The following is a 144,179-nucleotide window of genomic DNA, read 5'->3' on the forward strand; positions in this document are numbered from 1 at the left end:
CAATACCACAACCCAATATTTAAGTATCAAATATTTAATTGGTGTATGGATTCATGACGCAAAGGGGCTCTCAAGTGTACGACATCCTTTGATGGAAATGTAAATAATTAATCAATCCTCGACAATTTCTTAGCCATCAGAATTTCGTGATCAATACCAATAAGATTATTAACTTTGGATTGAAAAGATTCGTTGAAGAAATATTGTCCATAATTAATTTTCCAGGACAGTCGGTGGTCTTGATTATGATATTTTAACCCGAAACTTAGCAACCCTGTCAGGAACTGCGTCCAAATTGCAATTGTGGGTTTGGGTTGCCAGCGTTAGGTTCCTCTAGTAGTATCAATGGGATGGTAGGGTAGGTTCAAATCTCTGAGGGCAAGGGTAAGCTCGGGGGGTTTTATGCTGTCAAGACAGTGATAATAAGGCAGGCAGAGCCGAGAGAGAGAGAGAGAGAGATGAGACGGTGTTAAATGGGTTTTTCTGCCGGTATTTTTTCGCAGTTCCAATCCCATAAATTTGGTGGGCATGATCATTTACAAGGATTCCACACCGGGATCATGTGTTTTTTATGAAAGAAATGATATTTGGAGCCTAAAAAACTTACAAAGATTTTTGAACTCTTGATTTTTTGAATGTTATAAAAGCCCACCCATGTGTCGGAATCTAACACTTCAACAGCTGATCCCTACAAATCAAGCACAGATATCACAACACAATTTAAAAAATAAAACAAATTTTTGTTTTTTGAAAAACTCATTTAGCATGTTTCGTTTCAACCCATTACTATATATATATATATAGATAGAGAGAGAGAGAGAGAGAGGATGTCCTTCCTGTCGGCCATGCACTCGCAGATTTTTACACAAAAATAAGATTTACTGGTGATCTTTACCACGGCTAAAGCCCCTAAAGCCTGTTTTTGCATTTTTTTTTAATGTGCAGCTGAACGCGCACGTGATCAGCTATTCAACTACATCCAAGTCACAGTGGATGAAATTAGGGGTGGCAAAACCTGACACCACCCGCCAACCCGCCTCTTAGGCGGGTTCGGGTTGAGCTTAAACTAACCCGTTTAATAAACGGGTTAGGCGGGCGGGTCAACCCACCAACTCGCCCACCAACCCGTTTATTAAATGGGTTGGCGGTTCGTGTTTGTGTTTGCCACAGCCGACCCGTTTAATAAACGGGTTGGGTTCGGGTTGAGGTATACTGACCCGCCAACCCGATCCGATTGCCACCCTACTCCCATCCTCATATATATATATATATATATATATAGAGAGAGAGAGAGAGAGAGAATTAGCTGACTACAATTCTCAGCCTACATGGATTTTGAAGGTTATTTTTTTCATGGATTTTATAGAGATTGACTCTTGCATTGTTCAATTCCAACACAAAAGTCAGTTTATATGTGGTTTGAAAAAATGTACTGTACAAAAATTTTGATGTGTTTTTGAAATGCCCCATAATTTATCAAATTGACCAAATAGACAATTTTGGAGTTAAAATTTCAAAAAACTTGTGAAACTCGTGAGTATTGTAAGTCACAATGCAAAAATCCTTTAAGTGTTCTGAAAAGCTTTTACCTTACAAAGTTTTTAAAGAGTACCGCATAAAGTACTGCAAATTTACTAAAAACTTGTAAAAGACTTATATTGCAAAATTTTCAAGAAGTATCGCTCCAGTCTTGTGAAATTCATTTTTCTTGCAAAATTTATTTTTTTACAAAATGAAGTCACTCATATATTATGTTTATTTTATTCTTTCACAAAATAAAGTCACTCGTACATACATTTTGCATTCATTCCATTCATTGACAAAATGAAGTTGATCATATATTGCATTTATTTTATTCTTTTACAAAATGAAGTCATTTATATATCGCATTCATTTCATTCTTTTACAAAATGAAATCACTCATACATTTTGCATTCATTTCATTCATTCACAAAATGAAGTGGCTCATACATTTTACATTTATTTTATATTTTAATAAAATAAAATTACTCATTAATTGCATTCATTTCATTCTTTCACAAAATGAAGTCACTCATACATTGCATTCATTCCATTCTTTTACAAACTGAAATCACTCATACATTGTACGAGAAAAAAATACCATCGTTTAACACATCTTAAGGGCTTTTATAGTTCACTAAAGCAAAAGATCCCATCTATTCTACATCATTGTCCTTCACATTCTTTATGATGAGAATAAATTTTCAACTGATCAACTTTTGCACTCACAAACAATTCGTAGACTTTTGGTTTTCTATCCCACCCATACCATAAGATTTCACCATCGATGAAGTGTCACCGATCTTTTCACCATCGATACTTTTATCAAAAAAATTCCTCATTGATAAAGTGTTGCCCAAGATTTTATAGAAAAAACTCATTTTCAATAAAGTGTTGCTCATGCTTTTATAGAAAAAGCTCATCATCGATGAAGTGTCGCCTATATTTTTACAGAAAAAACTCACTGTCGATGAAGTGTCACTCATGTTTTCAAGGTTTTTCACCACCGATAAACTGCCACTGATGAAGGATTTTTGCAAAGTCATAATGTTCCTTAAATGTCGTTGAAATATGGCCGAAAGGATTGCAAACCACTAATAAGAGAACAAAACCCTAGGGTTGAAAAAATAAGGCATCCACATGCAAATAAAAATTTGAAAAACTAAGCATCATTTATATAAATAAGAATTTTACACAAAAAAAATTGTAATACCAATGCAATACTCTTTGAGAATTTCACAATATAAGACTTTCATGAGTTTTTTTAGTAATTTTACAATACTTCATGAGATATTCCTTGAGAATTTTGCAAGGTAAAAGATTTTTGCAATAATTTTTGAAATATCACAATATTAATTATGATTTTGTCGATGAGTTTTACAAGTCCATCAACTTTTAGTATCATGACCTACCAAAATTAAAAATTTGCAATTATGAGATAAAAACGTTAAAAAAAGTTTAAGAACCTTAAGAATTGTCCATTTTGAAGAATTTTGGTAAATTATAGGGCATTTTAAGAAACACATTAAATGTGTCTTACGACATGACTTTAATTTTTTTTATCAAGAATCATCCTTACCAAATTAGCCATGTCAAATGCAACAATGTGATCGGATTTGTGAAAAAACAACCTAAAAACCATCATTTGCTTGTGGTAGACTGTGACAGAGACAACAAAGTAGGCAGCCACCCTCTCTCTCTCTCTCTCTATATATATATATATATATATATATATATATATAGAGAGAGAGAGAGAGAGTATATATATATATATATATATATAGAGAGAGAGAGAGAGAAAACTAATTAAGTAATTCAGGCCAGCCAGTTCTTTCAGTAGCATGTGGGGCTGACGCACAAGCGACAGATCATATAACATACCAATTCTGATATGAGAACGTGAGGCAATGAATAGCACCCTTATGTGGACTATCCCATGGTATCCGCGTGAATAGGGATGACAGTGGACCTGGGGAGAAACGGGATCCCGTTTCGCCCTGTTTTAACCGAGCATAGAGGAAACAAGGAATGAACCGGGGATGAAGGTTAAAATAAAAAAACCATGCAGGAATGGACTAAATCTTGCCTCTGCTCCACCTCGCCCCGTCATCTATCTTCGTTAAGAAAATTACTATTATACCTTTAAACATATTTTAAAATTATATATACACATATATATATATATCCCTAACATAAAACCTTTTGCTCAAATCTCTCTCTTTCCTCTAACGAGCTCCACTAACTCCCATTTTCTCTCTTCTCCTTCCTCCAACGATTGAAGGCAGAAGGACCAGAAAAATAAGGCTCAGCCCAGCCTCACCCAGTTTGGACTGAGGATAGAGGACAAAATGGAGATGGAGGTTAAAATCAAAACCCATGCAGAAATGAAGGGCAAAATTTTAAGAACGGGCGGGGGTCAATGCCATCCCTAAGCGTGAAGTCTATCCGGAATGATCTCACTAACAACAGCTGAGAAAAATACAACCTAAGCAACAAAAACATACAGCTCTTGTCTAGATAAACACAACGATATTTGCAGTGATGACTCATTAATGACTAATGATATTTAACATTAGATAAATTCAATTTTATTAAAATGATTAAAATACTTTTAAAAAAATAGCTTTTAAAAATTACATATTTACTTTTTTGATCATTATTGACCTTTTGAACACGAAGGGAAAATGAAAAGTCACACGCCTTTTATAAAAAAAGCAATTTTATGAATCTTTAAAAGTTACCTTTTTGGCCTAAAAAATAACAATACATTTTCAAAAGCATAATTCTTTTAAGGGTATTTTTAGTTATTCTAAGAAGTTTGAGTTCATCCAATGTCAAAAATAACTAAAAATTATGTTACGTTAACCCTTATTAAAATCCACGAATTAATTACCTAGATGCTTCTAACGATACCCTAATCTCTAATAAAGCCACAAAAGGGGAAAGAAAAAAACTGGTAAAACTTATGTCTCTTTTTTACACTCATGAGATCCACGGAACAAATAGCATAGCTCAAGTTCATCTATGTAATTATCAGCATAATTAAGGGCAGATCAGAAACTTGATCCATCTGACGGCATGAAACCGGATCAACAAAGGCGGCAAACATCTAAAACAACCACCAAAAGCGTCTCTTGTTTTCCCAAAACTGGACCATCACTGCTCACAGCAACAGGGAAGCTACAATTATTTAGATTCTGTAACACATAAAGATCTTTATATATATATACGTTCTCGATTTCAGGGTGACCAATGATTGGACGGCTCCGATTCTTTTTCTTCGGTGGGTTTTTTTTTTTTTTCTTCAGCGGTTTTTTCTTTTGAGAGCGGTTTCGTTGAAGACGCAGATGGACCATCTGATTGAGAGCAAATGGTTTTTCTTGGGTTTCAAAGACCACGAGAGACAGGCCCCCATTGCGGTAGAATAAGAATCGTCTCACCAATGCTTGGCCTGGAAACCACCCTTGTTGCGGGAGAAGAAAGCGTTCTTGGGCTTGGGGATGTCGTGGATGTCCATCACTTGAATGGTTCGTTGCTTCTTAGCTACAAAGTTTAAATAAAAAATTAACCATCAAAAAACAGATTTCAGAAAGGCACATAATTTGGTTCAATGCACACCCCCACTATATATATATATATATTATCTTACAGAGGCCGACAAGAGGGCAAGCCTCATTTATGTTAAATAATTAAAAAACCAAGAGAACGTTATCCTGCTAACCGTGGTCCACATGGTTCATGATTAGGACCGTCGATCTAGAAAAACAAACGGTGTAAGACACTTTGTCGTTGTACACTTGAGGGTCGCACGAGTTTGGGGGCCCAGATAGCGGGCTCCAAAAAAACGGATGAGTATGAACACAAGTAACCCATTAAGAAAAATCCGCTTAAAAATAGATGAATTCAGTGACTCGGAACGTACGGTAAGGATATGGTCGGTAGGTCCAGATGGGTACCGGATCCGACCCGCTTATCGTAGAAAGGGACGGGCCCGTCAGGCCGTCAAAAGACAAGACAAAGAAAGGCAGTAACGTGAAAAGCAGGGGTGAAAGGATAGAAAAAGGGTACCATTTTGGGCTTCTTGGTAGTTCTCGTGAAGCCGTTTCCTTGCGGATGCGAGCTTTTCTAGATCGATGGCGCACTCCTTCTGTTTCTGCAACAATAACAAAAGAAAGAAAGGTTGCCCCCACGAATTTCAGAAATCACCAATCACCACAAAATGTTTGCAGGAAAATATCTACTGGGGTCTATCTTGCTTTATCAGCCTTTAATAATTTACAAAAAAAAAAAAAAAAAACATTGCCCAAAGTTTCGGTAATTACATTAGCACTGGTGTTATAATTTGTATTTCCGCGGTTAATCTTAAAACCATTCAATTGATTTTTGTTCATCAAACAGTGGCTAAAATTCCCTTGTTGATTTGTATAACATAAAAAAACAAACAATAACACAAGTTAAGTCGTTCTCTAGAAAAAAGAAGAAAAGTTATTTTAAACTTCATGAACGTGTTTGAAAGGTGCATTTAAGCAGGAAGCATATAACAAGCCAAACGTTGGGCAGCTTTTTGTGCCACTTTCAATTCGGGCACTCCATTTGACTCAGAACTGTCATTCTTGCCAAAGTAAGAGAAGTGGATGCGAGAAGCCATGTGAAGAGTGAGTGAAACAAGAGATGAGTGCATAAGAAATATCTCAATGTGCAAAGGAGTGCAAAATGTTTAAAAAACATAGAGGGAAGAGAGTAAGACACAACAACAGAAGCAAGTAGAAAGTGACATAAAAAATTAACGAAATCAATACTTTTACTTGGTAAATCTAACTTTAAATTGATCTTTAGCCAAAATGCCGAGAAACGTACACCTCCAAAAAAAACTGGAAAACTTAAAATTAATTAATTACCTTTTAAGGTCACAAATATCGCTTTTATTTTATTTTTTTCAAAATAAAATTAGAAAAGTATTTTTTTAATTGTGTTTGATTTTTCTCTCACAACAAATGACCTGTTCAAACTCTTATTATATATATATATAGAGGCATATAGTACAATTCTTTTTAACATAAAAAGCATGCTGCCAACATCCACAAAGTTGAATTTCTCTTGGAAAAAAAGTAACCGTCACAAAAACAAAGGCACGTAGTTCTTCTCTTTTTAGAAGATTCTGGAAACTACGCACATACTTAATTCAAGCAACATTTCCAATGGCAAGGCATAGTTCTGGACATTGGAGAGCTTGGGGCCCCTGTACCTCGCTTGATAAAGAAAAAAACCAGACAAGCACAAATCTACGGGCTCCCAAGGCACAACCGGCATGATATTTTAAAAAGTTTTGAGGGAAACTGGGATATCAGAAGATGAGCCAGGGTGAAATGAAATTCTCAATATTTCTTAAGAGAAAGGAACGTTAGCTGATTTTGTTTTCTTACCTGGACAGCTGATGACAAGGCAAGGGGCGGATTCTGCTTCGCCTGCGTCTCCCTCTGACCGTTTGCTTTCTTAACTTTCGAACCCGATTCTGGGTTGCTGTTCTTGTCCGAACCATCTGAAAGAAGCCAGAGGAAAAACCAAACCGATATCAACCAAATCAGGTAAAGAAAACGTGAAAATCAAGAGGTAGAAAGGAAGCATCCCAGAAATTCGCATCACATTCCGATGTACTCACGAGTTCGATTTGGGGAGTAGGGCGTATCCGAGACCTGAGGAACAGAAAAGACATGAGAAAATCCCAACATAATTAAGTCTTTTTTCTTTTTAATTTGAAATTGAGTCACGATTGATCTATGTAACCATTCGCGTTTTTTTTTCCTTTTTTCTTTTTTGCTATTCTAATTCTACAAATTTCATGGGGGCTTTACCTGGGTACCACCGTTTTGAATTGGCTTAGGTAGGGTTTGTTGAGGGGGTGTCTGCTGGAGAGGTGAGTCGTTACCTGCTCCCACCACCAATCAAATGTTAGAAGTTAGAACCCTCAATAATAATAATAACGTGAGAGCCGGGTCGGCTGCCATAGCGAAAAGGTCTCGACTTCGAATCTCACTGATGGGGGGATTAGGGATATATCACAGGGAGGAAAATGGTGATTGCAACTTACCAACAATGGAGGATGCACCCACTTCACCGGGGGTGTTGAACTTCACCCATTCATCCACCAGGTCTTTCCATTTCCTGCATAATAATAAGAAAAATTGGAGAGAGAGAGAGAGAGAGTAGCTACTAAGAACCGTCAGAGTCGAACCGAATGAAACCAGATTTCACCGGGGCCAAAAAACAAGTCGAACGAGTCGTTAGATGTTGACGATATTTACCTGACGAGCTGCTTCGCTAGACGCCGAACCTCGCCGGAAGGATGCTTCCGAAGGCTGTTCACGTGCCTACCAACGTCGGTTTCCTTGCACCACGAGAGAGACAGAGAGGCAAGTGTGAACCCCAAGCAACGAATCGAGAGGTGAAAGAGAGAAACACAACCCCAAATAACCAAAACTGAAGGGGATGAGAAAACACACACCTTGAGGGCTTTGAACGTGATGTCCATGTCAGCGAGGCTTTCCAACAACTCAACCAGCGATTCGTCACTCTGATTCCAGGAAAACAAAAAAAAGAGGAAATCAAAAGGTTATTTGCCAAAAGATTCGTAGCAAACCATCCAGAACAGATTCGGAAACTCCGAGACAGAATGCGCAGAATAAGAATCGGATAGCGGTCGAGTCGGAAATTGCAGAGGAGGGGAAAGAGCATGCTGAGAATTGAATGCGTTTGGGTGGTTCTGACCTGATAGGGATCTTCGAGTTGTCCCTTGATGATGAGAAGCCGCTCTTGCTCGGAATCGACCGGATGGAGATCGTAGTCGTGGTGCTCCTCCTGGTCAGAGTCGGGCAACGATTGTGGAATGGCCGGTGACGCACCCTTCCGGCCCCTGCCGGTCACCCGCTCATCCTCCTCCTCGTCTTCCTCTTCCTGCTCTTCCTCTTCCTCCTCTTTCCTCTTGCTCTCCGTCGCCGCGCCGAGATCGCAAATCTGGCAACGAGGGACGGTGCTGGCGTAGAGGCGCTCGGCTAGCCCATCCCGCCGTAACTTGAACTCATGGCCGTAGTCCAAACCCGCCACCGAAATCGCAGTCTCGATGAAGGTCCAAACATCCACGCCAGAATTCCTCAATATCGATCGGAAATCGTCTAAATCCATCCTTTCTTCTCCCTATGGGGTCCTTTCAGAACCCGCCTGCCGGCGAATTGTCACCCGTTGTCCGATGGTTTCCTTCAAACTACGTTATTCAAGAAAGAAAGAGAAGAAAGAGGGATTCGTTACTTTTAAAGTTCATAATCTCTCGAAATCTACGGAAGAAAAAAAACGCATTCAATCGTTTTATAATCGCATATGAGACTATCAAAGCTAACAGATGCAAAAATTACCAGTTTCCTTATGATCTCCTGTGGATTGAATCCGAAAAGACGGAACGTGTAAACAAATTGATTCACGGAGAAGTGCAGCAGGCCGCAACTCCTCCAAATCGACACAAATGCTGAAAATCACTCAAATTCCTTCTCCGATCGAGTTTATCCAAGCTCAAACAGATCGGATTTCCTGGTTTTCACCGGACTCCGGCAGGTTTAAGTTGAAAACCTGAATGTGGAATAAAATCGGAATTTATGAAACGAAATATCCACGCCAACGCTCGAAAAGGAAGACTCAGAACCACACAAGTTATATCCTAAAAAAGGAGAAAAAACAATAACTTTTCGATTCTCTAGGCAAGCGAAATCAGAGAGCCGAAATCCTCACCTTCCGAAACTCATCGGAGGGCTCCAGATCCAGCGCGTCATTGAGACGGCAAATCCAGCCCCCGGACGATGGAAGACAGCGAAAGTGCGCGTCCAAGATTCCGGCAAATTCCACCCGTTTATTCACCGATTCTCACAATATTGAGCTCGGAGAGCGTGGGGAACCCATTCGGAGGCTCCCAAAAGCGGCGCTGCTTTCGAAATGAGGAAAGATCTCGTTTTTTCCCTCTTTTCCTTATTCTTCCACCTCAAAATCCCACCTTTTCTCCTCCCTTAGGAAGGATCTGGAAGGAACGACAAAAAGGAGAAGAAAAGACAGAGAGAGGGAGAGGAAACCCGGTAACGATCGCTGCTCTGGCCTGAGGGCACGTCGATTTCACCGGTTCCTACGTCCAGACGATATTGGAACGGCATCAGCTCTTCCTCCAGGCGGAACGGAGGAAGATTCCGAAGAGTCTCTGGTTTCTCCGGCAGTCCCGAGACGCCCTTTTCCTCCGTTCTTTCTGGACCAACGGAGAATTGAGAGAGAGGGAGAGAGGGCTCGTGGAAGGAATTTACTGGTCACACTCAACAATATGAACTCTATGACGAAACTACCTCCGATACCATGGAAAATGACGGATGATCCGTATCGGAAATTTTCTTTTGATGTCCGACTCGTGAGTAACATGGGTGCGTCGGGGCGACCTGCGGGTACAGCCCGCGCACCAGGTGCGTCCTGGGCCGGGTCGGGCCAGGCCGCAAACCCGCAGACCCGATCTTTTCTTTTCTTTTTCTTTTTCTGTGGTAAGTAACACGAGGAGGAGGAAGGGAGCCGAGAGGCCCCACTTCTTCCTAAACCTTCTCTTGCCCGAGGGAAGGGTACCTCTTCCTTTCCGGGTAGCTCTTCTTCTTCTTGTCCAATAGGGAGAGAGAGAGAGAGAGAGACAAGGGAAGGCGGTGGGTTTTGTTCCCCCAACACCCTTTTCCTTTCTATCAAAAAGTTATTATTTCCTCAGCCTCTTCCTTTCTATCAAAATACTGGTTGTGTGACAAACTAGCATCTTGAAATTACCATAACAAAAACTCAATATGAAGCTGCAAAAAAAAAAAATAATAATAATTTATTTCTTTTTTAAAGAATATCTTTATTTTAATGTGACTTTATGGCTTTATTATTTTATATTTTGCACTGTTTGTTTCAATGTTTCATTGGGAAAGTATTTGGCACCCTCGTGGGATAAGGAACTCATAGTAGGAGGTTGTTTTTACCAAATCTAACTCAATGGATGTGTTCAACGTGGTCAAAATAGTAGGAATGTCTCCTCTTTGATCATATTTTTTCAACCTAAAAGTGTGATTTTATGAGATTTGAAAATTTCATTACATTGTATGCTGCCCGCAAAAGCTTATATAGATGTTGGAAAAAGCATGATCAAAGCACTGATTTCTACTAACCCAAATCCAGAGGGTAGATGTGCATTTTAGTAGGGAGTTTCTTAACCCAAGAAGGTAGAAAACATTAACCTCTTTTTCGAAGGTGCTGAGAGATTTCATTTTTTTCAAAAACTGAACATTTTTAAATTACCACTCTTTTCAAGAAAACCTCAAGAACGTGATGTTTAGAGAATTGGATATTGTGCAGTGGGTTTGGATGCAGACTTGATGCTGGCCAGGTAATATTGTTGTAGATCCAAATTTGCTAAATTTTCAGTCTAACTAATTTAGGTTTATGTCACTAATATCCCAATGTTTTTGAAAATAGGGTTATTTACAAATAGGCAGCTAATGTATGGTTAATTTACATTTAGCGTTTCAATTCCAAATATTTAAGATTAATTAATGAGATTGGTGAGATGACCGCTTGCCTTGCTTTTCTCATCCAAAATCCCATATTCGCCCTTTAGTAGCTAACAAATGAGAAGGCACGAAAGTGATATTCAGTAATTAAAGGTAGTTGATACAAAAAGTAACAAAGACCATTTGAGCAAATTTTGAAAAGGTATGTTCCTTATCTTAAATTTTTATAAATTGAGGCGGCTTAACATATAATTGTCATATGTTAACAACCTATATGTAAATTATCCTTAAAAATAATATATAGTTTGGACAAAGATATAATCTTGAAAATAGGGATGGCAGTGGATCGGGAGAAAACGGGGCCTCGGCCCTTCTGGAGCCAGGATGAAGGACATGAAACGGGGATGGAGGTTAAAATCAAAACTTGTGCAGGGATGAAAGTGGGGATGGACTTATGCTTTTCCCCACCCAGCCCCGTCCTTGTCTTCAATCTCCACTTTGCCCCGTCCCCGATCCTTTTTTAGTGATGTCTGTGGACCAAGAGGAAACGGGCCCCCCACCCCGCCTCACCTGGACCAGGGATGGAGGACATGAAACAGGGATGCAGGCGGGAACGGAGGTTAAAATCAAAACCTGTGCGGAGATGGAGAGTAGGATTTTGAGATGGAGCAAGGGTGGAGACCTTGTTCCCTGCCACCGCCCCGGTCCACTTCCATCCCTACCTGAAAATGTTGCAAATATTCCCAAAAGAATGCTTGTTTTAGCATATCATGATATTAACTTATTAAACCCACCTTTAAATTTTCAAAATTTATATATTCTCTTCATTATTATTTACATTTTATATTTACCAAAAATTTTGCTTTTTTTTAGTTTTAATTTAACGTGCAATTTCCCCCCATCGAGAGAATCCCAATACTGATATTTGTGACACTCATCAGATTTTGCATGTAACATGACTAGTGCAATTCAGCTCTTCTTGGGTACATGAACCAGAGATGTGCCATAATTTTGTAGAGTATCTGTCGGTCAAGCATCTTTTCATTTGAATTGGAATGTTGCCGATATTTTGAGAATAACCTAAATATAATGCGATATTATCAGGTGTTCTTATGTTGCTGTTAAAAGCATGTAATTTTAAAGAAATCCCTTGTTCTATAAATATTACATTTTTAACGTGTTATTATCACTTTGAATTAGAGAAAAGTGTTCTATGCAATTTTTATAACATTTATATGTTTACCATATAGTTTATATATTTTATGATTTTTATGTACCCATGCTTTCTCGAGATTTTCTTAAAAAAATCAGATTTTTCAAAATTTCTTGAGATTATCCTGAAAATGAGATTTGTGATTGCTCTATTAAGGCAGTGATCCCAACTCTAGAGCCTTCCAATGATAATGGTGTGAAGCTTTCTAAAGATAACAAAAGAAAAACAAATTCACAATAAAAAAAACTTATCAACCAGCTAAGGATAAATCTGATAACTTCCTCTATTGTTAAATCTTATTATATAAAAGAGAAAAGTTGTGAAAGAGAAAAAAAAAATATTAATAGGAAAGATTCACCTAGAATATCAACAACTAAGGAAACAAATTGTATATATGTATAAGGCAACCTTGGAGAATGAAGTAAGTCAGCAAGTGATTTCATCATGAATGTAGGCCTAGCAGCCGAACCACGTTAATATATGTTTTATTTCTTCTTTCTCCTTCTACTGTTTCATTTTTATGGTATCAGAACTAGAGGTACAACAACTTGTCATGGCTACCACATCCTCTTCAACCGTGCTACTAAAGTTCTCATACCCTGCAACTCTCAATGTTGCAAATTTTGTTTCGATTAAATTATCTCATGTGAATTATTTATTATAGTGCACACAGGTTCTTGGTCTCATTGAGAGCCAAGACCTACAAGTTTTATCAATGGAGAGACGCAGATGCCTGAGCGATTCATGATATCCAGTGATGGTATTCGGGTTGAAAACCCTGACTACACTGCATGCCAAAAATCTGACAGGTTACTCCGTGGATGAATCACAGGAACCTTGTCAGAAAAGGTCCTCAGATTTGTCATAGAACTTGACACTGCAGCCTAAGTTTGGGTTGCACTTGGAGAAGCCTTCACTCTAGATTCTCAAGAGGAACCAACCTATTAGTGAATACATCGGTACCTTCAAAGGTACATGTGATGAGCTCACTGCCATTGAAAAGTCAGTGAATGATTGAATAAAGGTGTTCACCTTGCTTAATGACCTTGGGCAGGAGTATGATGCATTTGTGACTATAATGCTCAAACCTCCCTTTCCCACTTTCAAACAGTTGATTCCCCTTTTGCAAAACCATCAAACCATGAAAAGTTGGCAAAGCTCTGAGAACAATAATGCAACAAATCAAAACATTGTATTTGTCACACAATGTCAAGGGGAGACCAACTATCAGAGAGGTAGATATCAAAATCATTTCACATCTAAAGGTTGTGGGTTCACCCAGGTAGGACAACAATCATCCAAGCAGAATCAGTCATACGACTCTAATGCAAATCAAAATCTCAATCAATAGGGTGTCAACTTCAAGCTAAACACTGGACAATCGAAAGACAAAAGAACAATTTGTCAAATTTGTTTTAAACTTAATCATACTGTTCTCAAATGTTATCACAAGTTCAATCAGATGTATCAGACAGAAGATATCCCATAGGCATTAGCAACTATGACGGTTTCTGATAATCAGGATCATGCCTGGTGCCATGACACTTGAGCAAGTTCACATATGACAATTGACTCAGGTAAGCTCAAAAAACTCGTTAAATATTATGGTCCTGAAAAAATAATGGTGGGGAATGAAGAAAAGTTAAAAGTAATGCATATTGGTTCTACTACTTTGGATCTTGGAAAAAAATAGTTAAAACTGGATAACGTTTTAGTTGTTTCAAAGATCAAGCAAAATCTTATTTTCATTAGTCAATTGACATCGGACCAACCCCTAACTTTTGAGTTCTTTAATGATCATTTTGTGATAACAAACAGGGATACCAAGATGGAGATAGCATCAGGGCATTGGCACAGAGATCTTTATGTTCTAGAGCCTTGGACAAAGAAAGCTTTATTTTTCACAAGGCAAAGCACAATTAATAATGAGGTTTGGCATCAGCGCTTGGGACACCCAAATATGAATATTGTGAATCACTTGGTTAAAAAAAAAAATATTTGCTCTAGCTGTGCTATGGCAAAATCATCCAAATTGCCTTTTGATAACTCGAATTTCCTATGTGTCAAGCCTTTTAAAAAGATCCACTGTGATATTTGGGGACCAGCACCTAAATCGTCTCTTCAGCATTTTAAATATTATGTAATTCTTGTGGACGATTGCACCAGATTCATCTAGTTTTATCCTTTAAGATACAAATTTGATTTTGAGTATTGCTTTTATGAGTTTCATAAAATGATCACGAATCTCTTCCAAAAGCACATCAAGATTTTTCAATCGAACAGTGGACGAACTCATTTCAAAAGTACTTGAGAGAATATGGCATTCATCACGGTCTTTCTTATCCCTGAACTCTTGAGCAAAATGGTCGGTGGAGAGAAAACATCGTAGAATAACTGAACTTGGTCTATCTATGCTTTTTCATACTCGCATTCCCAACAGGTATTGGGTTAAAGCTTTCCGAACAACTGTTTGGTTGATTAATAGGTTGTCAAGTACAAGATTAAACATGATTTCACCATTTGAAAAGCTCTTTGGAAAAAAACCTAGATATTCTTATCTAAGATTTTTTCGGTCAAGATGTTTTGCATGCTTGCGAGATTATGTGGAAAATAAGTTTGAATCACGAGCATCACCATGCATTTTTATGGGATACAGTGAGTGTCACAAGGGTTATAGGTGTTTGCATGTTGAATTTGGGCATGTTTATATTAGTAGACACAATTTTTTATGAGAATGTTCTTCCTTTTTGAGAAAACATCCGAGGAAAAATGGATAATATTGAAGTTGTTTTTTTGAACGGTGTGTTGTTTCACAATGAGAAACAAGACAATAGGCCGAATAAGATTAGTACTTCATAACCTACATGTGAAAGTGATCATTAAAATCAAACTTTTGAAAAGCTGAAAATGGGTGAACAACATGAGCACATTCAAGATGAACAAATTCAAGTTAAAGATAAACCTACTCAAACAAATCAGTTGATCCAATATGAAGTCACCGCTAGTAGAATTTCAAATATACACAACATGGTCACCCAATCCAAACATGGCATCGTCAATCCAAGCCCAAAGTATTTTTTGGCTCAATGTGATGCCACTACAAGAAAAATGCTAATTAGCGATGGAAATTTATGACAAATTTTTTTCGTCACAAATTTGTGACGGATTAGCGAGAGAAAACTATTTGTTGCTAACATTCGAAATATTTGCAAAATTAGCGACGGAAATATCTCCCTCGCTAATTAGCGATGGATTAGCGACAACATTTTTTCGTCGCCAAAACACTACAAAAAAATACTAATTAGTGACATAATTAGCGAGGGAATTTTTTTGTTGCTAATTAGCAACAAATTAGCGACGAAAAAATTCCCTCGATAATTTCGTTCCTAATTTTCGATTTAAACCGTCCCACCTGAGGCGCGAAATTTTCCCTCCCCTCATTCAAAATTTTCCCTCCCTCCGTTTTTCTCTTCCCCCGTTCGATTTAAACCGTCCCCGCCTGAGGCGTTTCTCAGGACGCCAGAAGCTTCGTCCTTCCTCTGACGACGCGCAGCGGCCTCTCGCACCCTCCGAGCGTGGCAATGGTGTCGGCCTCCGGAGGCCAAAGGCTCGCGAGATCAACTCTCGCTACCTCTCCCCCGCGCCGTTCTGCTCCTCCCGGCGGTGCCCCTCGCCAGTCTCCACCGCTCGTCCCGCCTCTCCCTCGCCGGATCCCGTCTCCGCTACGACCCTGAAAAGGTTGCAGTCGGTCGATCGACGCCGCTCCTCAATCCCCTCCCGCGTGTCCACTCCTTCGCTGGGAGTTTATTCCGTGAAGCGAGCGCCGGAGGTCCTCTGGTCGTCAACACAAAGCTTGTCGGTCTCCTTCCAGGAGGAGTTGTTCTCCCTTCCGATAGGCCGCCGTGAGAGGCAGCCTGTGGCTGCCTGCATCCCTTCTCCCGCCGTGACTGGCTCGCTGCGGAACAGCGTCCCGATGCCGGAACGCGCCAGTTCTGTGCAAAAAAAATTGCTCCCTACCAGAGAACGCGCCGACAGAGAGTAATTTTTTTTAAAAATTTAACGACGGATTAGCGACAAATATTATCCATCACTAATTTAAAATAGCGAAGGACTCGCGATGGATCATGTCCGTCGCTAATCCGTCGCAAATTAGCGACGGATAAGTTTTGTCACTACTTAGCATCGAAAAATTCGCGATGAAAGTTATTCATCTCTAATCCGACGATAATCCGTCGTTAAACTGTTTAGTGATGGATTAGCGTCAGATTAGCGACGGATTTAGGTCGTCGCTAATCCACAGGTTTCTTGTGGTGTACCCCACTAGAACCCAAGAGTGTTAAACAAGCATTGAATTACCCTGGGTGACATAATGCTATGAAAGAAAAAATGACTGCACTATACCACACCAACATATGGGAATTAGTACCTAAGCAACCCAATGTCAATGTTGTGGGGTGCAAATGGGTTTTTCAGACTAAGTTGAAAGTTGATGGGACTTTAGAAAGACTCAAAGCTCGGTTACTTGCTAAGGCGTTCAATCAACATTTCAGAGTAGATTTTGTTGAAACTTTCTCCCCTGTCATAAAACCTACTACCATACATATTGTGTTATCCATCGCTCTCGCAAATAAGCGGGATATCAAGTAATTGGATATTAAAAATGCCTAACTTCATCGGTTCTTAGGCGAACCAATATTCATGGAGTAGGCTCCAGGGTTACAAGATCCAACTAAACCACACTATGTGTGTAAGCGTACATGTGTATTATACGAGCTCAAGCAATCTGCTCGAGCCTGGTTTAATAGGTTTACCATATTCTTACTCACCATGGGGTTCTATTGTAGTGTGGCAGACTCCTCTTTATTCATTTGCCGAGGAAACACAGGATGTATATTTTTGCCTTTATACATGGATGACATCATCATTACGGGAAGCAATACCACATTTCTTCATGAGATTATCAAAAAAATGTATAAAGAATTTTTTATAAAGGATCTTAGATTTATTCATCATTTCCTTGGCATTCAAGTTCAACGTTTCAATGAAGGTTTATTCTTAAACCAAAGTAGATATGCTTATGATATATTGGATCGAGAAAAAAATAATAGATTCTCAACCCATTGCCACTCCTATGGTAAGCAAACCTCCGCCTCCCCAGAATGATGAACCATTTGAAGACATCAAATTCTATCAAAGTATCGTTGGGAGCTTGCAGTATTTAATTTTTACTAGGCCAGACCTATCTTTCAGTGTCAATTATTTTTGCCAATACATGCACGCCTCAACAAAGTTTTATTTTCAGCTTGTTAAGAGGATTTTGAGGTATATCACGGGAACAATAGAGTATGGAATATGATTATTACATAGAAATCCACTTGTTTTGTATGGGTTCTTTGACACTGACTCGGCAAGCTGCTCTCCCATCACTTAGTGATCCACTACACAGTACTGCATTTATCTCGGAGGAAACTACATCTCATGGAGAGCAAAAAAGCAACCAACAGTATCTCGATCAAGCATGGAGGCAGAATATCGGTCATTGTCCTCAACTACTACAGAAATCACATGGATCACTTACATTCTACAGGACCTTGGAGTTTTTTCTGCATAGGCTCCCACCATATATTGTGATAACATGTCAGCCCTACACATGACCATCAATCTCATTTTTCACAATCAGTCCAAACATATTGAGATTGACTATCACTTTGTACAGAAAAAGGTGGCTCAGAGTCAACTTATTACTTGGTTCGTTTCTTCCAATCTACAAATAGCAAACATCTTTACCAAACCTCTCACAAAGAACAAATTTCAAATACCAAAGCTCAAACTTGGACTTTGTTTAGCACCCTAGCCAAGTTTGAAGGAGGGTATTGAGGCAGAGATTCAGATTCTAGAGCCTTCCAACGATAATGGTGTGAAGCTTTTTAAAGTTAACAAAGGAAAAAATAAATTCACAATAAAGAAAGCTTATCAACCAATGAAGAGAATATAATAAAAATTTCGGAAAAACTCAGAAAAAATGCACATAAAATAACGAGTGCAAAATTCAGTTTTGAAATTCAGTGCACTATTCACTTCCACTAATTCAATACATGCACTATTACTTTAATACACATGAAATAACAACTCTGTATACCTAAGACTAACTAAAAAGCAGTAAATGAAATCAATTAAGCTAATTACACAAACATAATAATAACTTAAACAACTTAATTCTAAATTAAATCTAAATTACACATCATAACCAAACTACATTAAACTAAAATACAGTTAAGAGTTAGAATGTTCTAATTGACTAACCTAATGCAATTAACTTAATATAAGCTAACTACTTAACTCTAAAAAGACAATTGAAGTTAAACTATCTTTAAATTAAAGTTAAACACTAACTTAACCCTAACTATGATTAATTGACCTAACTAGGATACTAAGGGGGATGGTTTATAAGTTGACTTTAACTAAGAGACTCATGCCCCCCTAGGTGGACTCTACTATGACTAATTACACCCTACCAAATATAAACACTAATTCAAACTAATAATTAAGAAACAATTACAACTTAAATAAATACACTAACCTACCTAATTTGACTCTCTACATGATTTTGAAAATCACACACAAAGTCACAACTTACTAAAATGATATTCAAAGGATGCAATGTTAACTAATATGCAATACTGAATACTAAATGCTATGCATTAAGTTATATGCCTAAAACAAACTTACTTAAGTTAGAAAATATACTATTAATTATACGAGGCTAAGTAACCAAATGAAAAAAAAGGCATTAATAAACATTGACTCATTTGGAAATACGTGGACCCCAATTCACTCTTACCTTAAAAAATTCACTTACCTAACCTAGTCAAAACCGTCATCCCTATTGGGCCCACACGATTCTTGACTTTCCTTAAAAAAATCAATCCGCCTCCTTAAATCTATTCAAGAATGAATTTAGGAAGAGATTTCCAATCTCTTGCCTAAATTAAAGAAAGGGGGAGATCCTCTTGACTGGAAAATAGAATGAGTCAAACTTTCCCCAATTGAAAATCATACAATTCATAAACCCATGAAAATTGCCCAAATCGCCACTTGTTTTGCATTTACCACAATACCCCCTATTTAAATTTCAAAAATCCGAATTTATATTAGCTAAACGACACTCGCAACCTATTCTATATACTATCAAACATAGTTAATGTCTAACCTATATGCATGGGTAAAATCATCCTAACACAAAAATCGTGAATCAATAGGAATTAGAAATATCAACAAAAATCTAATTAAGTCAATTATTGGCTAAAATTACCTATAATGAACCTAGACCAAAATAGTGAATTTCCTAAACCTGCTAAACTTACCAAAGGACGCCTAGGACCTTGTTGATCCTCTAATGGCTGCCAGACCCTAGGTGAAAGACGACAACACAAACACAAAAAAAATGATGACTACAATTACAAAGAGAAAAACGATTTTTATTAAACCAAAATTGAAACACTCATAAATGAATTTTCTAATTATCTTAAATCACCACTACCGTGACTATAGACCATTAAAAACATTGAATTAACCCACTGTTCTATGCAGCAAAAGACAGACTTAAGACAATCTATAACACCAAAATCGGCAAAATCGGCTAGATTAAATCTAGCCGATTTTGCTCAACTTGGCAAAAACTAAAAAAATGTAATGAACTAACACTTAAACTAATACTCAGACTAGATTTTAAGCTACTGAAATTGATGATTTGCAAGTACTGTAACTACTAAAAAAATCAGAAAATATAAATCAAAAATTGGGTATGACTTAACTTACACGGATTGACTCGATTTATGCTAAAAGAGAAGAGGAAGAGAAGATCTACCTCAAGGGTGATCCGATGAGGAAGGGGTGAGGTAGAGTGGTCAATGGAGCCTGTAGAACACACTCAGCATGTCCTCTAATGCACTACACTTTTCCTTTGCATGGTTGCACCCACGTTGAAACCGATTTCTAGAGGATTAGAAGAAGAAGGAAAGTTGTGTAGAGGGAGAGACGACACACCATAAGGCAAAGCTCCACGGGGTCTGCAACTCCTGCAAAAAGAAAAGAAAACAGTACACAAAGAATGACAAAAACAAGAAAGAAATGAAGAAGAAGAAGAATAGAAGACACACGCTCATAGAGGGGCGTGTGGTAGAGGGAGGGAGAGAAGAAATAGAGAAGAGAGGAGAGAGAGAGAGGGGGGCGGTTTTCCAGAGCATCCAAAAACGCCTTCTCCAAAAAATCTTAACTATTTATACCCTAGATTCTAACTAATTCAAAAAAGCCTTCTAGTTACAAAGTTATTTTTAGCTAAATACCTAAGCTACTTGTTATTTGCACTAAACTACCAAAACGAGTTAGAAAGATGTGGTTTTCAGAAAATATTATTGAAAAACATTTTAGATCACGTGGGTTTATGGATATTTAAGGTTTGGATCCAGTCCAAGATCCAAATTAAAGTTTTTGGGTCAGATCGGGATCCAGTCTACCTCAAAATCCGATCTAAAACCCTAAAAATACAATATTTTCTTCATTTTAACTCTGATTCAAGTTAAATTCGAACTGATACCTCTTTGTATCTAAAGGCATCAATACATGAGTTCTAAACTATTAAAATATATGAAATTGATATGAAAATGATGTGTATTTCATGCATCATCAAGAGGTTTTGCTATGTCGTATGCATTAAGCTGCAATATGCTTCATAGCACGCAAGGCTAATGCAAAGTTTGTGCCTCTTTCGGAAGTGATAGCTGGTATGGGACGGCTATGCACTAAGTAACATAAACTACATGAAATGCATATTTGAAAATGCGTTTGATCAGCTTCCGCTAGGCAGCTGCGCACGGGATGATGCGCAGGGCCAATGAAAATGATTCAGCACATGAAAAGGTATCGGTACGAAGCCTTTGGTTGTTAGGCTGACAAGCTTGGCAGTTGCGCACGGGATGATGCGCAGGGCCAATGAAAATGATTCAGCACATGAAAAGGTATCGGTATGAAGCCTTTGGTTGTTAGGCTGACAAGCTTGGCAGCTTGGCATATCGCAGGTTTGTGAAGCATTCTATGGAGCGATAGAAAGGCTTGCGGCGTGGTAAGGAAGGACAGTCGCGCCACACTAACTTATTAGAAAAAGTAAGCTCGTGACAACTAAAGGGACATTCAATAATTTATAGAAAAGAAAAGGTTAAAAGTGTCATTTAAAGATTTAACTAAAATTAAGTGATATAATAAGTAACTTTGGTTGTCATCAGAGCAATTTTTTGAAAAGAAACTCGGTCATCTATCTTAAATATCTAAAAATTGTGGTGGCTAGTCATAAATATGACATACATTATGTTCTTATATGTAAAATTAAAATTACCTTTTATCTATGATATATTCCATCAAGAGCAGACAAAAAAGGATCATAAGATTTCAAGCTTATGCCATATAAAGTAGTTCATTAGGAGCAATAAAATTTGTTTTTTTTTCATATTTAATGAGAGAATATCGTGGTTCAGGTGGTGGAGCTCAGAAGAGCAAAAACCAAAGTTGTTAGTCGAGGAAGCGGGAGCAGGAAGCGAGGCACTTTTGAAATTTTATGAAGTAAGAAGCGTGTGATGACCTAGAAGCGATGCAGGAATTGTCTCGAAAGGAGCTTAGGAAGCGAACCAAAAACGACCTAAGAAGCAAGGGAAAAGCGAAAAAAGAGAAAAATAAAAATAAAAAAAAGGAAGTGCGCTTCCTTTTTTTTGCGCTTCCCAGCATGTTTCGAAAGCACAATGTTTCACGCTTTAGAAACACGCTTCGAGAAAGCATGCTTCTCCATGCCCTATGACACTTCCCATAACTCGGGTAAAAACCGATCGGCTGCTCCTCTTTGCCTACCAAAGGAGCTTATTGCTTTGATCTTGCGGCTAGAGATGCACACTACGAGTATTGAACTCTTGACATCCCATATCTTGACCTCTTTAAGCGGACCAGCCTAGCCAGGCTTGCTGAGCCCCTGTGAGCAGAAACTAAGGATGTAAAAGTAAAGGGTTTAGATTTGGTTTGGATGTAGCCAATACCAGATTCGACTAATCAGATGCTGACTAAATGGATTCTAATTTGGATGATAAAAAACTTATATTCCATATCAGTTTTTTCTGCATTAAGATATCTATCAAATTCTGATATTTGTCAGATTCACGAAAACAGAACTATATCTGCGTCCTATTATAATCAAATATCATTTGGATATTGATATGATATTTGATTATAATCGGACGCAGATATAGTTTTGATTTTATACTACCGCATGAATCACCCGTGTAATAACCTGACTGAGCCATGCAAGACGTTGTACCTGTAGTTTTTGTGCTACCTTGAAATATGATTCCATGAAAAAGTTAAAAGTGAAGAACTAGAAATTGGAAATTCAAATGCATTGGGAATGCTCCTCCCATCTACAATTAAATTGATAAATTTAGCACTGAGAGAATAAGATGGCAACCTCATTTGGCGGCCATTTTATTATTCTAGTTGGAAGGGGATATAAAAAAAAAGATGTTTTTTAGTCCTTTAGATTTTGACAGCTTGGATTTAATATGTTCACATTTATTAAGAACTAAGCTCAATACCTTTGCTTCCTAGTCTTCCTTCTTTGGCTTTGGTTTTACTTTTCTTTTCTTTTCTTTTTTTGACAGAGAAAGCAAATCATAATTTTATTAGAATAAGATAATAGTAAGTTGAGTAATGGGTCCGTGCTAAACCCACTTTGGTGCTAAACCGCATGCTAAATGAGTTTTTTCTGCTTTTTCCATTTTATTTTTAAATTTTGACCGTGCAGATGTGATCTAAGTAGTTGATTTTAGAGAAACCAGCTCTTGAAGCTTTTGATTCCAGCACATGGATGGGTTTTTTACAAAGTTAGAAAAATCAACGGTCCAAAATCTTTGTAAATTTTTTAGGCTCTCCAAACATCATTTTTTTTCATTGAAAACACATGATCCAGGTGTGGATTCTTAGTAAATCGACCAGTCCCAACACATTTATGAAACCGGAACCGCATAAAAAGAACCGGAGAAGCCCGAAAAACCCAATTAGCACGGGGTTTATTTCCAAATGGGTTTAGCACGGACCCATTTTCCATAGTAAGTTATGTTGGATTCATGAGATATTGACCCCCAGCTTTACAAGAAAGGAAAGGACAGCAAACAAATAGAGGGTGGAGCCAATACAGATCTGTGGCGGGCCACTTGCCGGCAACCATGTGAAAGACGTGGGCTTGTTCCGGCCGTCGAAGATCCTCACATTTCTTTCACGGCAAACACCCATCAAGCTGTAAACAACCAGCATCTCCATATGAAATATCATCGGCTGCCCCTATGTTGGGATGGCAAAATCTGACACGACCTGCCAACCCGACCCGCCAACCCACTTCTTAGCCGGGTTCGGGTTTGGCTTAAACGGGTTCATGTCGTAAACGGGTCGACCCGCCTAACCTATTTATTAAACGGGTAGGGTTCGTGTTAGGGGTATGCCAACCCGCCAACCCGGCTGACCCGTTTAATAAACGGGTTAGGCGGGCGGGTCAACCCGTTTACCCGAACCCGACCCGCCAACCTGTTTACCGACCCGACCCGCCCGCCAACCCGTTTACCCGAACCCGACCTTCCAACCCACCGGCTAACCCCCCAATCAGTTTACCTGACCCGACCGACCCGTTTATTAAACGGGTTAACCGTGTCGTGATACCCGTTTAATAAATGGGTCGGGTTCATGTTTGTCACAACCGACCTGTTTAATAAACGGGTTGGGTTCGTGTTGAGGTATGCTGACCCGCCAACCCGCCTACACTACCCGCCAACCCCACCGGATTGCCACACCTACCCCTATGTGGCTTTGGTTTTTCTTGTGGATTGTGAATTGGAATCAGGCGTGCTGCAAATTTATTTTTATTAATAAAAATAAGTGCATAACAATGGGAAAGTGAACTCTTACACAGATTTGATAGATACCCAATTAATTTACTAATCTCAAGCTAATGAAGGTCGTGCCAGGTATGGAAAGGATTTTCCTATTCAAGTGGTAGGAATTATTGCTAATTAAACGAGAGAGAGAGAGAGCAATTAAAATCAGATTTATGAACATTTCCCACTTAGCATGATCGTGTTTCATATACAACAATCATGAAAGGAAGAAAAGAAAAAAACAATCATGGAGAGAAGAAGCACAGAAGCATGAAATATTAAACAAAACCAAGAGCAATTTACAAATAAGCACCTATACCAAAAATTAGGTCATAGCCGCCTCATCCTGATTATTTGAATTTAAACGCTTACTTTTTCAAGAAATTGTTTATATGGCTGCCTGAAGTATTTTTTTTTATATCACCTAACTCTTGTTAGCTCTACAGAATGACACTTTAAACCTTTTCCTTCATTTTAAGTTATTGAGTGCTTTTATAGCAACTGAATTTTGCAGGCAAATAAATATTTTCAGAGGGTAAAAGTAAAACAGCTGGTTATCTAAGTGATTTCTCAAGAAAAGTTGGCGTTTATCTTAAAATTTCAAAAACTGTCGTTAAACATAAATTCACCGTAAATCAGGTAGCTATATGTAAATTACCTTAAAAAAAAATGGTATATAAAATCCTAATACATTGGGTGGTGAGCAGATGTCATTGGAAAACCAGGGTACACGTTTGGAAGTGAGAAAGATGTAGAAAATCAGTACTAATTTTCCAACCATTTCAAGCTAGAGAAACTTTTTTTTTTCGAGTTTTTGTAAAAAGTACACTTTTTGATAGGAAACATTCATCTACAAAGGGAGGGAGGGCAGAGAAATGTTTCCTACCAAGAGAAAATTTATTTTTACATTCTCCACCACCCATCTCACTACCACCACCACCACCCCCCCCCCCCCCCCCCCCCCCCCCCGCTCACCACCAACATCCATCTCACCATCACCTTTACCACCACCATCCTGTTCCTCTTTCTCATTTTTTCACATTTTCCTACTATGTTTTCTCATGCTACACAAACAAGGGAAAAACTTTATTTTGGATAACTTCTCATATCAAAAACTCTCAATAAGCAAAACTTTTTTTTCCTATGAAAGTTTCTCTTCCAAACGTGCCCTAATATGCCATGCCCAAGCCGGTAGTCACCAGTGTTTTTTTCAGAAAAATCTTTGCAATAAAAAATAATTTTTTATAAAGAAATAAAAAAAATGATTCTTTATGATAAACAGCGAATAAAAACATAAATATCACATTTAAAATGCGACATTTATGTTTTTCACAAGAAAATTGTGTTTTTAACTTTCGAGTAATTTCTCGGGATATTTGTCACTATGCTAGCGAAGCCCACCGGTGAAAGGCATCTGCACACCCATTGGGAATCCAACCGGGAAAAAGGATCAGCACCTTCTTGCCAGACCCGTTACCACTTGGGCAACCTGGTCGGGTGTTTTTAATATCCGATGTAAAAACCTGCATTGCGCACATTGCTATTGGATGTCAATTAGTTGGATCTGACATCATTCATGCATTTGGACAGGGTGTCATTGGTTCGGACCTAGGTAGAACCAAACCCAGATTTGATTGGAGATGTAGGTATCGGGTCTGGGCCTGGGTTCAATCAGACTTACCATAAGAGAAACCATACTTGGGTCCTATAAGGATTACATAAACCAGACCCAGACCATGCCCAGTAAAATGATATTTTTTATTATTTTTACATTGAAAAATTGTGGATCTTAGCTGGAACTCGGCCATGAGTCTGGTATGAAATTTTATAAACCACACCCAGCTCCATATATTAATCAGATCCTTTGACTCTGACCCGAATTACAATCGGACATCCTTGTTTATCACCAAACCCTATAGGGTTTGGTAAGTGTCAAACCCGACCCATTGAGACCCCTACACAAAACCAAACCCTGGTTAGGGTATGATATATAAGATGTGGACCCTCATCCAATCTGGATTCTGGACCAGCAACTGTTAGTTCTAAAATCTGTTCAGAATTTGATCTTACTTAAGTTGGATAGTCCTTGTGAGATCAGACCCTAGGAAATGCTAGGACGTGTGTCGTCCACAATCTCTCGGCCTGGGACAGCGACACGATAATTTTGGACAAAACAGCTGTTTTGTCCTTGCACATGCGGTTTGCAAACGTGGGACAACCTGTGCCCAGAGCCCCTTTGTCTATGGGTGGCTTTTGTGCCCCATATGAAACGACTCCTAGGGGTAAATTCAAATTAGGGTTGCAAAACAGTCTGATTGAGGGCAGATCAGGTACAATCACATTGCACACTTTGAGTGTGCTGCTGCACTTGACTGCTGTCCATCTGGGGTACAACCTGTCAGCTATGGGACCTAGCAAAAGATTGAAGGCAGATCAGGTTCTGCAGTAATGTCATTACAACTGATTTGCCGTCAGTCAGATTGCTAGATCTTGCTAGATCTGAAAATGAATATGAATATGAAATATGTAAACAATAGATCTCATCAATCTGGATTTAGATTTGAAGTAGATCCGATGAGGTTAAGTTGAATTGGAATTCCAAACACGTGGTAATATTGGTTAAAAAAAATAGAATAAAAATAAGCCATTTACATGTAAAAATATGCAATTGAGTCGGATTTCAATTCAGATCATCAACTCTAGATCTGACTTGAAATGTTGATTTGAATCCGACCGGAATGCACATTTGGATCTTAGTTAAAGGATCTATATGCGAAAATAACATGTTGGACTCCGATAAGATATTCAATCATATCTGATCCGTCTGCAGGCGTAATTAGAATTGCCTTATATATAAGATCCCATGATCTTATTTCTTTGGTTTGCTGGTTCTGACCCCTCCCCTTTCATCAGATTTGAGAATCATGAACTTGTATTGTTTTAGGAGGCGTTTGAATCACAGATGCTAGTGGAAAATGTGTTATGTCCTGTACTGTCCACAAAAGGACAATATGCAATGTCCCACCTTGTCCCAAAAATAAAAGACAAATTTTCAGTGTGTTTGTGCCTGCCCGTCCTCCACTGTTTTGTGGGGGGAGGGCACAATCGGATGACCCACCATTCTTACATTTGTGCATCCGGTGGTTGCATGGCTTGGGACCATGTGGTGGGCATCTCTGCGCCCTTTAGAGTATGTTTGATGCGCCGTTCGCAGCGTGATTTGGATGAAAAATTCATTGAGAACAACAATTTCTAACAAACGTTGGATGTGGCGGACGGCGTTTCATGCATCCGTCGCATCCTTATACATCTGGTTTTTTCGTTCCACCCTCCCGCATGTTACAAAAGTAACAGGGACGAGGGGAACAAAAGTATCTCGATGGGCATGCTCGCCCCCTCAACCTCCTCCTCCTCGTCGAGCTCACCAGCCAGAATGTTTGGATGCATGTCAGGACATCATGGCCCCGGTCTTCACCTACAAGATGGGGGTTTTTTATCTCAGCGGGTGGCAGACGATGTGATCCCCCGGTGGGTGCCGTAGTCATGGATGGTTGTTGTGGTCACGGCATCGCCGTGAGCATCTTGTGGATTGTGAATCTTTGGGTAGATTTGTATCAAGAGAAGTTCTCAAAGTTGAAGCCGAAGTCATGTTTTGATGCATATTCTAATTCAGAATCAGAATAAGGGAAGAAGGTTAGGTAAAGGGCATCCGCAATAAGGTAGAAGCAGTGCAAGGTTAGAAGTATGTGGATTAGGGAAGCGGAGAAAGGGTTTGGAATGGAGTTCAGTGGAAGGGTGGTGATTGAGAAATATAGTAGAAAAATTGAAACTTTAAGGAGTTTGCTGATTTTTACTATAGGCGGATCATGATTTGCAGGTTAAGCAAGTTTGCTTTTTGGCATATTTATCAATAGTTGTGGAAACATGAATAAGATAGCTTTAGCCCATCATATCTAATGGTTGAAATGATATAATGTTGGCCGAAAACTTAAGTAGGAAGAAGGAGCTTAGTTGATATTTAATGTGTAACATTCTTTCGTTCGTTCCAAATTGGATAAAGTTTTGATTCATAGTGTTACGTTTTTATTGTCAATTCTCTCTATCTTTCCTTTTTGTTTTCTTTTTTTCTTTGTCTTTTTTGTTCTTTTTACTTTCCCATTAGAGGGATAGAGATAGTGGGGTTCTGTCTTGTCTTTATGCTCTCCTTTATTTTGTGTGTATATGGTTAATATGTAAAGTGTCTGGTTGTACTTAAAATTAAAGTGCATGGTTGTGTTTGGTATTTGATTAGTGTTGTTTTTCTTTGATTTTTTTAAATTAAGGTTTGAATTAGGGATTTTTATATTTAATTTTATTGTTTATTTATGGTTTATTTTTCTTGTAGTTTAATGTTCTTTTGATTTATTTATGATTTATTTTTTTTGCATTTTAAGGTTTTATGATTTATTTATGGTTTTTCATTTATATATAAAAAATATGAATTTTTAATTTTTCTCAAATTACCCAAAATTTAAACATTTTTTGATACTTAGATCAGGTTTGAGATTCATATTTGGAGATAAAATAAATATTTTTTTATAAACTTTTATAATTAGATTTAATATGACACTAATTAAAGCATTTATATATAAAAAATATTAATTCTTATTTTTTCTCAAATTTTAAACATTTTTTGGTATTTAGATCCAATCCGATATCCATATTCAAAACTAAAATCCATAATAAACATGTTAAAACACTGGTATCGAGTAGTACGATCCAAAATTAGATTCATTAATCTATATGTGTCCAAGTTATTCTCACAGCTTACAACTTCTTCTCCAATTGAAACAAACACTAAACGTAGTACAGTTGTTACACAACAGATAACACGTTTCGTCTGATCTTGGACAAACAATCAAATACGTGCATAAGGATTTGAGAATCCCCGTTTGAACGAAGGTGAGATTTGGTGTGGACCCTACAACATATTTGACCGTGAATGACGTGTCCGTGGATCTCTGAGTCTGGAAGCATCCAAACGGCCCCCATAAAATTCGATTTCAATTTCATTCTGTTAGTTCATAAATAAAATTTAGCCACAATCAGAGCAATAATAGAAGCCTTCATTGGGGGATGTGCTAACGGTAATATAGGACCTGGAAATAGCATGTTTGTGACGGGGCCCACATGAGATAACAGAGGATTGGAAGTTGGCCACACTCTGTTGGAAGCAACATTTACAAGACATGATGGACCTAATCCTTCTCATCTGAAGTGTGGAAGGCTGGTGGGATTCGATTCAGTTCAACCTGGATTGTAACCCTTGCTATCTGCCTATCCCTATCCAAGCCATAGTCACAAAGACTGATATAATCCACAAAAAACACAATATTTTCTAAATATATCATGTTTTTATCGCAATATTATCATGTTATTAATTGTTGTTTTATATTCTAAACAGTTTGATATGTTATATATTTTATTATATATTTTAAAAACGTAAATACTTTCCAAGATATTCTCTTAAACAAAAAACGAAACAAAGATTTTGAATTTTATCATGAGATTATCCTTTTCCAAGAAAAATCCTGATAACGAGATTTATGATTGTGATCTCGCAGACAATGGAATGCACAAACATTGTCATATAGGTTTTATTTTTTATTATTATTATGACAAGAAACAAAGAACCCTCGCTGAAATGAGAAAGATCTCGGCTAGGGCCCTACAACTAGGGGTACGCATCGGGCTGGCTCAGGCCGTTTAGAGCTTGGCCCGTCAGGCTTTAAGTGCGGCCAGCTCGGGTTTGAAGAACATCCCATGGCCTGGTGTGAAGCCGGGTCTGGCCCAGCTCAAATCCATTTGTAAATAGTAATAATTAACAAGTTCCTAACTTCTCATGCACCCAATTAATTATCTTTCTAGTTATCATAAAATTAATATAACTAAATACTCAATATTTTAAAGTTTTATATTATTAAAAATTTAATAAATAACTCAGGCCATTGGATCGATTTGATAGCCCGCTGGCCGACCTAGGCCCAACCCGCATATATAACAGGCCGGGTTTCCACCCGTTACCTAATGGGCCTGAGACTAAAACCTTGGCCCAAACCCGGATTGGCCCATTAGGCAGCCCTGCCAGTTGCCCACCCCTTACCCTAGACCACCCTACCTTACGTGCGTGGCCCTCCTCTAAAAGCTACGAGCATTAAACCAAAAGTCAACTTTCGTGAACTCCAAAATTTACACCGAATTCATGAAATTCAATATTTAAACAAAAAATCCAAGTACATGAACTTGGTGATGTTTATATGTGATGCCAAACTTATAATGTTGGATTTATTAAATTGAGTTTTAGTCTTTTGATGCTTTAACCTGTGATGTACGACAGCAAAAAAAAAATCATGCATTGCTGCGGCTTACAGAAGTGTGATGAACCGTCCATCTTATGATAGTCGGATGTCGTTGGCTGTAGGTCCCTCCCCCTGAAATGAAAAGTTTCATTCCAATGCTGCATAAGAAATAAGAGAATCGTGGATTTCATGTAAAACATTTTGCTTATCCATTAAACAAAAAGACTATTCTATACTTATTCATAAAAGAAGAAAGAAGGGTTGTCACGTGCATAAAAAATTTTGCAAACCCGCGACACGTTAGACTGCCTACTCTGGCCAGCCTAAAGGCCAAAGGCCACACATTAACACTTTTTCACGTGTTGAATCATTTCATTGGCCCTGCGCACCACCGCGTGCACAACTGCCTAACGGAAGCTGATCAAGTGAATCTTCATATGCGTATTTTATCTAGTCTATGTCACTTAATTCATAATTGTCTCATACCATCTATCACTTCTGAAAAGGGCGCAAACTTACCTTAGCCTTGCATGCTATAGAATGTATTGCGACTCTGTGTACACGCTACAACAAAACCTCGTCATTGAAGGAACAAGACCTTGCGACCCCCAGTCCGAAGATCAGTTGATGATTGAATACCTTGGCGAAGAGCACCACTCAGACTCATTTGTCGGTGCTTAGGCATTCACTCGCATAGCCTCGAGTTACCATACTCGGTTGGAATCACCTAATGTGATCCCGGGGAGAATTAACCCTAACCGACATGCACCCTTGTGCGTCTAACTGCTACGCATGAAAAACTCTTGCAAGCTGAGAGGTCCTTAACCAAATCTTTAAAAGCAACATTCTCTGGTCCGCTGGCACTGCTTAATCAGACAACGCTCCACGTCTGTTTCGCCACACAGCGATGCACTAATGACGATATCATTGCTTATCGTGTGTTGTGCTATCACTGCACGTCATTGATCAAGCTAACTCATGCCATGCGTTCCTGCACTCGATGCATTTTTCACTCAGTAAAGCTTTGCACTGCGCATACCCCATTCTGAAAGCTCAGTCTGAGACATTCTCCTTCATCCAAAACATTATCATCCTCGACAATGCCGGTGCACATAAGAACACAGTCACAACTGATATGCCAGTTTTCCTTTGTACTTATCTTTGAACTATTTTTTTTTCTTCATCCTACTTAACCTGTTCTGGTTTTCATCTACCATCGCTACAACCTTTAACACGTCAAGTCTCATTCCTTAATACGCATCTGATTACTTAGACAACGGTCTTTCGCCCCATCAACATCGAGCATCATTTGCTCATAGGACCTCAGTGCAACTTCATACACAAGCATGCCGTCCTCTGCCACATGATAAACTTGTCGCTTTCAAGCTCATGGTTGGGTGCCTTCTAACCCGAGTAAGGGAAATTTCAAGTCATTCATGATCCTCGCAGAGAAAGATGACCACCAACACGTGTCGTAGGGATATCAACTCTCTTAAACACCAACTTGTTATTTTTTAACGATTCAAACTAATCCTCAAGTGGGGGATGCCTACTTGCGTATCAGCCCAAAGTGGTCTTTCAAAGTGTTTTTTTGATCACTCATCTACATACCCAAAGGTGAAAATCCATCCAACCGAATTCAATGTGCATTCTCTACATGCACAAAGCAAATGTCACGCTCCACCTGCGAGCCTAATACAACTGGTAGGAATCTTTGGCTTATCCATGTTCCTTTAGTCAACTGAACAACAACCTTACACTTTTGCTTGCCATCGACAAGATAACCCATACCATCCTGCAAACATCTTGCTTCTATGTTTGGTCAATAATACTTCAGCTTCACAAATTTGCATAACCAGAATAAACTATCATTGTACCCTTTAGTGTCGTACTTAATGAATAATAAAGTCTATGTGAATCTTTTTACTCTTATGCCAATTTATCATAGATATAGAATTTTTTGCAAACATGCAACACACCAGACCACCCAATCTAGCCAGCTTAATGGCCAAAGGTCGTGCACCAACACTTTTCCATGTGTTGAATTATTTCATTAGCCCTGCAGACCACCTCGTGCGCAGTTGCCTAGTAGAAGCTGACAAGCGCATATTCAAATGTGCATTCTATCTAGTCTATACCACTTAATGTATAATCATCCTATAACAGCTATCACTTTTGAAAATGACACAAACTTGCCTTAGCCTTGCGTGTCATGGAGTGTATTGCGACTCCATGCACACGCTACAACAAAACCTCATCACTGAAGGAACAAGACCTTGTGGCCTTCAGTCTGAAGACTAGTTGATGATTGGACACTATGATGAAGAGCACTACCCAGACTCATTCGTCGGTGCCTAGAAATTCACTCGCCTAGCCCCGAGTCACCATACTCGGTTGAAATTACGTAATGTGATCCTTGGGAGAATTAGCCTTAACCCACACGCACCCCCGTGCATCCAACCGCTACACATGGAAAACTCTTGAAGCCGAGTGGTTCTTAACTAAATCTTCAAAGACAACAACCTCTGATCCACTGGCACTGTTTAATCAAACAACGCTTAACGTCTGTGTTGCCACACAACTATACACTAACGATGATATCGTTGGTTATCGTGTATCGTGTTATCACCGATCAAGCCAACACATATCGCACGTTCCTGCACTCTATGTATTTTTCATTCAGTAAAGCTCTGCACTACGCATGTCCCATTCTGAAACTCAGTCTGAGACAGGGGCATTGGTGCGTCAAAATATTTTTGATAGCTTTGTGCTTGCTGGAAAACTACTACCAATTTTAGGTGGGTTCATTTTTGCTTTGAACTATTGATTTGCTGCACTTTTGCCGAAAAATCTATAGATCTTCTTTTCTTTTTCTTTTTTTCGGTGGCTGCAATTTTGTATGAAAACAGGGTTTGTATGTGTTTTTTCATATATTTTATTTTGCTGCGTTCATTAGGTGACTTCATTTTTGTGAAAACTATTGATTTGGTGTTTTTTTTTGTTGGCTGCATTTTTGCTGGAAAATAGGGATTTGTATGCGTGCATTTTTTTTTTATTTGCTTTAAGATCATTGGTCTTCTATTTTCATACAATTCCTCCTCCTATTTACATAATAGGGTTTTATATGCATTTTTTAGAAGAAATCCTGCTTTTGTTAGTCTTTAGGGAGTCATCTTTTTATAAATAAGTTACCAAATCTATTTGGAAAGGCTGGCCTTTGATTTACGTAGAACTCTTGGAAAGTCTGGTCTTTTATTTATATAAAAGTTACTATATATCTTTTGGTTTTCTATTAAGAAGTTACATTTTCCCTACCAAATCTATTTGGGAAGGCTCCTCTCTAAGGGTGAGGTCCAATTTATAAAAACCTATAGGTTTGTTTTCAGTGGTCTTCTTCTTTGGTGGCTCTTTTGGCTGGTACCTTTGGATAGGAGCTGACATATCTGACGTTGGTTTTTCAGGTTTGTTCTTCCTAACAGTAATTTACTATAATGTAAATCTACCCATACTGTGAGAAGTCTATGGTTTTTCTACTGTTGTTATGAGTAATTTTTCTTTGTAAGCTATCTGAATTGTTAAATCTCGAGACATAGTTCTAAGTTTATGGAGTATAATCATGATTTGGGTTTGAATTTGAGTGCACATCTAACGACTTCAATTCATGTTTAACCCATGTCAAAGTTTCAGGTTTTTCTCCTAACGACTTCAAATTCTTTTGGGGTTTGCAGTATAATTTGAATTGACAATATGGGGTTATGACAGCTAACAACACTTAAATTTTAGAGGATCAAATTATCTTGAGTTGATTTTATTGGTTCCAAAGATTCATGAACTTATAACCAAGGTTCTCTAATCGTGGGATAGAAGTGTGTATGTATGTATATATATATATATATATATATATATATATATATATATATATATATATATATATATATATATATATATATATATATATATATATATATATATATATATATATATATATTGTTATGAGATCTAGAGTATTCAAACACCACTAAGGTTTTTGTCTGATCTCTTGTATGAAACAATACTGAAGACACCAGCACCCTTGCAGAGAATTTTGTGATATTCCAAGCTTTCAAAGGTTCAACACTGATATAAAAAGTCAGCAGCAGTTTCGTGATTGTAGTACAATAAGTGTTAAAATATATGGCAAGGATCTAAGCATTATAATGGCTATTTGGTTCTTAAGCGTTTTCCTTTGGGATCTGTTGTGAATAAGAGAACAATTTGTCCTGTGATGGGCCACTCTACTATCACATTTGATTGGTAATAATTGGACGTTCACAAGTTAAATGGCCACTCTACTATCACTTTATATATCTCCATATTTTGAATGGTCTACATCCATAATGTTTTCGAGTCATATACAAAAAATGGTACGATTTACGAAATTTCATGTTAGACCTCTTGTTAGCCACTAGATAATCTTTTATAAAGATATTATCATCCAATGTCCTGTAGGTATTTTCATTCTAATGTTTCAAAATACAGCACCATTAATCTCCTTCATTCGCTAACATCGTTATTCCAATCATATATATATATATATATCCTAAGCTGTAGACGCTATTCTCCAAATATGGGAGGGTTGATCGTGTTCGCATTAAATCTGGTATTTTTTGTTGTTCATTGATTCAGCAATAGGGCAGAAGTCGCCCTGTCACACCTTTGGCCTAAAACAGGGTGAAGAGGTTCTCATGGGCCATTGATGCCCACTAAAATAGGAGTGCTTGATGCTTTTCCATATCATGCCATCCTCTTTAAGTGACTGGATAGTTTGAACCAAGATGCATTCGTAAGCCTTGTATTCTTTTCTTTTAAGTTTGCTGACTGGCTAACTTGGAGAAATCTTTTCCTTTGGAGCGCACGAAAACTCAAAAGCATACCAAAGTCGACCATCTTTCCCAATCTACTTTTTGATATGTGGATCTCTCTCTCTCTCTCTCTCTCTCTCTCTCTCTCTCTCTCTCTCTCGTATGTAGTAAAATCCTCCAAGATCATGAAGCTGATCTTGTGTGTGTTTTTTTCATGACGAGGAACCCTCGCCGATAACGGGGTCATTTAATGGGCCTGCCCCCTACAAAACGTGCTGCATGATGTTGGGCATCCTTTTGTGTTTCTGGCTGTCACAAAGATTCAACCCACAAGTTGGTAGGACACGGGGACATTGCAATTTTTAATCAACAAAAAATCTTTTGATATTTTAATACTAAAAATACATTTTTATTAAAATGGCCATGGTGTGTTCCTGTGACATACTTTTGTGGTTGTGATTCGACTAGTGTGGCTTTTGTAGGTTTGCTTGTTTTATATATATATATATATATATATATATATATATATATATATATATATATATATATATATATATATATATATATATATATATATATATATATATATATATAGAGAGAGAGAGAGAGAGAGAGAGAGACGAAAAGCGATCAAAATTACTTTAAAGTGAAACTCTGAGTCCCACAAGCACAAACACAACAACAAAACATGAAAACACCATTTACACAAAAAACAGAAAAAAACCCGAACACAAAACAAAAAACTCATCAAGGACCACAGACATCTAGATGAGGATCGGTTGAAGGCAGACGCAGGTCTTTGAGATATATGCGTAAGATATCATACACATCAGCCAAGACCTTTTCTAAAGAGAGAGAGTATCATCAAACCACCAAAATGTCAGACGCGCCACTGATCATGCACATGTGAAAAAAAAAGTTGCCACAAAGACCCTAGAAGCTTTAGCGACAGTCAGCGAACACTGTTAGAAGTTTTTTTATTATGTGTGGCGCATATCCATGCAACCTAGCGTTGTTCAATGATATATATATATATATATATATATATATATATATATATATATATATATATATATATATATATATATATATATATATAAAGGAGATCATCCAACCAAAGGAAGTTTCAACATCTACAATTGATGACGATCGCCGATGTTTCTTCTCTAACGATCAAGTTTCTCATGAATTGGACTTTACATATTTGATTTTTATCATTTATTTAGTATGTAACATGTTTTAGATTATAAATCTTTCGTATTTAGATGTGTTTTTTAAAGCGCTAAAATTCAATGACACAATATTTTATATTGTAAAGTTTTAAATGCATTATGAGCCATCAACTTTTCATGTTTCTTTGGTAAACATATTTTATTTTCCTTTTATATATATATATATATAGATGTTAATATAACATTAATCTAGTTGTGTTTAACATTGAATGGATTCAACTTTATTAAAATAACTAAAATATCACTGGAAGAATGACAGTTTTTAAAATGCATAGTTAGGTTTGGGGGCATTGCAGGTCTTCTTAACAGTCAAATACCTTTTCTAAAAAAGTAAGTTACATAGCTCCATAAGTTAGTTACTTTTTAAACCTAAAAATGTAACCTTCTATTTTAAAAAACAAAGTTATTATTTTAAGGGTGTCATATGGTTGAATCCATCTAATATCAAATACAATTAGTTTAATGTTAGAATCTACATAGAGAGAGGAAGAGAAATCAGACCTCTTGTGCGCCAAGGTCAAACATACCTCTTTCGTGCACTCTAACCTCACAAATGTGTTAAACATAAGTTGTTTGGGATTGTGTTTTTGAAAATAAGATCATGATTTTTCTAGTGGTAAAATTTTGTTGAACTGAGCCGAGTTCCAACAGCTAAGACTCAGCTCGTACATCCCTACTCGTTGGGAAACGGAGTGCACCACAGGTTTACACCGTTGGAAAAATGATTGTAAGTACGTCAGACTTAGCCAGCGCGAGTAGATATTTGGTCGGTGATTTTCCTGCGCTTAATGATAAAAAAAAAAAAACTGGGGTTATTACACCAGTCGCCTATATTGTCAGTATCGGTAGAAAATCATACGCTTCACCCTTGAATCGGCTGTTTTTAAATAAATATAAAAAAATACTTATAATTATTTTTAATATTATTTTAATGATTTTAACATGTGTTACGTTTTGATTGGCATGTAATATTTTTAATTATTTTTTAGCCAATTCAAAACGATTCACTTGAATATCGGTATCGGTATCATATCCGTTTGACCTGAATTCCTTGGCCAAACAATACAGGGCCTATACCGATACTAACAACATCGACACATTTCAATTACCCTCATGATATTTTAGTCTTTCTTATAAAAAAAACTGATCCTATGTCACTTTATAGTTTTTCCTCTCTTTTTTTCCCTAAAGAAATCGATGATAATTGATGAGAGTCCTTATAAAAACAGGGGCTCCACTTGTTTGGCAGGAGCTGTTAGTCCCCCTCTCCTTGTGTTGAGACGTTGCAAGTTTGAATCCCAGCATGGCTATATAACAGGTAAGGGTCTGCCTGACTCCAGCTTTCTCTGTCCAAAAAAAATAAATATTGAGGGTGTACTGAGATACGCCCGAGAATGATGCCCGCATCTTGGACTTCTCCAGACGAGTGGATTCAGACCCAGATCCGATTTGATGTAGTGGTAAGAGATCCAGATCTGGGTCCAAACAAACCTACTAGACAAAAAACCAAATCTGAGTCCTATAAGAATAATATAACCAGTCTTTAGTCCATACATGATAGAGACTCTGAGTGGGATTGATATGAAATTCATAAACTATACCAGCTCCGTATACCAATCTACTAATCGGACCCTATAGATCTAACCCAGACTGTTAATTGAATATCTTTGTTTATCACTAAATCCGGATCATATAAGATGTGGTATGGGTTAGCATGCGATCATAGATTGACACCCTTAATCCTGACCCGATAGGCAAATTCTATTAATGTATAATTTGGATATATAGAGATTCAATTCGACCTCATCAGATATTATTCAGATCCATACTTTTGACAACCGTTTTTATACCCGACCCATATGGCTCTATGTTGTCAAAATCTGTTTAATACTCTATCCATCCGGGAACCTAACCCAAGTTGTTCTTTACGATATATACTTGAACTTGAAACTGTTTTGGACTTTACTCAACACTTAGAACATGATGTATGCTCAAACCCGTTTAGTACCCAATTTACCACATCAATAATATTAATCCAATTCGTTTACGCCACCTCTCACACGTAGGAGGCAGGTGTGTTTCTTGGTAAAAAAACACGTAGGTGGCAAACTTTCTTAAGCCAACAAAATGTATGGGGTTGTTGGCAGCTCAGGCATTTATTTAATCGTTCTTGAAGATAACTTGAAAGGGACAAAAGAAGCTTGACCCGTTTCCAACAAGGATTCAATCGTTCTTGGTATTGAATATATAGGGTCAAAAGAAGCTTGACCCGTTTCCATCAAGGATTCAATCGTTCTTGGTATTGAATATATAGGGTCAAAGCAACCCTGCGTGACCCTGACACCCTTTCCATATGGAGGTGAAGGGGTGGAATAATGTTGGTCCTCTCTGTCTCTCTTCTTTTTTGTTCTTTTGTTCAATGACGTAGCTAGTGAGGCAAAGTGGTCTAAGGTGGCTTTCTATCACTTTGATTGTCTCAGCTGAGCTCATGGTGCTCCTTGATTGGTGCCCACGCCTAGGAAAGCTTCTTGCTTGCATCTATCTCGTGGGGAACAAGCAAACTCTCCTTCCATATATGCCATATCAATTCTAGCTTTGTAATGGTCATGATGATGCACCTATAAATACATGCTTCTGTTATTGTTTTGTGTATGTGTGCCATAAACATAAAGAGAGAGAGAGAGAGAAAGAGGCAATGGAGATCCACGAGGAGGTTGTGATCGTGGGAGCAGGCATCGCAGGGCTCGCCACTGCGATCGCGCTGCAACGGGTCGGACTTAGGTGCTTGGTGCTTGAGCGCTCGACCCAGCTGCGAGCCACGGGCGCTGCCATTTCGCTCCTCCCCAACGCCTGGCGTGCTCTAGAGGCACTTGGTGTAGCGCACAAGCTCACTCCTCAGTACCCGGCCCTTAGGAGGTGAGTAGTATATGACAACCGTTTTCATACTTTTGTTCATTTTTCAGGCACTTATTGTGTATATGGAGGGTCTTGCTTCAATTACTTATTCGTCAAGGAAACCATGCACGTACCAAAACCTCATATCAATGTCTATTATAAACTCGTATCAAAATTTTTAGATACACGTTTCAATGAAAACGTAGCGACGAACCCTTATCTGTATCTCGTACCCGCACCTGTCTTTGCAATTGCATTAACTAGTACTTGTGTAATAATAGTTGTTATTAACGATCTTCTACCTTAATGCAGGGCATATGTCACTTCTCTTTCATCTGGACAAACTCGGGATCTTCCTTTAGTCCGGGACAACGAGAGGTACATACTAATTACTCTCTCTCTCTCTCTCTCTCTCTCTCTCTTAAATATGATGTATTTGGGATGTCAAGTAAGGGGGATGAAGTTTGAAATTTGGATCAGTTAATTTGATTTGATATTGATACACCTAAATTTCTGGGCAAATTAACTGGTGGCTGCCATGTACGCCAAATTTGGATTGGACCCGAACCAGAGGCAAGCTGGATATGCATGGAATGATATTAACATGTTTGTTTTTGGTGCATTGCAGTGATGGACTACGTTTAAGATTGGTTCATAGGAAGGCATTGCTTGAGGCCCTTGCAGAAGAGCTCCCATCAACCGTGATTCGATTCGGCTCGGTGCCATCACACATCGAACAATCGGCAGATTTGTCCCTGGCCATTGTTCACTTAGAAGACGGAACAATCATCAAAGCTAAGGTATGCTCAATTCAAGCTATAGTTTAAGGGTAAAGTAACCACTAACTATGACACAAACTCTGGATCCCACATGGTCCTGAGTCAAGTCAAAACATGACATATCAATAGATATAGTTGCATCTGAATTCGGTATGGTCGAAGCTTACTTGGACCAACCCTTTAAGGCCGACTAGCATGAGCCTTAGTGAGTTGGGCCATTACTGCTATAAACATATGTTGCTGTTCACAGGTGCTAATAGGATGTGACGGGGTTCGATCCGTCGTGGCTCGGTGGTTAGGCCTTCTTGAACCCGTGCACTCTGGTCGATCAGCAGTGCGGGGCATAGCGGTTTTTCCCGATGGACATGGCTTTGAACATGAAATCCAACAGGTGATTGGAGAAGGCACTCGGTCAGGTTTTATTCCCCTCAATGACAAGGAAATGTATTGGTTCAATACCTACAAATCACGCCCTCAAGGTAACTAATTGTCCTCTAATACAAAGTCATTTACTTAAACGTGAATTAACATTGCATTGTGGTAGAACCAGCAAAGACTCGAACGGACTCGGCTGGATCTTGTGGGTAGAACCAATCTTGCAAGGCTGCTAGGACCTTGGTTGACATGGGAATAGGGATATCTACTGATTGGATTGAATCGGATTCGGTAAAGATAGTATCATCTGATTGGTAGTCTAATTCAGATTTGGTTGAGATTTTTACGTTCCAATCTGAATACAGATCCGAGTTCCTATAATATCTAAAACCGTTTACGTGTAAAAACTCATACCCGATTAGCTATTTTTGCTAATCAGATTCAGATTCAGTAATAACTTGTTACATCCAACTCCAGATCCAAATACGACTAGGGCATTATCCAGTTAGGGTGGGCTTGGTAGTGCCTACATCCCTACATGTCTCCGTAGGGGATAATGCCAAGCTGACACTGCATTTTGTTTTAGAGCAGAGCACACACACACACACTTGCCCGATCCATACTAGATCTGGTAGGTCCTGATTCCACCTGATCCAAATTGTGTGCACTTGATCTGAATCTGAAAAGGATTCAATGGGCTATGACTGAATCTGGATTCATATTATATGTGGTGATACTGAATCCAATAAAAACATATCCAAAACATGCTCCTTACAAGCAAAAAATGCAATCAGGTTGCATTTTTTATTCGAATCCAAAATAGATCCCAACCTAAAATACTGTTCCGAACCTGTCCAAAATAATCTGATTAAGTGAATCTGAGTTTGATCCAAATAAACAAACAATTCTTATTTGAAGGATTATTCAACCATATCCAATCCGTTTGCACCCTTATTTTGTGCTAGCTGTGAATTTTCCCTTTTTGGTTATCTTGTTTGGCTTCTCCAGATGTGGATATTGGGAAGGACCCAGCATTGATACAGGAAGATACATTACGGAGGCTAGGAAAGGCTTTTCCAACCAAGTATGTAGAAATAATCAGGAAGTCTGATCTGGCAACAACAACACTAGCACCATTGATGTTTAGGTGGCCCTGGGACTTGCTCTTTGGTCATATTTCCAAAGGGAATGTAACAGTTGCAGGGGATGCTATGCACCCAATGACACCCGACCTCGGCCAAGGTGGGTGCGCCGCATTGGAGGATGCCGTGGTCCTTGCTAGGAACTTGTGGAAAGCTTTGCAGAAGGATGGGAGGATCGAGTTCGACATGAAGGCGGTCGAGGAAGGTCTGAAGATGTATGTCAAGGAAAGGAGGTTTAGAGCTGCTGGTCTCATCACTGGTGCACTGTTGTCTGGCTGGGTTCAAGGAGAGCCAGGATGGCTGATGAGGATGATAAGGGACAAGATCTTCTATCAGATTTTGTTTCGTAGGCTCTTTGATGTTATTGATTATGATTGTGGAAAATTGCCATCAATTAGCTCACTTAGTTGAAGGCTTGTGTAGCTTGCTATACTCCAATGGTATACAGAAGTGTTGTAGGGCTTTGCAATATGCAATGTTTACTAGGCCTAATATTGCTTACTCGGTGAATAAAGAGCATGTTACTTCATGCATCAACCTACTGTTGAACATTGGGTTCATGTCAAAAGAATCTGTCATCTCTATGGGATAAACAATTTTGGGTTAAAATATTTACAAGTCCAATCTTAAGTTATTTGTCTATTTCGATGCTACCTGAGATTGTTGCTCATAGGATCGCAGGTCAATAAGTAGTTATCTTATATTCTTAGGGATAAATTTAATCTCATGGACAAAAAACATAATATATGTAACACCCCGATTTGGGACCTCAAGAGTCCGAGTTCGGTTGGTATTACTTTCCAGAGGGAAGAGTGCAAAGCTTACACAGAGAAAAACGTAGCTAAAAAAAACTTTTCATTTCATTCTCATCAATCAACTTTTCCTTACAATTGTTCATCATTCATAATAAAATAAAACAATTACATCTTATTCAATGACAAGAAAAGTAAAAGATACCAATGCTCTGCTGAAGAAGAAGAAGTTGCTCACAAGTGAATGATCTAATGCCTGAAACCTACAGTTATAATTAAACAAAAATGGGGGTGAGTCTACAACCCAGTAAGAAACAATCATAAGTAAATAAACAACAATTTACAACTGTAGTGGACTCTAAGCCCCTAGTTTTATTTTAATTCTCGATACACTACACATGTTTGTATATTTTAATTTCCCCCATTATTATTCTCAAAAACTCTCTCTCTCAACTATCATTGGGCTGACTATACCGGTAATAGCCATCTATGGGTGTAGCAACCCTGTATAACACCCCAATTCTACATGTTGGCCAAACAATAAACCATACACTCCCAGTGCTTCCCAGACCACCAAGCACTGCAGTGAACCACCATGGGGACCCCACCGGTAGCTAGCCGGGAGGTCAAGCTCTCAATCTCGGCATGGTTCATGCTACATCCTAAACATGATGGTTATCAACCATCTATGATCCTCCAGAGTCTCAAACCAGTATGAGTGAAATCCTAAGTCATAACTAAGTTCACACATTGAACAATATTCTCAAATTCAAAATTCACTTGTTCCCTCATGAGTGGTGCTATGACTAATCATAACACTCTCATTCTTAATCTCATATTGACGTTAGGACTCACACCGCTCTCACTTAGCACGCAATGATGTAGTGTCTCTACATCATTAAATCACCGGCGGCCCACTCTCCATGGTGGTTGCACTCTGACCGCGAACCAGGTAGCCCTTGCCACAGGTCGCCACTTCCGGGATTTAAGGGGTACTGCATGCTGAATTCTAAATATCCATTCATACTACATGAATGAACTAAATGGGACTCTATTTTAAACTTAAATCTCATCACAATGTATGATATTAATGATCAATTAGACATGCAATTATAATCGCTTTATATCATGCATGACATATTACAACTAACATGCATTTCACAATAAACATGTATTTATATTAACTCAGGATGTCAAGTATGCATGTCATGGTCTCACTCAAAGCTATCATGCCAATCACAAAACCTCTTAAACACTACGATAACAAACAACATGAAACAGGTTTATTCGCATCTAAAGTTACTTATAATATTCCTTATCTCAAGTAGTGCTGACACTGTGCTATCTCCAAAATCGAGCCTCATGAAGCTCTAACACTAGGATCTGGTCATTAAGGCAATATACTTTAAATCAGTTCACAAATATCTTACCAAATTACCAAAATGTCATTCCCGAATCCTATTCAAGAAACCACAGTATCTGTATTTCTAGTTTGACTGAATTTCATATGCTATTGGATTTCCCTTTTCAATACAAATCCAATGCATCAAACCTCACTCGATTCCGAGTTTTGAGTGCGAAGATATGTCCATTTTACTGAAATGGATCTCACGGATCCAAATGGATCTCTTGATACATTTCGGATTTTGGGCCACTTCGAGACTATTTTCTGATCCAATTCTGATCTGGATTCAAACCCTGTCTGTTTGGATTCAGATCCTTTTCATAACTGGATCCAAAACTGCTTGACTGGATCTAGAAAGTCTGATTGGGTCCGAACCGGATCCATTATATTCTGACTGGATCCAGGACAGATTGACTGGATCTGGACCTGCTTAACTAGATCCTGGACAGTATGATTGGATCCAGATCTGCCTGACTGGATTCAGGGTAATCTAACTTGGTCCAGACCTGTCTGACTGGGTCCAGATCCAAGACCGATCCAGTCAGATCTAGACCCGGTTAATCTGGATCTGAGACAGGTCCAGATTGAACTGGGTTCGAACTGAAAACCCAGATCCAGACCCAAATGGTTCAGTTTGGATCTTGGTTCAACCGGATCGGTTCAGACTCGATCCGGTCTGAACCGGTTCTACTTGAACCCGAATAACCAACCGGGTTTGGGTTGAACCGGTTCAACCCGAACCGATTTGGCTTGAACCGGTTCGACCTAAACCGGTTCGGCTTGAACCGGTTCGACTTGAACCGGTTCGACCTGAACCAGAATAACCAACCCGGTTGGCTTGAACCGGTTCAACCCGACCCGAACCGGTTTGGCTTGAACCGGTTCGGCTTGAACCGGTTTGACCTAAACCGGTTCGGCTTGAACTGGTTCGACCTGGACCGGTTCGGCTTGAAACGGTTCGATCCGAACCGGTTCACCCATCTCACAAGACCTGGTTCGGTCTGGGTGCGACCCGGACCGACCCAGTTCGGTCTGGGTCGCACCCAGGCCGAACCAGACTTCTTTTTTTTTTTAAACACTCGGTCTGGGTCGCACCCAGACCGACCCGGTTCGGTCCGACCTGGACCGAACCGGTCCCCCCTTATTAAAACAACGGAAGGGGCTGAGCCCCTTTCGATCTCAGGTGCAAGGGGGTCGGCCCCTGCCGACCCTCCCTCTGCACCCACACGCCTGGGCCGGTCTCCAGGGCCAGCCATCAGTGTCGGCCGGTCGCCGGGGCGGGCCGTCGGAGCCGGCCGCCATAGGGTCGGCCGACCCCCCTCCCCCCTTTTCTCTCTTTCTCTGTAATTTTTTTTTTTAACTGTAACTCGCCGGCAGCCATGGCTGTCGGCCCTCTGAGCTCCCAACAGGAAAGAAGAACGAAGAAAAAGATGGGGAGGTCGGACTTACCTCACTGCCGCCGCTGCTGCCGCCGTCGCCGGTGAGTTTCTCTCGCTGCCCTTCTCTCACTGTCTCTCCCTCTGCCGCTCGGTTGGTGCGGTGGAGGGAGGCTGCGTGGGGTTTTTTATAACCCTCACGCAGGGTGAGGATAACCCTCACCCCCGCGGATTTTGGGGGGTGAGGCTTATCCTTCCCCCTCCCGGTACGAGGTTTTCCCTTTGGGGAAACCGCAGTTTCCATATTATTATTTTTTTTTTTAAACTTAATGTTTATCCCCTCCGGCGACTCTGCCGGAGGGGTTTTTACAATTCTACCCCCCTTAAAAGAAGATTCGTCCCGAATCTTACCTGGAAACAAATGTGGAAATTGCTCGCGGATATCAGATTCACGCTCCCAAGTAGCCTTCTTATTGCTGTGATGACTTCATCTAACCAATACGAGAGATAACTCCTTGTTTGTGAGCTTTTGCACTTTCGTGTCCAGGATTTCGATGGGCTTTTCTCTCATACTCAAATCATCTTGCAAATCTAATACAGTCTCAACTGTATCTAATATATGGAAGGGATCTGGCACGTACTTCCGCAACATGGAAACATGGAACACGTTGTGAATTCGAGATAAGGAAGGTGGTAGAGCTAACCGGTATGCTGCCTAACCAACCTTCGCCAGTATCTCAAATGGTCCAATATATCTGGGATTCAACTTTCCCCTTCGACCAAAACGCATTACTCCCTTAAACAGAGATATCTTTAAAAACACGTGATCACCTTGTTCAAATTCCAACTCTCGACGTCTTTTATGCGCATAACTCTTATGTCGACTTTGTGCTATGAGAAAACGCTCTCGAATGAATCTCACTTGCTCTGTCATTCGCTGAACCATCTCCGGTCCTAACAAACTCCTTTCTCCGACTTCATCCCAACACAAGGGAGTTCGACATCGTCGACCATATAATGTCTCAAATGGAGTCATGCCTATACTTGCTTGAAAGCTGTTGTTGTAGGCAAACTTCATTAATGGCAAAATATCATTCCACGAGTCGCTATACTCCAAACTACATGCCCGGAGCATGTCCTCAAGGGTCTGAATGGTTCGCTCTGACTGACCATCTGACTGAGGGTGAAAAGCTGTACTCATTTTTAATTGTGTCCCCATAGCTTCTTGAAAGCTTTGCCAAAATCGCGATGTGAACTTCGAGTCTCTATTTGAAACAATTGAATCTGGTACTCCATAAAGTCTCATAATTTCTCTAATAAACAATTGAGTCAGTTGGTCACACGAGTGAGTTGTCTTACAGGCCAAAAAGTGTGCTGACTTAGTTAGCCTGTCGACAATCACCCATACTGAATCTATCCCATTCTTCGTCTTTGGAAGCCCCGAAACGAAGTCCATTGATATATCCGCCCATTTCCACTCGGGTATGGGAAGTGGTTGCAAAAGATCAACTATCTTTGATGCTCAATCTTTACCTGTTGGCATACTAGACATTTGCTAGCAAACTCGGCAATGTCTCTCTTCATACCATTCCACCAAAACGTATCTTTCAGATCTCGGTACATTTTGGTGCTACCGGGGTGGATGGCATATCTAGAATGATGTGCCTCTTCCATCAACAGATTTCTAAGTTGATCATCTTTGGGAATGCAAACTCTCTCACGAAATCTAAGAAGTCCTTCATCATCAATATTGAATTTTGATTCTACACTTTCTGAGATCTTCTTTCTTACTTGCATAATTTCTGGGTTTAAGGGTTGCTTTTCCTTAATTTGATCCCACAATTCTGACTTCAAGGTGGTTTGCACAAATAATAATCGATCTGGCAAGCATTGAGCTTCTGCCTTCTGATGAGCCATCGAGGAAAATAACTCCCAATCTGCAAGTCTAGCTAGTGCTCCTGTTTTTCTACTAAGAGCATCAGCGATTACATTTGCCTTACCCGGATGGTATTTTAGCTCAAAATCATAATCTTTCAAAATTTCTAACCATCTCCTTTGCCTCAAGTTTAAATCTTTCTGAGAAAATAGATACTTAAGGCTTTGATGGTCGGTAAAGACCTCAAATTGCTCACCATAGAGATAGTGCCTCTATATCTTAAGGGCAAAAACCACCGCTGCTAACTCCAGATCATGCGTCGGATAGTTGACTTCATGTGTTTTGAACTGACGAGATGCATACGCTATCACTTTTCTGTGTTGCATCAGAACACAACCCAATCCTTTGTGAGAGGCATCACTATAAATAGTGAAACCTCCAGATCCAGAAGGTAAGACCAACACTGAAGCAGTGGTCAAACGCTTCTTTATCTCCTGAAAACTTTGCTCACATTTCTCATTCCACTCAAACTTTACATCTTTCTTTATGAGCTTCGTCATAAGATCCGCCAATAACGAAAATCTCTCAACGAATCTCCGATAGTACCCAGCTAATCCCAAAAAGCTGCGAATCTCTGTAGGATTCTTGGGTCTTGACCAATTGGTGACTGCTTCAATCTTTGCAGGGTCTACCATAATCCCGTCTTTAGAAACAATGTGTCCAAGAAAGGACATTTATTCTAACCAAAAAGCACACTTAGAGAATTTGGCATAGAGCTTATGTTCTCTCAGTGTCTGCAGAACTATCCTCAGATGCTCTTCATGTTGGCCAGAAATCTCATGCATCCATTTTTTTTATATATATTTATTAGCCTTTAGGCATGATATGATAGCCGGCTTGGGTAACTTTCTAACATCCTGGTATGTGAAAGTTGGAGTCTGAGGTATTTGAAAGCGAACACACTTTCTTCTACAATCGATTGTGGCATAATGGTTTGACAACCAATTTATGCCCAGAACAACGTCTATATCTTGAAGTCGAGTTGCAACAAGTTCACAGGCAACTGGCAATTTCCGATTTTCACTACACAATTAGGATACACAGTATCCACAATAGTGGTTGCTCCTATAGGTGTCTTTATTAAGTAAGAAACACTCAATCGAGAAGGTGCCACTGGCAACCGCTTTCTAAAAGTTGAAGTAGTAAAACTATATGTAGCTATAGAGTTAAACAATCCATATGTGATATTAAATTAATCGCGTAATAGGCTTCTTATTTGATTCATTTATACTCGTATAAAAATTTTATCACATATTAACGATTACGCCACTTAGTTACTTAAAAAATGTCTTATTTTATTTCATTGCTCATCTCAGTACACATAAATAAAATATTATTAAGCAAACAAGAAGAATACGAAGCAAAATAATGGATAATCGAACTAGACTAAATATTCTTAAATTCATCGTCATGTTATTCTTCGATCTATCTGAAGCTTGGTACTCTTTTTTGAACTCTTTTGCATTGATTGAAGGTTGGTCGAAGGAGAAGTATTCGAGTCATATTGGGGTAAAGCAAGAGTGTAGGTAGGTGAAGTAGGATCAATCGTAAGATTTTCATCCTCGCTTTCCTCTCACAAATTTCCCGAAATCGCTCGCCCTTGCCCAAACCCTGGGTCACCTTGGTTGGCTCTCGCTGCCTCTCGAGCTACTTCGGCGGCCTGAAATGCCGCTCTCCGAGCTTCTTCAGTCAGAAGCTCGTGAAATGGAGGTGGAACCCTCTGGTTTCCCCCACTCATGGCAGCCACATAACTAGCTCGGGACATATGTCGTCCCCGTGCTTTGGCCATACGAGACCCTTCCCGAGACACAAAGTTTGTGTTCGGAGCTGTTCTTCTCCCGATGCCTCCTCGAACCGCCATCCGATTTCCCCCCATCCTCCCACGTGCCGACTTGCTCTCTGACAGTTGCATTGTCGATTCCTCCTTCCGTAAGGTGGAGGATGTGGCCCTTGGGTAGTATAGGGGTAGTTCTGATGATAAACGTCCCGGTCTCCGAGAATGATGTAGATCGGAGGGGGTTGAGGCGTCAACTCTCTAACCCCCTGAGTCATGCTTGTGATGACTCCAATAACCATTGCCATTGCGGCGAAAAACTCCTCTCTCCCTACCATGGAAGGCTCAGCTGGGTCTTGAGCCCGTGGGACTTCGTGGTTTCCTTGTTCGTTAGCCATTCCTAATTACGCAATAATTTAATCTCTAACATGTATTATTCAAGCAGAGACTTACATCTTGTCATTGAGTCTTATTATGAATGATGAACATCTTTTCTGTGTAAATCTGGCCCCTGCCGACCCTCCCTCTGCACCCACACGCCTGGGCCGGTCTCCGGGGCCGGCCATCGGTGTCGGCCGGTCGCCGGAGCAGGCCGTCGGAGCCGGCCGCCATAGGGTCGGTCGACCCCCCCCCCCCCCCCTCTCCCCTTTTCTCTCTTTCTCTGTAAATTTTTTTTTTAACTGTAACTCGCCGGCAGCCATGGCTGCCGGCCCTCTGAGCTCCCAACAGAAAAGAAGAACGAAGAAGAAGATGGGGAGGTCGGACTTACCTCACTGTCGCCGCTGCTGCCGCCGTCACTGGTGAGTTTCTCTCGCTCCCCTTCTCTCACTGTCTCTCCCTCTGCCGCTCGATTGGTGCGGTGGAGGGAGGCTGCGTGAGGGTTTTTATAACCCTCACGCAGGGTGAGGATAACCCTCACCCCCGCGGATTTTGGGGGGTGAGGCTTATCCTCCCCCCTCCCGTTACGCGGTTTCCCCTTTGGGGAAACCACAGTTTTCATATTTTTTTTTAAAAAAACTTAATGTTTATCCCCTCCGGCGACTCTGTCGGAGGGGGTTTTACAATATAAAGCTACTGTCAGAGTTGTATCAGAAGTGATATGGTCAAAGCAAGTCATGAAAGAATTGGGTCTTCCTCATGTCCAATGGCCAGTATTATGATGTGATAATTTGGGCGCCTTATATTTAATTGTCAATCATGTTTTTCATACTAAAATCAAACATATTGAAATGGACTATAGTTTTGTTTGAGAAAATGTGAGTCAATGGCAAATTGAAGTGAAGTTCCCATCATTTGAAGAACAACTTGCACATATTTTAACTTAGGCTTAGGCCAAAGTTTTATAATTTCATAGACAATCTCAATTTCAAATCCATGGAGATCGACTTGAAGGGGCATGCCAAAGTACTTGATGATCCAAAAGCAAGATCCACTTCTACAAAAGAATCCAAAAGAGATAAGAATTACACGTTGATAGAATGCTCTATAGGAAATGAAGATAAAGATGATCATAGCCAGCTCAAGAGAAAACAGTGAATTGGGTCTTTTGTGTGAGAAATTGGTTTATAAAATTAAAAGGATCTATTTTCTTAATTAAAATGATTTCATAGAATGAGTTAGTCTGCCAAAAATCATATCTAACTCGATCGGTCTATTTAGTCTGAGTCGATTTGTCTCTAATACACATACTCGATCGGTTTGTCCAAACCGAGTCTGTTTGTCAAAATTTTTTTATTGCTTGGCTCGATGTGGGCATGCTCAGACCGAGTCATCCTCTGCACCTGACCTAGCTCGGTCTGGGTCATGCCCAGCCCGAGTGATATGGCCAACTCGGTCTGCAGAAAATGTAGATCGAGTCTGTCATTCACGGGTTTTAGAGGTTTTTTTTCTTTCTTCGATCGGTGCCTACCGACGGTGAGTGTAACGGCCAGACCTCTTGCCTCCTCGCGGCAGATTGTTCGTCCTTCCCTCGGCCTTCTTTTTGGTGCGGCAGTTTCGGTAACCTTATTGTTGCAGGACTGTTGTAGCCCTTTTGTAAATGGGGAGGCACCGCTGGCGATCATTGATCGTCGACGGCTGCATTCCCCTTTATATTTTTTTTTTTATCATCGATCATCGGTGGAGATAGCAGGAGAAAACCCCTCTACTATCTCCTCTTCTACAAAACGGTAGGAACAGAGTTCTCTCTATTCTTATACCTCTACAACTCGCTAGCAATCTTACTATTGTCAGTGACCAAAGAAGAAAACAAGAGAGAGAGGGAGACTTAACCGTTGGCCGACGGTTTGCATCATCTTCTCATCTCCTTTTCCCGCTGTCTTTGCATCTCTCTCTTTGTTAGGTCAAGTGAAAAGAGAGAGGAGCACCTCCTGGTTTTTGTAGCCAGGGGTGAGGGCAGGGGTTGCCTCTCTTTTTCTATTTACTAAGAATGGCATTTCTTTTTTTTTCCTTTTCACTTTCCATTTTTACGAGAGATGGAGAAAGAAAAATGTTTCTTCTTTTTCCAGTAACCACCCTAGGTGAGTGGCGTTACAAAACTTGACAGGACAAACTATTTGCTTTGACGTGAAGCTTGTCATGTTAAGCCGGTATTTAATCAAATTTGTCGATGGAAGTCATCCAGCTCCAAAATAGTTTATTATTGAAGGTGACAAGTCCAGCGTGAACCCTCAATTTCTTTTTTGGAATCGTTTAGATCAGTTGGCTTTTAAGCTGGATAAAAGCTATCATCACTGTATCCTGGATCAAATTATTCAGGTTCCAACTGCTCGTGAAGGCATGGACGATGTTGGAGACGGCTTATGTGGCAATCAAATTTAAGAATTCTTCAAACGAGAAAATGATCTCAAAGACGTAAAGAAGGAAGATAAATTCATGGTCTCAATCACGTCAAATTTCTTGCGGATTCACTTTGTGTGGGGGTGACTTTGTTCACCATACTCTGTGTTTGACAAGTGAGTACGAGAGCTTTATAACTACTATTTCTACTCTCAGGATGCTTGGTTGCAGTATATGACTTACTATTGATTCAAGAAAAACGCAGGAGCCAGGTGTCTTTCTTGGTAGAAGGCACCTAAGTGGCAAACTTTCTCACGCCAACATAAATGTAAGGGGTTGTCAGGCATTTATTTAATCGTTCTTTGACAATAATTAGAAAGGGACAACAGAACCCTGACACCCATTGAAAATGGAGATAAGGTGCGGATATCCCAGGGATCAAGACTCAGCTAGTGAGGTGAAGCGGTCAACAAGGCTTTGTATCACTTTCCCTGTCTCATCTTAGCTCATGGTGCTCTTTGCTTGGTGCCCACGCTTAGTGAAGCTTCTTGCTTGCATCTCATATATGGAGAACAATCCAATTCTTCTTCTATCTTGCTCCTCTACATGTTAATTCTATAGAATGGTGCACCTATAAATTTATGCTTGGGTTCTTGTCTGTGCATGTGTGCCAGAGAGAAAGAGAGAGAGAGGTAATGGAGGAGATCCATGAAGAGGTTGTGATCGTGGGAGCAGGCATCGCAGGGCTCGCGACAGCCATCGCTCTGCGACAGGTCGGGCTCGAGTGCTTGGTGCTGGAGCGCTCGAACGAGCTGCGAGCCACGGGTGCGGCCATTGCGCTCTTCCCCAACGCCTGGCGTGCTCTAGAGGTGCTTGGTGTAGCTCACAAGCTCACTCCCCACTACTCTGCTCTTAAGAAGTGAGCAATGTATATATTTACTTCACATATATTCCTTTATTCACTTTGATGCACGTTATATATGGAGGATCTTGCTTCAATCTCAGTAATTGCATCATCATGTTTTCAAGGGCCAATCCGGTATAGCAAAAAAAACCCAATTTTTTTTTTCTTGTGATTGGATTTTTTTTTTCATGAAGGATAAGGAAATGACCCTCCAGATCATAGACCTACAAGCGCTGGCTAAGCCTGCAGTACTTACAGTCACTGTCTAAATGGTGTAAACCCACCCCTTGCCCCCAGGGAGTTGCCAAATTTTGGCTGATGAGCAAGAGTAAGGGGCTCACTGTCATTGGCATTGAACCCTAACCACCTGTTTGGTGGCCGAGGCCCCAAACCCCATGGGCTCTTGTGATTGGACTTGGGGGAATTGATTTCCACTGAGGAGATCCTGCAGAACTGAATGCATGATGTGAACACACCAGTATCCAGAAGTGCCTACTTATCTAGAAATTGGTCTGAGCTGGAACAGTACATTGAGTTTGAGAAAACAATATCCAAGATTCTACTTTTTCAGGTTATTTCTGTTTATCCAACCGCCTCCCTAAGTTTGCTTGGTTTTGAAAATGACTATTAGTACTGTATATATATTGCATCAAAACATGTCGATGCTTACTCATGCTGTCTTAGGGATGGCAGTGGACCGGGAAAAATGGGGCCCCACCCCACCTCGCCCTGTTTAGACCGGAAATGGAGGACATGAAATGGGGATGGAGGTTAAAATCAAAACCTGTGCGAGAATGGAGGCATGAATGGACTTCTGTTTTCTCCTACTCCCCAATCCCCTTTAGTAAAATAACTAAAATACTTTTAGGGATGGCAGTGGATCAAGGAGAAATGGGCCCAGCCCTGCCTCATACCATTTGGACGGGGGATGGAGGACACAAAATAGGGATGGAGTTTAAAATCAAAACCTATGCGGAGACGAAGGCTAGTATAGAGGGCAGAATTTTGAGACCGGGTGGGGGTTGAGACCTTGTCACTGCCATCCCTGTGCTGTCCTGGTTATTTCATAACTTGCATGTTTATTATGGGCTTCCTAATGCTATTTAACATTTGTGAAACATAAACTTTGTTCTAACCTCACATTCTTGTCTTTGCAATTGCATTAATTAGTACTTGGTAATTGTGGCTGTTATTAACAATCTTCTACCTTAATTATGATGCTAAATGTAGGGTGTCTGTCACTTCTGTTTCATCTGGACAGAGTCAGCATCTTTCTCTAGTCCGGGCCAACACCAGGTACTAATAATATTCTCAATTTCTCTTTTCTTTTTTGTTTATTTTAAAATTAAATAGATGATTTATTAGGATGTTATGGGGGGGATGAAGTTCTGAATTCGGATCAGTTATTTTGATGTATGCCAAACTTGGATCTGATCCAAACCAGAGCAAACTAGATATGGATTAGCAATAACATGCTTCTTTTTGGTGCATTGCAGTGATGGACAGAGTTTAAGATTGGTTCATAGGAAGGCATTGCTCGAGGCTCTTTCCGAAGAGCTTCCATCAGGTGCAATTCGATTCAGCTCAAAGCCATCTTACATCGAACGGTCGCCGGATTCATCTCTCGCTACCGTACACTTAGAAGATGGAACAATCATCAAAGCTAAGGTACAATCAATTTGCATTATAGTTTGAGGATAAATTAACCCCTAATTAAGACCCTAACTCAAGATCTCACATTGTCTTCAGTCAATTCCAAACATAACTTATCCAAATGCTAACTTGAACCTTTAAGGCCTACTAGCATGAGCCTTAGTGAGTTAGGCCTTTACTACTATAAACATAGATGTATTGCTGTTGACAGGTATTAATAGGATGCGATGGGGTTCGATCCATGGTGGCTCGGTAGTTAGGCCTTCTTGAACCCGTACACTCTGGTCGGTCAGCTGTTCGCAGCGTAGCTGTTTTCCCTGATGGACATGGATTTGAACATGAAGTCCACCAGGTGCTTGGAGAAGGCACTCGGGCTGGTTTTATTCCTCTCAATGACAAGGAAATGTTTTGGTTCATCACCTACAAATCACCCTCTCAAGGTAAGTAATTATCCAACAAAATCATATAAGTGAATTAACATTAATATATTGAGATAGAACCAATGATCAACGAAGTCTTGGACCAACCCAACTGGGTCTCGCGGGTGGAACCAACCTTGCAAGTCTGCTAGGCCCTTGGTTGACATGAAAATAGCGATGCGAATGGATCGGATTTAGTTGGAATTGGTAAAGATAGTAGTATCTAATTTTATGTTCAGATTTGGTTGAGAGTTTTATGTTCAAATCTGAATCCAAATACCAATCACGTAATATCTGAATCCATTTGCATGTAAAACTCATCTGCTTAGCTATTTTAGCTAATCAGAACCAGATCCAGCAATAACTTCTTACATCCGACTTCAAATCAATTCAATTCAAACATATCCAGAGAGAATCTGGTCCATTTTCATCCCTACATTGGATACAACCAAAGAAGAGCTGAAAGACTGGTTGAATTTAAATTGCTAAAGCTGTACTTGGAAACACATCATGAGTCCCCACTGGAGGTAAATGAGCAAGGACGCGCGCACACACACACATGCATGCACATACACACGCACACATTTCTACCATACTCTTTGTGCTATTTGAATATCTTATTATGGAATATTCTCGGAACAAGTTGAAAAATACTAGCTCTCAAGTATCTCTTTTTGGTTTTCTTCTTTGGCTTCTCCAGATGAAGATATTGGGAAGTACCCAACATTGATACAGGAAGATGTATTACAGAGGTTAGCAAAGGCTTTTCCAGCCAAGTATGTAGAAGTGATCAGGAAGTGTGATTTAGCAACTACAACACTAGCTCCATTGATGTTTAGGTGGCCATGGGACTTGTTCTTTGGTCATGTTTCCAAAGGCAATGTAACAGTTGCAGGGGATGCTATGCACCCAATGACACCCGATCTCGGCCAAGGGGGGTGCGCTGCGTTGGAGGATGCGGTGGTCCTTGCTAGGAACCTGGGAGAAGCTTTGCAGAAGGATGGGAGGATCAAGTTTGATATGAAGGCGGTCGAGGAAGGTCTGAAGAAGTATGTCAAAGAAAGAAGGTTGAGAACTGCTGGTCTCATCACTGGTGCACTACTGTCTGGTTGGGTTCAAGGGGAGCCAGGATGGTTGGTGAGGATGATGAGGGACAAGATCTTCTACAGGCATTTGTTTCCTAGGCTCTTCGAAGTTATTGATTATGATTGTGGAAAACTGCCTGTAATTAGCTCCCATAGTTGAGGGGTTGTATAGCTCGCTATACATGATCTGGTCGTGGACACCATTTTTCAAGACTGGAGTTCATATGCCCAAACCCTATGATCATATGTGGAGCTAATCAACGATAACTAGTGAATACGTTTCTTATAAGATTGCTTTCAATTTGAAGGATTTATTTTTTTTTATAAGCAATATGTAAGAGCATCTTTGCTGGATCTCTAGTTTTGAAAATCATATACACATATGTCTGGATCTCTAATTTTGAAAGAGCGTCTTTGCTGTAAAAACTTAACCATAGTAAAAGGTGCTCAGACTGTGCCTCCTCCTTGCAACTTTCTGCATCCAGCCAATCCATCTCTTATTAGTGGCAAGCACAGCAATATTTTGAAATTGAATATCTGCTGGTTCAAGAATTATCATTGAGCACCTCTGTTTCAGGCATGAGCAGATCCTTCCTTTTCCTGAATACATCAACCCGCGTGAAGTGGCCATGATCATCCCAGCAAGTATAAGCAATCAGCCGATGATCTGCTGAATGTGCCAATTGAATATCCGGAGTTCGATCCTCTGTTGGAACCCATGGCTTGATTTTAGTTAGAATATTATGGATTTTTTTCCAATTAGCATGAATCTGTGATTTTTTAGGATTTGGGGTATTAATTTGGGTTTTTTCAAATGACATGAATATGCATGTAATTAGGGTTTTAGGGTCGTTTGTGCTATTTTATTTTCAATTATTATTAAGCATGATTCCATTAACAAATGCATAACTTTGGTTATCAAACTCTTAAATCTTTGAATTTTGTTAGGATTTAAGTTTTTTATTTTGGTTTTTCAAATGACATAAATATTTAATTTGGAGTTTTGATTTTCTTTAATTAGCATATTTATGAATGATGTTTGTTAGGATTTAGGGTTTTGATTTTGTGTTTTTAGAATGATATAAATGTTTTGTTTATGGTTTTAGGGTTTTTTTTGTATTTTTTAATTACCATTAATCATGAATCAATGTGTGATTTAATTTTGGTTAGAATATTAAGGTTTTTTAATTAATTAACATAAATGCATAGTTTTTTATGTTTTTAAGAATAAGGGTTTTGATTTGTTTTTCTTAGAATAACATAATATTTAGTTGTGGTTTTAAAGTTTTTTTTTTTGTGTGTTTTTAATTACCATTAGGCATGAACCATGAATATTGCTTGATTTGATTTTGGTTAGAATATTAGGGTTTTTTGATCAATTAGCATAAATGCATAACTTATGATGTTTGTAGTCATTAGAGTTTTGATTTGATTTTCTTAGAATAACATAAATGTTTAATTTATGGTTTTAGGATTTTTTTTGTATTTTTTCTAATTATTAGGCATGAATCCATGAATATTGTGTTATTTGATTTCAGTTAGAATATTAGGGTTTTTTTTTTATCAATTGAAATAAATGCATAATTTACGATGTTTGTAGAAATTAGGCTTATGATTTTGTTTTTCTAGAAAAACATAAACATTTAATTATGTTGTTAAGGTTTTTGTGTTTTTTTTAATTACCATTATGCATGAATCCATGAATATTGTCTGATTTGTTTTTGGTTAGAATATTATGGTTTTTTATCAATTAGCATAAATGGATAATCTCTTATGTTTGTAGAAATTAGGATTTTGATTTAGTTTTTTTAGAATGACATAAATGCTTATTTATGATTTTAAGATTTTTTGTATTTTTTTTCTAATTATCATTAATCATGAATCCATAAATATTGCTTAATTTTATTTTGGTTAGAATACGAGGGTTTTTTTACAGGTTAGAGTTTTGATTTTTTTTTTCAATGTCATTAATTATTATAGTTTGTTAGTATTTACTTTTTTTACTTTGAGTTTATGCCCACCCTAATTTAGATTACCCAGCCTAATTTAGTTTACTTGCTCCGATCGATAGGTAGGAGATTTCACTATGTGCAGTCTCAAATTTTACAGATATACATAGCAGCTGACAGAGCATGATCTGTTCTCATTTCATTCATATCATCACCATGATGTACTGCCAATTGATTCCTATCATCCTTATCTACTATTTTTTCAAATAAGATGATTTACAAATCTTGGAAGATTTGAATGAGCTGTGGCTGGATTTGCCTTGACTGTCATTGCTGTAATCCTTATTAGCAATCCCACGATTGATGCCATCTTTGGTTGTTGCCTTCTTGGCATTTTTCTTCTCTCTTTCATTGACTTGTGGATCCGGATTTGCTTCTGATCCAATACACTTGATAACTCCCACGGCTCATTTATAGCTTCTTTTGGTTCTTGGAATTGGTAGGAATGCAAACTACCATGGGACTGAGAATCAAGTTAGGGAAATTCCAATGGTCATGTTGGTCAGTGTTACTAAGTTTGCATGAAAAAATTGGGTCCACTAGAATCCGAATGGTTCCAACTAATAACTGACATCTTTGTACCTTTTTTTTTGTGTGTGAAAGGGAGGAAGTGTGATTGGGGGGAATGAAGGGGAGACAGAGGAGATGATGGATTTCTGTGGCAAGCACAACATAACAGCCCATGTGGAGGTTATCAACATGGACTACATTAACACTGCTATATATGGATCGGCTGTCCATATCCGATGTCAAGTACCGATTTGTTATCGGTACCTGGCAAACTCCTTGTCCAGTTAGAGATTGCCAGGTGGCATTTCAACAGAGCAATGGCGTGTCCTTGCAATGTTATTTCTTATTCCTTATTGGTGGTCATAATCTTTTGCTTCTTTTTTTTTTAGTTTTTAGGTGATATATGTGTTTTGCATTTACTTATGGGACAAACCAGCGATAGGATGCTATCCGTTTTAAGATTTTGTGAGTTTGTTGTATGCTTACTGACAAAAGTTAAAAACAGCAAAATATCGTTTTTCAAAAAACTCGCAAGAATTTGAAAAAAATTCATAGATCTTGCATTTTTTTCCACAAAATCTCGGCAATAAAAAATAACTAAAACAATATAAAAAAATTATAAGAAAATATTAACAAACATTATTTAAAAATAAACACATGGTTTTTTCATGATAAATAGCCATTTAAAACTTAAATATCGCATTTAAATTATGGTATTTATGTTTTTTTTATAAATCTTGCGATATTTTAAAAATCCCATTTGAAACTTTCGGGCAATTTCTCGTGATATTATCATGAGATTTTCATAAATGTTGCCATATTTGTCACTGAGGTTGTATGTGCTATGAGTTCCTTGATGTAGTGGGTACAAACAAGTATGGGCTGAATCATGGATTGATATTAGAATCTGAATTTTATGTGGCAGGTCCGAATCCAAATTTGTATCCCATGCTAACTATATCTGATGTAGTGGAGTTCAATTTGGCTTTTAATGTTACATAGTTTTTGTTTTGGTCAGTCAAGTTTTTCACTTTGTTTTACTTTATATAATACCTCTTCGCCTTCTCTAAGTGTTGTAATGGGCTTCACCTTGAGATCCTGGTGTACTAAGTGATACAGAATGTCTTGGCTATGGCTATGTCAAGAATGAAGGACAAGGATACTTTTCATTGCCCAATTTGATATGATCAACCTACATGAGAACGAAATTCATCATCTGACTCGTGATGGGATCGATCTTCCGCTGAATCCCCGTCGTCCAACCAATGGTTGGGATTACTCCACATTCTCACCTGGATGTAGACTAATCCTAGCCCTCCAAATGCACCAGTTGGATAGCTAAGATCAACAAAGGTCCTCTCACACATGATGTCAGAGGATACGATCCTTGCATACTGTGTCCAACAGGCTTATGAGGTTGGAGTCCGGATCGGGTGCAATATGATTGCACAAATATTTGTACATTGAATTGCCCTCCATCAGGCCTTGAGCCCCACAACTGACAGGCCCTGTCAAGATGGAGGGTGATCAGGTGCTTAATGCACAAATATTTGTGCAATCATATTGCACCTGATTTTTTCACATGAGGTTGGGTGGGGTCCAAGGCTTACTTGGACAGAGGCTAGGTCTGGCTATTTTGTACATAAGCTTCATGGGACTAATTTGATTTCTCATTTGGTTTCATTTGATAGGATGCTGCATCAACCATGGATTACATCATAGATACTGTCTCGGCCGTTCATCCTCTGGCCCCACTAATTGGTCTATTGAAGAACAATGGGAAGCTTGTCATGGTGGGACTACCAGAGAAGCCACTAGACCTGCCAGTGTTCTCTCTGCTCTTTGGTATGTTATGACAAGAATTACATATAACTAGTCACAAGAATTCTTTAGCATTCAAGGCTGTCACTTAGTTGTGTATACTAACATGGAATACTTTAGATTACCACCATGACTAGGGTTAGGATTCAGGTTGAGTATACTAGCGGCCTGTTTATTTCGTTATCATAGAAGGGAACACCCTTTTATTGGAAGCCATGCCAATTTCTTGCATGGCCTTTTCATGAGAGTTCCTTCTTCATATGATAAGTGGTGTGAAGGACTTTTCATGTGAAAAGAGGAAGGTGGTGGAAAAAAACGAGGTCTTGATTGTGCCAGCATGTCACTTTTTCACCATGATGCTTGGATGTTTGTTTCACAACAGTAGAAAAGGGAGGAAAAAGATGTCAACTCAGTATTTTCTTATGAAAAAATAACTGAATGAAACAATCAGACCCCATTCCCATCAGCATGTCACTTTTTCATCACCATGATGCTTGGATGTTTGTTTCACCATAGTAGAAAAATGAGGAAAAGGATGTCAACTCAGTATTTTCCCATGAAAAATTGACTGCGTGAAACAAACTGGCTCTAGGTGTGACGCTAGCTGCCTTCATTGGTGTTTCCTATGAAAGATTGTGGGACCCACCAAATAAATTTTACGGGCCGTCATTTCAGTATCTGTGAGAAAGAGCCCCCTTTCGTATGAAATAGGGCCTCTTTCTCATGTTTTGGGATGAAACAAATGCTCTCCAAGGGAATCTTGTTATGCAGTGGCATGTAACTAAACAAACTGTCCAGTATTTTAGAGCATGTAGGGACGTAAACGGTTCGGATTTGTGTTAGATGTAGTCAATAGACTCAATCCCAAATACGATTAATCAGATATTGGTTAATCGGACTTGGATTTGGATGAGAAAAAGATAATACCAAATCCGAAAAAATACATGAAATCAGAACCGGATATCCATCGGATTCGAATCCATGGAATCTTTATACTGAATCCGAATCTGCAGATTACTAATAGGATTCAGATTCAGGTTGGATAATCCGTTGACACCCCTAGATCTGCAGATGACAAGCCTTTGAGATTAGCACTGTTTGACAATTCCTTTGCCGATTAATTATTGACATTGTCAAGTACCGTTTGGTGCGTCCCACGGATGTGGAAACATCGTCCGCCACTGTTCCGTGTCCCCCACAAGAACGGACATTAATATAAAATAAAATTCTCTTTTTTTATGGTGCGTTGACGCAGCAGGACAGCGAATCCTGAAACGTCAGCACACAGTACAGGACAGGACGTGGTGTCCTGCTATTCAAACACCCCCTTACGCGACAGCCATCTTGGTACCGTGTAGGAAATCCATTGCCCACATCACTGAGATGATCAGATGGGCTTTGCTTATTTGTGGTATATGAATGCACTCTTGAAGGTACAATACATGTAGCAAAACCCATGAGTGCATCTTTTTTCGCCACAGAGACCAGTTGGTTTTAATCAGCTTGAATATAATATGACTACATTTAGTTTTTCATTGTTTTTTATGAATTATGCCTACCAAATGTGATCTGTATACCGGCTCCACGTGGTTGGTAGGAGCTGTCAATGCATGTCTCCTTGTGGTTGGACGTTGCAGGTTCAAACAATTTGCTTGCCTATAAAAAAAAAAAAATGAAATCTGCACAGTTTGATTTAATAAAACAACATCCATTAACATGGGAATATTTTAATGTTTAAATTTTAAAAAGTTTTTAAAATAATCTAAAAACCAGTTGCCCACGTTACAATAAAAAACCAAATTTGTTACCAAGGGGGGAAAGGGGGTCCCCTTGTCTGGCAGGAGCACTGAGTGTACGTCACCTTGCGTTGGGACATTGTAAGTTCGAATCCAATGGTATGGTTGTATAACTGGGAAGGGTCTGCCAAACCCCAGCTTGCTTATAAAAAAACACCAAATTTGTCGTCAAAGGGTTCAATCCAAAGCTTGTTTTATAATAAACAAAAGAACGGCAGGCACGTCTCCAGCTCAGATTAAAGCAAAAAGCACGTGCTGTATAACTTTCTTAAATTGTTTGTTAATCTGCACTGGTTGACCTAATCATACACACACTAGAGAGGCTTATATGTTTAACTGAAAATATGTGAACCAAGAATTTTATGGTTTTTTTTGTGTTTTCTCAAAGTTCATATTATTTGATATCAATTAATGATAATGATCATCGCCAATATGCTATCAATAAATTATACATGATTACTATAATGGCAATAATAATTATCGTTGTCAATATGCTGTCAATAAATTATAAATCATCAACATATTGGTATGATAATTATCATCGTCCATAAGCTATTATTTGTAATCTATTGACGATAATAATTATTATTGTCAATATGTTGTCGATAGATTACAAATAATCAACATATTGACGATACAAATTATCATCTAAATATGTTGAATATTTTTACTTTATTAATAATTATTATCATCGATATACTGATTATTTATAATCTATTGACGACTATAATTACCGTTGTCCATATGTAAACTGTATGAACTGAGATTTTTATAGTTTTTTTATTTTTATTTTTTCTAAAATTTTACTGTATGGATGTGATCCAGATACATGGTTTTATAGAAACGAACTCTTTGATCATTCGATTACAATGTATACGAAGAATACTTTAAAGCTTGAAAATCAACAACTCAGAATTTTTGTAATCATGGGATAGGATCTAGATGCATGGTTTTATAGAAACCAACTATTGTATCATCTGATTACAATGTATAGGAAGAAACTTTTAAGGCTTAAAAATCAACGGCTCAAAAATTTTATAAACATGCAAACATAAAAAGTCACATTTCTTGATCTGATTACGATGATCCAATAGTCGATTATGAGCAAATGGACCATGTTGAATGCATTTGCAAGTTAGATTTGCAAAACCAATGATTTGGACCATCGTTAGTGTTAATCTAAAACTAACGATAATTATCATCATTATTAATCTAAAATTAATGATAATTATCATCATTAATATGTTGATTAACTAGCTTAATATAAATCTGACGATAATTATCATCGTCAATATATATAAAACTGATGATAAGTGTTATCATTAATATTAATATAAAATCAATGATAATTATCATCATCAATATGTGGATTAACTAGTTTAATCTAAAATTGATGATACTTATCGTTGTTAATATATTTAAAATCGATAATAATTATCATCATCATTATTAATAAAAAACTGACGATAATTATTATCATTTATATGAATTTAATACAACAATAATTATTGTCACCCTTAATAAAGAACTGACGATAAATATCGTTGTTGATGTTAAATTTTTTTTTCCCTAAATCTTTTCGCGGGAGGGCTCCCTTCTTTTCATTCTCTTCCTTTTTTTTTTCTTAAATTTCGTTCTTCCCACTTCTTTCTTCCTTTTTTCTTTCTTCTTTTCCCTCTTTTCTTTTTTATGTTCGCTCTCCTCCGATGCATACTCACCATTGAATGATCCTTTACCAAAGTAAAACAATAGGCTGCCCAAGGAAACCATCCACTTCAACAGATGCTACTAAGAGCACTGAGTCATCTTCATGGAGTTCCCCAGAAAACTCAAAGCCCTCTGAGGACGAGATAATCGCCACCTACATCAAAACCCTAGTTGTCGTCTTTAGAAGGTATCATCTTTTCATTCTTCTTACCCTCTTCCTTTTTTAGTTTCTTTGATTTCTTGCCCTGAATAATAGACTTTTTTTTTGTTCTTATTTTTTGTATGAATCTTGGGGTCAGTTAGCGAGGAAGAGAAGAAGAAAAAAATCTACTCGGTGTGTAAGACAACATTTACTAGATTTATTAATTTTTTTCCATAAAGTTTGGAGTTATGAGCAAAAATGCCATGGTAAGTTTTTTTTTAAATGCTAGCACACTTGCATAAAGAGCATTAGAGTTTTATAGTTTATGAGAAAAGAGATAAAAACATCTTTACAGTGTTATATCCATGCATTCTTTGTAGAATATTTTGTTTATATTGTATCATTCTTGTAAATAGGGTATTATATTGTCGTCACTTGTTATTTTGACAAATTTATCTATTGCTTAATATTAAAGTTTCTCTTTCATGTGTTTCTAGGAGTCCTTGCACCATTACTAGGAATAACTAGAGATCATAAACCATTATCTTAAAGTAGGTGAACACATTTTGCCTATTGAGAAAAAAGAGAAACTCAAATCACTCGGCGCTCATAAGTTTTTGCTTCAAATTTCTTTACTTTTAGCATCATTCTTTTTATTGATAAAAATTCGCACGATTCTATATACATTTCCTTTTAATTGAGTGATTTTTCATCAAACTATGTGAAAGTTTTATGTAAATTCGTACGATTTCATGCGATTTTTTTTTAATAATTTTTCATCAAACAATGCTGAAGCTTTATGTAAATTTATACGATTACATGCGGTTTTCCTTCTAATTGAGTGGATTTTTATCGAACTATGCAAAAATTTTATGCAAATTTGTACAATTCCATGCACTTTTCCTTCTAATTGAGTGAATTTTCATCAAACTATGCAGAATTTCTATGTAAATTTGCATGATTCTATGCTATTTTTTTTCTAATTTTGTGAATTTTCATCAAATTATGCGAAAGTTCTATGCAAATTTGCATGAAATATAACCGACGATAAATATTGCCGCCTTTAATTATTATTATCGATGACATTCTAGAGCCGACTGTTTTATACCGACTATATCATATCATCGAATTTATTTTTAGATATACGATAATATATAAATATCATAAAAAATAGTAATATAAATGACGCTAAAGGGCCAACGATGCAGGTGATAATATTTATCATTGTTTATGCTATTGGCTACCATAAATCATATATGGACGATGATAAATATGTCTACAATAACCTGTTTTCTTAGCATACTAATGCAATCTACATGATTGATTTTATTAAAACTATCTTTCAGATCATCCGATTATGATGCATAAGCATTATCTTTTAAGGCTTGGAAATCAACAGCTCAAATTACGATGCTAGAATGCCTTGCTTTGGCACGAGCAAAGGACAAGAAGAACATAATGCTCCTTCCCTTTCTTATATGCAAGTGCAAGGAGCTGACGCTAGTGAAAATGGAACCCAGGCTCTCTCCCACAACGTCAAACCCCTTAGACTAAATGTTGGTTCGATGTCGTCAGTCACAAGATGAAAGCAGGCTACCCTGTCATAACATGCTCTATACTTTTTGGGGTTGTTGGGAACAAGAAAAAAGACTAACAAAAAAGGTAGATGGGTGTCACTTGAAGACACAAATAGGTACGGACTACTGGTCAATAGTGGTGTCAATGGGTCGGGTTTGGTTCAGACTCAGGTGAAACCAGACCCAAACTTGATTTGAGATGATTGTGTCCGGTCTAGATTCGAGTCTAATTGGACCCACTATAAGAGAAACCATACTCGGATCCTGTAATAATTACATAAATCAGATCCGGACCATACCCGGTAAAATAATATTTTTTAGTATTTTTACATTGAAAAATTGTGGATCTTAATTGGAACTTGGGTCGTGCCCAAGTCTGGTATAAAATTTTACAAACCATATCCGGATCCATATATTAATCGGACTGTTCAGGTCTGATCCAGATTCTAGTCGAGTCTTCTTATTTATCACCAACCTTATTGGGTGTGGTACAGGTCGGGTCCGGTCAAACTAGAACCATTGACACCCCTACCAGTCACGCCATGCTTTAAAGAGCGAAGAGAAGTTGGATCCTTCTGTCATCTCCCCTTTAAAAAATGCATGGAAAGCGGTGGCTATCCGCCAAATACATTTACAGTATTTATTCTTTATTCTTTGGAATATGGATTCAAAGAGCACTATAGTCATTTTATTTTTTCGACAAGGTAAAGCTTAATTCAGTAGTGATTTGAAAGATAAATCCTGAAATGTACTGCTGCCACGTGAAAAGATCCAAATTTTTGCTCAATAAAGCATCTTAATTATTTTCTTTTCGATACCAAAATTTTCCGTTACTTTATAAAATGGCAGTGAGGCTTGTTCTTTGGGTGTTTCTCTCTCACTCTCTCTCTTCCTCTAAACATTTTCTGTTTCCTATTGAGGAAGGAACGGTAGTTACTTTTCTTTATTTTTTTGTTAAGTTTTCGTGTTTTCATGAATTTGATGGAGCATTTTTACACTTTTTTTTGGCAATTACTGCTTGATTTTAGTTGAATATTCTTTCTTCCATTCCGAGGCGATACGTTACGTATCCGAACTGTTTGATTGAGGTTCACGAAAAAAACAAATAGTCGTTGATACTTAGATGCTCTCTTGGAAGGGAAAAAACAGTTTTTCTCGATCTCTCGAGGTACATTTTTCACTGCGTTTCATTTTGTAGAATTCTTCTACATTTTTTGGATGGTTTTCGTGGCATTTTTCGTGCCGTCTGGATCTTCGAAATGTTATTTTTTTTTTTGGTGTTTTAGTGGAAAAATTTCAACGATTAAATTTCTTTAGTAAAAGATATTGGCTTTAACTTGGATAGATTTTTTTACCGTATTTTGATGAATTATTAGCTTTTCCGGTATTTCATTTATTATTTTACATCTGTTTTTTTTTCTCCATTTTTGTGTGGATACTTTGGTTCGAAACTCGCCCAGTGACGTTTTGACTTGTAGGTAGAGGGAACGGCGGGAGAAGCAATAAAGTTTAGAAACAAGAATTAGGGTTAGGGTCTCAAATTTCTCCCTAGACCGAGGCCTCAATCTTCGCAATGTCGTGAAGATTTGATCTGTTGAAGAGTGGGTTTTCGATGAGAAGCAATTGTTTTCTCTTCCAATCGGCAGGGATTCAAAGTCATTTGGAATAATTCAGCTGCAGAAACGAGTTCTGGAAGTAGGAATTGAAGCGTTCCGACGGATGCGGAAGGCGGGGGAGTTTCTGTGCAAGGGAGAGGAAATGGAATGGCTGCATTGAGTGAAGAATCGAGTGAGCTAGGTGATGGTCGCTCCAAAATTGGGGGTGGTTTTGTATCCGATCGAGAGTCGGCGCGATCCTTTGGAATGTCTGGCGACCGGTCGCTCGGCTCTTCAAATGAGCTGAATTCATCTAGACGACGCTCATCACCGGGAAGTAAGTTGTTGCTCATTGCGTATGCGTTTCGTAGCTTTGTCGTTCTTTCTTTAAACTTTCTGTAGCAAGTCATTTTTTCTATGCTTGTCTCTACTGAGAGCCTGAGTTGAGAAGATAATGAGCAAATTACAGAGTTTGAATGATCATTTTATTTCTTTAAAGAATTAACCAAGGAAAAACAGAGGATCAAGAAAGGGTAAACAATTTAAAACCAGAAAAATCAAATTGTCATGAAAGGAAAGATGATAAGTTTTTTTCAATAATGAAGAGAAAACACATTACATCTTCAAAATAATACATTTGACTGAACAGGGAATTTCTTTGTGTTTGTTAAGAATTTGAAAGTGGATTTTCCTTTTTGTTTGTGATAAAATGGGATCCAAATCCCACTTCGTTTTGGTTGGTTATTTTCATGACAAATTTGTTTTTTCTGATCATCAATCTTTACATGCATCTTTCTGAACCTTTCATTGTTAAGAATACTACTGTTTAATGTTTTCAAAAAACAAGCTAGTCACAGGACAGAGTTAATTCTTGGTGTGAAGAAACTGATTCTCGTTTTAGGCCTAATCCTTTGCCAGTCGGGCACCAATATCTTGCCGTGGCCAGCTTAACGTGCTTGTCCCAGTTGCTCTTCTCATAGAACCAGCTTCACCCCTTTTTGGTGTCCATCAATACCCTATCTTTCTTTTATTATGTGTATGAGGTATCATCATAAAATGCCATTCTCTATGAGCCATCAGCTTCAAGTTGCAACCTGCTCTCAGTACTTGATGCAATTCAAGTAAATGTCCATAGTGTTTGTTATTATGCTTGAATTATTTGGTTTCCTTTTCATTTTTAAATTTTCAGTATCTATTGCATTTAATTCGGTAACGCCGATTAATACTGAGCAACATGTTTTGTTTGTTGTATGGTGATATTGAACTTTTGAATTCAAAGAGTAAACCCATCGTCAGTATACAGGGGGTGAAGAGCAAGGAAACTTTTTTTCCCCTTTTGGGCTAAGCTAAGAGGAAAACCAAACGCTACTGGTAGAACCCTTGAGGTCCCCCCGTCCATCGGGGAGTACACCCAGCTTTGACCTTGCGGCAAGGGACACCCCACATGGGTTCCAAACTGTGGTCATCCCATGTATGGTGACAAATCATGGTCACCCTGCCAGTAACCCAGAGCCCTTGTGGGATGTAGTGATATTTATGGAAATTACAGTATAACATTAATTTTGATATTATTCTTTTCCAGGTTTGAAGCACTGTGAAACTCCTCCAATGAGCTATAGTGCTTTCAAGAAACTACTTAATGAAGGTCGTGACTTTGCTCTATACCGGTCTAAGACAGAGAGGAGGGAAAGTCAAAAGCTTGAATTGAGATTGGACAGACTACTAGAACGTGAAAAGGTAGGCATAAGAGTTTCTTGTGTAGGTATATGTATTCTTACCTCTCTCTCTCTCTGCCCATGCACATGTGTGTGTGAGGTTAACTGGCATTAGGCTTGAAGAAGAAAAACCAAGAGCTAGATTAGGGATTCCAATATAAACATCTTATGCCATTTTCAGGCATTCTTGTATGTCTTCTGATTATTGACAACAGTGACAATATTTTTTCAGTATAAGCAATATAGTTTTCCTCATGCACTAGTCTAGTCTCTGAAATGCATTTCTTTTGCTTTCTTTTCCTGTTGCTGAAGCTTTAAATATTCAAAGGCATTGTCATGCTGGTTTATGGTTTCAGGTAGTGACATACTGGTTGATGGCTCTGTACCAAGCCCAAAACTTCAAACTGCAATATATGTTCATATTGATACCATAAAAACTTCAAACTGTTTGTGATGATGCTTTTGTATTAGCTTTTCTACTTAGTAATTGATAAACTGTTGGCTGTTAAAGGGTAACAATTTTGGCTAGTCTTTCAGTGACTATTAACAAAATCACGAATAAGTTGTCTACATGTATATGTGCATGCATGTGTGCATTTATGATGGTCTTGTATCAAACCAAAAACCTCTGATGATGTCATATCAAACAAAAGCTTCAAACTGCACAGTCAACAATTTCAGCTGGTCTTTCAATGACTGCCTAACAAGTCACGAATAAAGTATAAGTGTGACTGTGTGTGTGTGTGTGCGTGCGTGCTTGCATTGCTAGCTAAATCCTGCCTATTGTGGTTATCAGAAGAAGATAATTGAGCTTGTCAAAGTTCAGAAGGATGGAACAGTGGAGGTTGATGTTACCAAAAATGAATCTGTGGCATCTGAATTACTACAGTTCGACACTGTTGATGTCACGGCCATTGATGTTGGAGAGAAAGCAATTGAATTCTGTAAGTCAATTCCACCACTGAGGATTGCAATGCTTGTTGTTGGAACCAGAGGAGATGTGCAGCCTTTTGTTGCTATTGCAAAGCGCCTTCAGGTCCATTAACCTTGCTTGATTTCCTGACCTTTTTTGTATGCCTATGGAATATTTGTGATAATAACCTCATGATCAATCTGTTTTTCGAAGTTCATTCACTTTTAATGCTTCCATGTTGTGTATAAATTATCTGCATTTGATTAAATTTCCATTATTTTCTTTGAGTTGGTCGCATTGATGCAGATAACACAACATTCCTGCTTTCACAACTTGCTTGAAATAGTGAATCAGTCCGGAGCTGAATTCACATGTGTTATGCTTTAAGAGGATTTTCTTCTTATAAAGACAAAAGATTTCATTTACTGTGAAGTCTGAATTCTAATAAGCATGTAAACTTAGAAATGGACCTGTGCCAAAATGCCACTGTAAGAAAATCAAGGACAATAAGTGTTGAATGTCAAGAATCGTCACACTTCTATTTGTTAAACCATGTGCAGTATAAGAGGCAAGAAGCAAGGCATCACTCTTTTTATAGGGCCCCTTGACTTGGTCTCCAAGTAATCCTAGCCTAAACATGTCCATGGGATCCAGGTTGCACGGTCTTCCACAAGCTCTTGGTGTTCCTATGGTGTATAGATAACCAATGCATGTCTAGCTCCCCTATTTTAGCTCTTGCAAAAAATATGGTGCATGTTCTTTGGCTTTTCCAAGATCCATGGCCTTGGCCTCCAAGAAAGCTCACTGCTTATAGGTCATGGGACTGGATCCAGGTCCATGATCCATGACACTATCCAGATCCACGTTCCAACAGTAAGTACCTCTGAGTCCTAAACTAAAAACATCCATGTTGCATTGTTGTATAGGTAAAAAGAAAAGAGATATGTTGCAGTATGTGCCAGTTATCTCACTTTTAGGAAAAAATATCGTTACATATTTTATTGAGGATCCATCCCCATGTCAAGATGGTGTCTAGTTATCAACTATGATATGAAAGATCATATTCTGTCATATTGTATCATATCCTAAAAGAATTGTGATGTGATAATTAAGAAATTAACAAAAGAAGGGTACTCAGAAAAACTTAAGAATTTTTTTTTTACCACAGAAAAAGAGGAAAAAGTACATTGCAAACAAAATTAATTATAGAACATGGCTAATCTGTATTGAGCATTGAACAATAAATAACACATGAAAACACCACTATGCCTAGTAGTAGCAATAAATAATAAAACTACTAAATTTGTTCCCTACCTTACACAGTTTGCAGGATGGACAACATTATGTTTGCACTCTGCAGTATGCAAATCCATGAAGTTTCCTATCTCTTCCCTTCAACTTGTTGGTCTACTTCCTTAGAGCACCATTGTTAAGAGAGTCTTCCAATTGTTTCCTATAAACACTACTATGTCCACTACTAGCAAAAAATAATAATAGTACTAAATTTGTCTCCTACCTTACACCGTTTGGGTGATGCACATGTAACATCATGTCCACAGTATGCAAATCCATGAAGTTTCCCATCTCTTCCCTTCAACTTGTAGGTCTACTTCCTTAGAACACCACTTTAGAGAAAGAAAGGCTTCCAATTGTTTCCTACAAACGCAAGGTGATTTTGAAATATCTTGTTTGATTTGAGGTGAAGTTGAGAAACTCATGTCTTGTGCAATCTGGAAATGGGGAATGGTGAATAATGTTAATGCAGTCATATTTGTGGAAAACAAAATCCACCTATGAAGAATCCGTGAGAAACTGATTCTGACAATATCGGAGAAGGGGCTATACTACCATGTAGTGCTAAACAGGCCAATGTTATATGATACAAACCAGAATAGGTGTGACATAATCCTTTTTCTGATGGAGTTATTTCGTATTTATTTTACTAATGGAGCAATTCATTTGATCAAGCTATTAAATCCCAAAATGGATTGGAAGGAATCCTCATTTTTGCAAGGTGCTAAAAAGAATCCTTATTTTGGTATAATGTTAGAAATAAATCCTTGTTTGTGTCTATGGCCCTACAATCTAATGCAGGACATTTACCTATGTTGCTGATATCAACCCTCACTGATGATTTGATGGTGTACATTAAGCATTTGTTCTTTTCAAATAGCAGATACAAAATTCATTATTAGATCAATGACTAACACAGATATTTCATCGTATTTATTTTCTCAAAGAAGTAACTGTTTCATCCATACCTTTATATGCTTATAATTTCATTTGATGTATTCATTTTTTATGATTTGTAAAAGAAGTTCCCAAATGATCTTACTGCAGGAGTTTGGCCATCATGTTAGATTAGCAACTCATGCTAACTTCAGAACCTTTGTGAAATCAGCTGACATTGACTTTTACCCCTTGGGTGGTGATGCACGAATTCTGGCAGGATGTAAGTGGTCTCATGTACATTGATTCTTTGTGCATGGTTTTCACATTGATGTGGCTGGTATGATTTTTCATATACTATCTGATTCAATAGGTGCTAATGTTAAATATTTTCAGATATAGCAAGAAATAAGGGCTTTTTGCCATCTGGGCCCGCAGATATATCCCTTCAACGGAAGCAAATTAGAGCTATTGTAGATTCACTCCTTCCAGCATGCACAGAGCCTGATCTTGATTCCGGTGCTCCTTTTAGAGCTCAAGTGATCATTGCAAATCCTCCTGCTTATGGTGAGTGTTCCCAGTTCAGCTTCATCCTGCAAAATTGGCTTGATAATCAATATTGCCAGATTACAGTTATCCTTTCATTGCTTTTTGTTCCAAAACCAAAGGAATAAACATCATTGAAGACAAGTAGCACAAAAAATTAGGGCAGATGATGCCAAGTCACTGGATGATAAGGGAATTGGAGAATTAGATAAAGAGACCGGTTACAGTTTGAAGCAGAGTTACCGGAAGCTTCTTAGATAAGTGGGAAGCCCGCTTCCCGGAAACTCGCTTTGGAAGCGCAATTCTCCTAGCTTCCGAAACTTGATGAGAATCTCGATTCTCCCACACTTCTCCTATGCTTTCCACACACTTCATCTATTCTTCTTATATGTTCTCTCACTCTACTTTTTCATGTTTTTTATGTGTTTACTCTCATACTTCTCACTCACTTCCATGTGCTTTCTCTAAATTGGCAGTCATCATTTTTAGATTTTGTTAAAAATTTAATTCTTATACTAAAAAATCATGAAATTTAAGAATAATCACTTTTATTTTAGTTTTTATTTGAGTTCCATTTTGATTCTCATTCAATTCTTATATTGTTCTTTTTTATTCCTCGCTTCCCACTTCCTATACATTTTAAAATGCATTGCTTTTCGCTTTCGCTTCCCGTATCGTTTCCTGTTTCCGCTTCTTAGTTTGGCAACCTTGATTTGAAGTCCACATGATTGTGCTCCTATCCAATTAAGACCAACATAATGCAAACCACGAAAGCATGCATGATCAGATGTCACAAACATGAAGATAAATAGCTTCATTGTGGCCTGTTTCCTTGAAAAATATTAGAAGCTTATTCCAACCCTTCAATCCACCAATCTTTGCCACAATTTCCATGCCTTCAACCATATAGATGAGTTGGTAGACCAATCATCTCAGAATTCCCCCATGCCTTAGCGGGTTTTGTCAAGTTAATGTTTGCAATAATCAAAACATGCAAAGAGATCACACTTTTTCCATTATTTTTGAATAAATAATCCACTGCCTAACAAAATCCTTTTTTTTGCAAGTTGATCAAAGTTGGCTTCCTCTTCCTACTGTCAATTGATCAGGTTTTACTAAAATGGATCCACTAAGCTAATTGGGTTGGGCATGCAGTGCCCAAGATCAGCCCCTGGTTTGGGTACTTCTGAGCCAGACCTGCAATATGGTATACAATTAAGTCTGTCCCCATATGTGCAGATCTTTTTAAGGTTTGTACTCAATTAAGCTGGTTATGATAGTTAGTCATCTATGTCAAATACACATGGAATAGATACTAACATGACAAGGACATGCGAAGTACAACATGAGAAATTTGTCCTAAGATGGTGGACAAGGCCATGCATTATATATATATATATAATTGTTCATTGTCTACATTCCAATTTATTAATCTGAAGAAATAACGTATATATAATATCATCTTAAGTGCAAATTCTATGCCATTATGATTAGTAACCATTAAAAATAATCCCAAGTTAAAAATTGAAATAAATATAAAGAAGTAATTACAAAATAAAGGATCAAGATCATATAAAGAACAAATAATGAACTTAGGTTTGACCATGTCCAGGAAATGTTACGGCATATGCACTGTTATGTTGAGATAGAACAAAGAAGTGATCAGGTACCTCAACAGAGCAACGACATGCTTCTCCCTAGAGTTACTGGAAGCTTCTTAGGTTGGTGGGAAGCACACTTCCCGAAAACTCGCTTCGGAAGCGTGATACTCCTCGCTTCCAAAACTTCATGGGAATCTCGATTCCCCCACGTTTCTTCTATGCTTCCCACACACATGGTCTATGCTTGCTATATGCTTTTCTCACGTTTTTTTTCATGTTTTTCATGTATTTTTTTTCACGCTTCCATTCACTTCTCATATACTTTCGCTAAATTGGTAACTTTCATTGTTAGATTTTAACAAACATTTAACTTTTACTGAAAATTCATAAAATATATGAATGATCAATTTGATTTTAGTTTTTATTTGTTTCTTGTTCGATTCCTATTCAGTTACCATATTGCTTCATATTTTATTCATATTTCGCTTTCAAATTGATACTTCGCTTCCTGCTTCCTATAAATTTTAAAATGCCGCACTTCTTGTTAAAATATAGCTTGCGTATGGATCTGGATCCAGATCCATACGCATGGTATGTTAATAAAACACATGCTGTATATTTCTCATTAATGGCATCCTTGTAATATCTCTGATATTACAAGGATAGTTGTATATCTGCTTTATATATATAATGGTTAGGGCTTGGAGGTCGTGCAATTTGAGTGCCGCCCCAACCATTGTGTTCTCTCTCTCTCTGTTTCCTGTAGATGCTGTACCAGATATTAAATTTGATATGGTATCAAAGCCTTAGCCATCCTGTGCGTGAAGAAGCTCTGAAATAGCAGATCGTGAACAACGTGCCTGAAGAAGCCCTGAAATAGCAAATCGTGAACAACGCCAACAGCGTGCGTGAAGAAGCTCTGAAATAGCAGATCGTGAACAACACCCTCAGCGTGCGTGAAGAAGCTCTGAAATAGCAGATCGTGAACAACACCCACCTCCTTTTAGCGTGAACAACATGTTCATCGAGAACAGCGTGAACAGCAGATCGTGAACAGCAGCACTGCGTGGCCATCCTGTGCGTGAAGAAGTTCTGAATCAGCAGATCGAGAACAACAACCTTTAAAATCTCATCCTCTGAAATCTCCCCTTCTAAAAGTTGGTACCTTTCTTTTCCTTTCAGCGTGAACAGCGTGTTTATCGACTGTGTTCATCGAGAACATCGTGAACAACAGATCGTGAACAACAGCTCATCGACTGTGTTCATCCCAAGTTCCTTCTTTTCTGTTACTCTATCGTCTGTGTTGGTTCCATTTTTTTTCTTTCCTAAACATCACCGACTGCTGTTCTCCTTTTTTATTTCAAACCAGTTTTTGATTCCACAAGTTTCCTTTCCTTTCTTTCATTGCTGTTTTAGTGTTCTTTGTGCAACACTTTTGGTCGTACAGGTATATGCCTTATTACAGTTTTATTGATTGATTAAGTGATCTCAAATCTGTTTATTTCTTTTCATTCATCTTGTTTGCTTATTCATTATTCCACTGATATGGATTACTCTTCGTCTTTGTCATCCGGTCCCTCTGCCAATTTCTTGAGTCAGCTCGTTACAGAAAAACTTACTCATTCTAATTTTTTGACCTGGAAAAGGCAAATCCTTCATTTTATACAGAGTCAGGATCTCGATGAACATTTGGATGGTTTAGTTCCTATACCACCACGGCTTATTTTGCAGGAAACCAAGGATGAGAAGGGTGACACAATTACCATTTCCATTAAGAATCCAGAGTATACAACTTGGAGGAAGCAGGATCAGTCTTTGGTTGCTTATATTACGTCAACACTCTCTCAAGAAGTGTTGGTTACTCTTTCAGATGATTGCACTGCGGCGGATCTGTGGAGTAAGCTGTCACAAACTTACTCTCAAATATCAGAATCCCGAGTTAGGTTCTTAAAAAATGAATTTCAAAGTTTGAAGAAAGGCTCCATGACAATCATGGAATACATAGGCCGCTTGAAGAGTATTACTGATCAATTGGCTGTTGTTGGAAGTGCTATTGCAGATAAAGATAAAGTTCAACAACTTCTCAATGGATTGGGTCCTGATTTTGACATGTTTACCACAACTTTATCATGCCTTCCTCACTTGCTCACTTTTGACGACCTCCAAGCGAAACTTCTCTAGCATGAGATGATTATGAAAGGAAATGAATCAGCTCGTCCTCATTCAGTTTTGGCCATGGACACTTCTGTAGGTTTTGGACGATGGAATGACGGGCATCAAGGAGGCAGAGGCCGCAGACGTTTTGGGCAGGGAGGACGTGGTATCTTGCCTACACCTAATATTTCAGGGTTTTTTAATACAAGGAATCAGAGGAGAGTGCCCACTTGTTTCTTATGTAACAAAAGAGGACATGTGAAAGCTGATTGTTGGTTCAATCTACAGAATAGAGGAAAAATAAACAAAATTGAAAATAAATCAGCTACTGCTGTGGACACAAAAGTGCCATCCACAGATGTGCAACAACTTTTGTTATCAGCATTGTCACAGATGACGATCAAGCAAAATGAACAAGGCGAATGGTATGTTGATTCAGGTGCCGCCACACATGTTACGGGTAATGCGGGTAAGTTATCTCACTTATTGCCTTACTTTGAAAAAGGTAGTATAGTTACGGGAGATGGAACTTATCACTCCATTAGTCATACTGGCAATGCACATATCCCTATGTCAAAATCCTCACTTCACTTGTCCAATGTCCTTCTTGCTCCTAATATTAAAAAGAACATTGTTTCTGTAGCTAAACTTGTTGACGATATGAATTTTTCCGTCGAATTTACTCCCTCTTTTGTTTATGTTAAGGATCTACAAACGAAGGAGACGTTCGCTAAGGGGGAGCGACAAGGAAACATGTACGTCTTCAAGGAGATTCCTTCAGTGTCTTCGTCTTTAGTCCCAGTCCTCCAGTTGAAGTCGTCCAAGCATTCTTCAGTGTCTTCTCCTTCAGAGTCTTTGTTTTTTTCTTCATTGGAAGTTTTTAATTCATCTCATTGTAATAAGCCAGATATTTGGCATAGTCGTTTGGGACATTGTAGTCGAGGTTTCGTTGAAAATCTTGTATCTGATGGTCTCCTTCCAGAGTCTAGTTTATGTTCATTTTCTGATAATAATAATAAATGTTCTTCATGCGAACTCTGCAAAAGTCATGTTCTTCCTTTTCATATTATAAATAAAAGAGCTTCAAGGCCATTTGAGATTATTTGTTCTGATGTTTGGGGACCCATACCTATTGCCTCTCTTTCTGGCAGTCGTTACTATGTTATCTTTATTGATTCCTATTCCCGTTATACTTGGATATATTTCTTAAAACACAAGCATGAAGTTTTTCAAATATTTCGGGAATTCCATTTGATGGTCAAAACAAAGTTTGCTTGTGATATTGTGCATTTACAATGTGATGGTGGATGAGAGTATTCATCGAATGAGTTTATTGCCTTTTTTCGGGATAAAGGAATAAGTCGACAGGTTTCTTGCCCTCATACTTCTCAACAAAATGGTGTTGCAGAGAGGAAACACAGGCATATTGTCGAGAGCGCGATAAGCATGTTACATGATAGCAATGTGCCCGTTCTCTGGACAGAAGTTTTTCACACATCTGTTCATATCATAAATCGTCTTCCTATGGCATTTTTGGATCGGAAATCTCCCTATTATACTTTATTCGGGCAACATCCCTCTTACGATGAGCTACGTGTTTTTGGTTGTATATGTTATGTACATGTTGATTCATCTCTGCGAAATAAGTTTCAGGACAAGGCTGTCAAGTGCAGATTTGTTGGGTATGCAGATGAATACAAAGGTTATCGATGCTATGACCCTACTACAAAACGTATTAGGACCTCCAAAAATGTTGTTTTTGACGAACAAAATTTTCAGGTTAATGACTCTGCAGCGTTGCCATCTCGAGAATTAGAAGTATATGATCCATGGATGAGCGCAGATCTTTTTGCTAATACAGGAGAAACATGTCAGACAAATTGTCCTTCCTTCAGCTTGAGTAGGGAATTGAATGACTCACAAATGCATGTTGAATTATCTCCAGTTGAGTCTCCAGTTGAGCCACCCCCAGTAGAACGCTTCTCTGGACAAATATATACTAGACGGGACAAAAATACAGAGCCGAGGAATGTGGAAAGCATCGCCAATGATTTGGCTCAAAGGCCGTCACGCATTAACCATCCTATTCAACGATGGGTGAGTTATGAGACCTTCTCCCTTGATTTCCAGTTGTTTATGTCTCAGCTCACAAAACAGGATGAACCCACTTGTTTTAATCAAACTTTTCAATCCCGTCATTAGACTGAAGCTATGAATGAAGAAATGGAAGCTCTTCATGAATGCTAGACTTGGGAAATAGTCCCTTGGCCAGAAGGAAAGAATGTAGTTAACTCAAAATGGGTTTATAAAACAAAGTATAAGCCTGAAGGAAGTATTGACAGATATAAGGCGCGACTTGTTGCTCGAGGATTTACACAACAATATGGTGAAGACTACGATGAAGCTTTTAGTCCGGTAGTCAAAATGGGTACTATTCGTGTCATCATATCCCTAGCAGTCGATCAAGGTTGGAGCCTTAGCCAGATGGATGTTAAAAATGCATTTTTGCATGAAATTTTAAAGGAAAAAGTGTATATGGAGCAACCTTCTGGTTATGCCGAGAAGGATCCTACTGCCTGGGTGTGCAAACTAAGGAAATCTCTGTATGGGTTGAAACAGGCGTCCCGTTCCTGGTTTGAAAGTTTCTCTATGCAAATTTAGAGTTATGGTTTTAGAAGATGCTCTCTGGATCACTCACTCTTTATTTACCAAAAGGCAGACATTGTTATACTTCTTATATATGTTGATGACATTGTGATCACTGGGAGTTCAGATAATCATGTGCAAGACGTGAATCAGTTTTTAATGAAAACTTTCAAGACGAAAGATTTAGGGGAGTTGAGGTACTTTCTTGGTGTGGAAGTTGACAAACAATAAGACACATTGACACTCATGCAACAAAAGTACACTCTTGATCTTCTGGAAAGAGCTGGGATGACGAATTGCAAACCAGTCAGTACTCCTAGTGTATTACATCAAAGGCTGAGCTTTGAAGATGGTCATCTTTGTGTCAACCCTACAATGTATAGAAGTCTCGTGGGAATGTTACAGTACTTGACCTTTACCGGACCTGATATAGTTTATGCTGTCAATCAGGTATCCCAGTTTATGCATGCTCCAATGGAGGGTCATATGGAAGCTGTGAAGCGCATTCTACGCTATTTAAAAGGAACTATAGGAGACAGACTTGTTTATTGCAAGAACGATAATCTGCATAGAGGACATGAACTCATCACTTATACAGACGCAGATTGGGTAGAGGATTCAGATGAGAGACGATCTGTCTCTGGATATTGTGTATATATTGGACACAATTTAGTGTCCTGGAGCAGCAAAAAACAAAAGGCAGTGGCACGATCGAGTACAGAGGCTGAATACAGATTGATGGCTGCAGGCACGGCAGAAACCACGTGGATTAGACACTTATTGAGTGATCTTGGGGAGACAATTATTCAATCTTTTCTTCTATGTGACAATCAAAGCGCAATAAACATTGCATGTAATCCTATCCAGCATAGCAGAACGAAGCACATTGAGATTGATCAACATTTCATACGGCAGAAAGTTGAGATGAAGGAGATAGAACTACGTCATGCTCGAACAAAAAATCAAGTGGCAGACTTGTTTACCAAAGGGTTAACAGGACATCAATTTTGGCTATTAAAGAGCAAGTTGTACATGATCCAAAATCACGTACAACTTGAGGGAGGGTGTTAAAATATAGCTTGCGTATGGATCTGGATCCAGATCCATACGCATGGTATGTTAATAAAACACATGCTGTATATTTCTTATTAATGGCATCCTTGTAATATCTCTGATATTACAAGGATAGTTGTATATCTGCTTTATATATATAATGGTTAGGGCTTGGAGGTCGTGCGATTTGAGTGCCACCCCAGCCATTGTGTTCTCTCTCTCTCTGTTTCCTGTAGATGCTGTACCAGATATCAAATCTGATACTTCTCACTTCCACTTCCCGTATCGTTTCCCCCTTTCGCTTCATAGTTTGGCAACCTTGCTTCTCCCACCTGAGTAAAATATTGACAGAGCAAATAGAATTGAAAGAACCATGTTACTTCATTGACTGATCAGCAGAGACATTGACCTTCATATTGATACCCTATTCTGCCAACAACAAATGATCCTGGCTTGTAACTGAAATGAAATGGGGATCTTCGAAACACGAGCTTTGATTAACAAGAGCAAGTGTCAAGAATGACACTAAAGCATAACCCTTAAAAAGGGTATAATTGGAAACAAAATAAAAATAAAAATGTATTCTTTATTGATATGAAAAACCAATTGCTTAAGAAGCATTGGAGTAAAATACAAGAGGGGCTGCACCCCTTTATATACACAGCTGAAAGAGGACTCAATAGAGCTGTTGGGCACAGTCCAACAGCTCTATTAAGAGCTGTTGGACTGTGTCAGTCCAACAGCTCTATTGCTAGTCAAGTTTGGACAGGACTTGACTAGCAACAGTCATTCTAGTTCAAACTGAACTAGATGACATAAAGACAAAAAATAAAAAATAAAGGAAAAAAATTACAGAAAAGAAAGAAATGAAAAATGTATATATATATAGAATATAATATTATTATATATACATATATGTACAGTTTTACATTTTAACACTCCCCCTCAAACTTACGGTACAATGAGCGAAAGTTTGTCTAAGAGAAAGTGAAATCGGGGAGCAGCGAGAGGCTTTGTAAAGAAGTCTGCTAACTGATATTCTGAAGTGACATATGGCAGATCAATTATCCCGTGTAGATATTCCTCTCTGACGTAGTGACAATCCATTTCGATGTGTTTGGTGCGTTCGTGGAATGTTCTGTTACTGGCAATGTAGATCGCACTTTTGTTGTCACAACACATTTGTGAAGCCTTTGTTGCTTCAACTCCCATGTCAGCAAGCAGTCGTCGGAGCCAAACTACTTCCATGGTCGTGGTTGCCATGGCTCTGTATTCAGCTTCGGTGGATGAGAGAGATACCTTCTGCTGCTTTTTACACCTCCACGAGATTAATGATTCCCCTAAAAAGACACAAAAGCCAGTGGTTGAGTGTCTGTTATTGGGATCACCTCCCCAATCAGCATCAGTATATGCAATTAAATCAAGAGAAGAGGAGGAAGATAAGAAAAGTCCTCGTGAAAGAGAGGACTTGATGTATCTGATAATACGCATGACTGCTCCCATATGAACAGAAGTAGGAGCATGTTGAAATTGACTTGCTGTATGAACAACATGTGCTATATCTGGTCTGGTAATGGATAGATAGGAAAGTGCCCCGACAAGCTGTCTGTAAGGAGTAGGGTCTGCAAGAAGTTCTCCATCATCAATCTTCATTTTAACATTAATAACTTCTGGAGTGTCGACTTTCTTATCATCAGTAATACCAGACCTGAAAACAATATCAAAAGCAAATTTAGTCTGAGATAATAAATATCCTCTAGGAGAATAAGCAACTTCAATGCCTAAAAAATATCTCAACAAGCCCAAATCAGTCATTTCAAAATGAGATTTAAGAAGTGTTTTGATTGTTTCAACTCCCTGTTTATCGCTTCCGGTGATGATCATATCATCCACATAGAGAAGAAGCACAATGATCCCTGCATCAGAATTCTTAATAAACAAAGCAGTGTCAGTTAAACAGAATTGAAAACCAATATCAATCATAACACGACTAAACCTATCATACCAAGCTTTTGGTGCTTGTTTAAGTCCATAAAGAGCTTTTTCTAAGCGGAGGACTTTACCCTTAGGAATACTTAGACCAGGAGGGGGTTCCATATATACTTCTTCAACTAGCTTTCCATTTAAAAAAGCATTTTTGACATCCATTTGAAAAATAGACCATTTTTTGATAGAAGCTAAGGCAATTAAGGTTCGGACAGTAGTCATACGAGCCACCGGAGCAAAGGTTTCTTCATAATCAATCCCATATTCTTGGGCATAACCTTTGGCTACTAAACGGGCTTTATATCTTTCAAGAGTACCATCACTCTTGGTTTTAATTTTATAAACCCATCGACATCCTATAGTTTTCTTCCCTGGAGGAAGATCTTGAATATTCCATGTAGAAGCCTTTTCAAGTGCATCTAATTCAACTTTCATGGCTTCTATCCATTTGATATCATTTTTTGCTTGAAAATATGTGGATGGTTCTTCATATGAGTGAATTAATGCAATAACTGCCCTATATGTGGGTGAGAAAGACTCGTATGATACAAACTTTTCTGGAGGCCTCGAGATTCGGGATGCTTGTCTAGTTGGAATGTTAGAATATTTCTCAAGTGCACATGGAGTATTAGACTCTTGTCGCCTGGAATATTGAATACTAGTATCTCTATGAACTTCATTTTCAACATTAAGATCAATAATTCTTGGATCATCATCAAAGTTACAATCAAGGTCATATTCATCAGATGTTGATGTTAGATCTAGCAAAAAGGAGTACTCAGTGACGTCTTTTAATTTTCTAAAATCAAAGAAGCTCTCCTTTTCAAGAAAGGAAACATTTCTAGACACATATAGTTTATTATTTTTGAAGTCAAAACATCTATAACCTTTCTGGTTTTCAGCATATCCTAAAAAGGCACAGGGAATCGCACGAGGGGAAAGTTTATCATTTTTGTCAGTAAATATGAAACATTTGCACCCAAATATTCTTAATCTAGAGTAGTCTGGAGAAATGTTCATAAGTTTTTCAATGAGAGTGATATTTTGTAACGAAGAAGATGACATCCTATTAATGAGATAGGTGGCAGTTAAGGCAGCTTCTGCCCAAAAGTCTTTAGGGACTTGATTTGCTATTAATAAAGTTCTAGTGGTTTCTATAATATGGCGATGTTTTTGTTCTGCCAGTCCATTTTGTTGAGGTGTATAAGGACAAGATCTTTGATGTGTGATGCCATGCAATTTAAGATAATTTTGAAAATCTGTGGATAAAAACTCTCCCCCTGAATCTGTGCGAAAAATAGTAATATCATTTTGAAATTTGTTTTTAACCATATTATGAAAAGTTTGAAAGTATGAAAATACTTCAGACTTATGTTTGAGAAAGTACATCCACGTATGTCGGGAGAAATCATCGACAAAAATAACATAGTAAACAAATCCTCCTTTAGAAATTACTGGTGCAGGACCCCAAACATCCGAGTGTATTAATTCAAGTGGTCTTGAAGAGAAAAAGGTTTTGTTCTGAAATGGTAATCTTTTCATTTTGCCGAGAATACAATCTTTACAATCAAATGATTCAGAGTTACAAAATTTCCCTAGATTTGGAAAATGTTGGATTTTGGCTATATGTGGGTGACCAAGTCTCTTATGCCACAGTTCCAACTCTATTTTTTGAATATTATAACAAAAAGCTTTCTTCGGCATTTCCAAAAAATCCATGTAATAGAGTCCTCCTTCTCTATGGCCTTTCCCAATCAGCTTGCCTGACTGGCGATCCTGTACCCAACAACCATGAGAAGAAAAAGAAATATTACACCCATAATCAGAAATTTGAGATACAGATAAAAGATTTAAATTTAATTTGGGAACATGTCTAATTTCTGGAATAAAAAAAATTTTTTGTTTTATAAATTTTTTCAAAATCTCCTATTCCTTCTATTTCAAGAGAAGTCCCATCAGCAGTAAAGACCTTTGACACACTTGTTTTATTTTTAACACATTTGGATAGACTTTGATTATTTGGGGTCATATGAAAAGATGCACCGGAGTCAAGAAGCCAAGAAATTTTACCTAAATCAGAAAAAGATGAGGCTGTTGCGCCGGTTGAAGCTTCAGATGAGGAAGAGGCACCTTTGATGAGAGGCTGAAGGATCTCCATTAGTTGGGCCAGGGAAACTGGTGCATCCTAATCTTTAGGCTCCGATCCAGCAATTGCAGCTCTTTTTTCTCTCAGCTCCTTAAGTTTGGGACATTGTGGCCTGTAGTGTCCTGGTTCATGACAGTGATGACAAATAACTTTCTTCTTATCATAGTCACCATTTTGTCGGTTAAAGTGAGGAGGCCTATATGATCGAACATGATTCCCTGGTCTAGACACGGCTAAAACGGAATCATCTTCAATTTTTAAAGAACCTTTCCGGAGACGATTTTCTTCCATTGTTAACTCTTCAATAGTTTCAACAATAGAAGGAATTTTTCCCCGGTGAAGTAGGGCCGATTTAGTGGTTTCAAATTCCGGCCTTAATCCAGTGATAAACTGGTAAAAATGTTCAACATCGAGTTGTTTCTGACGAAGCTCGATGTCTTCGGCACAATGCCACTTTGGTTCTAAAAGGGAAAGTTCTTCCCAAAGTTCGGACAACCCATTGTAATATTCACGAATAGTTTTGTCTCCTTGTGTCATCATTCGAACTTTTTCTTGGAGGTTGCACACGTGTGCAATATCTTTAAGGGAATACATATTCTTAAGGTATTCCCATGCCTTATCGGCATGATCAAATTTGGCAAGACTTGAGCATTTTTTAATGTCAACGCTATTGATAAGCCATGACATTATCTTCGCATGAGATATTCTCCATTCTTTCCATTTCTTCTCGTATGAGGCAATAGCCTTGATTTTCTCTTCTTCCGATAGAGGGACGTCTTTATCTCCCTCCTTTTTAGTAAGAGATAGCTTAGGTTCTGAATCGGAACCATCCACAATCCCCCATAAGCCTTTTCCCCATATATGGTGCTTCATGATTGAAGCCCATGTTACATAGTTCGTATCGCTTAGTTTCATAGGCATGATGGTGACTTTATCATTGTCATCCATCGATTACAAGGAGAGAAAGAATAGGGATAGAAGAGAAACAAGAAGGAAAATGAGAAAGAAAGAAAAAAAAACAATACAACAAGATGTGAAATCTTCTCCAATGAAGTGATAAAACACTTCTCTTCAAGTGGCGAACACTTTTGCAAACGGGCACGGAAACCGAGGCAGCTTTTCCTCAAGATTTAGTACTTCCGCGGCTCTGATACCATGAAATGAAATGGGGATCTTCGAAACACGAGCTTTGATTAACAAGAGCAAGTGTCAAGAATGACACTAAAGCATAACCCTTAAAAAGGGTATAATTGGAAACAAAATAAAAATAAAAATGTATTCTTTATTGATATGAAAAACCAATTGCTTAAGAAGCATTGGAGTAAAATACAAGAGGGGCTGCACCCCTTTATATACACAGCTGAAAGAGGACTCAATAGAGCTGTTGGGCACAGTCCAACAGCTCTATTTAGAGCTGTTGGAATGTGTCAGTCCAACAGCTCTATTAAGAGCTATTGGACTGTGTCAGTCCAACAGCTCTATTGCTAGTCAAGTCTGGACAGGACTTGACTAGCAACAGTCATTCTAGTTCAAACTGAACTAGATGACATAAAGACAAAAAATAAAAATAAAGGAAAAAAAATACAGAAAAGAAAGAAATTAAAAATGTATTTATATATATATATATAATAATATAATATTATTATATATACATATATGTACAGTTTTACATTTTAACAGTAACTACTTAGATACCCAGTCATGAAGTGTGCATCTAACGTCCCTAGCATCAGTCACAACCAACAACTGCTGTGTTATTTCCAACTGATGATAGCTGCGCCCACACAAATGACTTGTTACAGCAGAGAAGACCAACCCATATTGAAGACATGGTGATTCAAACTGTGGATCAGTGCCTATTAGCTCTGATGCCATATTATTGAGAGCTAGGTTTTTGAAGAACATGACAATGGAAGCATTTCATTTTGTTACAGTAATAATAACTGATGATATTAGTTAACTATATACTTTACAACAGTTAAAAAAAACAAAAATATACGCTTGTGCAGAATAAATGGCTAAAAAAGTGACAAGGTCCAAATTGCCATGCATAATGCAAGTATGCCACATATACAATTCATATTTTAACAAGTACTTGGTGTTTATATCTTTTCCCATGTACTTTGATGGTCTAGTGTAAATGTTACTTCAGATATTTTGAACTGTATTTTAGTGATTATGTTCACTGTTTGTTTAAATTATGCAACCTTCAGAAATGTTTCCCATGTATTTTTTCATATAAAGAACATTCCTGTTTGAAGTTCCATATTTCCAAGTTTCAACCTGGCTGCTATGCATTAAAAATGCTGTTTAGGAGGGAAAGGATTTATGCTGAAATTGGCACGATGCTTACTGAAGATGATAATGAACTAAGACAGATGCTCTGCTTAAAAGATAGAAAGAAGTCAACATAGGTTACTTGAAAAAGTTTGGTAGTAATAGCTGTGTCCCATCTTTATAAAGCTTGGTTTATCACTTTACACAAAAAGCTATGTATAAGCTTGTCCTTGATGGTCGTTTATGATTTTATGCAGGCCATGTACATGTAGCTGAAGCTCTTGGGGTGCCAATACATATCTTTTTCACCATGCCATGGACGTGAGTTTAAATCGAAACCTTTCTGTTTGGCTGTTTGTCTGGATGAGCTTTTACATCACAGTTTATCCTTTTATGATGCCGCTTAAAGAAGTTGAAATAATATCCACTTTGGTGCACTTTATTTCATTTCGGAAACCATTTTGTTCATATTACTTGCAAGGAAAAGTGCAAATTTAGATACGTACTGTTGCTAAAGCTAATGAGGTCCAAATAAAATCATTTGATGATGCAGTAATTAGACTATTGATACTTTTCTTGAAATTTACAGAACAAATTCCTTAATGGAAAACTTTGAGGTTTTACTTTGCTTCATTACATGCATCACTTAAATATTGTTGCTTACTATGTGATAGCAGGATGAACTTATTGTATGTGTTTGCCGTGAACATTAGTCAGTTTTATTTCTGGGTGTAATGAATTGTTTTCCAGTAGCATATAAGTTTCGTGGAAAATGGCATTATGTCCTGGGGCTTGGCATTTTTATGCAAACACATTTTATTTTCTGTGATATTCTCCGGGGCCTCATAAATTTGTGATATGGAACGAATGAACTCCCGGTTATTGGAAAACTCTCATTCTGTGGCAGAGATACTTCACCTCAAAATGCAATACCATCTTCGCTATATCCTGATAATTCCTATAGTGGTTTCTAATCTAACCTCTCATGGATTTGATCTATTCGGATTGGGGAACCCAGCAATTGATGATTCAACCAGTATTAGAATCTATTAGTATTGGCAGATGTTCTTCCTCTCAAAATTCAACAGTCTTTATCATCATCTTTTTTTATCATTCATGTATTGCCCTTAGTTTCTGTACTTATCTTTTCACTTTTGCTTATGTTTAATAAAAATTTTCCTTTTTGCCCACAACCCCCCTGCTCTCCCAAGAAAAAAAGAAAACATGTGTACTTGTGCATGTTTTTGAGCTTTTGATCCACTGATTTAGATTATCCATAATGATTATAAGAAAAGCTGAACAAAATACACTCAATGCTTACAGAACATATCTTTTATAGGATATTATGTTATGTTCAAGTTTGATGGTGCTCGAAGTTGTCAAGCAGCATATGTTTTCCCCCCTCCAACTTATTATCTGTTGGATATTGTATGTGTTATTCTTAACTATGTATCTCAATGGATATATTGCTCTAAAGATGGAATTGGAAGTTTTGATGTATTCTTTCACTTGAATTTTTTCCATAGGCAGGCCGACACATGAATTTCCTCATCCTTTGGCACGGGTACCTCAGAGTGCTGGTTATCGAGTATGTTTTTCTTATATGATCCAAATGCATCAGTTGCAAAATTATATTCTTCTGCATACCTTAGGGAGATTCATGGGCATGTTTCCTTTATCTGTTTTATGCTTCTAATTTGTTTGTAATTTTGTAGTGTACTTATTGGTTTGTGCTTACTGATGCCAGCTTTCATATCTTGTTGTGGATTTGCTGATATGGTGGTTTATAAGAGATATTGTAAATGACTTCAGAAAAAGAATGAAACTTCCACCAATTGCATATTTTAGTACATATCATGGATCCATTTCTCATTTGCCAACTTCATACATGTGGAGCCCGCACCTTGTGCCAAAACCAAATGGTGAGCATATGTTTTCCTTTTTACTTTAATTATGGAATTGATTTCTGGGGAGTACACTGTGTTCTTTTATGTCAATACATTTTTAGACTTTGTGCTCGTCTGTAGCTACCCAAACAAAAAGGTCTCATCATAATTTAATGACAAAGTGCAGTTATCCTTTTCCTTTCTTCTTGAAATTGTATAATCAAGGAAAAAACTATAATATTAATATACAATGTGCTTTTCGGCTGATATATGTCTCAATCACCAAGTTCACTGGTTTTCATAAATTTCTGGTGCAGATCATTGATGGTTGCTACTTGTTAGACATGATTTTTTCAGAGTTCTATGCATTTGCATAATTGGTTTATAAGATCAACACTGATAATGCAGTCTGTTCTTGCTGATTTAACTTGAATCTGTTGTTTTGAATTCATATGCAGACTGGGGTATTCAAGTGGATGTTGTTGGTTTCTGTTTCTTGAATCATGGTCTCAATTATCAGCCACAGGAGGAGTTTCTGGAGTGGATACAAGCAGGCAGTAAACCCATATATATAGGGTTTGGTAGCATGGTATGACTGCTGTGTCAAAGTTAAACATGATTAATTGCATGTTTGTGGTTTTACTATTATGTCATAAGAAAGTGTTTGCTTTAGTGATTAATCCAATGTAGAACATTTAAAACAATTTATTGATATTGTTTCTTGGAAAACAAAAAGGGCTTTGCTTTATGTTATGATCACTTCTTTCATGATGAGAGAGCCATGCCACTATCTAACTACAATACTTGCTCAAGGTATTATTATTGGTGTCATGCCAGTTTGTATTGCTATAACAAGTCATACTTGATCAATCTTATATCCTTAATTTTCCTCTTTATCCACCTGCTTTTGAACTGATATAATGTATTATACTTGCTAATCCATTGTTCTCTTGTATTTATCTGCCTATTCTCTTTCTATTATTTAATGGATATGCTTAAAATGTAGGCCTTATTTTCATTTTGCAAAAGTTTTGCTTTGGGTTAACTACTAGGCAGTAGCAGTAATTTGAGGCAATGCTTAAGCCTCGAGTCCTAAGCTTCAAAATTCAAAAGTCAACACTACAACAACAACAACAACTGCGCCTTCATCCCAAAACAATTGGGGTCGGCGATATGAACCAAAAAAGAAAATCATTCTGGGTCTTCCACATGAATCCTTCTCCTCCAATCATTTCTATCCAATGCCATGTCCTCGGTGAGGTTCAAAGCATTCATATCCTTTCCTATCATCTCCATCCAAGTCTTCCTAGTCCTACCCCGACCTCTTTTAACTAATATATTTTCCCATTTCTCCATCCTTCTAACTGGAGCATCATTAGGCCTTCGTCGAATATGTCCAAACCACCGTAAACGATTATCTCTCATCTTATTTTCAATGGGTGCAATGCCTACCTTCTTACGTATCTCCTCGTTCCGAATCTTATCTTTTATTGTATTTCCACACATCCATCTAAGCATACACATCTCAGCTACACACATTTTTTGAATATGATGGCTCTTGGCAGCCCAAGATTCTGTACCATATAGCAAAGCGGGCCTAATAGTCGTCCTATAAAACTTTTCTTTCAACAGCAATGACATTCTACGATCGCACAACACTCCAGTTGCACTTTTCCATTTCATCCACCCAACCTTTATCCTATGATTTACATCTCCATCAATTTCTCCATACTTTGAATGATAGATCCCAAATATTTGAAACAATCATCCACCGGTATTTCTTGCTCACCAAGCTTCACTACACTCTCATCACTACTTCGTTGCTTACTAAACCGACATTTCATATATTCTGTCTTACTCTTACTCAACTTAAAACCTCTTGCTTCAAATGTCTGTCTCCATAATTCTAACTTAGCATTAACCCCAGCTCTAGACTCATCATTCAAAACAATATCATCAGCAAACAACATACACCACGACACATTTTCTTGAATTGATCTCGTAAGCTTATCCATCACTATAGCAAATAGGAAAGGGCTTAAAGCAGATCCTTGATGTAACCCAACCGTTATAGGAAAATTGGTTGTCACCCCTCCACAAGTGCGGATATTGGTTACTACTCCTTCATACATATCTTTAATTATACTAATGTACTTGAGAGAAACACCTTTCTTCATCATTGTCCACCAGAGAACGTCCCTAGGTACTCTATCATATGCCTTCTCCAAATCAATAAAAACCATATGCAAATCTTTGTTCCTTTCTCTATATCTCTCAATAAGTTGTCTAAGAAGATGTATAGCTTCCATAGTTGATCTTCCAGGCATAAAACCAAATTGATTCTCCGATATCATGACAACCTTCCTCAACCTAGACTCAATCACCCTCTCCCAAAGTTTCATAGTATGACTCATGAGTTTTATACCACGATAGTTTGTGCAATCTTGTATATCACCCTTATTCTTATATAGAGGCACCAAAGTACTCTTCCTCTACTCATTAGGCATCTTATTTGTCCGCCAAATCTTGTTAAAAAGATTTATCAACCATTTTAAATCTTTCTCTCTCAAGCATTTCCAAGCCTCGATAGGTATACCATCTGGGCCAACTGCCCTTCTTGATTTCATTTTCTTCAAAGCCTTTGCAATTTCTTTCTTTTGAATCTTGCGCATGAAGTCACGATTCATCTCATGACAAGGAATGGAGAAGTTTTCAAGATCCTGAGCATGACTTTCATTAAATAGCTTATCAAAATAATCTTTCCATCTCTCCTTAATCTCCTTATCTTTGACTAAAACCCTTTGCGTTTCATCTTTGATACATCTAACCATACCCAGATCCCTCGATTTCCTATCTCTCATCTTTGCAAGCCTATAAATATCTTTCTCGCTCTCTTTGGTATCCAACTTGTTATAAACCTCCTTATATACCTTATCTCTCGTGTTTCGAACTACTTTTTTAGCTTCCTTCTTTGCTATCATATATTTCTCTAAATTCTCGTTATCACGACTCTTACTTAGATTTCTATAACACTCTCTTTTAACCTTAATAGCTAATTTGACATCCTCGTTCCACCATGATGTATCCTTACCTAGCGGTGCACCGCCTTTAGACTCACCCAATACCTCCTTAGCCACCTTTCTCATGCTACCCGCTATCTTATTCCACATTGATTTTGAATCATTCTCGAGACACCAATCAACTTTCTTAACTACCTGCTCTACAAACATTCCTTGTTTAGCTTCTTTCAGTGCCCACCACTTAATTCTAGGATCTATCCTATGTCTATCCCTTTTGCGACATTGTCTAATTCTAAGATCTAAAATTAAGACTCTATGTTGTGTAGCTACACTTTCTCCCGGTATAACCTTACAATCGATGCAACAACCCCTATCTCTCTTTCTAAGTAGAAAAAAATCTATCTGACTCGTATTAACCCCACTTTTAAATGTTACTAGGTGAGACTCCCTCTTCCTAAACCAAGTATTTGCTAAGATCATATCATAGGACAAACCAAAATCTAAAATCCTTTCTCCACTTTCGTTTCTTTCTCCTATACCATAGCCTCCATAGATACTCTCAAATCCATCCCTACTAATGCCTACATGTCCATTAAGGTCACTGCCGATGAAAAGTTTTTCTCCATAAGATATCCCTTTTACTACTCCATCTAAATCTTCCCAAAATTGACGCTTAATAGAATCATCTAAACCTATTTGAGGTGCATAAACACTAATAATATTAATAATATCCGTACCTAATACTAATTTAATAAGTAATCCTATGACCCTTCCTACGGACCTCAACTACATTATCTATAAACTCACGACTCATAACAATCCCTACTCCATTCCTATTCCTATTTATTCCTGAATACCAAATCTTATATTCCCAAGGTTCTATCACTTTAGCTTTCTCACCTACCCATTTGGTCTCTTGTAGACATAAAATATCAATCTTTCTCCTACACGTAACATCTACTAACTCTACCAACTTACCAGTTAAAGACCCTATGTTCCAAGTGGCTAACTTAATTTTATGGTCTTGGACTAACTTCTTTACCCCCACCCATCCAACAAAGTGAGGGAACCCTTGCCTATTTGACACCACACCTGGGAGCCGGTGTGACGCGTCACTTCTGAGCGACAACCTAGCAACCCTTGCCCATTTATCACTGCCTCCGGGCCTATAGAGTACAGCGCGTTGCTCAATAGGGAACACCCCAACGAATTGGTTCATATTCATAGGGTATGATTAAGTTTTTATGCTGGCTGTCACTGGCCTACCGCAACCCTCCTCCTTTATCCGGGCTTGGGACCGGTAGTGTATACAGGCGGAGTTTCAAAAGTTAACACTAAAACATGAAAACACATAATTTGATACCCATCATTAATGTTTGCAACTTGGAAAAATGTGAAGAATAGTAAAGTTGCTAGCATGTTGTTTCTCGAAATAGTTAATGCATTTAGAGGCTATTGAAAGTATATGTAATATATTGTAGGATAAACATGTGTAAAGTAACTTTATAAAGCTATTGTGTACATACCCTATTAAGATGGGGGTATATTAGTCTTTTTTATATATTTCTTTTGATGTACTCTAAAGGAGGACGACCCTTTCTATGTATAAGAGAGACCTCTCTCACGATGTTGCCTTTTGAATAGAACAACGTGTTCTCTCCCCTCTCTTGTGTGCCTTCTCTAACCCTAGCATCCCTCCCTCATCTTTTCTCAGATTTCTAACATGGTATCATAGCTAGAATGCGCAGGGAAAAAATGAGACTTTGAATCGTGCAGGAGGAGAGCTCGCTACAGTCTAATGTCAACTAACATCATCTTTGGAGGAACGACTGATCTGTTCAGACCAGTTTTGGTTAGTTTGGCTTCTCCACTTGCTAGGGTTTGATTTTAGGAGTTCTACAAATCAAACCCCATTGGATTTGATTTTGTTTTGGATTTTTTGTGATTTTTCAAGATTTTCTGGATTTCTTGAAAGTTTCGGTCCAGATTTGGAAAAACATTGAATCTGGCTTAGGTTTTGGTTCTTGGAAGCCCAAATCAGATATATTCAGGTCATTTTTACTATAAGAGGTTGATAAAAGTGCTTGGGTCAGTTGTTTTAGGATTTTGGAGAGGATTTGAACAAGATTTGTGGCATTTTTAGCTTGCTGTAAGCTATTTTCTGATATTTCTAGGTGTGACTGGACTTAGTTGGTGAGATTGTGCTGTCTTTGTGTAGATTCAACATTTTTAAGTATATTCAACATATTGTGGTGTTCATTTGGGTCTTGTGTTATCTACTTGGCCTTTGAAGTGCTTCTAGTTGGATTTTCGATAATCTAGACTCTTGCTATTTTTAGTAATATTCATTTTTTAGTGGTTTCATGGATAAGGAAGGAATTCAAATTATCCTAATTAAGTTAAATGGAACAAACTATGCATATTGGGATTTTTTGGAAGCGGTAGTTGTTGGAAAAGGGTTGGGAGGCTATTTGGATGGTTCCAAAGCTAAACCTAAAGCCTCTAACGAGGGATTTGATAAGTCTATAGAGGAATGGGTCATGAACAATGCGAGAGTCAAGGCCTAGATTCTTGAATATGTAGAACCAAGAATTGCCATGAACATTTCAAAATTCTGTGAGGCAAAAGAAGCTTGGATATATCTTAGGAAAGTCTATAAACAAGAGAACTGTGCAAGACATTATCAAATCACTTAAGAGTTGAGAAGTATGCAGCAAGAAAGCAAGTCAATTGAAGAATTCTACTCTAATATGCAAAAAATCTGGGATGCTCTTGCTTTGATAGAGGGGTAGAAGAAATGTGAGACGTGTATGAAATGTGTGTCTTGCACTTTATGTCAAACTTGTTCGGGGATTCTTGATAAGCAAAGAGAGATTGATAGAGTTATTGAGTTTCTCATAGCTCTTAGACCAGAATTTGATGGGACAATGAGTGCTATTTTACATCGTTCTCACTTGCCATCTGTGACCCAAGTCATTGCTCACTTAATTGTAGAAGAGACTAAGATAAAATCTCTTGGATCATTCTCTTCTAGGGATAATGTCATGGTTGTATCCAGGTCGATGGGTGGCAAAATGGGTGGAAGAGGACGTGGTAGGACTGGAGGATGAGGAAAAATGAGATTTGGTGGAAGAGGTGACCTAAGTTCTTATCCGTGTCACTATTGCAAGGGCTTTGGTCATATGAAGAACTATTGTCTCATTCTAAAAAAAAATAAAGGTGGTGCATATGCAGTTTCTACTGACAGTTAGGGTGTAATGCCCAAGGAGGAGCAGTCAGGTGGTTCTTCATCAATTGGTTGTGAAGTGATGGGCAGTGGGCAACTTTAGAGATTAGAGCAGGTACAATAGAAGATTTAGCATCAGATCTAGCAATTGCAGCTTCTTGCTGAGTCAGTTGTTGGCCCTTCTTCCTCTGCCGCTTCTATCTGCTCTTCTTGTTTTTGCTTTCTTAGGTATATCAGGTCTCTCCTCTGGTTGGCTAATAGACTCTAGGGCTTCATGCCATATGGCACCTCATGAGTCTATCTTAGCTGTCTGTTATCCTTGCAGTGGTATCTTTTGCACTGCAGATGATTCTTCTATGTCTGCCTCTAAAGTAGGTTCTATTACTTGTGACTCTTATTTTAGTAGTAAATTTAATTTTCTCAAGTTTATCATGTTCCATCTCTTGTTATGAATCTTATTTTTGTAGGTCAAATTACCAAACTTAACAGTAATGTCATCTTTTCGTCTGTTGGTTATGTTGTATATGATCAGTTATCAGAGAAGAAGGTTGAAATTGGCCATATAAAAGGAGATTTGTACTATCTGGATTGGATTGATACGAGGGAGCATAAGGAAGTTCGAACCGGATATGGAGCTTTAGTTTTGTGGCACAAGACATTAGGGCATATTTCCAACTCTAGGTTGCAAAGTTTAGTGTCCTTAGGAAGTTTTGAAAAATCCAAGCTAGTTGTGTCAAATCATGTTAAAAATTGTGTGAGTTGTAGATTGACCAAGAACCATCATTTGCCATTCAAGTTTAGTGATAGAGAATCAGAATGTCCTTTTGATTTGGTATATTCAGATGTATGGGGTCCTTCTCCTATTGTGTCAAAGGAAGATCATCCTATTTTGTGACTTTCATAGATGATTGTATAATGTTTATATGGATATATTTTATGAATAATAAAAGTGTTCTTTTTGAAATCTTTAAGAGCTTTTGTGCCATGGTTGAGAATCAATTTACAGCTAAGATCAAAACTCTGCATACTGACTCTAGTGGTGAGTACATTAGCTATGTGTTTGAAAAATTCCTACAAGAGAGAGGTGTGACTCACCAAAAGTGTTAGAAAATGACCTTGAATGCAATAGGTTAAAAAATGAACCGATAAACATGCACATAAAGTGCGAATACACAAGCCCACTAAGGGGTAACCAAATGCACATAAAGTGCAAACTCATAAACCCACAAAGGGGTGAAGCCAAAAGGGATAAAATGAATGAATCTTTGTTAAGGGCGAGGGTAAAAACCCTTATTGATTTACAATGGGGTAAGACCCCTATTTATAAGCCACTAGGAGACCTTGGAAGGAGCTCCACTAGTCGTTGGAGCCCCTCCAACGGTTAGAATTCTAACCGTTGGAGGGGGTCCAACGACTAGATGTTGGACCCCATTCCAAGGTTGACTAAAGTCAATCAAAAGAAAAATAAAAGAAGAAAAGAAAAAAAAAGAAGAGAAAGAAAAGAAAGAAAAGAAAGAAAAGAAAGAAAAGAAAGAAAAGAAAAAAGAAAAAATAATTACAGTCATATTCATAATTATGAATATGCACAAAAATGGGAAATGACCAAAATGCCCCAGAGGGCTTACAATTAAAGAAATATATATTTATATATATATATTAAGAGATACAATTTAACACCCCTCCTCAAACTTTGCGTGGGGGAACTAAAAGTTTGAAGAATACAAGAGGAAGAATCTCAAGTCTTCAGTAAAGATGCAATTAAAATTTGCAAATGTCTTCCAGGAAGCTCAAAGTATACAAGAAAATATATTTGCTTTAAAACAAGTAAGATTTTTCAACCCGTAAACATATGATTTAATGTGCAAGAGCAAAGTAATGATGCACGTAAGCCTAAAAAATATGGAATGCAAGATTGCATCATATAATGATTTAGTGTTTAAAGAAGTCTTATACAGACCAACTTTCAAGAACGTATACTTGAAAATAATCAAAAGTGAGAAGATTTCAATAAGTGCCTAAGAATGATAGCCATTAAGCGAAAAGGTATAACAAGAATGCTTAATGCATTCACACGGTCCAATAAATGGACCAATACAAACCCCCAATGAGCAATATAGAAATAGTCCACTAAGGAACAACACAAGAAGCCTTCAAAGGCAAGACATAAAAAATATGAACTTTATTGAATGAGGGCTTGAAAAGCCATTATGGGCATATGCATACGATATCATGTAGCTAAAACAAGTCATTAATGGACATGCATTAATCACATTTCAATCAAGTGTATTACTTGAGCTTACGAGAGGCAAGTGTTATTGAATAGAGCAATTCTCTTGAAGGAGATTTTACAAAGGAAATGCTTGAATAATAAAAGAAAAGGTATGATCCTTACACCAGAATAAAGGTAAAAACACATGCAAGTCCACTTATGGGACAAAGATATATCCTTAGATACACAAGAACACGTGCACATACAGATCGTACTATAAAACATGAACATGAGTTAGAAAATCTCATATGCAAATGAAAACCAAATTACACATTCCCATAAACATGGAATTTTGCAGATCTCAATAATAGTTTATCCATTACAAGCAATCACCTCATTAGACTTCCAAAACCAACAAATCAAGTGTATAAGCGACTAGAACAAGAACATAAATATAATGCCACTAACGGGCCAAAGACACACACGAAGATGTGTATAAACACCTCTTGTCTACATATAATGATACTTGAAGTGAATGTATCAACGACTAGAGCAAGAGTACAACAACCAACCATGGACTAAAAGTCACACACAAAAGTGTGAACAAACATCTCTTGTCTATATATACTGACATTCAAAATAAAGTATGTTCAGTGACTAGAACAAGAGTACAAAGTCAACCATAGGCTAAAACACACACGAAGGTGTGACAAAATATCTCTTGTTTACGTAAAATTACACTTGAAATGAGTGTATCAACGACTAGAACAAGAACACAAAAACCAACCATGAGCCAACATCACACACAATGGTGTGAAACAACAAGCCTTGTCTACATATAATGATATTCAAAACAAGTGTATCAACTACTAGATCAAGAGAACAAAACCAACAATCTGCTAAAAACACACACGAAGGTGTGAACAACATTTCTTGTCTACATAAGGTAACACTTAGACAAGAGGCATAAAAGGAGAAAGTCAATTGAGATAAGAAGACTTATAATGACAAACACTAATGCAAATAAAATTGACAATTTTAAACATATTTCAAAATACTATGATTTCAAAAACAATATATATCCATCACAGACACTCATAATAAAGAGCATCCATAGTAAAATCAATGGCCAAAGAGAAACCCAGTGATACCACACACTCATAATCAGAGAGCCCATAACTCACCTCAACAAACCTCTCTGATATAACAATAAAACGGCCAAAAAGGGATCAAATAACAACCTGTGATAGACAACATAAGTGTTATAAAGGGCAAAGAATACTCTTAAAAGGACATTCTTTTAAATACGCAATGCCATGTGAAAGAACTATTTTGGGATAATCCATGAATCAAGTTTTAACAATGCAATTATATGCATACAAAATGATAATGGATGCAATTTTATGCAACATAAGATATCGAATGACAACAATCTTGAATGAGCAAATAATAGATTTAGAGTAATATACCCACTCTTAATAAATGTGAAGTTTGAAAGGCTTATGAAAAACCATGAAAGTAAGTGAAGTCCACAATTGAAATTTTAAATGATGCCCACAACCAATCTCCTTACAATAACGATGAAACACTCACAAAGAGCATATACTCACAATAACTAAAACACTTAAAAAGAAAAGAAAATATCTCAAATAACACAAGCACTTAATGTGCAAGAGCGAAAAGAACATCTTAATGAATAACATAAGCACTAGATGTGCAAAAATACTTTTTGATTTAAAAGTCATAATGATAAAGAAAAGCACATGCATATAAATGATCAAGAAAGTAGTTTCATAATGCATGATACTTCAAGAAAAAGAATACATACCAAATAACTTCAAGAAAGAGAGGACAACAAATACTTCACCATTTTTTTTGAAATTTCTTGAGTGACATGCTTCCCGATGCATCAAAGAACAACTTGATTACCGCCTTTCTCTGATACCATGTTAGAAAATGACCTTGAATGCAATAGGTTAAAAAATGAACCGATAAACACGCACATAAAGTGCGAATACACAAGCCCACACTAAGGGGTAACCAAATGCGCATAAAGTGCAAACTCATAAACTCACAAAGGGGTGAAGCCAAAAGGGCTAAAATGAATGAATCTTTATTAAGGGAGAGGGTAAAAACCTTATTGATTTACAATGGGGTAAGACCCCTATTTATAAGCCACTAGGAGACCTTGGAAGGAGCTCCACTAGTCGTTGGAGCCTTCTAACCGTTGGAGGGGGTCCAACGACTAGATGTCGGACCTCATTCCAAGGTTGACTAAAGTCAATCAAAAGAAAAATTAAAGAAGAAAAGAAAAGAAAAGAAAAAAGAAAAAAGAAAAAAGAAAAAAAAAAAAAGAAAAAAGAAAAAAGAAAAAAGAAAAAAAGAAAAAATAATTACAGTCATATTCATAATTATGAATATGCGCAAAAATGGGAAATAACCAAAATGCCCCTGAGGGCTTACAATTAAAGAAATATGTATTTATATATATGTAAGTAGATACAAATACATATATACATTATGTATATATATATATATGTATCTCTCTTTATATATATATATTAAGAGATACAATTTAACAAAAAGTCCTCTCCTTACACTCCTAAGCAAAATGTTATTGCTGAGAGAAAAAACAGGCATATCTTGGAAACAATAAAAGCCTATGTCACATGGGTGTGGGTGCGGGGGTGTGGGGTTCGAATATATATATATATATATATATATATATATATATATATATATATATATATATATATATATATATATATATATAAAGTCCAAAAGTTGGACATAAATGACCCTGGGTGTGGTCAACGCACCCAGGGTCAGATGTCTCATCTCTCAGAGGGATTAAATTGTCTCAACCCACGATTTTACAAAAAAAAAATTCGAACCCGGACCGGAACCGAGTCCAGTCCCTTTAAAAAAACTTTTTAACGCCCTCGCAACTGCGGGCCTTCGTTTTTTCCCCCCTCTGCTGATAAGGGAAACCCCTTTGGGGTTTCTCGATTTGCGTGCTCCCGTGCCCTTTAAATCACGCAAGGGTTAGGGGGAAGCCCTCACCCCTGCGCTCCTCCTCCTCTCCCTCTCGATTGTGCACTCTCTCTCGCTCCCGGCATGCGATCGAACCTCGACATTGATGACGACGCCGACTCTCTCTCATGTACGCATCTCCTTCTTCTTTTCTTATTCGGCTCCTTTTGTTTGCCGAAGGGTCGGCAGGAGGCCGGCGACTCCCTAACGTGCCCTCCCCCTTTCTCTCTGCGTTTGCCGGAAGGCGGACGACCCCTGCTGCATCCTTCCCTCCTCTCTCTCTGCATTCGCCGGAAGAAAACTCGAGACTTGGGAGCATTTTTTGTCCAAAAATTGGACACAAATGACCCTGGGTGCATTGACCGCACCCAGGGTCCCGTTGACTGCATCGGGTGCCGCACCTGCACGCGCACCCACGTCGTGTCGACGCGGGTGCTACACCCAGTTTGTCGAGTCCCTGTGACATAGATAAGAGCTCTTTTGTTTGGTGGAGAGATACCCAAAGTGTTTTGGGCAGATGCAGTTCAACTGAGCATTTATCAGATAAATCGTATGCCCTTTGGAGTACTTAAAGGCATATTTTCTTTTCAGAAATTGTATGAAAAAGTTTCAAACTATGATATGTTGAAGGTGTTTGGTTGTTTGTATTTTGTTTTGCTAGCTGACAAATACAAAGACACGTTATCTCCTAATGCTGTCAAATGTTGTTTTCTTGGTTTTGCTGAGAGACAGAAATGATACAAGTACTATGATCCTGTTGGAAAGAGAGTGTGGATATCCAGACATGTTTTTCAGGAGGATGTGCTATACTTTAGTCAGTATGGAGAAAAGGTGGAAAATGAAACTGACTTGTCTTTTTTGGTTCTCTTTGAGAAAAGGGAAGGTGGGGGAGAGAGGATGGAGAATCAAGGGGAGCAAGTTCTGGCTAGAGAAGATATATTTGATCAAACTTATTTAAGGAGATGTGAAGGTGTGATTGAAATTCCATTTTGGATCAAGTGGCAGGGAAGTGAAGGGGCCAATCTTAGATCTCATTCCTACGACAACTGATCTGGGACAACAACAACAAACAAAAGTTGAGTTATCATCTTCTTCTTCAACGTCTTCTTAGTTACGTAAAAGTTCTAGGCCTTTTGTACTTTCATCTTGTTTTGTGTCCTATGAATCCTTTGCTCCTCGTCATCGTGCTTTTTTAGCCTTAATCCATTCCTATGTTGAGCCGGAGTCCTACACAGAGGCAACAGAAAAGGAGTGGCAAATAGTCATAGTTGATGAAATGAATGCACTTGAAAGAATGCAGGCATGGGAGCTAGTAAAACCTTCTCTAAAGCAAAATATCATTGACAACAAATGGGTGTAAAGGGTAAAGACAAGGGCAGATGAGTCGATGGAGAGGTATAAAGTCAAATTGGTAGCCAAGGGGTATAATCAACAGTTTGAAATTAATTTTGTAGAAAGTTTTGCTCCTGTGGCTCATATGACCACAATTAGTATACTGTTAGCAATAGTTGCCATGTAGCAGTGGGATCTTTGGCAGTTAGTTGTCAACAATGCATTCTTGAACATGGTTTTAAAACTCGCCGAGTCAACTCGTCAACTCAGCTGACTCGGCTCGGCTCGGCCCTCCAACGAGTCAACTCGACAAGGCAAACTCGGCTAGCCAAGACTCGGGCCTGACTCGGCTTGACTCGGGCGAGTTCTGGGATGTTTGAAATTTGATTTTTTATTTGAGTTGAAACAAACATGGGATGAAGTACGGTTGTTATAGACAGAACATATGTTCTGTCTGTTATGTTCTAAGGGTCTGTCTAATCTTGGACAAGCAATCAGACAGACCCTTAGGGTCTCTTGTGAGTGTGTCCTTAGTGGTCCTTGTGTTGGCTGATTTGGTGGACTGATGTGCTCATTGGATTTGTGGTATGTGTGCTCTTGGATCTTCCCTGTGTGTGTGCGTGTTAACTTCGTAACAGGTACTAGGTATCACTATCATAGCATAATCAACTATAATATTCATCATGTATTATCAGAAACATAAAATTAAGGAACTAAGTATATGTTGGAAACTGGTAATTGGCCTTGTGGTAGCCAGTAGCTAGAAGTCACTCAAGAGAGGATTCGTAACGTTTCCATAAATATCTACCAATAAGACAAATGTCAACAAAGCTTCACATAAGTTCTTGATTGCTTGACAATGCACAGAACCATCAAAATACAAAAATCCCGCTAATTCATAAGAAACAACATTAGGAGCCAGTGTTCATAGGGAAAAGAGTTTTAGCTCTATTTGGGAGTGAACAACCAGGATTTTATATGCTGCATCTCTTTCGAGAATTTTTGTCATGCCACTTAATTTCATATTTTTCAACTTACTCCATAGTCCTTTGTCTAAAAAAAGAAATTTGAATGCTATTTAGCAGGCTATCCTAGAGTTTTTTGCTACAACATTAGTTGCTTTTAATGACCTTTGTTCATTTGTCAATGATGTACATTTATATATGGTCACATGGACAATAAAAAGGACACATGACATGCCATTGTTGTTCAATTTTCCATTAAGAACACAGTATAAGGGGGCATGACACAAGGGTAACTGGTAAGTTGGGAATATTTCTGTGAGATAGTCTGGCAGAGATCAGCCTATGCATTTTTCAATGCTACTGCTCTCTATGAATGGTTTAACTAGAAAATGACAAACCCAGGAAGTAATACAAGCAAAAACCAAGCTGATTTAGTTGATGCCAATTGTTGTCAGTTTAAAAACAACCTAAGAAAGAGTCACATCTCTCTCCCAGTTTCAGTAATTACATGCCTTAACACAACCCAAGGATCTCTTGTTTACTGAAAAATATGGTTTGAGACAAATTATAAATTGTTTTTCTTTTAAAATCAAAAGTTAACAAAACCTGGTCCGAGTCACCGAGTTGACCCGCCGAGTCACGAGTCAATAAAGAACGAGTCGAGTCCCGAGTCACGGGTTTTAAAACCTTGTTCTTGAATGAGGACTTACAAGAGGAAGTGTATATGGAATTACCATAAGGAAACTCAGATTCAGAAAGCAGTCTGTGCAGGCTTTGCAGGGCTCTATATGGTCTCAAACAAGCACATCGAGATTGGTTTGAGAAGTTCAGTTCAGCAGTGAGGTCACTTGGTTTTGTGTAGAGTCATCATGATCCTGCTTTGTTTGTGTCTTCCTCTGCTCTTGAAAATTGTATATTGTTCCTTTATGTAGTGTTAATATATATATACATATGTGTATATATATACATATATATCTTTCTCTTATTTTTATTTTTTCCTTTTTTATTCTTTTCTTTTTTTTATTTATTCTTTTTATGTATGGGACCATTTGGTGCCCCACATAATGGAACGTTGGGGTCCCCAACGATCCTTGTGGGAGCCCCAATGGCCCCTTCCTTTTTGTAGCCTCCCTCTTGTATAAAAAGGGGTCTCTCCCCTCTCTAATGTAATGAGTTTTCTCCTTTTTTTCTCTCTTGAATAATATTCTTTTGCCTTTTGGCTTTCACCCCATAGTGGGTTTGTGTAATTTGCACATTAAGTACTTGTGTTATTTGGTTCATTATTGAACCCTTTTGTATTTCTGCATATCTCATTACATGGTATTAGAGCCAATTGGGTTATTTGTAGTCTTGGAAGTATTTTTCTAAGTTCATTCTCATCTCTACCTCTCTTTGTCATCATGGAGCACGACACAAGAGTTGAACTTTCCTTCAAGCTCAACGGATCAAATTATTTGATGTGGGCGTCGACTATGAAGAATCACCTTCGTGGCAAAAGGCTATAGGGCTTCGTGATGGGGACAACTCTTGAACCAACGTTGAAGCTCACCACGCTTGAAGGTGGCATAAAAAAGGCTCTTGATGGTGAAGATCACATTAAAGCAATCAATGAGCATCAAACTAAGGTAGAAGATTGAGAGAGTAACCACGCTAAAATTTTGGTGTGGTTCATGAACAATATTGACATAAAAATTTGTGCCAACATTTGCTAAGTTTAGAAGAGCCAATGAAGTTTGGTTCTTTCTTAAGGATATGTATACCAAAAAAGATTTAGCTAGACAATTTTTTTGTCTAGAAAAAAATCGATCTACTAAACAAGGGGACATGAATGTCCAAGATTACTTTAGTGCTTTGTCTTCCCTTTGGGATGAGCTTGCACTTCTTGAGCCCAAGTGGGTGGCTTCGGAAGATGTTGAATTAAGAAGATAACAAGTTGAGAAAGAACATTTTTTTCAATTTCTCTACGGTCTTAGACCGAAATTTGAACAAGGGCATCCCTTCTTCATAGAAGCAAGGCCTTACATTGAAGATGCCCTTGCCGAAGTGTGCCAAGAGGAAACTCGTCTTGACATGACTCATAAAAGTGATGAGATTTTGGTTGTTACTAGGTCGGGATCCAATGTTAAGCCTTATAGGTCTCCCCACTTTGCCAAAAATAATGGCTTTAGAAAGGGTGTCATTTGCCACTATTGTAATGAACCAGGTCATATCAAACCGGTTTGTCCTAAGCTCAAAGGAAAAGTGGCTGCGGTTGGTGAAAATGTCCAAAGTAAAAAAGTAAACAACAATGGATGAGACATTAAAGACACCCTAAATCAAATTTCTGAGGCACTTCAACATCTTCTCAGGTATTCTTCTACTTCGGGTGCCGCTATCACAACCTCCTCATCTCCTCCAAGTATGTGGATTTTGGACTCCGATGCTTCTTTTAACATGACACCTCATAAACACATCCTTTCCAATATCCATTCCATTCCCATAACATCTTATGTTTCAACGGTCGATGGGACTTCTTTGAAAATTGAAAACATTGGAACACTTGATTTAAAACATTCTCAAAATTTTTCCGTTCCAAAAGTAAGGGTGGTTCCAAAAATCAATTTAAACTTATTTTCTGTTTCTCAAATTACCGACCAAGGATGCCAAGTCTCTTTCTCACCTAAGGATTGCACCGTGCAAGATCTCCAGTCAGGGAAGCTGATTGGGCAATGCCATAGGAGGGGCGATCTGTATTTCACGGATTTTTTGTCACTACCATCCAAGTCATTTTGTAATTTTGTAATGTCAAATTTTTCAAAGATGTCTCTCTTCTCCTTTTTGGGATACTCTTGTAATGAAAAAGTTATGTCTTGTAAAGATTGCATCTTTGGTAAATTAAAAGCCACTCCTTTTCCTAAAAAAAGCTTTGTCTCTACACAACCGTTTGAATTAGTTCATTCCGGTGTTTGGGGTCCTTCTCCTATCATGTCTAAGGGAGGTTTCTTATATTATGTTAACTTTTATGGATGATTTTGAAAAAAAGTCACCATTCACGATTGACCCAATTCAAGTTTATTTAATTACATATTTAAGCACATGTTTATTAATGACATATTATAAATTTCTCTTGTTGTGTAATGGGTATTTTCGTACCCTAGTAATTGTAACAACATATATTTAATGGGAAGTCAATACCGCAACTCTCACGTATTCTCTCTTCATTCTATGCTTAGTCTTGTATATGAGAGAAGGAACCCACGATTTTTATCATGGTATCAGAGCACCAGATCCAACCTTAAAGATCATGATCTTCTTATGAACATCCGGTAAAGCTTCTTCATCTCCAAGATCTTCTTCTTTCTTCTTACCCTTTTTCTTATTGCTCTTACTGGTTTTCTCCTTCATTCTTGTCTTCAAATCAAATCATTCAAATAACGCGTTCCTCTTTCTTACAAAATCCAACGTATTTCTCTTCCGAAACTTGGATTCTCTGTTTCTTGATTCTTTGTTCACGTTTTCATATTGTCATATTGTTGCACGTGATCTTATATATTAACAGCTTAAATAATCACACAAGAATGGATTTGAATCATTTGATCTTTGCGTGATTTCAAAGCTTGAATAGGATCACATCATATCCTTTTACACGTTGACGACACATCATATTCAAATTTGGAAGTGATCCCAAATCTGTCTTGATTAACTAATATCGTATTTGGACTCATTCTCTATATTCTTCTCTATTTTGCACTGCTTGTCTATATTCTCTCATATTCTAAAAGAAAACACGTTATTTTCAAAGTAACGTGTCTCTTTGATTGAATTTTAATTCAGAACAGATTCTTGCTGCATAGTTCTGGTTTTTTGCCTCGGGTTTACCATACCAATCAATTAAAAAAAAAGACGGTGGCAGCAAAATTCTCTGATATTAAGTTTCTGTTCTGAATTTTATTAGAATTCAATAGTAATTGGGTCTTTGTCGTAAAGCCATTTTCTTATTTCTTATTCCTTCTTATTTTTGGTTTCGATAGAATATGGACTCATTTCCTCACTCTGAGTCTGGTCTTTCCTCAAACTTTCTTAGTCAACTCATGTATGAGAAACTGAACAATTTCAATTTCCTAACTTGGAAGCGACAAATCATACCATTCATAAGAAGTCAGGACCTTTCTGGACATCTGGATGGTTCTGTTCCTGTTCTTCCAAAATTCATACCACAAGAAGAAAAGAATGGTGAGGGAGATCTTTCTATTACCTATGTTAGAAATCTAGAGTATGTATCCTGGATGAAGCGAGATCAGGCGTTGGTTGCCTATATCACTTTTACATTGTCACAAAAAGTGCTTGTGGTAATTCCAGATGACTGCTCCGCAATGCAATTATGACACCGATTGGTTCAGACATATTCTTAAGTTTCTCAGACTAGAGTATTATTTTTAAAGAAAGAGTTTCAAATGCTGAGGAAGGACTCCATGATTATCATGGAGCACTTGAACAAAATGAAGACCATTACAGATCAGTTGGCCATCGTGGGATGCACAGTTAGTGACAAAGATATGGTGCAACAAACTTTGAGTGGGCTGGGATCGGATTATCATATGATGGTTACTTCTTTATTGTGTTTGTCAGATTTACCTACATTTGAAGATCTTCGTGCTAAGCTTTTACAGTATGAGATGACCTTGAAGGGATTTTCTGAAGATACTCATGCTCAAGTTGGAGCACACGATGTTCTTGCCACAGGAGTTGCCTATGGACGATGACGTGGTAGATATGATTTTCGAGAAAGAGGGGGTCAAGAAAGAAATGGACAAGGAAGTCGTGGAATATTACCTACACCCAATATTCCTCCCGATGGGCAAAGGCAAAGATCAATACCCACCTGTTTTCTATGCAATAAAAGGGTTATATAAAAGCTAATTGCTGGTTTAATCCTCAAAATAGAGGTAAACAACCAGAGACAAGAAAGGGGCCAGATAAATTGAAGAGCAGTGGCAAAGTCAAGGAGTTGTTACTATCTGCTCTAGCTGAATTAAACTTAAAACAAAATGATCAGGGCACTTGGTATGTCGATTCTGGTGCAGCCACTTATGTCACTGGTGATGCTGGTAAGCTCCTAACTCTTGTTCCTTATGCTGGTAAAAATAGTATAGTCACTGGAGATGGGTCTCACAATCGTATTTTTCACATTGAAAACTCTGTCATTCCTATGTCTACTTCTCTTGCTCTTTCAAATGTCATTTATGCTCCAAATATCAAGAAAAATATTGTTTCTGTCTCTAAGCTTGTAGATGACATCAATACTTTAGTTGAGTTTACTCTTTTTTCTGTTCGTGTCAAGGACCTTCACACGAGGGAAACGTTCGCTGAAGGAAAATGACAAGGGAATATGTACGTGTTCTAAGAGAATCCTTCCACCTTGAAGCTCACATCATCATCTTTTTCAGTCTCTCTTGAGAATGTTTTTAGTCTTTCTGAGTGTAATAAGCTGAATCTTTGGCATGGTCGTCTGGGTTATTGTAGTAGTCGTTTTATTGAAAAACTTGTTTCAAGCAATCTTATTCCCAAGTCAAGTCTAAGTTTAAATGTCAATGATAAAAAATATTCTAGTTGTCTTCAATGTAAGAGTCATGTTCTTCTATTTCATTCTATTAATAAAAGAGCTTCAAGACCATTTGAAATTATTTGTTCTGATGTTTGGGGTCTGGCTCCAGTTCCCTCCATGTCTAGCATCAGATATTATCTCATTTTTGTTGATAGCTATTCTCGGTATACATGGATTTTCTTTATTAAATGTAAATCTAAAACATGCAAGTTATTTCAGAATTTTCATTCCTTTGTTCAAAATCAATTCTCTGATAATATCCTTTGTTTTCAATGTGATGGAGGGGGTGAATTCTCTTCAAATGACTTTATTAATTTTCTCCAGACAAATGGAATACGTAGGCAGGTGTCTTGCCCTCATACACCTCAACAGAATGGAATTGCTGAACGAAAGCATCGCCATATTGTCGAGAGTGCAATAAGCATAATGCATGATAGTAACCTTCCAGTTACCTTCTGGGCAGAGACTTTTCATTCAACCGTTCATATCATAAACCGATTGCCCATGAATATCCTGGAAAACAAATCACCCTACTTTTCTTTACATAGTGTTCATCCAAATTATCATGATTTGTGAGTATTCGGGTGTGTATGTTATGTTCATGTTGACAGTTCAATGTGACACAAGTTTCAGGATAAGGCCTTAAAGTGCAGATTTGTGGGGTATGCTGATGATTATAAAGGGTATATATGCTATGATCCCCTGAGCAAGCGTATCAAAATATTCAGGAATGTTGTATTTGATGAATTGAATTTTGACCACAATGTTAACACTCTTCCTGAAATTGAAGTTTATCACTCTTGGTTGAACTCTGATCTCTTTTCTAGTGTTATGATGTTTGTCCTTCAAAATATAATTAAAGAGATGAGGGAAACGTGTCTGATGCTGTACAAAGGACTCAGAAAAGTATCATTTCAGATCCACTCTTGCCTCCCAAAAGGTATAAAGGCGTTGTTTACTCTCGACGTGAGAAGGGGACTCTCCCCAATTCTGATAAGGAGATGAATTCTTCTTCTGCTTTTGTTCGATCCGTTGTTCCCAGAAGATCCACTCGACCTCGACATCCCATTGATAGATGGGTAAGTTATGAGAATTTCACTATGGATTTCCAACTCTTCTTAACCTCTTTAGGTAAGGAAGATCAACCCACAACATTTTATCAAGTAGCAAATTCTAAGTGATGGATTGAAGCTATGAATGAAGAAATGAAGGCTTTTAATAAATGTGGCACATGAGAGATTGTTCCCTGGTCACATGATCGAAATGTGGTTGGATCCAAATAAAGTATAAGCTGAACGGTACTATTGAGCGATATAAGGCTAGATTGGTTGCCAAGGGATTCACCCAGGAGCAAGGACAAGACTATGATGAGACCTTCAGTCCGATTGTGAAAATGGGCACTATTCGAATCATACTATCATTGGCTATTGAGCATCAATGGATTATCAATCAACTGGATGTAAAAAATGCATTCCTACATGAAACTTTGAAGGAGGAAGTGTACATGGAGCAGCCCATTTGGTATGCAGAAGGGAACCCCAAAGAATATATGTAGATTAAAGAGAGCTATATATGGTTTGAAGCAAGCCTCTCGATCTTGGTTTGAGAGTTTTTCTCTTGAAATAGAAAAATATGGTTTTAGTCGATCTCTTCTTGATCATTTTCTTTTCATATTCAAATGTAAAGACACATTTACCTTGTTATTGATATATGTAGATGACATAATCATTACAGGTAACTCTAATGAACATATTATGCAGGTAAAAGAACTCCTGAACCACAGGTTCAAGATGAAGGACCTTGGTAAACTGCGATATTTTCTTGGAGTAGAAGTTGACAAAACTATTGAAGGCATGACACTTACCCAACATAAGTATACTATTGATGTTCTCAGCAAGGCAAGTATGAAAGATTGCAAGCCTCTAAGCACGTCTAGTGTACTTCATCAGAAACTCAGTTCCCAAGATGGAGATTTGTATGAGGATCCTACAGGATATCGCAGGATAGTAGGGATGCTTCAATATCTCACCTTTACTCGCCCTGATATTGTCTATTCAGTCAATCAGGTATCTCAGTTCATGCATGAACCGCGTATTGAACATATGGAAGCTGTTAAACACATTCTTCGATATTTGAAGAAAACTATTGGAGATGGTTTTTTGTACAAAAAGAGCATGAATGAACGTCACATGCATGAACTTCTTGTTTACATAGATGCAGACTAGGCAGGAGATCCAGATGAGCGTAGGTCAGTCTCAGGATATTGTGTTTTCGTTGGCCTAAATCTTGTCTCTTGGAGCAGTAGGAAACAAAGGGCTATTGCCAGGTCGAGCACAGGAGCTGAATATAGATCAATGGTAGATGCTATAATTGAAGTAACATGGATCAGACATCTGTTGACAGAAGTAGGAGAATCAATATCTAAATGTATTTTCTTATGTGACAATCAAAGTGCCATCAACATGTCATTTAATCCTATCTACCATAGTCGTGTCAAGCATATTGAAATTGATCAACATTTTGTAAGACAGAAAGTCAAAGATAAGGAAATTGAACCCGAATTTGTTTGGACTGCTGATCAAGTTGTTGACTTGTTTACCAAAAGGCTTATCAAGGACAAATTTTGGATGTTGAAAGACAAGTTGTTTATGGTTCAAAACCATGTACAACTTGAGGGAGGATGAAAAGAAGTCACCATTCACGATTGGGTTTGGATCTTATCCAAACCCAATTCAAGTTTATTTAATTACATATTTAAGCACATGTTCATTAATGACATATTATAAATTTCTCTTATTGTGTAATGGCTATTTTCGTACCCTAGTAATTGTAACATATATTTAATGGGAAGCCAATACCGCAACCTCCAATTGAGGATTTTGCAGCTCTCATGTATTTTCCCTTCATTCTATGCTTAGTCTTGTGTATGAGAGAAGGAACCCACGATTTTTATCAGATTTCACTAGATACACATGGATTTTCTTTCTAAGTAGAAAATCCAATGTGTTTTTCATCTTTAAAGATTTTCATGCAATGATCAAAAATCAATTTCTAAGTAATTTGTCTATTTTAAGATCAGATTCTGGAAGAGAATATATGTCAAATAAATTTCAAAGTTATTTGTGTCAAAATGGAATTTGTCATCAAAGATCTTGTCCTAACACACCACAACAAAATGGTCTTGCTGAAAGAAAACATAGGCACATTATAGAAACAACTAGAACCCTTCTAATTTCTAAAAATATTCTGAAGTCTTTTTGGGACGAAGCCGCTTTAACTTTAATATACCGTATTAATAGAACTCCTTCGTCCTCTTTAAAAAATGTTTCTCCTTTTGAAAAACTTTATACTATGTTTTCGGATTTCAAATGGTTAAGAATTTTTTGTTGTAAATGTTATGTAGTTACCCACAAAAATGCTAAGCTTTCCCTGAAGGCTATTAAATGTGTTTTCTTAAGATATGGTGAAAAACAAAAAGGATATTGATGCTTTGATCTATCAAATAATAAACTTTATATCTCAAAAGATGTTACTTTCCTTGAAGAAGAAGATGGTTTTGCAAATCTTGAGCCAAAAGAAAACAATGACTATTCTTTCTTATTTGATTTACTACCCCGACAAGATGAACCAAATTTAATTGCAAATATTGAACCTCTCAATGAAGTTGAAAATCAAAATGATCAAGTTTTTGACAATGAAAGAAATGAATCTCATGAAAGTATAGATGAACATATAACAAACAATACTCAAGTTTATACTAGGAGAATTGAAAATACTCATTCATGTGCTTTTGATAAATTTTCTCAAAATATGTCTTTGGAAGAATCATCTCAAAGAAGGTCAAATAATATCTCTAAAGCACCAAATCGGTTTGTGTTTTATGAGTCTTTTTCACCACATTTTAGAACTTGTCTATTAGCCATTCACTCATTTTATGTGAACCATCTCATTATAATGATGCTAAACAATATGCATATTGGAATAAAGCCATGAAACATAAACTTAATGCACTTAAGAAAGCCCAAACTTGGAAAATTGTGGATCCTCCTCAAGGAAAGAAACCCATAAGATGTAGATGAGTTTTTAAGGTAAAAATGAAAAGTGATAGATCTTTAGAAAGATATAAAGCTAGATTGGTAGCTAAAGGATATGCACAAGAGTATGAGGTAGATTATGATGAGACGTTTGCCCGGTTGCTTGAATGACAAGTTTTCGAGCTCTTATAACAATTGCTTCTATAAAAAACTAGCATATTTATCAACTTGATGTTAAAATTGCTTTTTTAAATGAAGATCTTAGTGAAGATGTTTATATGGATCCTCTTCTTGGTATGAGTTTAAATGAAAAAGTTTTGAAACTAAAGAAAACTTTGTATGGTTTTAAACAAGCTCCCAAGGCTTGGTATGACAAGTTTAATAATGTTTTAATTAACTTTGGTTTTGTTTCATGTTATACTGACACTGCTCTCTTTGTTAAGAAAACAAGTGATTTTATTGTAATTCTTCTCCTTGATGTTGATGATATGATCATCACAGGAAGTGACAAAGAGAGAGTAAATGTCATTAAATCTATGTTAAAGAAAACTTTTGATATGTTTGACCTAGGTTTTCTGAGATATTTTCTAGGTATTGAGGTTGCTTATTGACAATGGGGATATATTCTATGCCAAATGAAGCTGACAGCAAACATTTGTGCTAAGTCGGAGATTTCAGATGATAAGAAAGTAGAAACTCCTGAAGTTATAAATGTCAAATTAAGACTTGAAGATGGTCTTCTACTTGATGATCCTACTCCTTATCGGCAATTAATTGGATCACTTGTCTATCACCCGGCCAGATATTGCTCATGTCGTTCATTCAGTAAGCTAGTTTCAGCATGCCCCTACGACAGTTCATATGACAGCTGTCATGAGAATTGTGCGATATATCAAGAATACTATCTCAAAAGGGTTTTTCTTATCCTCTTCTTTTGATTTGACTGCTTATACTGATGCAGATTGAGGGGTAATCCCAATGATCGAATCTCAACTATTAGTTTTTGTATTTTCTTAGGGGATTCACTTATTTCTTGAAGGTGCAAGAAGCAGCACAAAGTATCTTTGTCATTAACTGAAGTTGAATATCGGGCCATGACGACTACAACCATGGAGATTGTATAGCTCAAAAGTCTTCTTTGTGATATGGGGGTTATCATCTCAACTCCCCCAAAGATGGGCTGTGACAACAAAAGTGCGATCTACATTGCAAGCAATCATACCTTTCCTGAGTGCACCAAGCATATTGTAATGGACTCTTACTATGTTCGAGATGAATATCTGAGAGGGACAATTTCATTGCCTTATGTCACATTAGAATATTAGTTGGCCGACTTCTTCACCAATGCGCTTCCAACTCCTCGTTTTCTATTTCTCCTTAACAAACTTTCGGTTTTCTCTCCGTAAAGTTTGAGGGGTGTTAAAATATATATATATATATATATATATATCTTACTATGTTTATACCAAAATACCTGATACGGGTATTTTGGTCATTTCACCATAAACTTTTATTTTTAGATTTTTCTCTTATTTTTATTTTTTCCTTTTTTATTCTTTTTTTTTATTTAGTCTTTTTATATAAGGGACCATTGGGGGCCCCACATAATGGAACGTTGGGGTCCTCAACGTTCATTATGGGAGCCCCAATGGCCCCTTCCTTTTTGTTGCCTCCCTCTTGTATAAAAAGGGGTCTCTCCCCTCTCAAATGTAATGAGTTTTCTACTCTTTTCTCTCTTGAATAATATTCTTTTGCCTTTTGGCTTTCACCCCATAGTGGGTTTGTGTAATTTACACATTAAGTGCTTGTGTTATTTGGTTCATTATTGAACCCTTTTGTATTTCCACATATCTCATTACATGTAGATGATATGGTTTTTACTGGAGATGACATAAGGAAGACTCAAGAGACCAAAAAGTTGGCCAATTTGTTCAATTAAAGAGACCAAAAATAAGTTGGCCAATTTGTTCGAGATGAAAGACTTGGGGCGTTTTAAGTATTTTCTTGAGCTTAAGATAGCCTATTCTCCTAGGGGACTGTACTTGTCCCAACATAAGTATGCTACAGATTTAGTTGTGAAAGCAAGATAGGTAGATGACTTTAAACAAGCAAATTTCCCCGTAGAGGCAAACTTGAAGATGAGGGTAACATATGGTGTTGAGCTAGAGGACCCTGTAGTATACAAGCAGTTAGTTGGGAGCCTTATATATTTGACTATATGTAGACCTGATATAACTCATGCAGTTCATGTAGTGAGTCAGTTTATGAGTGCTCCCAGATCAGTCCACTTGGCAGTCGTACTCAGAATCATCAGGTATGTCAGAGACTCTATGCACTATGATATGTTTTTATTGTCTTCATCAAGCAAAGAGTTGAGAGTTTTTTATGATGCTGGTTTTAGAGGCTCCACTAGAGACTGACTTTTCACCACATGTTTTTGTGTCTTTCTTGAGATCTCTTTGATCTCGTGGAAGAGCAAGAAGCAACAAAGGGTTGCTTTATCCACTACAGAAGCTGAATACAGAGTGATGACTTAAGTTGTGGTTGAGATTATTTGGATACAATGGCTATTAGAGGAATTGAGAATTCCATGTGAAAAGAAAACTCAGCTATATCGTGACAATATGAGTGCTATTCATATTGCCAAAAATCCAAAATTTCATAAGCGCACTAAGCACATTGAAATTGATTGCTATTATACAAGAAGAGCTTATGAAGATGGGATTATAGCATTGGAGTATGTTAACTCAAGGAATTAGATAGTAGACATGTTTACAAAAAGTCTTTCTTCTTCGCATTTTAGTTCTTTCCTTTTCAAACTTTGAATGATTCCCTTATATCCTTCCAAGTTTGAAGGGGAGTATTGAAAGTATATGTAATATATTATAGGATAAACATGTGTAAAGTAACTTTATAAAGCTATTATGTACATACCCTATTAAGATGGGGGTATACTAGTCTTTTTATTTTTTTCTTTTGATGTTCTCTAAAGTAGGTCGACCCTTTTTATGTGTAAGAGAGACCTCTCTCACGATATTGCCTTTTGAATAGAACAATATGTTCTCTCCCCTCTCTTGTGTGCTTTCTCTAACCGTAGCATCTCTCCCTCATCTTTTCTCAGATTTCTAAGAGAGGCAATCAAAACCCACTGATTACAAAATTGTTGCTAAAGATGTTTTAAAATTTGTTTGCTTTTAGTGTTACAATGCCTTAGAGGGAGGCATGTGCCTTTTCGTGGTTGGGGCATGCACTGTAACGACCCCAACTCATACCTCTTAAAAATGCGGATTTTTTTTAAACCATTGCAAAAATCTTACCAGAGACCCGGGGCCTTTACAATTTCACTCTCTATTGGATAACCAAACAAGCACCAGAGATCTTACATTTATCATCCAAATTATAGCAAGCCAAATTTTTATTAATTAAGAAATAATGGTCTCAAGACAATTGCATAAGAAAATCAGAGTGCATAGACAATTAAATATAAAAAAAAGTAAAGAAAAGCAGAGCCATGCCCATGTATCCATGTTATAAAAAGTAAATCTGCTTTGATTAGTAAATTGACTTATGTTATAACTAGACACGAACATGTATCTGTGCAAACACCTCCATGCCCATGTATCCTTTGAGAAAATTCTGGTATAATGCTTGAATTAGTGCCATACCATGTTCCCATGGCCATATACTGATATCTTAAATTCTCATTGGCCATTTAGATCAAACAACAAGCATTGTTAGACAAGTCATCAGAAAGAACAGCACCATCCTACTTGCAAGAACAGACTGAAAATTTTCAACTGATAGCCCTTCCTACTGATCCAGTTCAGCTTTATATTCCTATGAGATCTATATTTGGTTTAGATGTGTTTAGCTTTTTAAATTCTATTGTCACCTTCTTATAAAATAAGTACATCATAAATAACTGCTGGTAGGATTTGAGAATGAAATCCAGTTTACATTGTTTATTGATTTTTTGCATGACGGTCTTAGTCCCTTAATGACATTTAGATCATATCAAGTAGTGTTCTAATGATGTGCAGTATTTGCAGTAGCAGTTCTGCCTCCAGTCTTGATTGCTTCATTACTGTAGCTATACATCAAGTTATATAGAATGCCTTTTTCTAATAAATTATGGCATGTAATATGACTATTTTTTACTGTTTTGAAGTCACTTGAAAATGCAGCAAAGACAACAAGTATCATTCTTGAGGCACTGAAAGATACAGGACAAAGGGGAATAATCGACAGGGGTTGGGGTGGGCTTGGCAATTGTAAGTTTCTCAAAAGTGCTCTCATCATCCTGTACTACTTGTGATTAATATGCCTAGTTCTATTGTTACGTATCTCCATTTGAAACATATATTCTTGATGAGGCCCCTCTTAGGCTATTCTTTCCTCATAGCCTTTTAGTTTTTGAACTGGTACTTATTTCTAGATGAGTCTTAAATTTAATAAGGTAGTAGCTATGCTGTTCAGAGATGATGTTTATCAGTTGTCTAAATCTAGAAAACCTTTGATGGCCCATATCCCATTTTTGATATCATGCATGTTAATTTCAGAGAGATTTTTTTTTTCATGGAAATCTTAGAGTTTGTATCTTTTCCTGGATAAATGTTGATTTCAGTGTCAAGAAATTGTGTGGAGTCACTACATGGTGATTGTTTGCTTTTAAACTTGAAATTGCTGTCAGGATGCTAAAAGCCTTAAAGTGCCATTATCTTTGGGCTACTTCTAAAGAAAAATACTAATGGACGTCTGATTTTGTGGGCTTTTTTATTTGGTTTTCTCAAGTGTTTGCGTATACATGTCTGGGATGATGCGTAAAACTTGGTAGCTGTTTAATTTTAACAATCATGTTTGAATACTTTATATAGTTTGAAATTTGTATTTTGTCTGATACCTAATTAATTTGCCTAACTTATTTGTACTTTTTGAACATTGCAGTTCCAGAAGTATCAGATAATGTTTTCCTTCTTGAAGACTGCCCACATGATTGGTTGTTCCCTCAATGCTCTGCGGTGGTGAGTTATGCTTTGAAGCGGTGCTTCGCTTTCACACAGGAAGCACACAGTCTTTAATTGTAATCGGGGAAAACTGCATGTAGATGATATCCTGATATTATATTAGAAATAGACCTTGATGATTTCAAATTTAACGTACAATCTTTCACTATGAAAATGTGCATATATGTACATGCTTACGCAAATACACATAGATGAAATTTCTGTTCCTATACCTTGACCTATCAATGTACATTACTAGGCCTTCAGGAAGTTATATGTCAAAATTGTCCCATTTAATCTTGTCAAGATAAGAGCTAAAGTTGTATATTTCTTCATCAATTCAGTCCTTTATGCTATTTAAATTAAATAAAATACCTTTGTTGGTAAAAAATGTGGAGGGTCTAGATGCCTCAACAGGCTGCAGCATTACCGGATGAGCTGAATCCTGCATGATGCAGAGTACTACTGAAATATCAACTAGTAAGTTCCTTAAAAGGTAAAAAGATTTCCTGTAATGCATGGACTAACAGAAACTCATTGCAACATTCTAGGTTCATCATGGAGGCGCAGGTACGACAGCCACAGGATTAAGGGCAGGGGTGAGCATCTCCACAAAACATCTCCTTTTGTGTACCCTCGTATGTGCATAATTATATGTTATAAATATTGGTCATGCTGGACACTCGTGAGAAATGCTTCTACTATTATTCATTATGGTTTTTGATAGATGGCAATACTCGAAGTGCCTATTTTGATGTTAGAATCATAATTAATGAGATCCATACTAGTGTTCTTTTTTATGAACATTTTTAGTCTAATGGAGGAGAAGGATTCATGTGGAAGACCCAGAATGATTTTCTTTGTTGGTTCATATCGCTGACCCCAATTGTTTTGGGATGAAGGCGTAGTTGTTGTTGTTGTTGTTTGTTGTTGTAGCTTATGTTGCATAAATAATGCAAACACTATGCATGTTGTTATTTCTGTATAGTGAATAATCCTTTCTAGGATGAGCGTGAATGTGTGTCTGCAGCATACCTGGAATGTTTATGAATCAAGAAGCAGTAGGTCTAAATATTCATAAATCAATAAAGAATGACTGCAACTGCATCTTCTTGTCATCTGTGTCATTCAACATGAACCATTCTTCACATGCTCAAGAAAGTTCACTATATTGATAAAACAAACTTCTGACATATGTCAAAACTCAAAGCGAACAAGGTTTGTTGATTCATTCAGAAAAATTATCATAGTATGATCCTCATGCATTTTGGATTCTTTCATCTCTCTAGAATATTTGGTATTCACTGTGCTAACACAAACATATTAGTGTTGCTATCAATGTTCCTTGTCATCCATATGATGGTTTTCTCTCTTTGAAGCAGTGCCCTACAACTATTGTACCATTTTTTGGTGATCAGTTCTTCTGGGGAGATAGAGTACATGAAAAAGGAGTTGGTCCAGCACCAATACCTATTTCTGAGCTCAGCATAGAAAGATTGTCAAATGCAATAAAATTTATGCTTGATCCTGAGGTAATCTTGGCAAAGCATGTAGCACTTGGTCATTAGATGCTGATATACATTTTTCTGCCTGCAGTTATGGACAAACATATCTTTTATACTTGTCTTGGATAATTTATGCAGAAGTTATTTCGATTAACGTTATTGTACTGATTTACCTAAAGTTTCTCAAGTGTGAACTTCATGTGGCAAAGTCAATCCATAATTTCATATTCTGGATGCTTTCTGTGAAAGAAAATTAATATGCATTCAATATATGTACTGTGCTATTGTCAAAGTATCGGTGCTATACAAGAAAATAAGTACTCCATGCATCAAGTTATTGTTCAAACACAACTAGATTCTTACTATTGTAATTTAGATGCTTTTTTTCTGTCTGATTTTACACCTATTACAGTTTATTATTTTCCTTCTAAGTTTGCTGCTTTTCTTGATGATTGGTCATTGTATAAGTCCAACATGTTGATTATGCTTGGCATATATTACATGTCCTGTATCAATAATGTGTTGTAATTCTTTACCATTGGATGAATTTTGTACCACTGAGGGGTTTTCTGTTGGCAGTTTAATATTAAAGTGGCAGTTTTCTGTTGGCTTTTTTGGTAGTTTATTTTTTAGACAATGACATCCATGTTTTAATTTTTCTTTCGTTTGTGTGAGTCATTTACTTTCCTATGTGCTTTCTTTCCATATCATGTATTTCATTTGCTTTGTTCTTTTTCGGACTCTTTGACATTGTTGTCAAATTATATTCATTTATGGTGGCTTTTCAATTTTTATATTGCTTGTGCTTCAGCCTATCATCACATTATTGTTTTTATTATGCACGTTGTTTGATAATTGTAGGCCTAAGGGTTCTTCTCTTTTTAAAATACAAATTTCAACACAGTGAAAAGAGCTTGCTTATTATGCTTTCGGTTGTTCGTATTGCTTTAAGAGGAAGACATAAAAATGTTTCATGATCTACGTTAGACTTTTAGTTTCCCTTTTTAGATGCACGGTGTTTGTGTCATTTGCCTGTGTTTAATTTGTTTGCCTCGATTAGTCTGACAGTAGTAGACATCAGGCAGTTGAATTGTGTTGTTGGTGTGCTATAGGTTAAACTAAGAGCACTGGAATTAGCAAAAAATATTGGAAATGAAGATGGTGTTGCTGAAGCAGTGAATGCTTTTCACCGTAATTTACCTCCACAATTACCATTGTCGACTGTGGCTTCAGAGGGAACAGGAAATCCCGTTCAGTCAATAATTCTGACAATGGAGAAATTGTGGTATCTACCTTGTATCTCTTAGTTGTATTCCTTATTAAAAAAAAGTACTTTGTAATATTCTTTCATTGTTCCCTTAAAAAAAAAGAAATTCTTTCGTCATGCTGTGTTTTATTTTCTTGCCTTTTTTGTGGGGCATGACGGAATCAATAATGTAACTTACAGGTTTTTTTTTCCTCCTTTGGAACCTCCATTGTGGGAATCTCCATTCTGATTTGGTGCATATTATGATGTAAAAAGATGTGAAAATTAGGTTGCGAATGATTTATTTAGTTTTATTATTGCATGAAGTGTTATGGAAAAATGTTCATAGTTCAACGTAAAGATACTTGGGTGGGTGATGTGAGGCTGGTGGAGGGGACAGCAGAGAGGCTAGATTGGGCAAAAGATGATGTTCTATCCAAAAAGAGAGTTTTTCCATGGTCACAAACCTCGTCATTGGGATTTTCTTGGCAAAGAAAAATCTTGTTGTAAATTAAAAAAAATGTTTTTCTTAGGAAAATCTTGGAAAAATATCTGTATATTTAGGTTTTAACAATATGTAAGAACAAACATTAAAAAATATTTAAAAAATATAAATTTTTCATTGCTAACTTGATAATATCACAATAAAAGCACGCTATTTTCAAATTAGGGATATTTGAAAATATCACCTTTATTTGGGATTACATCGGGGTATTGAAAAGTTTGCAATAAAATTGTGAAATTGTTCATAAATAGCAGATATTTGCGAGTGGGTTTCTCATGTTCAGGCTACGACAATGTTTGATCTTAGTCATCGGTTCACAGATTTTTCCAAGGTTTTGTGCGAGTTAATTTGCTTGATTCTGATGCCTCGTTCATCTTCTCCATGAACATCAGTGTTGTTTTTGTTAAATTTCATCATCATCCACATTATCAATGTTGCTATCTAGGGCTGGTTAATGAACTTCGTGACTCAGCTCGAGAGAGCTCATATAGGTAAATATATATATTTTTACCAAGGGGGGCTCTGCTTGTTTGGTAGGAGCTGTTAGTGCACGGTACCATATGTTGGCACACAAGTTCAAAACTCAATGGTATGTTGTGTAATTAGGGGTGTCAATGGGTTGGGTTTACCCAGACCAAACCCTATAGGGTCCAGATATGGTGACAAATAATAAGACCCAATTAAGACCTGGGTCCAGACCCGAAGGTCTGATTAATACATGTACCTGGGTATAGTTTGTGAAATTTTATACCAGACCCGGGCCCAACCCGAGTTCTGATTAAGATCCACCAATTTTGAATGTAAAAATGATAAAAAATATTATTTTACTGGGTACGGTCTGGGTCTGGTTCATGTAGTTCTTAACGGGCTCAGGTATGGTTTTTCTTATAGTAGACCTGATTAAACCTGGGTCCAGACCCGATACCATACTTGAAAATCTGGTCCAAGTCTGGTTTCACCAAGGTCCAAACCAAACCTGACCGTTGACACCCCTATGTGTAACTGGTGGGGGTCTGCCTAACCCCAGCTTGCCTTTCAAAATAAATAAATAAATAAATATATATATATATATATATATATATATATATATATATATATATATATATATATATATATATATATATATATATATATATATAAAGAGGATAAATGAAAAATATATACATAAAATGCGAATTTATCAGGTAAGGAACTAAGGTGCAAATTGTATTGACTCAATCTAACCTAAGAGATGTGTTCAGCATGGTTTGTTTGCTAAGGAACTTTTGATATTTGGACCCCTTTAAAAACCTAATTACTTGTCATAATCACATGATTCAAAACAAGTTTCCTACTAAACAAAACATGTACATTACATCCGTATCATTTGATCTACAAAAATTAGAGTTTTTTGAAGAAAAAAATGATTTCTACCCATTAGTTTCTTACCTTCGTTAGTACCCAATATTTACCCATATATAGTCCATGTAACATGAAATGTTTCTACACGAGCTAGCTTGTGTTTGGATTGCCTCATTCAGGGATGAGCCAAGCTTAAGCTTTGGCTCGGTTAAAAATGAACATGAGCCGAGTCATGAGCTCAATCAGTTGGTAAACGAGCTGAATGAGCCGAGCTTGAAGTGTTCAAGCTTGACTCATTCTTGTGACCAGCCAAGCTAAGTTTGGGATCATAATAAGCTGGAGTTAAACAAGCCAAGTTTGAGTTAACTTGTTTATAGAAACAATACATTGGTTTAGAGCTGGCAGAAACATGATAAAAAAAAAATACATGTAAAATATATCTAATATATGTTTCTAGTACCTAACTAGCTTATAAGAGCTGAGTACCAATTGTTTCGTATTCAGCTTGCTGAGCCTATTTTACCAGTTTGAACGAGCTCTTTACGAGCTGAACAGCTTGGCTTGTTTTTCAGTCCTAATCACCAACCACACATTGGCAGGCTTTTAGTTAGACCCCTAGGTTCCTCTATCTTGCCCACCCAGCTTTCACCCTCATGGGCCCAGTGAGTTTTGAACTTGTGATGTCTGGTCAGCTTGGTAATGTTGACAAGTGCTCCTAAGACCTCATGGGCTGTTGTCATAGAATTGTGGCCTCTTCTATTAGAAATGTAGTGTGTTATTCATCCTTGCCAACTAAGGGTGGACATTGGAGGCGGGTGGCGGCTTCAACCCAACTCAGGCCCGATACGTAATTGATTGGACTTGAAGCTGAGTCTGGTAAACGAAGTCGGATGAAGCCAAACACAAATTTTGTGTGTTTTGAAATCACCACCATCCATAGCCTTCATCTTTGTGTAATAACAACATCAGCACCTTCTAGTGGCCCCACTGTTTACGCAGTAAATGGTGGTGATGAACTGCACGGACGGTGGTGATGTCAAAGCACACACAAAAAAAAGTGTGTTTTGCATATCACCTGTTTCCGACCTCCTGATAAGCCCAGCCTGGTTACATACAGCATAAGCCCAAGTTATGGGTCCAAGCCCAACTAGAACCAGGTCCACGCTTGTGCCCAGTAATACACCGTCCAAGCTCAGATCAAGCCCGGCTTTTCCCCAAGTGCAGCAGGTTGTTGACATGCCCAAGCCAAGTGCAGGTATTCCCAACCCTATGCGAAACCGTGCATCTCATGAAACCAATAAATTCAAACTGGACCTCTACTGACCCGGTTCACAATCATTGCTGGAATCAAGCCCAAATGGATCCAGATCATTGTTCATAAGAACCATGGTCGGAAATCTCCTTAAGGAAAATGTGGACAACAAAAATCTTTGCATATTTTGTAAAAAACAGCCAGTCTTTTCTTTTATGAATAATATAAAAAAACTCTAAAAAAATATTTTTATTGCCTTAAATATCCTGATAATAAACGAGATATTTTCAAAATAAGGGATATCTTGAAAATATCGCATTTCTTTGAGTATAATATCGACCTTTGAAAATATCGCGATAAAATAGAATCCTCCTGATATCCAAAATATTGGTGTTATTTTTTACTATGACAAAAACCATGCTCTACGCCACGATTCAGGAAATATCGGTGCTGGCCGTCCATGCTCTCCTCCCTGGGATTCACCGCCGAGGAAGGTGACGTACTCAAGGGCTACTGCGGCGCCGTCGTTCCAACGCCGCCGGGCTCCGGCGAGGGAAGCGCGGCGCCTCCAGGTGGCTCAGTGGTGCAGAGGTGATAACTGAAGGCCGTGGTGGTGTAGTTGTTTCCCGTTTTCTGCTCTTTTGGTAGTCGTTTGGGTTTCTTTCCCTTGCTGCTGCATGCTGGATTGTGAGTGGTTGGTTGGGATTCCAGAGTCGTGACTTGTGAGAGGAGGGGTTCTGCATGTTTTTCTTTGTTTGATGTTTGACGCGTGTTTGTGCATTTTCCGCTTAGTGCATGCATGGTTGAACTTGAGTCATTATCACGCTTTTGTGATTGTGTGGTGGACTAATCTCTCTCTCTCTCTCTCTCTAATTGAGGTCCGGTGCAATGTGAATGCAAACTATCAGTGTGCTGCCGCGATCACCTAAAGGGCAGATCAGATGTGCAATCACTTTGCACACTGCTGCACCTGACTGCCCTCCATCTCTGAGGTACAGCTTGTCAGCTGTGGGTCTCACGGAAGATGGAGGGCAGAGTGGCACACTAAGATGGAGGACAGTAAGGTGCAGCAGCAAGTGTGCAATGTGATTCCACCTGATCTGTCGTCCATCTATTATTGGGCCCTACAACTGATAGGTTGTATCCCATAGATGGGTGATAAGGTGAAATAGTACACTAAAAGTGCAATAATATTGCACCTGATCCTTCAGTTGAGCTCTGACTGTCCTAAACTTTGGTTAGGATCGATAAATAACTTAGATAAAACTAAATTATATTTTAAATTAATATGTATATATTATAAAAAATCAATACTCACTAATTTTTAACATGTAATGATGCTATTATGTTACTCGCATAAAAAATTATTGGTGATGGCCATGTCTTTTTAATCCTATGCTGTTTGAAGTCATTTTCTGATTATGGACCCGCTGACCACCATAAGCAAGGCTTACAACCTCTTTAAGAGGAGCATCAAAGGTAACTTCAATTTGCTCTGAATCTTGAAGTAAACGTGATTGCTGCTGTCGATGGTCACCTGAACTGACCAATAAAAGAAATGACCATGATTGTGGTTGGTGATTGGTGATGGTCGTCCGAACTGTTGATCCATTAGATCATCGTGGCCATGTTTCACAGAGGATCTTATCTGTTAATGAGAGAGGAGGGCCCACTCTCTTCTTAACGGGTGAAATCGTCTAGTTAAAAACCTTATCCAGAGATTAAGCACGCTTCATCCTGAATAAGCTTAGGTTGTAAAACGGTTCACATTTCACGTTGGGTTATCAGCTACCCAGGAGGGTGCAAGACTCCAACATAATCTTTCTATTTAAGGAAGAAAGTGTTACTCACCGAACACACTGAAATCGAGTGAGTGCACCAACTCTTCCTGAAGCAAGTCGTAAACAATTTTCACGCACTCTGCACGATCCTTCAGTGGTATCAGAGCTACATTTAGGAGGTGTGCGCAGGACCATCGCTGGATCGACATTCACCGATCAACCGTTACCTGAAAATCAAATGCTCAAAAATAGGTCAGTGTTTTTGTTTTGACATATCAGGCGAGTTGCTAGATTTCAGTCACCCTTGTTCCTATTTGCAAATAACAAAGGAAGCAGACCTTGATTCGAGTCTGCCTATTGAAAATCACTCAGAAAGGGGATTTGATCCCGTGACCTTTTTTGTCATCTGGTTTTTTGAAGGTCAGGTTTTTCATTTTTTTAAAGTCGCCTATTGTGGGCGACCTCATCGAGAAAAAATAAATAAATAAAATAAATAAATAAAATAAATAAATAAAATAAAGACGTAAAACACATACCCCATATGGGGCCTACGACAAACATCAGAGGGTCACCAAAGTGTTTTTTAATAAAACAAAGAAAGGGTTCCTCGACCGTCAACACCGATCATTGACAATGATTATTAAAAAAAAAAGAGAATAACTTTTTTTCTCTTTCGATTTTATCTTGGATTTGAGAAAAACCAAAACTTTTTTACGTAGAAAGGGTTTGATTCTCAGACCTTTGTAACAAAAAAAAATGCTTGAGTCAAGGTCTCCATTTCCTTTTTGAAAGGTCACCTGCAATAGGCAACCTCAACAAAAAAGAACAGAAGAGGTCGCCAGCATCAGGTGACCTCAAAAAATTATAAAAAAGGGGTAAGATCGTTGGCATCTGGTATCCAACAACCTTTGATATGAAAAAGAGTAGATTACATCCACTTTTTTTTTCTTTGAATTTTTTTTCTGACAACTTCGATAAGGATCCAGTGTTCTTGCAGAATCATCCTGTTGACCTTTTCTTTTTTCTTTCTTTTTTGATGAACACAGGCAGAACACCGTCCAACACTGCTACTTTTTTGGCGAACGACAAAGAACATATCAACGTTTTTTGACACCTGAAAAAAAAGGATGAAAGCTTCGTCCAGAAGCTTCCAACTTTTTTTGAGAAACACATTATTTATTTCTGTTTACAAGTAAAATTACAAGATTAACCCTAGTCTATTCTGAAAATTCTAGTTATATCCCCAAACATGAAAAATTTCCTATTGTCCCTAGTCTTTTCAGTTTTTTTCAATGAAGTCCTTAATCGATTGAATTACATTTTTATCCCTGCACATTTACGTTAATGTCTATTTTGTCCTGTTATAGTTTATTTACAGTACTACCCCTACTTTTAATTTAATTACCAATTATATCCCTTAGGTCTAAAGTTACAACAATACCTTTTAACTTTGCTTATTTTTACTTCTGTGTTCCTATATTAATGCAAAAGTCCTTATTTTTTTGCTAATTTCAGAAAAAGGCTCACTCTTGAAAAATATTTTTTGAAACCGGATCAGTTTTCTGATTTTTCCAGAAAACCCCTTTGTTTTCTTTTAAGTCCTATTTTTGGGAGATTATTACTTGTTTTACAGTGTTGACCTCTGACTTTTCTGAAGTTACAAAAAAGTGGCTAGAGTTTGCAAAGTGACTCAATTTTAGTGATAATCAAAAGAACTTGATTGTAATACATTTTTTTATTTGCATGACATAGTAAGATTGATATCATGATTTTTTTATTATGAATATGATATTTTATGCATTCATGTTTGATATTTTTTTTATCTATCTACTTGTTGAATGTTGGACTTATACTTATCATGTTTTGCCATCTTAAAATAACCAAAAATAAAAAAATGATAAGTAAAGTTTGTGCCACTGAATTAGCTAAAACCGATAAGCTTAATGGCACAAATTTTCACATTTGATGGAGGAGGATTCCTCTTATTCTAACTTTAGAGGGCATCAAGAATGCCCTCACTACTAAAATGAGCGACCCTGGTGCTTCTGCTACTGATGAGGTCAAAGCCTCGTATACAAAATACAAAAGGGATAACATGTTGACTAAAACCATCATGTTAATATATGTGGATGATGATCTCATTAGGGTATTTGAGGATTACCCTACAGATATGTCAATGTTTGAAGCCATCTCTAAGAAATATAACACAACCTCTGAAACTCACATTCAACTTCTCTTAGAATGATACAATACATGTCGTATGTAAGAAAATGACAATGTTGTTGACCATGTCAACAAAATGCTTGTTATATGGCCAAGGACCTCGCAATTGTTGGGAATGTAATTCCTGACCGGATGAAGATATCCATTATTTTGTATAGTTTACCATTCTCTTGGAAGGTGGTACAAACAACTCTTAGGTTGAATTTAAAAAACCTAACCTTGGAAGAACTTCCTACTTAACTAAAAATTGAGCAACAACACATGCAACAAGATCGAAAGAGCGAATTATACTTCACTAAAGATGGTCCTTCTCGAGGCTATAGCCTTTCTAGATGCCTACAATTTAAGAAGAAATATTTTAAAGGAAATGACAAATTTGATAAGAAGAAATGTCCAATATTCTGCAAGTCATCGACAACCGCTTCACAAGTGAAGTGCTTCAAGTGTGAAAAATCTGAACACTTCAAGAGAGATTGCAGGAGCCAGTCAAACAACAACACTGATAAGAACAATAAAAATAGCCAGCAAAAGGAGAGACAAGACATAATTTGCGTGATATCGAAATGTTCCTATGCATACCAAGCTCTTTTCGGTTGGTGGGTGAATTCTAGAGCAACACGACATATAGCCATGACCAAGAAAGTGATGGTGGACATGATCGACTATAAATCTGGTGAACATCGGGTGTACATAGGCCTACTCTGATGTTATGCATATCAGGACTTATCACATTGAAACCTCTAAAAATAATATTTTGTTGTCTAATATCCTATTTGTATCATCAATGAGACATAATCTAGTGTTTGTTCTGACCTTGATTGCGAAGGGTTTTAAAGTTTATTTTTTACCAGAGAAGGTCACTATAGGAAAGCATAGATGAGTCCTGTTTGATGGGGTCTTTGATCAAAATTAGGGATTGTTCAAAATTTATAACTCGATATGAATAAAATTCTTTTAACTTCTGCAATTATATTGATATTGTCTTTAATGAGGATGTAAATGTTTGACACCAAAGATTTGGACACATTAACTTAAAAAAGATAAAAAAACTTGCTGAATTAAAATTAATATCTGACTTTAATGAATCATCATTTCATGGATGTAAACCTTGTATTTATGGAAAAATGACAAAAAAATCATTTTCATAAAATGCTATTAGAGCATCAGAACTATTAAAAATCATACACACTGACATTTGTGGTCTCTTCAGAACTTCAACTCATAAAGGAATGCATTATTTTATATCATTTATTGACTATTTTTGTAGATACAGTTATGTGTATCTTATAACTTATAACTATGAAGCATTAGATAAATTTAAGAAATATCATCAAAAAGTTGAAAACCAACTTGGTAGGAAGATTAAAGTTTTACAATCTGATCGAGGAGGAGAATTTTCCTCAAATAAATTTTCTGAATATTGCAAAGACAATAACATCGGACAACAAACTCCTACTCTGGGCACACCACAATAAAATAGTGTAGCTAAAAGATTTAATAGGACTCTTCTTGATATGGTTAGATGCATGTTATCTAACGCTTCATTACCCAAAGTATTTTGGAGAGAAATAATACATACGACAAATTATGTTTTAAACAAGGTTCTATGTAAAGTTATTGTCTCAATCCCTTATGAGTCATGAATATGAAGAAAACCTAGTCTAAGTCATCTTCATAAATGAAGTTCTGTAGCTCATATAAAAGTTATAGAGTGATCAAGGGATAAATTTGATACTAAATCTATAAGGTATATTTTATTGGATATCTCAAAAGATCTAAAGGATATAGATTTTACCACCTAAATAAGAGTTTAATTGAAAGTAGAGATAAAATCTTTTTGGAAGACCAAAACATGGAAGAAGTTATTTAAAAAATAAATAGAGACGATCCTCTTGATTTACAATATGATTCTGATGATATGCAAGAACCTATAAGTAACGGTGAACCTTCTGAAATCACTTCTTCTTCATTTTCTTCTCAACAGTCTCAGGTTGAACAAAAAAGGTCTAGAGCTCCTCCATCTTACTTAGATGACTATTATGTCTATCTATCAGAGGAACTGCGTTATACTTTAGACATAGATGACATAGAAGATAACCTGTCATATGGTGAGGCAATAAACTCACGTAAGTTAACAGACTGGGTAAAAGCCATAGACCATAAAGTTGAGTTCATTGAGAAAAACTAGGTTTGAAAATTGACTGATTTACCTGAGAAAAGGAAAGCCATCATATGTAAATGGATATTAAAAAAGGAATTTAAGTCTTATGGTAGCATTGATAAATTTAATATAAGATTAGTTGGTAAGAGTTTTTCTCAGAAATAAAGATTAGATTATGTTGACACATATTCTCTTGTTGCAAAATTCGATTCAATAAGGATAATTCTTGTGATAGTAGCTCAGAACGACTTAGATCTACATCAAATGAATGTTAAAATCACTTTTCTTAATGGTGAGCTTAAGGAAACCATTTTTATGGAGCAACCTAAAGGCTATATAATAAAAGGCAAAGAAGATAAAGTATATAGGTTAAAAAAATCTCTACGAACTCAAGCAATCACCACGTCAGTGGTACTTAAAGTTTCATAAGGCTATTACGTCATTAGAGTTTGTGGTAAATAAGTTTGATAACTGTGTTTATGTCTGTAAAAGTGAGAGTAAATTTGCTATTCTCTCACTATATGTGGATGACATTCTTCTGATCGAAAACGATAATGATATGATTGTCAAAACCAAGTCATAGCTAAATTTACAATTCAAAATGAAAGACACGGGAGAAGCATCCTATGTTCTTGAAATTAAAATCACTCGAGATAGAAGCTATAAACTTTTAAGCTTAAGTCAAGAAAGATATTTAAATCATATACTTAAAGAAATTTAAAATGAGTGATTGTAAGTTAGTTAGAACACCGATGGTTAAAGCTGTGAAGTTGAGTAAAAATGATAGTCCATGTGATGAAAAGGAAAGACTAAATATCCTTTATACTCAAGCTGTCAGAAGCTTGATGTATGTTATGCTATGCACTAGGCCTGATATAAGCTTTGTTGTTGGCCTCGTTAGTCGCTACTAGAATAATTCTAGTTGGCCACACTGACAAGTAGTAAAAAAAATATTTTGATATTTAAAAGGGTCTATAAACTTGAAACTATGCTTTCAAGCTGATTCTTTAGAATTAACAAGATATTCTGATGCTAACTTTGGTGACAACAGAGATGATAGTAAATCCACCTGTAGCTATGTTTTCCTCTTAGGAGGAGCAATTTTCTGGTCTTGTAAGAAATAAGGTTGCATAGCACAACACACTTAGGAAGTTGAATATATTGTATGCAATGAAACTACTACATTTGCCATTTGGATAAGCTGCTTCATTAAGCCACCATGTACCACCCTTGACTCTCCCTCTCTCTTGTTTACTATAAATACCCCTTCTTCATTTTCATCTCTCATATGTTCTTCTCTCTCTCATTTTTATTTCTTCCTTTCTCTCTCTAAAAAAGAGAGGGGTCAACAACCTCTTTCTCTCTCTGTCTCATTTATGCGCAGCTTGCCCCCCTCTTTTTTGGTTTGAGCCCAACTCAGTTTACCGTGGCTGAACCACTTTGGTTCGAGGGTTCTTCAGGCGACCACAATGCCACCAACTTCAGCAGAGTTTTCAGGGACACCTCATCACTGCCAACCTTGTCAAACCGCAGCTCAAACTGAGCTAAGCTTTGCACTTGTGATCATCTCCCGCAAACCACACCATTGATGCCTTTGTCAATTTTTATTCCACAGGTTGTCAATCGTCGACACTTCCACCATGGTTTGCTACTCCACTTTGTTCCACAAAACTCGAGGCACGCTAGTCATCGCCATGTTCAGACCATCTGCAAACTTGCTTTATATCATGGACTATTGAGAATCCCTATGAGTGTTCTTTTACGTACTTAATTTGAGGTAGTAAAACTATGCTAAATCATATGATTGTGCGATTCTAATGCATGCATGTTAAAGTAGGATCTTTTTCTTCATTTGATTGATAATTATATAATATTAAAATGTATATATATTCTCATACATAAAATATGTATAATGTATATGAAAAAATATATATTATGTTGGAAATACATATTCCCTGATTGAAAGCTTGTATATTATAAGATACATACATTACATGTATTCCTACTTCAAAAAAATACTTGTGACTTGATTAAATCACTTATACGAGCTTTTAATGATATTTATATAAAATTCAACATGTTTAGAAGCTCTCATAAAATTACGTATGTTTTATGAACTTTGATTATGCATGCATGTTTAGGTATACATATGGAATCTTACAAGCGTTTAAATCAATTATGCATATGTTTGAAATTGAATACACATGTTTAAGGTATAAAATCAGATATCTTTACGTATACATGATTCCTAGATATATTGAAATACTCGTTAATGTATATATGAATGTTAGATTTTATGAAAATATTATCTATGCATGTTTCAAATTGTAAATTATCCAAAAGAAGGGGGTTTGGCACATATACATTTCTGATATGTACAATTGAAATATTTTGACTAAGCAATTGCGAGACTTCGATTATGTGGACTACAGTCGCATATATATCGAGTTCTTGGATATGCATATGAGGAATATGGTTTATTCCGACTTGAGGTTTGGGTATCATTTACGATGTATGCCAGATTTATTTTTTTGTTACCTCTGTTGCTTTTCAAGTACGTATATGTTGACTTTTAAAAACTTGAATCCTTGAAAAAATATGATATTTCATGTGACCGTGATGCGATGTCAAAGCATGTGATAAGTCAATTTTCTTTATGATATTAAAATGTCACATGATATGATGTATGCAAGCAATGCATACTTTTGGCTCATGCTAGAGCCTGCGGTTCAATGAACCAGACTGAGGTACTTATGGTTATGGGGTGTGGCGTGTGCTTTTTCATACCGTAAGACATGCATGTGCGAGTGTTATCTCTAGAATGATCTGGGGTTATTAAGAACCCCTATGGGTGCCAAGGATGCATATACTTCAAGTTAAACACACACACCTAATAAATGTTATATTCGACTTCACATGCGAAGTGCTTATATGGGCTAAAGGTGCCTAAACAATATTGAATGGGTTGGGTATATACGAACAAATCATGTTTACTTTAAAAGGAGTACTAGAGATATTGAACCCTGAATTGCCTAATAATATTAGACACATGTAATAACAAAGCTCTATAATAAGAACCTCGAACCCATTTAGATTTATGGTCTACCTGGAGAGGTATGTAATACAAGCTCCAAGTAACAATATTATGTTGATGGGAGCAAAGCGTCCCAATGGTCTGCAGTCACTTGAAGGTTAGGAGATCAGAGCTATCAATGTGTCATAGGTGATAAATTTTCAACTACTGCAGCTAGTTCATGATGTATCTTATACTGAACATTTACTATTGCAAAAACTTTTTCTGGTCTCAGACTGTCTGCTTTCAACCATGGGCAGTTAGACCTTTGAGAAACATAAAATATATAACATAATAAATGCCCAAAGTATTCTTTTCTGTTGCACTGCATGTCCCCGTGTACTCAAAGGGACTGTAATCAAGAGAAACAAAGACCTTATTTACACAGTCTTGAAATAAAAATATACCCTGATAATGCATGGTTATATTATGATTAAAGTTGCATGTTACTTCATAATTGTTAATTTTGAAACATGTTATATAGTTTTCTATTAAACTATTTTATGCCTTGACAAACTATATTAGAATTATATCATGCCTTGATGAACTATGACATCTTATATTGAAATGTATCATGCCTTGATGAACTGTGACATCTTATATAGAAATGTACCATGCTTTGATAAACTGTGATATCTTATATTGAAATGTACCACGCCTTGATGAACTGTGACATCTTTTATGAAAATGTATATTTTAATGTTATGCAATTACCTGAAATTTGTGTATACCTGCCAGGCTTTCACAAGTCTGATCGTTTAAAGCAATTTCAAGTGATTTATATGCTGCACGGTGGATGACGAGATTTAGGAGTGATGAGGGGAACCAAGACCTTTGAGGATCCAGGGCTAGAATTAGGATTTATTTTTATTTTGATCCTAAGTGCTTGTGTAATTGTAACTCTGTCTTTTTATCCATCTTACTGCATTTTGTGAATGCCTACTTTTAGAAATATAAATCATTTTGATGTTTATAAATGATTCGTGAATGGTTTTTTGATTTTACGCTCTTGATTTATACATGTAACCCGCTACAGTCTTTCAACCCTTGTATAAAATATCGTTTTTCGCTGTTTAAAGTTAAAAAGAAATTTTTTTAATTTTTTCTAAAATCTGAGTTAAGATTTTTTTGGGGCATTACATTTTTATTTTTGAAAACAAAAAAATTTTTGTTAGTAGGGATGCTATTTTTCATGAGAGAGTTTTTTCATACAAATATGAACTAAGTCCTCAAAAAGAACAATTTCCCATCATGAATGGAATATATATTGAATCAACCCCCTTTCAAATAACTCATAATTATCCTCAAGTGGGAGAGAATGTTCCTAAAATTGATATTTCGTAGCCTATTATTGACATTTATGAACCTAGGCCAGTTCATGAAATCGATGAGGCATAAGCTTAAATCGATACTCAAGAACCATAATCTGAAATTGTCCAACATCAGGATCAATCTAGGCATTCCAGTCATGTCAAATCTCGGCCTACATATTTACATGATTATCAATGTGATTTAGCTGCATTTATGCCCACATGTCGGCTCCATCAACTTCATGGATGTCAATTCCTCTTTGTTATTTTTTTAAAATTGTCAAGAACACAAAGCATTTCTTATTTCTATCTCCTTCCACCAAGAGCCAAGAGACTATTTGACAACCCTAAGAGATGAGAAGTGGCAAACAACCATGTCAGTTGAAATCCAAGCTCTCAAGCAAAATAAAACTTGGACGCTTATGGATTTGCCTCCGGGATGAAACCCATCGAGTTCAAACGGGTATTCAAAATCAAGTTCAAATCTAATGGAAACATTGAACAATATAAAGCATGACTTGTGGCCAAAAGGATAAACTCAACAAGAAGGGCTTGATTATCATGACACTTTTTCTCCCGTTGTTAAACTTGTCACCATGCGATGCTTTTTATCTGTAATAGCAAAATTCAGCTGGCTGTTGCATCAATTAGATGTCAACAATGCCTTCCTTCATGGGGATCTGGATGAAAAGATCTACATAAACTTGCTACGCGCGAGGGGGAGACACATATATATTGTTTGAATAAATCCATATATAGATCAAAACATGCATCTAGGCAATGGTTTGCCAATTTTTTCAATGCCTTCAAGAAAGCCAATTTCAACAATCTTTAACTAATTATTCCCTATTTTGATCATATCAAGGAGCAAACAGACTTTTGTCCTTGTCTATATCGATAATTTTATCATCATTGGAAATGATGATGCTATGGTGCAAAAGTTGAAGTATTCTTGAATGAATGTTTTCATATCAAGGACCCTGGAAAATTAAAGTTTTTCCTTGGAATAGAGGTGGCTCAATCAAAGAAAGTGATCTTTCTCAATGAAAGAAAGTATATCCTTGAATTATTGGAAGATGGTGGTCTCCTAGGATCTAAGCCCAACAAAATACCTATGAAACAAAACCATAAATTGGATCATAGTGGTGGCCATCAAAGATCCCAATATTTATAGAAGATTAGTAGAAAGACTCATATATCTTACCATAACGCAGTATTACATATATGGTTCACATTTTGAGTCAGTTTATGCAAGAACTAAGGCAACCACATTGAGACAACCATGAAACTAGTGAGATACTTAAAATCCACATCAAGCCAAGGAATTCTACTAGAATCCAGGAACAATTTGAATTTATCATGCTAAGTGAGCTTTGATTGGGCAAGTTGTCCTTTCAATAGAAGATCCACCATAGGATATTGCACTTTCCTGTGAGAATCTTTCATTTCTTGCGAAACCAAGAAACAAACTACAGCCTCATGATCTTCCACTGAAGTAGAATATTAGGCCTTAACAACTGGGGCATGCAAGATCACATGGCCAATGAACTTATTTCATGACCTGGGAATCTCACAAAAAGATCTTGCTCAAATATTTTAAGATAATCAATCGGCTTTGTTTTTATGAACGGATGAAGCATATAGAATTACATTGTCACTTTGTGAGGAAAAAATTACAACAAGAAATCATATGCACCAGTTTCATTACCAGCAAAAGTCAAAAGGCTGACTTCTTTACAAAGATAGAGATCATCGATATGGGAAGCCACCTCAATCCGATTGACCTCCTTGAATCAACGATACGATATTTTCCATTTTGTTACTTTCGTTATTTCTGTTTCCTTTTGGATTCCTGAAATCAAGGGAACCATTCCCTTATTGTGATCTTTATTTATTCTTTTGTATCTCTGTAACAAACACGATTCTTGATTTTGGTTTGTCAAATGACATAAATATTTAATTTAGTTTTTTTAATTAACATATTTATGAATGATGTTTGTTAGGATTTTGGGTTTTGATTTGGTGTTTTTATATTGACATAAACATATAGTTTATGGTTCTAGGGTTTTTGTATGTGTTTTAATTACTATTAGGCATGAATCAATGAATATTGTGTGATTTGATTTTGGTTAAAATATTAGACTTTTTTATTAATTAACATAAATCATATTTTTTGATGTTTGTTGAAATTGAGGTTTTGATTTGGTTTTTTTAGAATGACATAATATTTGGTTATGGTTTTAATTTATGAAGATTGTAGGATTAGAGTTTTGATTTGTTTTTTTTTTTTAAATACCACGAATTAGTATAATTTATTAGTAATTAATTTTTTTTTTTATTATTTTTTTTTTACTTTGCATGTGTGCCCACCCTAAGTTAGAATCCTGGCTCCTCGGATGGTGGGCAAGGGAGACCCAGAGTTTTATGCCAGTGAACTCTGTAAGTGATTAAATTAATGAAATCAGCAGTATCCCACCCAATATGCATCCCAAAACAGGGTTGGATTCATGGACATGAGATCTCGCTCACAATAACACAGTACACCATGCACACATTTACTGGGTGAGCTCGTGATGGGCTAATAGGGATCAGCATGTTGCAGAACTTGACTGGTTTTTATGGTCAATGGTTCATGTCGTGGGAACCATACGCTTGAGTAATTGTTTCCTATATAAAAATGTTACTCCCCCCTACATACATAAAGTTTTCACTGTACTGTTAACAATCACAATAGCCACGATACATAATTACTATATCATCATATATTGACAGAAATTTTCTTTTGAAGATCTCTATGCACAAAAATATCCAAGAACAAATCCTTCCTAACCATAATAAATTTCATTTCCTTCAGAAAAAAAAGAGAAACAGGGCCAAGTTCATAAACTTGTGGACAGCTGTGTCTACTAATCGTTACTGTCCACACCCCATGGAAACATTGGACGGATGGGACGCCTGGAACATGGTGTCCCCGGCCAGCGAGACTCCTTTTAGGAGTCCAGCAGTATTCCACCCCTCTCTGGAGGAGTGGTGTCTGTGCAATCAAATGCATGTTTTTAGTGAAAATATCATGTCTCATGCCAAGCACCTCATGAACTTCTAGCATACTAGAAAAGTTGAGGTTCATGAACTCCAATGGGCTTCATATGTTATGATTTTCATGAACTTGGTTGAGACCAGTTTGGTGCCCAACATCCCTTTCTAAACTTGGGAGGATTTGAACAATTGGCTAACCAAAACGGATTTTAAAAAGTGGGAATTCATGGATTTTGGTGAGCCTCACATGATGCACATTTGTTCTAAAAAAAGGAGCACCAAGCAATTGATGACTATTTGTGCTATTATTTAGTTTTTGCCATTGTCAAGTAATTGCATCACGTGGCTCAATTTGTCTCTGCCAACTTAGGTTATTTCCATGATGATACTAATCATACTGATGAAAGATGTGTTAGGAAAGTTTTAAATTATTAATGGTTACTACCAAAAGTGTTTTGGAAAAAGTTTAGTACCATATCTAAGAGAGAAAAGTTTTCCAAGAGGTTTAAATAGAGAGTTTGTAATCTATACTTTACTTTGGTAAGCCTTGAGTATTTAGGTGGATTGCGGACGTTGCTGCGCATCGTGCAGCAACGGACGCGCCGTTCGCGCACACGCGCGCGCGCGCGCGTGCGTGCGCAAGGGCGCTTGAGGCGCAATGTGGCGTTTTGATGGCGCACTTTGCACTTCGCTCGCAGCGGTGCGAGGTGCATATGAGGCGCAAATATCCATTTTGATTTTTCGGTTTTGAGACATCTGGCCGTTTGAAAGGTTTAATAGCATTTATATTGAGTTTAAGGCGCTTTGTGACTGTTGGACGGTTTTGGAGGCCTTTGATTGACAGTCAAAGGTGGGTGACCGTTCAGGTACCTTTTGTCCTATTTTCAAACTGTCAGATTTATGGCCTTTAATCTCATTTATCGCAAAACGTTTTGGCCTCTCTAAAAGTCTATAAATTCTTCTATTTTCGTCTTTTTGAAGATTATCAGAATTTCTGACTCTCCAGTTTTCTCCTTTCTTTCTTCTCGGTTTGGCTTGCAGAGTTCATGTGTGGGAGAGGTCATCTGTTCTTGCGAAGCAGTGACTCTCTTGAGGTTCAAGCCTAGTTGTATCCTGGGAACTCAGTCGTAACAAAACCCTTTTTCGCATCTTCGGAATTTCCGGAGTGGGGCGATTGAAGTTCTAAAGATAGCGATCTTAAGAACGTGCCTCTAGGCTTGAATTCTCTTTTCTGAAATCCTGTTTTCACTAGGTTGGAATAACAATTTTAGAACTTCAATTATGGCCTCTGGTTCGACATCCAACTCCATAAATCTGCTTAGCCGTGACCTTGAAAAACTCGATCGATTTGATGGGTCAAACTTCAAGCGGTGGCAATCAAAGGTATCGTTCTTGCTATCTGAGCTGCATATCGACTATGTCCTCAAAAAGCCCTGTCCCACTGTCGTTGCTGGAGAAGTTGAGACAGAAGAACAGAAGAAAGAGCGAGAGAAGTGGCATACTGACAACTACAGATGCAAAGGGCATATCCTGAACACTTTAGCCGATTCACTCTTTGACCTGTATTCACCATTGGAGTCGGCTGGAGAGTTGTGGAATGCTCTCGAGATCAAGTACAATGCAGAAGATGCTGGTAACAAAAGGTTTATAGTAGATCAGTATGTTAATTTTTCTATTGTTGATGATAAGCCTATACTTGCTCAAATTCATGAGATGCAAATACTGGCCTATAAGATCAAAGGAGAAGGTATGTATCTTGATGATGACTTCCAAGTTGCTGTCATCATTGGGAAGCTACCGGATTCCTGGAAAGAATATAGGAATCACCTAAAACATAAAAATGAGAAAATCACTTTAGATGGCCTTCTTAAGGACATCCGAATTGAGGAAGAGACTCGTCTTCGTGACAAAAAGAATTCGAGTCCTAAAGAAGGTTATCCTAAAGTGAATTTTGTTAGTAACAAGGGTGGCAAAATCATGAAAACCCAGAAAATCAAAAAGAATTTTGTGAAAGGGAAAAAGCCAACTGATAAAAAGAAAATTAGTTGCTATGTTTGTGGCAAGTTTGGCCATTTTGCTAGAGAATGCAGAGAACGGAAGAGGACTGGTCCTAAGCCAAATGAGTCAGAGGAGAGGCTTGTTGCTGTAATCTCTGAAACCTTTATGGTGGCTGCAAATAAGGACTGGTACCTGGATACTGGAAGCACTGTTCATGTGGCAAACGACAGGAACTTGTTCAAGTCGTATGAAGTAGTGGGGGAGGGATGCAATCTCTTTATGGGAAACTCTTCCTCAACTAAAGTGCTGGGAAAAGGGAGTGTGGAAATTAAGTTCACCTCCGGGAAAGTCCTAACACTTGAGAATGTCCACTATGCTCCAGAAGTTCGAAAAAATTTAATCTCTGCAGATCTCCTGTCACGAAATGGTTTTAAGATTGTTATTGAGTCTGGGATTGTAACTGTGACCAAAGGGAAAATCTTTGTAGGAAAAGGGTTTGCCACTGGTGGTATGTTCAAGATGAGCATAAATGAAGCTACTACTTCTGTTTATATGGTTGACTCTTATTTTCTTTGGCATTCAAGATTAGGACATATAAATTCTCGTTGCATTCATAATATGAATAACTTTGGTCTTCTTCCGTGTCATGTGAAAATAGAACATAAACATAAGTGTGAGACATGTATTCAAACTAAGCTAACTAGACTCCCGTTTCCTAGTGTAGAAAAGAATTATAAATTGCTTGAATTAGTGCATTCTGATGTGTGTACGATGGATAATGTTTTGAGTCGTGGTGGCAATAGGTACTTTATTACCTTTATAGATGATTACTCAAAATTTTGTTATGTTTATTTGTTGAAACATAAATCTGAAGCATTTTCCAAATTTCTTCTTTATCTAGCTGAAGTACAAAATAGGTTTAAAACAAAGGTTGTACATTTAAGAACAGATAGAGGAGGTGAATACTTAGGTGGAGAATTTGATAAATTCTGTGAAGATAATGGTATTATCCATCAAACGTCAGCTCCTAGAACTCCTGAACAGAATGGAGTAGCAGAAAGGAAAAACAGAACACTTGTAGAAATGATGAATGCTATGCTTCTTAATACAGGTTTGCATTCCAACTTATGGGGAGAAGCTATACTTTCTGCTTGTTATATTCTTAATCGAGTTCCTTATTCTAAATCTGATAAATCACCTTATGAATTGTGTTTTGGTAAGAAACCTAATCTTAGTTATTTTCGTGTTTGGGGTTGTTTAGCATATGTTAAAATTCCAGAAAATAAAAGGAAGAAGGTTGGACCTAAAGCATTTAAATGTGCATTTGTTGGGTATGCTGAACATAGTAAAGCATATAGATTTTTGGACATTGTTAATGATGTTATTTTAGAATCTAGAGATGCATCTTTCATAGAACATAAAAATGCATTTGATTCTCTTCTTGATGGCAGCCGGATTATAGTAGATGAACTTCCTGTAAATGACATGATTGAATATTCTAATGAATGTGTTGATGAACCAGAAACTGAAGTTAGACTCAGTAAACGTATTAGAAAACCAACTAATTTTGGTTCTGACTTTTATACATTTCTAATTGAGAATGATCCTGTGTCTTTTCAAGAGGCTATGTCTTCTCAAGATGCTGCCTTTTGGAGAGAAGCTATTAATGATGAAATAGAATCAATTATGTCTAATAATGTTTGGAAATTAGTGGATTTACCTGTTGGTTGCAAAACTATTGGCTGCAAATGGATTTTCAAAAAGAAATTAAAAGCTGATGGTACAATTGATAAATTTAAAGCACGTTTGGTTGCAAAAGGCTTTAAACAAAAAGAAGGTATTGATTATTTTGATACTTTTGCTCCTGTAACCAGAATATCTACTATTAGAATTCTGATTGCCATGGCTGCCATATATAAGCTTCAAATCCATCAAATGGACGTGAAAACGGCCTTTTTGAATGGAGAATTAGATGAAGAGATATATATGGAGCAACCTGAAGGTTTTGTAGTGCTAGGGCAAGAGCGCAAAGTTTGCAAACTTGAGAAATCCTTATATGGATTAAAGCAAGCCCCTAAGCAATGGCATGAAAAATTTGATAGTTCTCTGGTGCATAATGGTTTTAAAATTCATGATGCGGACAAATGTGTCTATAGTAAAGTAGATAGTGACTCAATTATTATTATTTGTTTATATGTTGATGATATGCTTATTTTGGGTAACAATAGTGAATGCATAAATCAAACAAAAAGATTTTTATCTTCCTTGTTTTGTATGAAAGACTTGGGTGTTGCAGATGTTATTTTAGGAATCAAAATAATAAGAAATAAAAATGGCATTATATTATGTCAATCACACTATATTGAGAAAATTCTTACAAAGTATGGATATCTTAATAGTTCACCAGCATGCACCCCATATGATCCAAATATGAAATTGACTCCTTATGATGGTGCTAGTGTTCAACAATTAAAATATGCCAGTGTTGTAGGTAGCCTTATGTATGCAATGAACTGCACAAGGCCTGACATTGCCTATGCAATGAGTAAAGTGTGTAGATACACTAATAATCCTGGTCATCAACACTGGAATGCAGTGAACAGGATTCTTAGATATCTAAAGCATACTTTAGACTATGGAATTCACTATACCGAGTTTCCTGCTGTTATTGAAGGGTATAGTGATGCAAGTTGGAATACTGACTTTGAAGATTCCAAGTCTACGAGTGGTTGGGTTTTTACCCTTGGAGGAGGAGCAATTGCATGGGGGTCTAAGAAACAGACCTGTATAACTCATTCTACAATGGAATCTGAGTTTATTGCTTTGGCATCTGCTTGTAGAGAAGCTGAATGGCTTAAGAATATGCTAGTGGATATTCCACTAGGTGAGAAGCCTATACCTGCTATTTCAATGTTTTGTGATAGCCAATCAGCTATATGTAAAGCAGGTAATATGAAATACAATGGGAAGTCTAGACATATTAGTCTAAGACACAGTTTTATAAGACAAATGATTGATGACAATATTATTTCATTGAAATATGTGAAGTCATGTCAAAATTTGGCAGACCCATTTACGAAAGGCCTTTCGAGAGATGTCATCAATAAAACATCGAGGGGAATGGGAATTAAGCCAATTAAGTCATCACCTAAGGATACCCAACCTAGAGCGTTGGAGATCCCACATGCATAGGTTCAATGGGAAACAAATTGGTGAATGACAGATATTGAGCATATTTATGTAAGCCCATTACTAATGTGTGCTCATGAGCTGTAACTAATATGAGGGTTGAGCTAATAGCTCTTAATGAGTTTGTAGGCCTTAAGGCTAAGGTGTGTGTTACAGTACACCTAGACAAACTCACCTATATGAGTGTAGAAATGTGAGCCGTTTCTTATGAGAATTGGCAATTCTCTAGAGCACTCATGAATCCAGGAAAGCACAAGGCTCTAAATGTGCCAACATGAAATCCACACAATCGAACTTTTGGAAACCGATGTATGATTGAAAACTCCGTTAACAATATAAGGGGCTAAGTTCAAGGTAAGTCCACTTAACACCTTGGTTAATTTAGGTTTTCTTTCATATAGTGGGGGTTCAAGTCATGCAGACACTCTCACTAATGCATAAGTTTCTATGCAAGCCAAATATATTTTAAAACTAGTGGGGGATTGTTAGGAAAGTTTTAAATTATTAATGGTTACTACCAAAAGTGTTTTGGAAAAAGTTTAGTACCATATCTAAGAGAGAAAAGTTTTCCAAGAGGTTTAAATAGAGAGTTTGTAATCTATACTTTACTTTGGTAAGCCTTGAGTATTTAGGTGGATTGCGGACGTTGCTGCGCATCGTGCAGCAACGGACGCGCCGTTCGCGCACACGCGCGCGCGCGCGCGTGCGTGCGCAAGGGCGCTTGAGGCGCAATGTGGCGTTTTGATGGCGCACTTTGCACTTCGCACGCTCGCAGCGGTGCGAGGTGCATATGAGGCGCAAATATCCATTTTGATTTTTCGGTTTTGAGACATCTGGCCGTTTGAAAGGTTTAATAGCATTTATATTGAGTTTAAGGCGCTTTGTGACTGTTGGACGGTTTTGGAGGCCTTTGATTGACAGTCAAAGGTGGGTGACCGTTCAGGTACCTTTTGTCCTATTTTCAAACTGTCAGATTTATGGCCTTTAATCTCATTTATCGCAAAACGTTTTGGCCTCTCTAAAAGTCTATAAATTCTTCTATTTTCGTCTTTTTGAAGATTATCAGAATTTCTGACTCTCCAGTTTTCTCCTTTCTTTCTTCTCGGTTTGGCTTGCAGAGTTCATGTGTGGGAGAGGTCATCTGTTCTTGCGAAGCAGTGACTCTCTTGAGGTTCAAGCCTAGTTGTATCCTGGGAACTCAGTCGTAACAAAACCCTTTTTCGCATCTTCGGAATTTCCGGAGTGGGGCGATTGAAGTTCTAAAGATAGCGATCTTAAGAACGTGCCTCTAGGCTTGAATTCTCTTTTCTGAAATCCTGTTTTCACTAGGTTGGAATAACAAGATGATCATCTCAAGCTTTCTCAAGTATTTTCATTCACAGTGATATGAATATACCCAATATTATTCATATAAAAACTAACTAACAAAGAAAATTAGAAGCGGAACACACGCACACAAGACACTCAATCTTCTTTATTAGAAACCTCAGGAGACAGCACCAGTACAGAGAACTGCACCTCCATCACCTGCAATTAGTTCACTAAAAGAACAAGACCAATAACTTAAAAGAAATGGTGGTGCTTCTTCCCGGATGCATCATCACCCTCTTCCTTGGCATCTTTCCTCTCATGGTGCTCATGGAATGCATACCCGCCGGTGCCGACTGCGGCAGCAGCAGCAATCTCCTCCTCTATCTTGTGCCTGTGAGCATGCTCTGGGTCCTTCTCTACCTTATGCTTCTCATGCTGCACAAAACCAAGTGAATTTTTTAATTTATTTCCATGAGCATTGACTCAAGGATCTAGCCAATTTAGATTTTCCTAGGTTCGACCCTAGTGGACCAAGTCTAAGCTAGGTTTAATGGATTAGGATATCATAATTGTCAATCCACTCCAAGATCACTGAGCCTATGATATGGACTCGGGGTAAAACATGATCAAGTTCACGAACTCCAAAGTAATTTCGTGGATAAAGTATTGAAGTTGCATGAAACACTACCAAAGATGAGGCACAACCTACCCCCGGGCTCCATTAGAGCACACGAAACATGACCAAGTTCACGAATTTTAGTGTTCTTGTTGTTGGTGGCTCATGAACTTGGTCGTGTTTTCTGTGATGCCAAACATGCCCTTGATTTTTCATGTACTAGAAATCTCCATATGTAAAGTTTGTGGTCTTGCTCAGCAGTTTATCCCAGTGAGAAAAATATATAAATAAATAAAATAACCTGTAACATGATTATCACTTGAACTTCGGAAAAGGCAAAACTAACAATTCAAAAATATACTTATCCAGTGTGGGAGGCAATGGTGAGAGGATTAAAAGGCACGAGAATCGAGATTGCTATAGTCATTGGTGAATTTTTTTCTATAGCAAATTCTTATAAAGTAGGAGGGATTTATACACACACCTGTGTGTGTGCGTGGTACTCTAAACATAAAGTAACTATTTTTAATAAAGTTTTAAATGGACATGGCCTTTTGAATATAGAATTTCTCCAATTCTCCAATCACCATTGAAAATATAATTTTATCATGGTTTATATATAGACACACATATGGGCCAAAGAGATAGCTGGATGGTTGGGTTGCACAATGATAAGGGCCCCAGCTCGCATATCAAATAAATAAATAAATAAAAGCATGCTCGATTTAGTAGAATCAACTCCTGGATGATGTTTTTTCGGCAAAAAAAAAATGTTCCTCTGAGTTGGAAAATTTTGATACATCCATACCTGTTGATTTTTTTAATTGCCAAACAAACCTGTATACAGGTTGGATTCTGGCGAACCAAAAGTCGATTCTTACTAAATAAAATATACAGATCACATCTATGTTGTTAGATGTAACAAAAAAAACTAAAAAAAAAGTGAGACATTTTGATAAGTTGGTTGTATTTACAATTGATTGTAGCAAATATATATATATATATATATATAGTTTTAAATGAACATGGCTTCTCAAATAGT

At 37.5% G+C, this 144,179-nt stretch overlaps 4 protein-coding genes and 1 pseudogene across 7 annotated transcripts in view; 3 read left to right on the forward strand and 2 right to left on the reverse strand.

The window, feature by feature from the left end:
- Positions 1-4,529: 4,529 nt before the first annotated feature.
- On the reverse strand, positions 4,530-9,822 carry LOC149837984 (putative mediator of RNA polymerase II transcription subunit 26c). Of its 3 annotated transcripts, none has more exons than XM_090006301.1 (11): positions 9,633-9,822; positions 8,928-9,138; positions 8,287-8,779; positions 8,024-8,092; positions 7,824-7,906; positions 7,610-7,683; positions 7,374-7,447; positions 7,181-7,214; positions 6,945-7,060; positions 5,590-5,674; positions 4,530-5,064 (listed from the first exon to the last, which is right to left on the reverse strand). In XM_090006301.1, the coding sequence occupies exons 3-11, from the start codon at positions 8,698-8,700 to the stop codon at positions 4,958-4,960; spliced, it is 1,056 nt and encodes a 351-aa protein (XP_089862427.1). In that variant the 5' UTR covers positions 8,701-8,779; positions 8,928-9,138; positions 9,633-9,822; the 3' UTR covers positions 4,530-4,957. The 3 variants fall into 3 exon arrangements, with proteins under 3 accessions (XP_089862427.1, XP_089862426.1, XP_089862428.1); XM_090006300.1 differs by having other exon boundaries at positions 9,298-9,822; XM_090006302.1 differs by lacking the exon at positions 8,928-9,138 and having other exon boundaries at positions 9,298-9,822.
- Positions 9,823-39,357: 29,535 nt separating this feature from the next.
- On the forward strand, positions 39,358-56,314 carry LOC149837985 (monooxygenase 2-like). The gene is made up of 5 exons (XM_090008166.1): positions 39,358-39,578; positions 39,870-39,935; positions 40,186-40,357; positions 40,587-40,815; positions 55,551-56,314. The coding sequence occupies exons 1-5, from the start codon at positions 39,358-39,360 to the stop codon at positions 56,093-56,095; spliced, it is 1,233 nt and encodes a 410-aa protein (XP_089864292.1). The 3' UTR covers positions 56,096-56,314.
- On the forward strand, positions 52,556-55,002 carry LOC149837986 (monooxygenase 2-like; annotated as a pseudogene). Its single transcript, XR_016432009.1, has 5 exons — positions 52,556-52,793; positions 54,009-54,074; positions 54,275-54,446; positions 54,643-54,871; positions 54,929-55,002. The product of XR_016432009.1 is annotated as a monooxygenase 2-like (transcript).
- A 10,630-nt stretch (positions 56,315-66,944) lies between the features above and the next one.
- Positions 66,945-119,476, forward strand: LOC149837987 (sterol 3-beta-glucosyltransferase UGT80B1-like). The gene is made up of 14 exons (XM_090006304.1): positions 66,945-67,429; positions 68,675-68,829; positions 69,604-69,843; positions 72,061-72,172; positions 72,286-72,456; positions 86,556-86,619; positions 87,829-87,886; positions 88,046-88,220; positions 88,643-88,773; positions 115,756-115,858; positions 116,532-116,608; positions 117,142-117,189; positions 117,973-118,122; positions 119,208-119,476. The coding sequence occupies exons 1-14, from the start codon at positions 67,261-67,263 to the stop codon at positions 119,400-119,402; spliced, it is 1,848 nt and encodes a 615-aa protein (XP_089862430.1). The 5' UTR covers positions 66,945-67,260; the 3' UTR covers positions 119,403-119,476.
- Positions 119,477-142,693: 23,217 nt separating this feature from the next.
- Positions 142,694-144,179, reverse strand: part of LOC149837988 (abscisic stress-ripening protein 3-like) — a 1,838-nt gene continuing 352 nt past the window's right edge. The window contains exon 2 of the mRNA XM_090006305.1: positions 142,694-142,956. Coding sequence (XP_089862431.1) covers positions 142,774-142,956 — 183 coding nt within the window. The 3' untranslated portion in view covers positions 142,694-142,773. The remainder of the gene's footprint in view (positions 142,957-144,179) is intronic.

The sequence above is a fragment of the Nuphar pumila genome, chromosome 5 (genome assembly GCF_984573655.1).
Source record: "Nuphar pumila chromosome 5, dmNupPumi1.hap1.1, whole genome shotgun sequence".
Taxonomy (NCBI): Eukaryota; Viridiplantae; Streptophyta; class Magnoliopsida; order Nymphaeales; family Nymphaeaceae; genus Nuphar; species Nuphar pumila.

What these genes read in the sequence shown, in the direction of transcription:
- LOC149837984 (XM_090006301.1), bottom strand. Translation starts at nt 8,700, where the DNA reads ATGGATTTAGACGATTTCCGATCGATATTGAGGAATTCTGGCGTGGAT. An exon ending in AACTCGAAGATCCCTATCAG is followed by an intron (nt 8,093 to 8,286) that starts GTCAGAACCACC and finishes TCCTGGAATCAG; the next exon opens with AGTGACGAATCGCTGGTTGA. An exon ending in GGGTGCATCCTCCATTGTTG is followed by an intron (nt 7,448 to 7,609) that starts GTAAGTTGCAAT and finishes TGGTGGGAGCAG; the next exon opens with GTAACGACTCACCTCTCCAG.
- LOC149837985 (XM_090008166.1), top strand. Translation starts at nt 39,358, where the DNA reads ATGGAGATCCACGAGGAGGTTGTGATCGTGGGAGCAGGCATCGCAGGG. An exon ending in CAGTACCCGGCCCTTAGGAG is followed by an intron (nt 39,579 to 39,869) that starts GTGAGTAGTATA and finishes ACCTTAATGCAG; the next exon opens with GGCATATGTCACTTCTCTTT. An exon ending in CTACAAATCACGCCCTCAAG is followed by an intron (nt 40,816 to 55,550) that starts GTAACTAATTGT and finishes TGGCTTCTCCAG; the next exon opens with ATGAAGATATTGGGAAGTAC.
- LOC149837987 (XM_090006304.1), top strand. Translation starts at nt 67,261, where the DNA reads ATGGCTGCATTGAGTGAAGAATCGAGTGAGCTAGGTGATGGTCGCTCC. An exon ending in TGCAAATCCTCCTGCTTATG is followed by an intron (nt 72,457 to 86,555) that starts GTGAGTGTTCCC and finishes GATTTTATGCAG; the next exon opens with GCCATGTACATGTAGCTGAA. An exon ending in TTGGGGTGGGCTTGGCAATT is followed by an intron (nt 115,859 to 116,531) that starts GTAAGTTTCTCA and finishes TGAACATTGCAG; the next exon opens with TTCCAGAAGTATCAGATAAT.